We start from the raw sequence: 144,179 nt of genomic DNA, 5'->3' as shown, positions 1-144,179 counted from the left end.
AGACTACATGAGGTGTGATACTAACCTTATAGGACTATGGGCTAGACTACATGAGGTGTGATACTAACCTTATAGGACTATGGGCTAGACTACATGAGGTGTGATACTAACCTTATAGGACTATGGGCTAGACTACATGAGGTGTGATACTAACCTTATAGGACTATGGGCTAGACTACATGAGGTGTGATACTAACCTTATAGGACTATGGACTAGACTACATGAGGTGTGATACTAACCTTATAGGACTATGGGCTAGGCTACATGAGGTGTGATACTAACCTTATAGGACTATGGGCTAGGCTACATGAGGTGTGATACTAACCTTATAGGACTATGGGCTAGGCTACATGAAGTGTGATACTAACCTTATTAAAACATATAGGACTATGGGCTAGGCTACATGAGGTGTGATACTAACCTTATAGGACTATGGGCTAGACTACATGAGGTGTGATACTAACCTTATAGGACTATGGGCTAGACTACATGAGGTGTGATACTAACCTTATAGGACTATGGACTAGACTACATGAGGTGTGATACCTTATAGGACTATGGGCTAGGCTACATGAGGTGTGATACTAACCTTATAGGACTATGGGCTAGGATACATGAGGTGTGATACTAACCTTATAGGACCATGGGCTAGGCTACATGAGGTGTGATACTAACCTTATAGGACTATGGGCTGGACTACATGAGGTCAGATACTAACCGTATTAAAACATATAGGACTATGGGCTAGACTACATGAGGTGTGATACTAACCTTATAGGACTATGGGCTAGGATACATGAGGTGTGATACTAACCTTATAGGACTATGGGCTAGACTACATGAGGTGTGATACTAACCTTATAGGACTATGGGCTAGACTACATGAGGTGTGATACTAACCTTATAGGACTATGGGCTAGACTACATGAGGTGTGATACTAACCTTAACAAAACATATAGGCCTATGGACTAGACTACATGAGGTGTGATACTAACCTTATAGGACTACATTTACATTTACATTTAAGTCATTTAGCAGACGCTCTTATCCAGAGCGACTTACAAATTGGTGCATTCACCTTATGACATCCAGTGGAACAGTCACTTTACAATAGTGCATCTAAATCTTAAAGGGGGTGAGAGGGATTACTTATCCTATCCTAGGTATTCCTTAAAGAGGTGGGGTTTCAGGTGTCTCCGGAAGGTGGTGATTGACTCCGCTGTCCTGGCGTTGTGAGGGAGTTTGTTCCACCATTGGGGACTAGGATACATGAGGTGTGATACTAACCTTATTAAAACATATAGGACTATGGGCTAGACTACATGAGGTGTGATACTATATGTGTTATTTCATAGTTTTGATGTCTTCACTATTATTCTTCAATGTAAAAAATTGTAAAAAATAAATAAAAACCCTGGAATAAGTAGGTGTGTCCAAACTTTTGACTGGTACTGTGTATGTATGTATGTATCCCTATATATATATATAATTTGTGTTATGCAGGTGAATGAGGACCCAAAAGCGACTTGGCGAAAACAGAGTCTTTAATCCAGTAAAGTAAATCTACAATCATAAGGCATAATTCCACTCGTAATGACGAGAACAGACTGGAGACTCGATCAAGAACTGCAGGTTGCCTCGGGAAGGCACTTGAACGTAATAGACTCAGACACCTGCTCACCACGCAGCATCTGAGGGAAACACGAAAAAGGGCGATACACAGACACAGCACGGTGAACAATAGACAAGGATCCGACAGGGCAGAAACGGAAAACAAGGGGAGAAATAGGGACTCTAATCAGGGAAAAGGATAGGGAACAGGTGTGGGAAGACTAAATGATTGATTAGGGGAATAGGAACAGCTGGGAGCAGGAACGGAACGATAGAGAGAAGAGAGAGAGGAAGGGAGAGAGAAAAGGGGAACGAACCTAAAAAGACCAGCAGGGGAAAATGAACAGAGGGAAAAGCAAAATGACAAGACAATCTAAGACAAAACATGACAGTACCCCCCACTCACCGAGCGCCTCCTGGCGCACTCGAGAGGAATCCTGGCGGCAACGGAGGAAATCATCAATAAGTGAACGGTCCAGCACGTCCCGAGACGGAACCCAACTCCTCTCCTCAGGACCGTAACCCTCCCAATCCACTAAGTATTGGTGACCCCGTCCCCGAAAGGCTTACGCATGTCCATGATCCTAGTTTGTAAATAGGTGCGCTCTCGACAAGGACGGGAGGGGGGAGGGAAGACGAACGCGAAGAAAGGGCTTGACACAGGAGACATGGAAGACAGGATGGACCTGAAGATGTCAAGCTGAGCGACAGGATTGACGACCTGGGAGACACGGAACGGACCAATGAACCGCGGAGTCAACTTACTGTCGTAAGAGGAAGGTTGCGAGTGGAAAGCCACACTCTCTTACCTTGGACTCTTAATCCTAGTTTGTCTCACAGTCTGTGCCCTGTAACGGCAAAGTGCAGACCTCACCCTCCTCCAGGTGCGCTCACAACGTTGGACAAACGCTTGAGCGGAGGGAACGCTGGACTCGGCAAGCTGGGATGAGAACAGAGGAGGCTGGTAACAGACTAGTGAAACGGAGATAACCCGGTAGCAGACGAAGGATTGTATATTCTGCCCAGGGGAGCTGTTCTGCCCAAGACGTCTTTCTGAAAGAAAGGCTGCGTAGACAAATCGTCTGATTGGCCCTTCTTTGACCGTTAGACTGGGGATGAAACAAGAAAAATAAATCAAACGACAGAACTCCCTCCAAAACTGTGACGTGAATTGCGGGCCTCTGTCTGAAACGGCGTCTAACGGGAGGCCTGAATTCTGAACACATTCTCGATGATGTTTTGTGCCGTCTCCTTAGCGGAAGGAAGTTTAGCGAGGGAATGAAATGTGCCTTTATCGACAATTCCGTTCACAGTCTTCCCCGCAGACAAAGGCAGACCGGTAATGAAGTCTAGGGCGATGTGAGACCATGGTCGAGAAGGAATGGGGAGCGGTCTGAGACGACCGGCAGGAGGAAGTTACCCGAATTCCGAACAAGCAGCCACGTATTCACGCTCCTGAGTCGGCCAGCGCTGGCGAATAGACGCAAGAGTGCCTCGAACACCGGGATGACCAGCTAACTTGGCAGAGTGAGCCCACTGAAGAACAGCCAGACGAGTGGAAACAGGAACGAAAAGGAGGTTACTAGGACAAGCGCGCGCGACGCAGTGTGCGTGAGTGACCACCTGTCTTTCAATTCCCCAGACTGTCAACCCGACAACACGCCCATAAGGAAGAATCCCTCGGGATCAGTAGAAGCCACAGAAGAACTAAACAGACAATAAGGCATCAGGCTTGGTGTTTTGCTACCCGGACGGTAAGAAATCACAAACTCGAAACGAGCGAAAAACAACGCCCAACGAGCTTGACGGGCATTAAGTCGTTTGGCAGAACGGATGTACTAAGGTTCTTATGGTCTGTCCAAACCAAAAGGAACGGTCGCCCCACCACCACTGTCGCCATTCGCCTAAAGCGGATGGCCATTTTACCCACATCATAGTTGCGTAGATGGCACAGGCGATCAGAAAAATAAAAGGATGAACCATGTAACTGGAAGCGCTGGGATAGAATGGCTCCTACACCAAGCCACAAATAAATGACCAGGAGTAACGAGGATAGGAGCGGACGTAAAACGTTCTTTTAGAAGATCAAAAGCTCCCTGGGCGGAACACCATAAATCCATGTAAGAGCTGTGAGAGGGGCAGCAACTCCGAAATTACAATGAAACCATAGAAATTAGCGAAACCTAAAAAGCGCTGCAACTCGACACGTGACCTTGGAACGGGCCAATCACTGACAGCTTGGACCTTAGCGGAATCCATCTGAATGCCTTCAGCGGAAATAACGGAACCGAGAAAAGTAACGGAGGAGACATAAAAGAGCACTTCTCAGCCTTCACGTAGAGACAATTCTCTAAAGGCGCTGTAGAACACGTCGATGCTGAACATGAATCTCATGTGAAAAAATCAGGATATCGTCAAGATAGACAAAAACAAAGATGTTCAGCATGTCTCTCAAACATCATTAACTAATGCCTAAAATAGCTCTACAAACGGCATCCCGGTACAAAATGCCATAACGGAGTGTTAATTTAGTCTCCCCTCTCTGATCACAGATAAATCCAACTTAGTAAAGTGGCTATAGAATCTCGACTGATGACATAACAATAACGATTCTTAACCGTTATGTCATTCAGCCCTCGATAATCCACGCAGGGGAGCAGAGTACCGTCCTTTTTCTTAACAAAAAGAACCCCGCCCGGCCGGAGAGGAAGAAGGCACTATGGTAATCCAAGAGACACAGATAAATAATCCTCGAGAGCCTTACGTTCGGGAGCCGACAGAGAGTATAGTCTACCCCGAGGAGGAGTGGTCCCCGGAAGGAGATCAATAATCATACGACCGGTGAGGAGGAAGGGAGTTGGCTCGGGACCGACTGAAGACCGTAGATCATGATATTCCTCCGGCACTCCTGTCAAATCGCCAGGTTCCTCCTGAGAAGTGGGGACAGAAGAAATGGGAGGGATGGCAGACATTAAACACTTCACATGACAAGAAACGTTCCAGGATAGGATAGAATTACTAGACCAATTAATAGAAGGATTATGACATACTAGCCAGGGATGACCCAAAACAACAGGTGTAAAAGGTGAACGAAAAATCAAAAAAGAAATAGTCTCACTGTGGTTACCAGATACTGTGAGAGTTAAAGGTAGTGTCTCAAATCTGATACTGGGAAGATGACTACCATCTAAGGCAAACATGGGCGTAGGCTTGTCTAACTGTCTGAAAGGAATGTCATGTTTCCGAGCCCATGCTTAGCCATGAAACAACCCTCAGCCCCAGAGTCAATCAAGGCACTGCATGTAGCACCCGAACCGGTCCAGCGTAGATGGACCGATTATTCTAGATGAAGAGACCTGAGTAGTAGCGCTCACCAGTAGCCCTCCGCTTACTGATGAGCTCTGGCCTTTACTGGACATGAATTGACAAAATGTCCATCAAATCCGCAATAGAGGCACAGGCGGTTGGTGATCCTCCGTTCCCTCTCCTTAGTCGAGATGCAATACCTCCCAGCTGCATGGGCTCAGTCTCTGAGCCAGAGGAGGAGATGGTTGCGATGCGGAGCAGGGAAACACCGTTGACGCGAGCTCTCTTCCACGAGCTTGGTGACGAAGATCTACCCGTCGTTCTATGCGGATGGCGAGAGCAATCAAAGAGTCCACACTGGAAGGAACCTCCCGAGAGAGAATCTCATCTTTGACCACTGCGTGGAGTCCCTCCAGAAAACGAGCGAGCAGCGCCGGCTCGTTCCAGTCACTAGAGGCAGCAAGAGTGCGAAACTCTATAGAGTAATCCGTTATGGATCGATCACCTTGGCATAGGGAAGCCAGGGCCCTAGAAGCCTCCCTACCAAAAACTGAACGGTCAAAAACCCGAATCATCTCCTCTTTAAAGTTCTGGTAATTGTTTGAACAATCAGCCCTTGCCTCCCAGATAGCTGTGCCCCACTCTCGAGCCCGGCCAGTAAGGAGTGAAATGACGTAAGCAACCCGAGCTCTCTCGCTAGAGTATGTGTTGGGTTGGAGAGAGAACACAATATCACACTGGGTAAGAAAGGAGCGGCACTCCGTGGGCTGCCCGGAGTAGCAAGGTGGGTTATTAACCCTAGGTTCCGGAGGCTCGGCAGGCCAGGAAGTAACAGGTGGCACGAGACGAAGACTCTGGAACTGTCCAGAGAGGTCGGAAACCTGAGCGGCCAGGTTCTCCACGGCATGGCGAGCAGCAGACAATTCCTGCTCGTGTCTGCCGAGCATGGCTCCTTGGATCTCGACGGCAGTGTTACGAGCGTCTGTAGTCGCTGGGTCCATTCTTTGGTCGGATCCTTCTGTTATGCAGGTGAATGAGGACCCAAAAGCGACTTGGCGAAAACAGAGTCTTTAATCCAGTAAAGTAAATCTACAATCATAAGGCATAATTCCACTCGTAATGACGAGAACAGACTGGAGACTCGATCAAGAACTGCAGGTTGCCTCGGGAAGGCACTTGAACGTAGCAGACTCAGACACCTGCTCACCACGCAGCATCTGAGGGAAACACGACACGACAGGGCGATACACAGACACAGCACGGTGAACAATAGACAAGGATCCGACAGGGCAGAAACGGAAAACAAGGGGAGAAATAGGGACTCTAATCAGGGAAAAGGATAGGGAACAGGTGTGGGAAGACTAAATGATTGATTAGGGGAATAGGAACAGCTGGGAGCAGGAACGGAACGATAGAGAGAAGAGAGAGAGGAAGGGAGAGAGAAAAAAGGGGAACGAACCTAAAAAGACCAGCAGGGGGAAAATGAACAGAGGGAAAAGCAAAATGACAAGACAATCTAAGACAAAACATGACAATTTGTTCATGCCCAGCTCATGAGGCCCCTTGGTGATGTGAGGCCTGAGGAAATGGCCTCTTCTGCCTAATGGTAAGTCCGCCATTGGCCTTAAGTGCAGCCCTGTTAGAGACACCCGTTCCCATTTGGGAACACGCCCCCACCCCCCCAGCTGGAATGTGGCGCAGGGAACGCAAGAAATATTCCTAAAAATATTTAACCTCCACACATTAACAAGTAAAATAGCTCAAATGAAAGATAAACAAGTTGTTTATCTAGCCAGCAAGTCAGATTTCTAAAATGTTTTACGGCGAAAACATAGCACATATTTATGTCAAACCACCACCGCAGACATAGCTCATTAGCATAGCCAAGTAGGAAAAAATATGCAATCAACAAACGCAGGATTAAAAGAAAAATCATTTCACTAACCTTTTGAAATCTTCATCAGATGACAGTAATATAACATGTTACACAGTACATTCATTTTTTTTCAATAATATGCTATATATATCCATAAATCTCTGTTTACAATGATGCATCGTTCAAAAAATGCTACCCAAATGTCCTGAGAAATGACGATAGCCCCGGCAGATAACGTCAGCTAACAAGGAATACACATCATAAACTTTGACTAAATATGCATGTTTTACATATGTATAGCAAGATACACTTCTCTAAATGCAATTGCATTGTTACATTTAATTTTAACGTTACATTTTGCGTTCACTAGACTATAATATGGAGTCGGCGCTCCCACAGTAGCATAATGACTCCTCTATCTTGGAGTCGACAGAAACCCAAAATTAATACATTAAATATTCCCTTACCTTTGTTGTTCTTCCATCAAACGACCTGTAAGGGATTATACTCACCAAATTAGCGTTCAGTTTTCAAGTCTGCGTCTTTCGGTTCTCAAAATACCCACATTTCGGTCTAAATTTACGCAAAATTGAAGTGGTTGCGCACCAAAACGTTGAAATTATATATTATATGTCTAGTTAACTTGTCAAACTAACTTCATAATCAAGCTTTAACATGTTATAAAGGTGTACAGCAATTTTGAGAACAAACAGAAACACAGGCACCGTTCAATCGAAAGCTGAGATCTCGCTGAACACGTGGAGACTGTTCCTGGAGCTGTAACTGTTTGTGGAGGGTGTTTGCGATGACGTCAAAGGTGGCCCAACTTTTCAGATGAGAAGAGATAGTTTGGGAGAATGCATATTTTGAGAGTTCTGCTTTACATAGAGACACAATTTAAACGGTTTTAAAAGCTTTAGAGTGTTTTCTATTCAATAATATTTTTTATTTGCATATATTAGCAACTTTTGACAAAAAAAAAATTATGTTTACTATGGGCACGCAATTACTCCAGCGGGGCAGTAGACAGCCCTATCCCTAAAAGGTTGTGCAGCTGGGCTGAATTAGCCTCAATCAAAAAGTAATGTTTCTTTGCTTTCATATTCAGAGCTAGTGTGTGTGTGTGTGTGTGTGTTGAAAGACTGGTCTTGAGAAGAAAATACACATCTTATATAAGAATGGACCATACAGACGCAATGCTTAAATAACAGAAAGATGGAAGGTTTATTATATGCATCAGTGTGACAAAATTGTTAGATTGTATTTTATTTATTTATTTCATATATTTTTTACATATCCTGGGTTCTGCTATACAGAGCATTCAGAACGTATCCAGACCCCTTTTTCCACATTTTGTTACAGCCTTATTCTAAAATTGATTATGAAATCATTTTTCACCTCATCAATCTACACACAATACCCCATAATGACATCACAATACCCCATCATGACATCACAATACCCCATAATGACATCACAATACCCCATAATGACATCACAATACCATCATCACAATACCCCATAATGACAACAATACAAAACAATACCCCATAATGACATGACATTTCATGTTTAATTTTGTTGTTGTTGCTAAAACAACAAAATGTAGGTGAATATTTTCTGAAGGCATTGTATGCATGTCTTTGTTTTGCAAGTCTTCCCCAAAAAATAAAATAATCAATAATAATAAATAATCAATAAAAATAACAGTAAGATAATGAACCATTTTCCAAAAATATGTTTTTTGTAGATATACATTGTGTGTAAAAGATATGAAGAGAGAAGATATACATTGTGTGTAAAAGGCATGAGGAGGTAGGCGAATAATTACAATTTTGCAGATTAACACTGGAGTGATAAATGATCAGATGGTAATGTACAGGTAGAGATATTGGTGTGCAAAAGAGCAGAAAAGTAAATAAATAAAAACAGTATGGGGATGAGGTAGGTAAAAATGGGTGGGCTATTTACCAATAGACTATGTACAGCTGCAGTGATCGGTTAGCTGCTCAGATAGCAGATGTTTGAAGTTGGTGAGGGAGATAAAAGTCTCCAACTTTAGCGATTTTTGCAATTCATTCCAGTCACAGGCAGCAGAGAACTGGAACGAAAGGCGGCCAAATGAGTTGTAGGCTTTAGGGATGATCAGTGAGATACACCTGCTGGAGCGCGTGCTACGGGTGGGTGTTGCCATCTTGACCAGTGAACTGAGATAAGGCGGAGCTTTACCTAACATGGATTGTAGATGACCTAGGTTAATCTGCTTTGCGCTTCCTACTATGCAAAGCTCATGAAGTGTCTGTCCTCTGCTCGGTGATGGCCAGAGGATGGCGATGTTGAGTTACATAAAGACATCTCATGCATTAGCAAGCAAGGGCCTGGGAATGCTGAATTCAGACAGAAAGGAATTCCTATTGATTTCCACATGCCAACATACGGGGCATGGTGTTAGTATCAATCCACTGATATCAGTTGTGTTGTGACAAAGTAGGGTTGGTATACAGAAGATAGTCCTATTTAAGTCCAAGTCCATATTATGACAAGAACAGCTCAAATAAGCAAAGAGAAACGACAGTCCATCATTACTTTAAGACATGAAGGTCAGTCAATACAGAACATTTCAAGTACTTGCACATTTCTTCAAGTGCAGTCGCAAAAAGCATCAAGCGCTGTGATGAAACTGGCTCTCATGAGGACCACCACAGGAAAGGAAGACCCAGAGTTACCTCTGCTGCAGAGGATAAGTTCATTAGAGTTACCAGCCTCAGATTGCAGGCCAAATAAATTCTTCACAGAGTTCAAGTAACAGACACATCTCAAAATCAACTGTTCAGAGGAGACTGTGTGAATCCGGCCTTCATGGTCAAATTGCTGCAAAGAAACCACTACTGAAGGAAATCAATAAGAAGAAGAGAGTTGCTTGGGCCAAGAAACACAAGCAAAATGTAGGTGTGAATATTTTCTGAAGGCATTGTATGCATGTCTTTGTTTTGCAAGTCTTCCCCAAAAAATAAAATAATCAATAATAATAAATAATCAATAAAAATAACATTAAGATAATGAACCATTTTCCAAAAAGATGTTTTTTGTAGATATACATTGTGTGTAAAAGATATGAGGAGGTAGGCGAATAATTACAATTTTGCAGATTAACACTGGAGTGATAAATGATCAGATGGTAATGTACAGGTAGAGATATTGGTGTGCAAAAGAGCAGAAAAGTAAATAAATAAAAACAGTATGGGGATGAGGTAGGTAAAAATGGGTGGGCTATTTACCAATAGACTATGTACAGCTGCAGCGATCGGTTAGCTGCTCAGATAGCAGATGTTTGAAGTTGGTGAGGGAGATAAAAGTCTCCAACTTCAGCGATTTTCGCAATTCGTTCCAGTCACAGGCAGCAGAGAACTGGAACGAAAGGCGGCCAAATGAGGTGTTGGCTTTAGGGATGATCAGTGAGATACACCTGCTGGAGCGCGTGCTATGGGTGGGTGTTGCCATTATGACCAGTGAACTGAGATAAGGTGGAGCTTTACCTAACATGGACTTGTAGATGACCTAGGAGCTTATCAAGGCATCAAGCTCATTGATGACACTCAACGGAACGACTTGATTAGTGTAGTGTCAACAACGCACCCACTGCCAGCTAGCCTACTTCAGCAGTACTGTATCATTTTAATCATTTTAGTCAATAAGATTCTTGCTACGTAAGCTTAACTTTCTGAACATTCGAGACGTGTAGTCCACTTGTCATTCCAATCTCCTTTGCATTAGCGTAGCCTCTTCTGTAGCCTGTCAACTATGTGTCTGTCTATCCCTGTTCTCTCCTCTCTGCACAGACCATACAAACGCTCCACACCGCGTGGCCGCGGCCACCCTAATCTGGTGGTCCCAGCGCGCACAACCCACATAGAGTTCCAGGTCTCCGGTAGCCTCTGGAACTGCCGATCTGCGGCCAACAAGGCAGAGTTCATCTCAGCCTATGCCTCCCTCCAGTCCCTCGACTTCTTGGCACGGACGGAAACATGGATCACCACAGACAACACTGCTACTCCTACTGCTCTCTCTTCGTCCGCCCACGTGTTCTCGCACACCCCGAGAGCTTCTGGTCAGCGGGGTGGTGGCACCCGGATCCTCATCTCTCCCAAGTGGTCATTCTCTCTTTCTCCCCTTACCCATCTGTCTATCCCTCCTTTGAATTCCATGCTGTCACAGTTACCAGCCCTTTCAAGCTTAACATCCTTATCATTTATCGCCCTCCAGGTTCCCTCGGAGAGTTCATCAATGAGCTTGATGCCTTGATAAGCTCCTTTCCTGAGGACGGCTCACCTCTCACAGTTCTGGGCGACTTTAACCTCCCCACGTCTACCTTTGACTCATTCCTCTCTGCCTCCTTCTTTCCACTCCTCTCCTCTTTTGACCTCACCCTCTCACCTTCCCCCCCTACTCACAAGGCAGGCAATACGCTCGACCTCATCTTTACTAGATGCTGTTCTTCCACTAACCTCATTGCAACTCCCCTCCAAGTCTCCGACCACTACCTTGTATCCTTTTCCCTCTCGCTCTCATCCATCGCCTCCCACACTGCCCCTACTCGGATAGTATCGCGCCGTCCCAACCTTCGCTCTCTCTCCCCCGCTACTCTCTCCTCTTCCATCCTATCATCTCTTCCCTCTGCTCAAACCTTCTCCAACCTATCTCCTGATTCTGCCTCCTCAACCCTCCTCTCCTCCCTCTCTGCATCCTTTGACTCTCTATGTCCCCTATCCTCCAGGCCGGCTCGGTCCTCCCCTCCCGCTCCGTGGCTCGATGACTCATTGCGAGCTCACAGAACAGGGCTCCGGGCAGCCGAGCGGAAATGGAGGAAAACTCGCCTCCCTGCGGACCTGGCATCCTTTCACTCCCTCCTCTCTACATTTTCCTCCTCTGTCTCTGCTGCTAAAGCCACTTTCTACCACTCTAAATTCCAAGCATCTGCCTCTAACCCTAGGAAGCTCTTTGCCACCTTCTCCTCCCTCCTGAATCCTCCTCCCCCTCCTCCCTCTCTGCAGATGACTTCGTCAACCATTTTGAAAAGAAGGTCGACGACATCCGATCCTCGTTTGCTAAGTCAAACGACACCGCTGGTTCTGCTCACACTGCCCTACCCTGTGCTCTGACCTCTTTCTCCCCTCTCTCTCCAGATGAAATCTTGCGTCTTGTGACGGCCGGCCGCCCAACAACCTGCCCGCTTGACCCTATCCCCTCCTCTCTTCTCCAGACCATTTCCGGAGACCTTCTCCCTTACCTCACCTCGCTCATCAACTCATCCCTGACCGCTGGCTACGTCCCTTCCGTCTTCAAGAGAGCGAGAGTTGCACCCCTTCTGAAAAAACCTACACTCGATCCCTCCGATGTCAACAATTACAGACCAGTATCCCTTCTTTCTTTTCTCTCCAAAACTCTTGAACGTGCCGTCCTTGGCCAGCTCTCCCGCTATCTCTCTCTGAATGACCTTCTTGATCCAAATCAGTCAGGTTTCAAGACTAGTCATTCAACTGAGACTGCTCTCCTCTGTATCACGGAGGCGCTCCGCACTGCTAAAGCTAACTCTCTCTCCTCTGCTCTCATCCTTCTAGACCTATCGGCTGCCTTCGATACTGTGAACCATCAGATCCTCCTCTCCACCCTCTCCGAGTTGGGCATCTCCGGCGCGGCCCACGCTTGGATTGCGTCCTACCTGACAGGTCGCTCCTACCAGGTGGCGTGGCGAGAATCTGTCTCCTCACCACGCGCTCTCACCACTGGTGTCCCCCAGGGCTCTGTTCTAGGCCCTCTCCTATTCTCGCTATACACCAAGTCACTTGGCTCTGTCATAACCTCACATGGTCTCTCCTATCATTGCTATGCAGACGACACACAATTAATCTTCTCCTTTCCCCCTTCTGATGACCAGGTGGCGAATCGCATCTCTGCATGTCTGGCAGACATATCAGTGTGCATGACGGATCACCACCTCAAGCTGAACCTCGGCAAGACGGAGCTGCTCTTCCTCCCGGGGAAGGACTGCCCGTTCCATGATCTCGCCATCACGGTTGACAACTCCATTGTGTCCTCCTCCCAGAGCGCTAAGAACCTTGGCGTGATCCTGGACAACACCCTGTTGTTCTCAACCAACATCAAGGCGGTGACCCGTTCCTGTAGGTTCATGCTCTACAACATCCGCAGAGTACAACCCTGCCTCACACAGGAAGCGGCACAGGTCCTAATCCAGGCACTTGTCATCTCCCGTCTGGATTACTGCAACTCGCTGTTGGCTGGGCTCCCTGCCTGTGCCATTAAACCCCTTCAACTCATACAGAACGCCGCAGCCCGTCTGGTGTTCAACCTTCCCAAGTTCTCTCACGTCACCCCGCTCCTCCGTTCTCTCCACTGGCTTCCAGTTGAAGCTCGCATCCGCTACAAGACCATGGTGCTTGCCTACGGAGCTGTGAGGGGAACGGCACCTCAGTACCTCCAGGCTCTGATCAGGCCCTACACCCAAACAAGGGCACTGCGTTCATCCACCTCTGGCCTGCTCGCCTCCCTACCACTGAGGAAGTACAGCTCCCGCTCAGCCCAGTCAAAACTGGTCGCTGCTCTGGCCCCCCCAATGGTGGAACAAACTCCCTCACGACGCCAGGACAGCGGAGTCAATCACCACCTTCCGGAGACACCTGAAACCCCACCTCTTTAAGGAATACCTAGGATAGGATAAGTAATCCCTCTCACCCCCCCGCCCTTTAAGATTTAGATGCACTATTGTAAAGTGACTGTTCCACTGGATGTCATAAGGTGAATGCACCAATTTGTAAGTCGCTCTGGATAAGAGCGTCTGCTAAATGACTTAAATGTAAATGTAATTGTTCTTTGGTCTGATGAGTTCAAATTTGAGATTTTTGCTTCCAACCACCGTGTCTTTGTGAGACACAGAGTAGGTAAATGGATGATCTCTGTATGTGTGGTTCCCATCGTGAAGCATGGAGGAGGAGGAGGTGGGATGGTGCTTCGCTGGTGACACTGTCAGTGATTTATTTAAAATATATGCCGCCATTGGACTCTGGAGCAGTGGAAATGCGTTCTCTGGAGTGATGAATCACGCTTCACCATCTATCAATCCGACGGACGTATCTGGGTTTGGCGGATGCCAGGAGAACACGACCTGCCCCAATGCATAGTGCCAACTGTAAACTTTGGTGGAGGAGGAATAATGGTCTGGGGCTATTTTTCATGGTTCGGGCCCCTTAGTTCCAATGAAGGGAAATCTTAATGCTACAGCATACAATGACATTCTAGACGATTCTGTGCTTACAACTTTGTGGCATCAGTTTGGGGAAAGCCCTTTCCTGTTTCAGCATGACAATTCCCCCCCCCCCCGTGTACAAAGTGAGGTTCATACAGAAATTATTTGTCAAGATCAGCGTGGAAGAACTTGACTGGTCTGTACAAAACCCCGACCTCAACCTCATGAAACACCTTTGGGATGAATTGAAACGCCGACTGCGAGCCAGGCTTAATCGCCCAACAACATCCACAAACTGTTGGTCATGTCGTGTATATGTCCAAATACAATAAAATAAAACATTTTATTTCTGTGTTTACTTCCAGACTGTTTCTTGACTTTTCTCACTATCATCCATTGAGAAGTTCCCATAAATAACAGGACATAAGTGTCGTGTTATTTGAGGCAGTGCACTCTGCCTGCATGCTTAGCTCAGTGCTCTGAAACAGCAGAAGGGGCACTGACCCTGCAGCTATGCAGTCTGGGATTGATGATGTTACAGACAGCGAGAGAGTGGTCTCCCAGGCTAGCGCCAAGTCCTTCTCACAATCACAGATCTCTATTTTTGATCACATTGAGCACCTTAAAACGGTTTCTTGTTGCTAAAATGGGCTATTATAGCATCACTTGTAGGACATTGATATGGAATGGAATGTGGAACCGATGGAATTGTTTTAGTGATTCTATTTCTGTGTTCTGGATTCTTTCCTTACTAGGACTTTTTATAGACTGTCCCTACTGAAGGTCAGTGGAAGCTACAGTGAAATCACAGACAGTATGAGGAGTGGTATGTTTTATTAATAGTATATGAGAGAGAGAGAAACAGAGAGAGAGAGAGAAAGGAGATAGAGAGACAGAGGCAGAGAGAGAGAGAAAGCGAGAGAGACAGAGACAGAGAGAGACAGAGAGAGCGAGAGAGAGAAAGCGAGAGAGAGACAGAGGCAGAGAGAGAGAGAGAGAGAAAGCGAGAGAGACAGAGACAGAGAGAGAGAGAGAGAGAGAAAGTGAGAGAGAGAGGCAGCAAACAGGCTTCAAAGTACACAGAGAATTGTTTATTCTAACAATGACACTCAGTTACCTCATAGCAGAGTGATACGTACATAGATATATACTGCACCTAAATGTTCTAACTTCTGATTCTGTGGGTTCTGTCCATTTTCTAGGGCTTTGCTTCCACTCTGGATAGCCTACAAGGGTTCAGATATCCTTCCTACTGTGTGCCAAAGCACGTAATTCCGTGTACTAGAGAACATAATTCCTCCTTATTAGTTTACACACGTTTGCTGAATATTTGGCCAATTTTCCCAAAACAAACACAAAACTCTACAAATCTCTAGCAAGAGTAAACACTTCATTCAAAACTGTTTTACACACACACACACACACACACACACACACACACACACACACACACACACACACACACACACACACACACACACACACACACACACACACACACACACACACAGTGGTCAAAAAAGTATTTAGTCAGCCACCAATTGTGCAAGTTCTCCCACTTAAAAAGATGAGAGAGGCCTGTAATATTCATCATAGGTACACTTCAACTATGACAGACAAAAGGAGAAAAAAAAATCCAGAAAATCATATTGTAGGATTTTTAATTAATTTATTTGAAAATTATGGTAGAAAATAAGTATTTGGTCACCTACAAAACAAGCAAGATGTCTGGCTCTCACAGACCTGTAACTTCTTCTTTAAGAGGCTCCTCTGTCCTCCACTCGTTACCTGTATTAATGGCACCTGGCACTTGCACAATTGGTGGCTGACTAAATACTTTTTTGCCCCACTGTATCTATATGAATAGATCTGTCTACCAACAACACCTTTTGCATTTTCAGTGTTACACTTTAGCCGGTTGTAAAATATTACAGTAATGTATACCTACTCAAATACACACAAATAAACACACACAAATGCAATACAGTAACAAAAACTGTAATTTATTCCAAAATGTTGTATTTTTTAACACTTGTGTTTTCAATGTAACACATTCCAACCCTAACAGGAGAAAACCAGGATAAAACATTCAGTAAGATAAAAGGTTTCCTGTACAAAAATTACATTTGGCTGCATCCGGCCTCCTATTTTGGTTTGGCCACAGCACCTCATCTACATGACAAGCGAGGTTCTCCCTGGCTTAAACAGCACCTCATCTACATGACAAGCGAGGTTCTCCCTGGCTTAAACAGCACCTCATCTACATGACAAGCGATGTTCTCCTACATGGCACCTCATCTAAACAGCGGGGCAATCTACATGACATCTTCTGCACCTCATCTACATGACAAGTCCCTCAGCACCTCATCTACATGACAAGCTGACAAGCTCCCTGGTTAAACAGCACCTCATCTACATGACAACGGCACCACATCCATCATCCATTGGCTGGAGAAGAGGCATGCGTGTGAGGGGATGGTGGACAAGCGATGTTCTCCCTGGTTAAACAGCACCTTCCATCATCCATTGGCTGGAGAATCTTCTGAGGCATGCCACATCAACGTCCATCATCCATTGGCTGAGGGGCATGGTGGTGGCCGTACACCTTCCATCATCCATTGGCTGGAGAAGAGGCATGCGTGTGAGGGGATGGTGGCCGTACACCTTCCATCATCCATGTAAAAAAAAAAACTCTTCAACCGGGTTTAGGAATGGGGAATATAGTGGGAGGTATAGAACAATACATTGTGGGAGGTCGATGAACCAGTTGCGGACCAGAGCAGCCCGGTGGAAACTCACGCTGTCCCTGACGACAACATCACTGGGATGCTCTGGTCCGCCCCTCTGCTGTAGTGTAGTGCAGGAATGTGACGAGAAGGGCGGTGTTGTAGGGACCAAGGTTGGCATGGTGATTTTATTTTATTTATTTATTTATTTTTACCTTTATTTAATCAGGCAAGTCAGTTAAGAACAAATTCTTATTTTCAATGACGGCCTGGGTAGGTTAACTGCCTGTTCAGGGGCAGAACGACAGATTTGTACCTTGTCGGCTCGGGGATTTGAACTTGCAACCTTCCGGTTACTAGTCCAGCGCTCTAACCACTAGGCTACCCTGCCGCCCCAGGTGATGAAGAACGCCTTGCTGGCTAACGGCTGCGCCACACAGTGATATTCCCTCTCCGCTGTCCAGGGACATTCACAATGGTGGCCAGTAATGTCCCGTCCCCGTCTCGTGGCTCGGTTGATGCCAGCCTCGTTAAAGTAAATATAAACGTGCTGAATTGCAGAGGCATCCGGCGCCAAGACTCTCTGAAACAGACAACATGTGACCCAGAGCAGTCAATATGGTGAGGCACAATACACTGGATTACAGTACTTGAATGTGTCTATACAGTGCCAATATCACATGGTGAGAGGGGTCAGCATGGTGAGGGGGGTCAGCATGGTGAGGGGGGTCAGCATGGTGAGAGGGGTCACACGGTGAGAGGGGTCACCACGGTGAGAGGGGTCACACGGTGAGGGGGTCAGCATGGTGAGGGGGTCAGCATGGTGAGGGGGTCACATGATGAGAGGGGTCACATGGTGAGAGGGGTCACACGGTGAGAGGGGTCACATGGTGAGAGGGGTCACACGGTGAGAGGGGTCACACGGTGAGAGGGGTCACATGGTGAGAGGGGTCACATGGTGAGAGGGGTCACACGGTGAGAGGGGTCACACGGTGAGAGGGGTCACATGGTGAGAGGGGTCACACGGTGAGAGGGGTCAGCATGGTGAGAGGGGTCACATGGTGAGAGGGGTCACATGGTGGGAGGGTCAGCATGGTGGGAGGGGTCACATGGTGAGAGGGGTCACATGGTGGGAGGGGTCACATGGTCACATGCCTAATGTTAAAGTTCAAAACATCATCCTATGAGGAAATAGCATTTTTTTAAACAGTCTGTTTGAGATACAAGTTTGTGGTGTTTTTTTCCCCTCATTCCAATTTATGCTTTAGCCACAAATACGAGTATAGGACGAGTCAACAACATTATTTGAGTGTGAGTTAACAGAATATGACCTTTTAAAAGTGCACAGTTACTTTAAAACTGCAAACATTTTATCTCAGCTTCATGACAAAATGTGTTGAGTAGCAGGAGATTAGCTTTAAAATGGGAAAGAAAAACCTCATGACGAAATGTGTAGAATAGCATTATAAAACTACACATGGTCACTCTGTCCCGTGACGAAATGTGTAGAATAGCATTATAAAACTACACATGGTCACTCTGTCCCGTGACGAAATGTGTAGAATAGCATTATAAAACTACACATGGTCACTCTGTCCCATGACGAAATGTGTAGAATAGCATTATAAAACTACACATGGTCACTCTGTCCCATGACAAAATGTGTTGAAATGCAGGAAGCTAGCTGTTTCGCCCCTCCCAAAAAGGTTATACTTATATTGTGTTTTCAGAATAGCCCTGAAGAAATCCAGGAAGCTAGCTGTTTCGCCCCTCCCAAAAAGGTTATACTTATATTGTGTTTTCAGAATAGCCCTGAAGAGAGGAATAAATCAAACTGTAGAGAATAGCAGGAAATGCGTTTTTAAAATGTTTTAAAACATCTGTTAGCCCCGCCCCCCCTAATATCCACATCACAATTCCGCCCTTGAGATGATCAATGTTCTGTCCTGTCAATCAGGCCATGTAGGAAACAGAGACCTTCTGCCATTGGCCTGTCAATCAGGCCATGTAGGAAACAGAGACCATCTGCCATTGGCCTGTCAATCAGGTCATGTAGGAAACAGAGACCTTCTGCCATTGGCCTGTCAATCAGGCCATGTAGGAAACAGAGACCTTCTGCCATTGGCCTGTCAATCAGGCCATGTAGGAAACAGAGACCTTCTGCCATTGTCCTGTCTATCAGGCCATGTAGGAAACAGAGACCCTCTGCTTTGTGACCTGTGAGTCAATGTGTAGGGAAAGAATATCAGATATCAAAGTCAGGGTCATGTTCATAAGGTACTAAAAAACTGACAGAAAACAGGAGGGACTTGTCCAATAGGAAGAGCTCAGTTTTGTTTTCCCATTTAAAACAAAAATAGCAACAGTGCCCTGAACATGAGCTGGGTTTCACTTTATCCTCATGTGACAGTCACATGCGCTAGTCCAGCCCATATCTCCAGTCAGTTACTCAGCGTTAACACCCCAACTTTACAAGACCCCAGTGTTACCACCCAAGTGTTATCAGACCCCAGTGTTATGAGACCCCAGCGTTATGAGACCCCAGTGTTATGAGACCCCAGCGTTATGAGACCCCAGTGTTATAAGACCCCAGTGTTATAAGACCCCAGTGTTATGAGACCCCAGTGTTAAGAGACCCCAGTGTTAACACCCCAGTGTTATAACACCCCAGCGTTAGCAGTGAGTGAGCACTGATCCTAGAGCAACTAGACGTACCTCTCCATGAAGTCCCGTGTCTAAATAAAGGATTACCATGACGCTTGAGGAGGAAATTAGAGCATAAACACTTCTCATTTTCACATTAACACCAAAGATGAGAATTTGTCCTGCATGAAGTACTTTGACGGTACTTCACGGTGTCTTTTAATTCAAAATACATAAAATGTTACTCCAGGCCACATATACATATAATCAAATGCAGAGGATGCATACCCAACGAAGTCGAGAGACTCGTTTTCACTGTGGCCCTCCGTTGCTAAGGGCTGCAAATGTTCATGGACTCATGGTTAATCTACGATAGATGGTTACTCTTCGCTTATACAGCGAACACATACATAAACTCAGCGAAAAATAAATAAACGTCCTCTCACTGTCAACTGTGTTAATTTTCAGTAAACTTAACATTGCAGTGCATCTCCTCCTCGTGGACTGCACCAGATTTGCCAGTACTTGCTTTGAGATGTTACTCCACTCTTCCACCAAGGCACCTGCAAGTTCCCGGACATTTCTTGGGGGAATGGCCCTAGGCCTCACCCTCCGAGTTTGGTGTTTCTAAAGTAGGGCATCACCTTCTTCTCACCGATAAGACGGCCACATCTGGGTCTCCAAACTTACCAAATAGGCACCAGGTCCCCTTTTCATCCACGAGGCCCTGGCCTGTTCCACGAGGCCCAGGCCTGTTCCACGAGGCCCAGGCCTGTTCCACGAGGCCCAGGCCTGTTCCACGAGGCCCAGGCCTGTTCCACGAGGCCCAGGCCTGTTCCACGAGGCCCTGGCCTGTTCCACGAGGCCCAGGCCAGTTCCACGAGGCCCAGGCCTGTTCCACGAGGCCCAGGCCTGTTCCACGAGGCCCTGGCCTATTCCACGAGGCCCTGGCCTGTTCCACGAGGCCCTGGCCTTTCCACGAGGCCCAGGCATGTTCCACGAGGCCCAGGCCTGTTCCACGAGGCCCTGGGGAACAGATCCATTGTTACTAACGGCCTTCAGGCTCTGATGTACAAACCCCTCTCAAAATGTAATTTAGTCATTTTAGCCTGCAGATTACGTACCATACAATTTGACAAATAAAAAAAATATAGCAGTAGGATGTCTACACTGGTCAAACATGATATTCTACCCATATCATCTCAGTCCCTCTGCTTTAGCTGATAATGAGCCGACCTTCCAACACGCCCATTCACTGCAGTTGATTTACAGAACTGGTGTAGAAGACTCAGGTCTGACTCAGGTCTGACTCAGTTCTCTCTCTCTCTCTCTCTCTCTCTCTCTCTCTCTCTCTCTCTCTCTCTCTCTCTCTCTCTCTCTCTCTCTCTCTCTCTCTCTCTCTCTCTCTCTCTCTCTCTCTCTCTCTCTCTCTCTCTCTCTCTCTCTCTCTCTGAGGCACATCCAGTGTTGACAATAAAATAATTGAGTTAATAATAGGCTGACTAAGAAGCTGAAAATGAAAATGCCACAACAGAGGTAATGTTTATGTTAGATCTGAACAGACTCATCTTCACCACTTTCTTTGCATAACCGTAAACATACATTTTGCATAAACCATCTGTTACAGACAAGAGGACAAGCACATTGTTCAGAGTTAAATCAAGCTATTTTCTATCTGAGACTGGAGGGAGTAAAGTAACAATTTTATTCTGTTCGTTCTGACAGGAATATGTTAATGGAGCTTCTAAAGCCCAATACATAATACATCCTACATGACATCTCTCAGTCTGTTATAAACAGCATCAAGTGCCCTCCCAGAAACTAGGCTTAAAATGAGAAAACTGAACAATTCAGCCGTAGGTATATTTAAAACTGGAACTAACAGCACAGCAGTAGCTATAGGCCTAACAGGACAGCAGTAGCTATAGGCCTAACAGGACAGCAGTAGCTATAGGTCTAACAGCACAGCAGTAGCTATAGGTCTAACAGCACAGCAGTAGCTATAGGTCTAACAGCACAGCAGTAGCTATAGGTCTAACAGCACAGCAGTAGCTATAGGCCTAACAGCACAGCAGTAGCTATAGGTCCTAGCTATAGGTCTAACAGCACAGCAGTAGCTATAGGTCTAACAGCACAGCAGTAGCTATAGGTCTAACAGCACAGCAGTAGCTATAGGTCTAACAGCACAGCAGTAGCTATAGGTCTAACAGCACAGCAGTAGCTATAGGTCTAACAGCACAGCAGTAGCTATAGGTCTAACAGCACAGCAGTAGCTATAGGTCTAACAGCACAGCAGTAGCTATAGGTCTAACAGCACAGCAGTAGCTATAGGTCTAACAGCACAGCAGTAGCTATAGGTCTAACAGCACAGCAGTAGCTATAGGTCTAACAGCACAGCAGTAGCTATAGGTCTAACAGCACAGCAGTAGCTATAGGTCTAACAGCACAGCAGTAGCTATAGGTCTAACAGCACAGCAGTAGCTATAGGTCTAACAGCACAGCAGTAGCTATAGGTCTAACAGCACAGCAGCTATAGGTCTAACAGCACAGCAGTAGCTATAGGTCTAACAGCACAGCAGTAGCTATAGCAGTAGCTATAGGTCTAACAGCACAGCAGTAGCTATAGGTCTAACAGCACAGCAGTAGCTATAGGTCTAACAGCACAGCAGTAGCTATAGGTCTAACAGCACAGCAGTAGCTATAGGTCTAACAGCACAGCAGTAGCTAGCTATAGGTCTATAGGTCTAACAGCAGTAGCTATAGGTCTAACAGTAGCTATAGGTCTAACAGCACAGCAGTAGCTATAGGTCTAACAGCACAGCAGTAGCTATAGGTCTAACAGCACAGCAGTAGCTATAGGTCTAACAGCACAGCTAGCTATAGGTCTAACAGCACAGCAGTAGCTATAGGTCTAACAGCACAGCAGTAGCTATAGGTCTAACAGCACAGCAGTAGCTATAGGTCTAACAGCACAGCAGTAGCTATAGGTCTAACAGCACAGCAGTAGCTATAGGTCTAACAGGACAGCAGTAGCTATAGGTCTAACAGCACAGCAGTAGCTATAGGTCTAACAGGACAGCAGTAGCTATAGGTCTAACAGCACAGCAGTAGCTATAGGTCTAACAGCACAGCACAGCAACTAGCACAGCACAGCAGTAGCTATAGGTCTAACAGCACAGCAGTAGCTATAGGTCTAACAGCACAGCAGTAGCTATAGGTCTAACAGCACAGCAGTAGCTATAGGTCTAACAGCACAGCAGTAGCTATAGGTCTAACAGCACAGCAGTAGCTATAGGTCTAACAGCACAGCAGTAGCTATAGGTCTAACAGCACAGCAGTAGCTATAGGTCTAACAGCACAGCAGTAGCTATAGGTCTAACAGCACAGCAGTAGCTATAGGTCTAACAGCACAGCAGTTCAAAAGTTTGGGGTCACTTAGAAATGTCCTTGTTTAAAAAAAAAAAATAGGAAAAATTCCATTAAGTTCCATTAAAATAACATCAAATTGATCAGAAATCATTTGTACGTATGAGTCCAATAGACAACCGCATTTCAAGAAAATGTTTATTGGGTAATAGATAACAACTCTACTCCATCTAAACAACATTTAAGTGTCATATTTAACAAAAATAGAGTTTTGTTTTTTTTACAAAAAAGGTTCAAACTCAGTGAGAACCAAAACAACACGATTAATTGTGATCAAATAAAACGTAAGCAAATCGAGAAAAACAAACAAACAACCAACCAAAGTCAAACCGACAAAACAAAATACTAACAACATTTATGATGAACAAACCCTGTTGATAAACATAGTATCAAAAAGGATTCAAGGGGACTTATTAGTGTAGATGATACTGGTTAGTTATTTTTTACCATAACAACATTCATTCAACAGATGTCCTGCTTATACAGATATGAAATTGAAATATATATATATATTAAAATTTCAGCATCACATAAACTGGTCAATACATAACAGAACATCCTTCTACCTGTGATTACTAGTGCTGCAACGCCACAGCACAGACACCGCTATAATTGGGGCGGCAGGGTAGCCTAGTGGTTAGAGCGTTGGACTAGTTCAAACCCCCGAGCTGACAAGGTACAAATCTGTCGTTCTGCCCCTGAATAGGCAGTTAACCCACTGTTCCTCGGCCGTCATTGAAAATAAGAATTTGTTCTTAACTGACTTGCCTGGTAAAATTAAATTTAAAAAATAATCCAAACTACACTAAGGTGCTTCACTGAACAAAAGTGGATTTTTCATTTCCAAGATTATTATTATCATTTGATGACAATATCATACTTGCATAATAGTTATATTAGTTAATAGTTATATTGCTAGAATACAGTATATAAACGGTATGTAGACGGTAGATAGATGGTATATATACAGGAATATAGACAGTACATGGACAGTATATAGACAGTACATGGACAGTATATAGACAGTATATGGACAGTACATAGACAGTACATGGACAGTATATAGACAGTATATGGACAGTACATAGACAGTATATAGACAGTATATAGACAGTACATAGACAGTATATAAACAGTACATAGACAGTACATAGACAGTATATATACAATACATAGACAGTATATATACAGTACATGGACAGTATATAGACAGTATATAAAGTACATGGACAGTATATAGACAGTATATAAACAGTACATAGACAGTATATATACAATACATAGACAGTATATATACAGTACATGGACAGTATATAGACAGTATATATATACAGTACATGGACAGTATATATACAGTACATAAACAGTACATAAACAGTATATATACAGTACATAGACAGTATATATACAGTACATAAACAGTACATAAACAGTATATAGACAGTACATGGACAGTATATAGACAGTACATGGACAGTATATAGACAGTATATAGACAGTATATAGACATTATATAGACAGTATATATACAGTACATGGACAGTACATAGACAGTATATATACAGTATATATACAGTACATGGACAGTATATATACAGTACATGGACAGTATATAGACAGCACATAGACATAAAGACAGTATATAGACAGTACATAAACAGTATATATACAGTACATAAACAGTATATAGACAGTACATAAACAGTATATAGACAGTACATAGACAGTACATAGACAGTACATATACAGTACATGGACAGTATATAGACAGTACATGGACAGTATATAGACGGTATATAGACAGTACATGGACAGTATATAGACAGTACATGGACAGAATATAGACAGTACGTGGACAGAATATAGACAGTACGTGGACAGTATATAGACAGTATGTAGACAGTATGTGTACGGTACATGGACAGTATATAGACAGTACGTAGACAGTATATAGACAGTATATAGACAGTACGTGGACAGTATGTGGACAGTATGTAGACAGTATGTGTACGGTACATGGACAGTATATAGACAGTACATGGACAGAATATAGACAGTACGTGGACAGTATATAGACAGTATATAGACAGCACATAGACAGTATATAGACAGTACACAAACAGTACATGGACAGTATATAGACAGTATATGGACAGTACATAGACAGTAGATGGACAGTACATAGACAGTAGATGGACAGTACATAGACAGTAGATGGACAGTACATAGACAGTAGATGGACAGTATATAGACAGTATATAAACAGTACATAGATAGTATATATACAATACATAGACAGTATATATACAGTACATGGACAGTATATAGACAGTATATATACAGTACATGGACAGTATATAGACAGTATATAAACAGTACATAGACAGTATATATACAATACATAGACAGTATATATACAGTACATGGACAGTATATAGACAGTATATATACAGTACATGGACAGTACATAGACAGTATATATACAGTACATAAACAGTATATATACAGTACATGGACAGTATATATACAGTACATGGACAGTATATAGACAGTATATATACAGTACATGGACAGTATATAGACAGTATATAGACAGTATATAGACAGTACATAGACAGTATATATACAGTACATAAACAGTATATATACAGTACATGGACAGTATATATACAGTACATGGACAGTATATATACAGTACATGGACAGTATATAGACAGCACATAGACAGTAGACAGTATATAGACAGTACATAAACAGTATATATACAGTACATAAACAGTATATAGACAGTATATAGACAGTACATGGACAGTATATAGACAGTACATAGACAGTACATGGACAGTATATAGACAGTATATATACAGTACATGGACAGAATATAGACAGTACGTGGACAGTATATAGACAGTATGTAGACAGTATGTAGACAGTATGTGTACGGTACATGGACAGTATATAGACAGTACGTAGACAGTATATAGACAGTATATAGACAGTACGTGGACAGTATATAGACAGTATATAGACAGTACGTGGACAGTATGTAGACAGTATGTGTACGGTACATGGACAGTATATAGACAGTACATGGACAGAATATGGACAGTATGTGGACAGTATGTGGACAGTATATAGACAGTATATAGACAGTACATGGACAGTATATAGACGGTATATAGACAGTACATGGACAGTATATAGACAGTATATAGACAGTACATAGACAGTACATAGACAGTACATAGACAGTACATAGACAGTATATAGACAGTATATAGATGGTATATAGACAGTACATGGACAGTATATAGACAGTACGTGGACAGTATATAGACAGTACGTGGACAGTATGTGGACAGTATATAGACAGTAAATAGACCGTATATGGACGGTACATGGACAATATATAGACAGTACATAGACAGTATGTAGACAGTATGTAGACAGTATGTGTACGGTACATGGACAGTATATAGACAGTACATGGACAGTATATAGACAGTATACAGACAGTACATGGACAGTATGTGGACAGTATATAGACAGTATATAGACAGTACATGGACAGTACATGGACAGTATGTGGACAGTATATAGACAGTATATAGACAGTACGTGGACAGTATATAGACAGTACGTGGACAGTACGTGGACAGTATATAGACAGTACGTGGACAGTATGTGGACAGTATATAGACAGTAAATAGACCGTATATGGACGGTACATGGACAATATATAGACAGTACATAGACAGTATGTAGACAGTATGTAGACAGTATGTGTACGGTACATGGACAGTATATAGACAGTACATGGACAGTATATAGACAGTATACAGACAGTACATGGACAGTATGTGGACAGTATATAGACAGTATATAGACAGTACATGGACAGTACATGGACAGTACGTGGACAGTACATGGACAGTATGTGGCCAGTACATAGACAGTATATAGACAGTATGTTGATGGTACGTAGACATTATATTATACATTGTCGTGTCCCTATGCTCTGTCCAAGTGTACACTTGTGCTTTTACAGTCCCCTCTCTCTCTCTCTCTCTCTCTCTCTCTCTCTCTCTCTCTCTCTCTCTCTCTCTCTCTCTCTCTCTCTCTCTCTCTCTCTCTCTCTCTCTCTCTCTCTCTCTCTCTCTCTCTCTCTCTCTCTCTCTCTCTCTCTCTCTCTCTCTATATATATATTTATGCAGGATCCCTAGTCAGACCCCTCTCACTCTCTCTCTCTCTATATATATATATATATTTATGCAGGATCCATAGTCAGACCCCTCTCACTCTCTCTCTCTCTCTCTCTCTCTCTCTCTCTCTCTCTCTCTCTCTCTATATATATATATATCTATGTAGGTCTCCTAGTCAGTCCCCTCTCTATATACAGTATGTCTCTATGTAGTACTCCTAGTCAGTCTCCTCTCTCTATATACAGTGTGTCTCTATGTAGGACCCCTAGTCAGTCCCTTCTCTCTCTCATACACACACACATACATACACACACACACATTTACAGTGGGGAGAACAAGTATTTGATACACTGCCGATTTGGCAGTGTTTTCTACTTACAAAGCATGTAGAGGTCTGTAATCTTTATCATAGGTACACTTCAACTGTGAGAGACGGAATCTAAAACAAAAATCCAGAAAATCACATTGTATTATTTTTAAGTAATTAATTTGCATTTTATTGCATGACATAAGTATTTGATCACCTATCAACCAGTAAGAAATCTGGCTCTCATAGACCTGTTAGTTTTTCTTTAAGAAGCCCTCCTGTTCTCCACTCATTAGCTGTATTAACTGCACCTGTTTGAACTCGTTACCTGAATAAAAGACACCTGTCCACACACTCAATCAAACAGACTCCAACCTCTCCACAATGGCCAAGACCAGAGAGCTGTGTAAGGACATCAGGGATAAAATTGTAGACCTGCACAAGGCTGGGATGGGCTACAGGACAATAGGCAAGCAGCTTGGTGAGAAGGCAACAACTGTTGGCGCAATTATTAGAAAATGGAAGAAGTTCAAGATGACGGTCAATCACCCTCGGTCTGGGGGTCCATGCAAGATCTCACCTCGTGGGGCATCAATGATCATGAGGAAGGTGAGGGATCAGCCCAAAACTACACGTCAGGACCTGGTCAATGACCTGAAGAGAGCTGGGACCACAGTCTCAAAGAAAACCATTAGTAACACACTACGCCGTCATGGATTAAAATCCTGCAGCGCACGCAAGGCGCATGTCCAGGCCCGTCTGAAGTTTGCCAATGACCATCTGGATGATCCAGAGGAGGAATGGGAGAAGGTCATGTGGTCTAATGAGACAAAAATAGAGATTTTTGGTCTAAACTCCACTCGCCATGTTTGGAGGAAGAAGAAGGATAAGTACAACCCCAAGAACACCATCCCAACCGTGAAGCATGGAGGTGGAAACATCATTCTTTGGGGATGCTTTTCTGCAAAGGGGACAAGACGACTGCACCGTATTGAGGGGAGGATGGATGGGGCCATGTATCGTGAGATCTTGGTCAACAACCTCCTTCCCTCAGTAAGAGCATTGAAGATGGGTCGTAGCTGGGTCTTCCAGCATGACAACGACCCAAAACACACAGCCAGGGCAACTAAGGAGTGGCTCCGTAAGAAGCATCTCAAGGTCCTGGAGTGGCCTAGCCAATAGAACCCAATAGAAAATCTTTGGAGGGAGCTGAAAGTCCGTATTCCACAGCGACAGCCCCAAAACCTGAAGGTCTGTATGGAGGAGTGGGCCAAAATCCCTGCTGCAGTGTGTGCAAACCTGGTCAAGAACTACAGGAAATATATGATCTCTGTAATTGCAAACAAAGGTTTCTGTACCAAATATTAAGTTCTGCTTTTCTGATGTATCAAATACTTATGTCATGCAATAAAATGCAAATTAATAACTTAAAGATCATACAATGTGATTTTCAGGATTTTTGTTTTAGATTCAGTCTCTCACAGTTGAAGTGTACCTATGATGAAAATTACAGTCCTCTACATGCTTTGTAAGTTGGAAAACCTGCTAAATCGGCAGTGTATCAAATACTTGTTCTCCCCACTGTATATATACACACACACACACACACACACACACACACACACACACACACACACACACACACACACACACACACACACACACACACACACACACACACACACACACACACACACACACACACACACACACACACACACACACACACACACACACACACACACACACACATATGACCCCTAGTGCCAGTAAAATGTTAAAATGTAAAATGGCTATGCATTCTAAGTAGTATGCTAGTATGGAAATGGGAATTGTAGTGCCATTCCCTCCCTATCACTGGGGCATAGAGAGGCTGCCCCACTGGGCACAGGTGTCATTTCAACGTCTAGTTTTCAAATCCCCAAACATGCAAACTGTGTTTGTTATAGGATTTCGGTTAACAATTGGGTAAGAAAATATAAAAAATTTCAAAATTACTTTATGTTTTCTGCAAATCAAATTATTTTTCCACATCGATTCAACGTCATCACATTGATATATATTTTTTGTGAAGAACGGTGTTGTTCCAACCAGTTGGTGCCCAGTAGGAACCTGTCACTCAGAGGCTGCCCCACCACTTGTTGAGATACACCTCTCCACCACCCCAACCTGTCTCCAGGTGTCTATTACCACCCTCCTCCCAGCGTAGGATCTCTCCATCTTCCACCAGCACCAACTTCCATTCCACCTGCTTCTCCGCAGGGAGGACGACCCAGCTGGCCCAGAACCCGTCCTGGGCTCTCTCCAGTGGAACGAAGCCCGTCCAGCTCCCCAGCTCCTGCTGGTTCCCTGTCACAGCCAGCTCCTGCCAGGGAGACTGGGTACGGTAGTGGACACGGAACCTCACCCGTACAGTCTTGGGTTTGATAGGAAGCACAGGCGCCATCTTCTTATTCCTACGCAGGTCTCCATCTGGTGATACAGGTTTGGTTGCTGTTTCTTTGACCTCCTTGAATGCGGTTGCGTCAGCCACCGTTGGATCATCTGAATTGTGATGTGTTTCTGTGGGATGATGCTCCGCCTCAGCAGAAGAGCATTCGATGGACGAGTGGCTTATCCTCACCCATGGGGAGTCACTGTTGTCCTCTGTGGCACTGGCTGTCATCCATTCATTATAGTCCATCGTGGCTTCCATTATGTTAATTTCTACTTTCTCATAACTCTCCTCTATCCGTGTATCATCACTCTGTCTTTTCTTCTCCTCCTCTACACGCGTGTCCTTGCTGTTATCATCAACGATGTCTCCTTTCCTCTCAGCCACACGTGTGTCTCTAACATCGGTTGGCTGCCTCAACTCGTCAATGACATAGTCATGAAGTAGACAGTCCTTCCTCCAAAGATCCTCTACCATAGCTTCCATGTCAAGATCCTCTACCATAGCTTCTTTCATATCGTCTTCCACTGTCCTGTCAGAGACTGACGGCACATGGCTGGTCATGTCAGCACCTGGGTATTCCACTTCCTGTATCTCTGAATCACACACATGGTCAAGTTCTTTAGTCTTAGCGTCAGTCAATATCATGTCAGGTAGATATTCATTGGGATGTTCTGGTTCCTGAGTGTCGCTGACAAAGGCAACCTGGCTGTCCATATTATCACTTGTACATTCTACTTCCTGTGTTTCTTCTTCACATAAATTGCCAGGTTCTTGGAGGTCAGTGTCACTCAATATCTCTGGGATGTTTTTACTGGGATGTTCTGGACCTTCAGTCATTACCTCATCTGGATATTCTACTTCCTCTCTCTCCACCTCATACACATGTTCCGGTTCTATCCGGTCAGTTTCAGTCAATTTCATCTCAGGTAGATTTTCACTTTCCTGGACTTTGGCAAAAGCAACATGGCTGTGTCTATCATCATCCGGATATTCTACTTCCTCTCGTTCTTTATCCGACACATGTTCAGTGTCAGTCAATGTCATCTCCGGCCTCTCTTCGTTGGATAAGACAACATGGCTGGTCATGTCATCATCTGTGTATTGTACTTCCTGTATCTCTGTATAACACGCACGGTCAGGTTCTTGAAGGTCAGAGGCAGTCAATATCATGTCAGGGAGATTTTCATTGAGCTCTTCCAGATCTCTCTGAGGCTTGATGGCAAAGGCATGTGGATGGTTTACCTCGGACTCCTCCTCTGTGCTCTCACATTGACAATCATCACTCAGTTCAACTTCCTTCAAATCCTCCTCGTCCTGGTTATACACATCTGTATCCTTCTCCTGTCCAGATTGATAGTTTATGTCACTGAGGGAATAGTGACTGGTAGAAGCCTGCTCCTCTTGACCCACGGTAGGGTCAGTCTGGGACTCGGCGTCGTCCTGACACAAGCCTTCGTAGAACTGACATAAGCATTCACTGCAATGACACAAGCCTCCACAGACCTGACATAAACCGTCATAGTGCTGACATGTGCCTTCACAGTGCTCTTGAGGTTGAGAGCCGAGGTGAAACTCCTCAACGATCTGCCACTCAGCATACGACTCCCACGTGTAAGGACCATCGCTCTCATTGGTTGTTGTTCGGATGCGTCTAATGGGTTGTAGATCCTCATTGGTTGCTGTTCGGTTCCGTCTAATTGGTTCTAGATCCTCATTGGTTAGTGTTCGGATGCGTCTAATGGGTTGTAGATCCTCATTGGTTGCTGTTCGGTTCCGTCTAATTGGTTCTAGATCCTCATTGGTTAGTGTTCGGATGCGTCTAATGGGTTGTAGATCCTCATTGGTCCGTGCTCGGATCTGTTTAATGGGTTCCAAATCTTCATTGGTTGTTGTTCGAATCCTTGTAATGGGTTCTATCTCATCAATGGTTATTGTCGGGATCCCCTTAATGTGTTCTACACCCTCATTGGTTGTTGGGATCCCCTCAATGTGTTCTACACCCTCATTGGTTGTTGGGATCGACTCAATGTGTTCTACACCCTCATTGGTTGTTGGGATCCCCTCAATGGGTTCTATACCCTCATTGGTTGTTGGGATCCCCTCAATGGATTCTACACCCTCATTGGTTGTTGGGATCCCCTCAATGGGTTCTACACCTTCATTGGTTGTTGGTATCCCCTCAATGGGTTCTATATCCTCATTGGTTGTTGCTGAGATCCCCTCAATGGGTTCTACATCCTCAATGGTGGCTGGGATCCCCTCAAAGGGTTCTACATCCTCATTGGGTATTGTTGGGGTCTCCTCAAAGGGTTCTACATTCTCACTGGTTGTTGGAATCCATTCCATTGGCTCTCTCCTCCATTCCTCTCCATCCCAGCTCTCCAGTGTCTCTTCTTCACCCTCCTCTGGAAAATAAGCACATTGGAGATCCTATTAAATGACTGGACGGGCCATGTCATAAACCCTCAAAGTTCCAAACCAGTCTAATTGGAATGAATAGGTTGTTATCAATAAAACCTCACAATACGGTGCAGAGCTTTCAATTTGGCTGCTGGGGGGCAAGGAGACCTCCAGCTCCGCTAAAACCATTGACAACTATGTGCCGTTTTCAAGAGATGGTTAAATAAATGTTCAAACTAATTAGTTTTAATATCGTCACCTCTTTAAGAGCCTTGTGAGAACTACACATTTCAGATTATTCCACATTTAGCTCTTATCATCAGAGTTATACAGTAACTGCATGCTTTTCGTGATCAGTAAACACCAATTGACCACACAACTTCCGGGTTGGAGCGAGCGGTCGCATCGGCACTTCGCTCCGCAGGTAGTATAACTTTTTCATTACATTTCATTACATTTCATTATAGCACAACGGTTTGATTTGTCTAATCTTAGCAATTTCTTCTTAGCTAGCTACATAGCCGTCTTTGTATCAAAGATAATTGCGTAATTATCGTATTTCGCCGTCCTAACGTAGTCTTCACTGCTCTGCCCAGCAGCTAGCCAGCTAGCTAACGTCCACCGATTAGCTGCACTGTAGAAACTATTACACTCAACTGAACGACTTGATTAGTGTAGTGTTAGCTAGCTACATAGCTGTCTTTGCTGTCTTCGTATCCAAGATAATTGTGTAGTTTAGAGTGTGTAGTCTTAGAGTGATTATCTTAATTTACCGAGGTTAGCTAGCCAGCTATTTGTCGTCCTTAACGTAGGAGACTCTGCTAGCTAGCCAACAGCTAGCCAACGTCTTCTGAATAGAACTCAACAACCCGGTCGCATTCACAGGTAGTATCACATTTTCATTTCATTTCATTACAGTACAACGGTTTGATTTGTTTATTTATTTATTATATTATTATTATATTTGTTTGATCGTAGCTAGCTACATAGCCGTCTTTGTATCAAAGATAATTGTGTAGTCTAGAGCGATTTTCTAGGTTAGCTAGCCAGCTATTGTCATTCTTTTAATGCAACGTAATGTAATCAACACTGCTAGCTAGCCAGCTAGCCCCCGAATAGCAGCACTGAAGAAACTATTACACTCAACGGAACGACTTGATTAGCATAGTGTCAACAACGCAGCCACTGCCAGCTAGCCTCCTTCAGCAGTACTGTATCATTTTAATCATTTTAGTCAATAAGATTCTTGCTACGTAAGCTTAACTTTCTGAACATTCGAGACGTGTAGTCCACTTGTCATTCCAATCTCCTTTGCATTAGCGTAGCCTCTTCTGTAGCCTGTCAACTATGTGTCTGTCTATCCCTGTTCTCTCCTCTCTGCACAGACCATACAAACGCTCCACACCGCGTGGCCGCGGCCACCCTAATCTGGTGGCCCCAGCGCGCACGACCCACGTGGAGTTCCAGGTCTCCCGTAGCCTCTGGAACTGCCGATCTGCGGCCAACAAGGCAGAGTTCATCTCAGCCTATGCCTCCCTCCAGTCCCTCGACTTTTTGGCACTGACGGAAACATGGATCACCACAGACAACACTGCTACTCCTACTGCTCTCTCTTTGTCCGCCCACGTGTTCTCGCACACCCCGAGAGCTTCTGGTCAGCGGGGTGGTGGCACCGGGATCCTCATCTCTCCCAAGTGGTCATTCTCTCTTTCTCCCCTTACCCATCTGTCTATCGCCTCCTTTGAATTCCATGCTGTCACAGTTACCAGCACTTTCAAGCTTAACATCCTTATCATTTATCACCCTCCAGGTTCCCTCGGAGAGTTCATCAATGAGCTTGATGCCTTGATAAGCTCCTTTCCTGAGGACGGCTCACCTCTCACAGTTCTGGGCGACTTTAACCTCCCCACGTCTACCTTTGACTCATTCCTCTCTGCCTCCTTCTTTCCACTCCTCTCCTCTTTTGACCTCACCCTCTCACCTTCCCCCCTACTCACAAGGCAGGCAATACGCTCGACCTCATCTTTACTAGATGCTGTTCTTCCACTAACCTCATTGCAACTCCCCTCCAAGTCTCCGACCACTACCTTGTATCCTTTTCCCTCTCGCTCTCATCCAACACCTCCCACACTGCCCCTACTCGGATGGTATCGTGCCGTCCCAACCTTCGCTCTCTCTCCCCCGCTACTCTCTCCTCTTCCATCCTATCATCTCTTCCCTCTGCTCAAACCTTCTCCAACCTATCTCCTGATTCTGCCTCCTTAACCCTCCTCTCCTCCCTCTCTGCATTCTTTGACTCTCTATGTCCCCTATCCTCCAGGCCGGCTCGGTCCTCCCCTCCCGCTCCGTGGCTCGATGACTCATTGCGAGCTCACAGAACAGGGCTCCGGGCAGCCGAGCGGAAATGGTGGAAAACTCGCCTCCCCGTGGACCTGGCATCCTTTCACTCCCTCCTCTCTACATTTTCCTCCTCTGTCTCTGCTGCTAAAGCCACTTTCTACCACTCTAAATTCCAAGCATCTGCCTCTAACCCTAGGAAGCTCTTTGCCACCTTCTCCTCCCTCCTGAATCCCCTCCTCCCTCTCTGCAGATGACTTCGTCAACCATTTTGAAAAGAAGGTCGACGACATCCGATCCTCGTTTGCTAAGTCAAACGACACCACTGGTTCTGCTCACACTGCCCTACCCTGTGCTCTGACCTCTTTCTCCCCTCTCTCTCCAGATGAAATCTCGCGTCTTGTGACGGCCGGCCGCCCAACAACCTGCCCGCTTGACCCTATCCCCTCCTCTCTTCTCCAGACCATTTCCGGAGACCTTCTCCCTTACCTCACCTCGCTCATCAACTCATCCCTGACCGCTGGCTACGTCCCTTCCGTCTTCAAGAGAGCGAGAGTTGCACCCCTTCTGAAAAAACCTACACTCGAATCCCTCCGATGTCAACAACTACAGACCAGTATCCCTTCTTTCTTTTCTCTCCAAAACTCTTGAACGTGCCGTCCTTGGCCAGCTCTCCCGCTATCTCTCTGAATGACCTTCTTGATCCAAATCAGTCAGGTTTCAAGACTAGTCATTCAACTGAGACTGCTCTCCTCTGTATCACGGAGGCGCTCCGCACTGCTAAAGCTAACTCTCTCTCTCTCTGCTCTCATCCTTCTAGATCTATCGGCTGCCTTCGATACTGTGAACCATCAGATCCTCCTCTCCACCCTCTCCGAGTTGAGCATCTCCGGCGCGGCCCACGCTTGGATTGCGTCCTACCTGACAGGTCGCTCCTACCAGGTGGCGTGGCGAGAATCTGTCTCCTCACCACGCGCTCTCACCACTGGTGTCCCCAGGGCTCTGTTCTAGGCCCTCTCCTATTCTCGCTATACACCAAGTCACTTGGCTCTGTCATAACCTCACATGGTCTCTCCTATCATTGCTATGCAGACGACACACAATTAATCTTCTCCTTTCCCCCTTCTGATGACCAGGTGGCGAATCGCATCTCTGCATGTCTGGCAGACATATCAGTGTGGATGACGGATCACCACCTCAAGCTGAACCTCGGCAAGACGGAGCTGCTCTTCCTCCCGGGGAAGGACTGCCCGTTCCATGATCTCGCCATCACGGTTGACAACTCCATTGTGTCCTCCTCCCAGAGCGCTAAGAACCTTGGCGTGATCCTGGACAACACCCTGTCATTCTCAACTAACATCAAGGCGGTGGCCCGTTCCTGTAGGTTCATGCTCTACAACATCCGCAGAGTACGACCCTGCCTCACACAGGAAGCGGCGCAGGTCCTAATCCAGGCACTTGTCATCTCCCGTCTGGATTACTGCAACTCGCTGTTGGCTGGGCTCCCTGCCTGTGCCATTAAACCCCTACAACTCATCCAGAACGCCGCAGCCCGTCTGGTGTTCAACCTTCCCAAGTTCTCTCACGTCACCCCGCTCCTCCGCTCTCTCCACTGGCTTCCAGTTGAAGCTCGCATCCACTACAAGACCATGGTCCTTGCCTACGGAGCTGTGAGGGGAACGGCACCTCAGTACCTCCAGGCTCTGATCAGGCCCTACACCCAAACAAGGGCACTGCGTTCATCCACCTCTGGCCTGCTCGCCTCCCTACCACTGAGGAAGTACAGCTCCCGCTCAGCCCAGTCAAAACTGTTCGCTGCTCTGGCCCCCCAATGGTGGAACAAACTCCCTCACGACGCCAGGACAGCGGAGTCAATCACCACCTTCCGGAGACACCTGAAACCCCACCTCTTTAAGGAATACCTAGGATAGGATAAGTAATCCCTCTCACCCCCCCTTTAAGATTTAGATGCACTATTGTAAAGTGACTGTTCCACTGGATGTCATAAGGTGAATGCACCAATTTGTAAGTCGCTCTGGATAAGAGTGTCTGCTAAATTACTTAAATGTAATGTAAATGTAATTTCAGATATGTGAAGGTAGCATATCCATTTTGATGTAGCTAGCTAGCTAAGCAAACAACATGTGTCTTATTTTTATTAACAACAAATCAATACATAAAGCACATGAGGGAACACAAGCATACATAGATTACAAACAATGGACAATCGAGCTAGGGGCGGGGCTGGGGGAGGGGCTAGGGGGTACAATATCACATTACAATTACACAAGGACCTTAAGGGATATACATATACTTACAATTCTAACAGCGTTTTTTGTTGGTAGAGCATTTAACCGTCTTAAAATAAAGTTACATTTATTTTTGTAGGGTACGAAAATGATTTTCTGTTTGTAAATTTACATTTGTGTATATGAAATTTGGCCAAAAGAATAATGAAATGAATTACATACAATAGAAATAAGATGAAACATTTGTATGTAAAGAATCCAAACAGTACATCTCTCCACAATAGTGTAAAATCTTCATAAATGCGTTCAATTATAAACCTACTGATGTCTTGCCACAGTTTTCTTTCGCTCTGTTGTTGAATGGACCAAAAGAGAAACAAATCTTTACTACTGATGTGTCAACAGGGTCAATAGAAGGTAGGCTCTGAGGGTCAGGTCTTTCCTACTGATGAGTCAACAGGGTCAATAGAAGGTAGGCTCTGAGGGTCAGGTCTTTCCTACTGATGAGTCAACAGGGTCAACAGAAGGTAGGCTCTGAGGGTCAGGTCTTTCCTACTGATGAGTCAACAGGGTCAACAGAAGGTAGGCTCTGAGGGTCAGGTCTTTCCTACTGATGAGTCAACAGGGTCAACAGAATGTAGGCTCTGAGGGTCAGGTCTTTCCTACTGATGAGTCAACAGGGTCAATAGAAGGTAGGCTCTGAGGGTCAGGTCTTTCCTACTGATGAGTCAACAGGGTCAATAGAAGGTAGGCTCTGAGGGTCAGGTCTTTCCTACTGATGAGTCAACAGGGTCAATAGAAGGTAGGCTCTGAGGGTCAGGTCTTTCCTACTGATGAGTCAACAGGGTCAATAGAAGGTAGGCTCTGAGTTAACTAGCTAGCCAATTTGATGTGATCTGTTGTTAACTAGCCAATTTGATGTGATCTGTTGTTAACTAGCCAATTTGATGTGATCTGTTGTTAACTAGCTAGCCAATTTGATGTGATCTGTTGTTAGCTAGCCAATTTGATGTGATCTGTTGTTAACTAGCCAATTTGATGTGATCTGTTGTTAACTAGCCTATTTGATGTGATCTGTTGTTAACTAGCCTATTTGATGTGATCTGTTGTTAACTAGCCTATTTGATGTGATCTGTTGTTAGCTAGCCAATTTGATGTGTTCTGTTGTTAACTAGCTAGCCAATTTGATGTGTTCTGTTGTTAACTAGCTAGCCAATTTGATGTGATCTGTTGTTAACTAGCTAGCCAATTTGATGTGATCTGTTGTTAACTAGCCTATTTGATGTGATCTGTTGTTAACTAGCCTATTTGATGTGATCTGTTGTTAACTAGCCAATTTGATGTGATCTGTTGTTAACTAGCCAATTTGATGTGTTCTGTTGTTAACTAGCCAATTTGATGTGATCTGTTGTTAACTAGCCAATTTGATGTGATCTGTTGTTAACTAGCCAATTTGATGTGATCTGTTGTTAACTAGCCAATTTGATGTGATCTGTTGTTAACTAGCCAATTTGATGTGATCTGTTGTTAACTAGCCAATTTGATGTGATCTGTTGTTAACTAGCTAGCCAATTTGATGTGATCTGTTGTTAAGCCAATTTGATGTGATCTAGCCAATTTGATGTGATCTGTTGTTTTGAATCTGTCGTTAGCTAGCCAATTTGATGTGATCTGTTGTTAACTAGCCAATTTGATGTGATCTGTTGTTAACTAGCCAATTTGATGTGTTCTGTTGTTAACTAGCCAATTTGATGTGATTCTGTTGTTAACTAGCTAGCCAATTTGATGTGATCTGTTGTTAACTAGCTAGCCAATTTGATGTGATCTGTTGTTAACTAGCCCAATTTGATGTGATCTGTTGTTAACTAGCCAATTTGATGTGATCTGTTGTTAACTAGCCTATTTGATGTGATCTGTTGTTAACTAGCCAATTTGATGTGATCTGTTGTTAACTAGCCTATTTGATGTGATCTGTCGTTAACTAGCCAATTTGATGTGATCTGTTGTTAACTAGCCAATTTGATGTGATCTGTTGTTAACTAGCCAATTTGATGTGATCTGTTGTTAACTAGCTAAATTTGATGTGATCTGTTGTTAACTAGCTAGCCAATTTGATGTGATCTGTTGTTAACTAGCTAGCCAATTTGATGTGATCTGTTGTTAACTAGCCAATTTGATGTGATCTGTTGTTAACTAGCCCAATTTGATGTGATCTGTTGTTAACTAGCCAATTTGATGTGATCTGTTGTTAACTAGCCCAATTTGATGTGATCTGTTGTTAACTAGCTAGCCAATTTGATGTGATCTGTTGTTAACTAGCCAATTTGATGTGATCTGTTGTTAACTAGCCAATTTGATGTGATCTGTTGTTAACTAGCTAGCCAATTTGATGTGATCTGTTGTTAACTAGCTAGCAATTTGATGTGATCTGTTGTTAACTAGCTTTGAGCCAATTTGATGTGATCTGTTGTTAACTAGCTAGCCAATTTGATGTGATCTGTTGTTAACTAGCTTTGATGTGATCTGTTGTTAACAGCTAGCCAATTTGATGTGATCTGTTGTTAACTAGCTAGCCAATTTGATGTGATCTGTTGTTAACTAGCCAATTTGATGTGATCTGTTGTTAACTAGCCAATTTGATGTGATCTGTTGTTAACTAGCCAATTTGATGTGATCTGTTGTTAACTAGCCAATTTGATGTGATCTGTTGTTAACTAGCCAATTTGATGTGATCTGTTGTTAAGCTTTGAGCCAATTTGATGTGATCTGTTGTTAACTAGCCAATTTGATGTGATCTGTTGTTAACTAGCCAATTTGATGTGATCATTTGATGTGATCTGTTGTTAACTAGCCAATTTGATGTGATCTGTTGTTAACTAGCCAATTTGATGTGATCTGTTGTTAACTAGCCAATTTGATGTGATCTGTTGTTAACTAGCTAGCCAATTTGATGTGATCTGTTGTTAACTAGCTAGCCAATTTGATGTGATCTGTTGTTAACTAGCTAGCCAATTTGATGTGATCTGTTGTTAACTAGCTAGCCAATTTGATGTGATCTGTTGTTAACTAGCTAGCCAATTTGATGTGATCTGTTGTTAACTAGCTAGCCAATTTGATGTGATCTGTTGTTAACTAGCTAGCCAATTTGATGTGATCTGTTGTTAACTAGCTAGCCAATTTGATGTGATCTGTTGTTAACTAGCTGTTGTTAACTAGCCAATTTGATGTGATCTGTTGTTAACTAGCTAGCCAATTTGATGTGATCTGTTGTTAACTAGCCAATTTGATGTGATCTGTTGTTAACTAGCTAGCCAATTTGATGTGATCTGTTGTTAACTAGCCAATTTGATGTGATCTGTTGTTAACTAGCCAATTTGATGTGATCTGTTGTTAACTAGCCAATTTGATGTGATCTGTTGTTAACTAGCCAGCCAATTTGATGTGATCTGTTGTTAACTAGCCAATTTGATGTGATCTGTTGTTAACTAGCTAGCCAATTTGATGTGATCTGTTGTTAACTAGCCAATTTGATGTGATCTGTTGTGAACTAGCCAATTTGATGTGATCTGTTGTGAACTAGCCAATTTGATGTGATCTGTTGTTAACTAGCCAATTTGATGTGATCTGTTGTTAACTAGCCAATTTGATGTGATCTGTTGTTAACTAGCCAATTTGATGTGATCTGTTGTTAACTAGCCAATTTGATGTGATCTGTTGTTAACTAGCCAATTTGATGTGATCTGTTGTTAACTAGCCAATTTGATGTGTTCTGTTGTTAACTAGCCAATTTGATGTGTTCTGTTGTTAACTAGCCAATTTGATGTGTTCTGTTGTTAACTAGCCAATTTGATGTGATCTGTTGTTAACTAGCCAATTTGATGTGATCTGTTGTTAACTAGCCAATTTGATGTGATCTGTTGTTAACTAGCCAGCCAATTTGATGTGATCTGTTGTTAACTAGCCAATTTGATGTGATCTGTTGTTAACTAGCTAGCCAATTTGATGTGATCTGTTGTTAACTAGCTAGCCAATTTGATGTGATCTGTTGTTAACTAGCTAGCCAATTTGATGTGATCTGTTGTTAACTAGCCAATTTGATGTGATCTGTTGTTAACTAGCCAATTTGATGTGATCTGTTGTTAACTAGCTAGCCAATTTGATGTGATCTGTTGTTAACTAGCCAATTTGATGTGATCTGTTGTTAACTAGCTAGCCAATTTGATGTGATCTGTTGTTAACTAGCCAATTTGATGTGATCTGTTGTTAACTAGCCAGCCAATTTGATGTGATCTGTTGTTAACTAGCCAATTTGATGTGATCTGTTGTTAACTAGCTAGCCAATTTGATGTGATCTGTTGTTAACTAGCCAATTTGATGTGATCTGTTATTAACTAGCCAATTTGATGTGATCTGTTGTTAACTAGCTAGCCAATTTGATGTGATCTGTTGTTAACTAGCTAGCCAATTTGATGTGATCTGTTAATTAGCTAGCCAATTTGATGTGATCTGTTAATTAGCTAGCCAATTTGATGTGATCTGTTGTTAACTAGCCAATTTGATGTGATCTGTTGTTAACTAGCTAGCCAATTTGATGTGATCTGTTGTTAACTAGCTAGCCAATTTGATGTGATCTGTTGTTAACTAGCTAGCCAATTTGATGTGATCTGTTGTTAACTAGCTAGCCAATTTGATGTGATCTGTTGTTAACTAGCTAGCCAATTTGATGTGATCTGTTGTTAACTAGCTAGCCAATTTGATGTGATCTATCAATCAATGTAGCCTATCATGTATGTCAGCAGCAATCGTAAACACTCTTAAAAAGAAATGTTGAAAAGGGGGATGGTAGATAAATTCGCTAGGTCTACACCTTCATTGGTTGTTGGGATCCCCTCAATGGGTTCTACATAAAAAGTACATTAGGTCTACCTACCACTATACGTTGAGCCAACTGTACAAAGTTTATATCATCAGTAAACATTACCAGCTAACTGCAAAGTTTACATCAGTAGCTAGCAAAGTTACCAGCTAACTGAACAAAGTTTATATCAGTAGCTAGCAAAGTTAACATTACCAGCTAACTGTAAAGTTTATCAGTAGCTAGCAAAGTTAACATTACCAGCTAACTGTACAAAGTTTATCAGTAGCTAGCAAAGTAAACATTACCAGCTAACTGTACAAAGTTTATCAGTAGCTAGCAAAGTAAACATTACCAGCTAACTGTACAAAGTTTATCAGTAGCTAGCAAAGTAAACATTACCAGCTAACAGTACAAAGTTTATATCAGTAGCTAGCAAAGTTAACATTACCAGCTAACAGTACAAAGTTTATCAGTAGCTAGCAAAGTTAACATTACCAGCTAACTGTAAAGTTTATCAGTAGCTAGCAAAGTTAACATTACCAGCTAACTGTACAAAGTTTATATCAGTAGCTAGCAAAGTAAACATTACCAGCTAACTGTACAAAGTTTATATCAGTAGCTAGCAAAGTAAACATTACCAGCTAACTGTACAAAGTTTATCAGTAGCTAGCAAAGTAAACATTACCAGCTAACTGTAAAGTTTATCAGTAGCTAGCAAAGTTAACATTACCAGCTAACTGTACAAAGTTTATCAGTAGCTAGCAAAGTAAACATTACCAGCTAACTGTACAAAGTTTAGCAGTAGCTAGCAAAGTTAACATTACCAGCTCGCTGTACAAAGTGTCTACCAGTAGCTAGCAAAGTAAACATTACCAGCTAACAGTACAAAGTGTCTACCAGTAGCTAGCAAAGTAAACATTACCAGCTAACTGTACAAAGTTTAGCAGTAGCTAGCAAAGTTAACATTACCAGCTAATTGTACAAAGTTTATATCAGTAGCTAGCAAAGTTAACATTACCAGCTAACTGTACAAAGTTTATCAGTAGCTAGCAAAGTTAACATTACCAGCTAACTGAACATCGGAAAATGTACCCTTCTGCTGCTTGACAGGCAGAGCCCACAAAGGATGGGAAATGAACTTAAACCACACATACTTGTCAGGTATAGATCACTTTTATTTTATAAATAACTCAAATATACAATTAATGGTGGCCGATATTGTGAGGCTACCGTCACATTATCTGAAATGACAAGATCAACTGAGGTTTCCTGATCATGAACAGCATGCGGGTCCTTGCTGTAGTGTAGCCTATAACTCTGCTGATCATGGAACTGTCACTCCAAAACTAGCGGACCAATGGAGACTCATCGTCTACGCTTCCCTCTAAACCCCGCCCTTCACGGAAATATAATGCCAAACCTCGCAAGACACGAGTAGCGTAACCAAAAGGTAGTAATAATAATATAATATATGCCATTTAGCAGACGCTTTTATCCAAAGCGACTTACAGTCATGTGTGCAAATTCTACGGTATCGAACCCACTACCCTGGCGTTACAAGCGCCATGCTCTACCAACTGGCTAGTACATGCAGGCAAGAGTGTAGGCAAAATGTATTCAATAGGATTTATTGCTAGGAAAGTTTAACGGGAAACGATGTTTGCATTCGTTTTCAAATATTTTAATCATTTGTCATAGAGTTTTGCTCTCGCTTTAAAAATGATTTGATTACAAGTTTTGGGGGTTTTGCTTTTGATGTCTTATTTTTGTTTATAATTCTATACATTTAGCTTTCAATTTCAACATCCATTATTTCACCCGTCCTCGAAACTATGTTTACATTCTCAACTTTATTTTTCATGTTCACGATTTATTTGATTTTGAATTCAATTACATATGGCGTGAAATTGACCCCATACAGAGACCACTATGATTATTTTTGGCTGCCTCCTTCAGGGGAAAGTAATGCAAAAGTAACTGAAAGTAATGAAATTACGTTAGAGTATGTATAAACCAAACGTTACTTTACTGATTACAATTTCTGACAGGTAACTAGAAAGTAACCTACCCAACCCAGCAAACAAATCTAATAGCAACTGTAATATATAAAGCATTATACAAACAATTAAACTAGGGAATTTTGTTACAGACAACTGATATTTGTTTTTCACTTAAGCAAAGGGCTTCATTGATATAACAATTTATATTTTCAACCTCCTGCGCGCTCACAGCTGACAGCTTCAAGGAGACCTGCGCACACGTGTTTGTAGACATGACTGTATTCGGCTTCCGATTCATTATCATGGCGGATCTCTCATATAGCACAAAACATAACAAGCGTAGACAGCAACTATGCTGCATATGGGTTACATTCGACTTCATTACAATCCTAGGACCGATCAGTGAAGAATGAACACTAATAAAATGTTGATTTACCTGTTGACTCGACACAGGACAGTATTTTTTCTTCGTTTGTCGTCTCATTTTCATCCTTTTCAGTTTCCAAAATAGTGTCGTCAACCTTTCTTCTTATTTTACCTCTCTCTGTCTGTATATATCTGTATATGATGAGTGCGGCCCATACAGACATCATGGCAATAATAGCCATCACCACTGCAATCACCCAATCATTCATACAATACAACGCAGTTAAATCCCCTGCACGTCTTTCAAAAACGACGGTTTTACTTTTCTTGATCGACATTTTTGCAGCCTCTGTCACGAATAGGAAAGAGCGAATATAGGCTATGGGCGCGGAATCCAACAAGCGTGCGCTGTGCGTGTTTCGCCACCATCCGCGTTCCAAATGACCTCTTGTTGCGGCACGCACACATATCTCAGATCTGCAATCAAGTGAGCCCACTGCCAATACGCTGACTGGATCGCAGGGTGACGGTACAAGGTGTGGAAAGAATCAAGCAGACTCAGATAAAAGCAGCTCCTCAATTAGCCTGCGTGTTAAACCAAATGATAAAACATGACTCAAACAACAATACAATACATTGCATAATGATCGTGTGCTGCATTGATTATGATCTATGGAAATTAATGCTTTGTGATACACATTTTGCTGACTTAAAAAAAAAAAAATCTTAGACTGGCTCACACGTAGGCCTAGTAGTGGTGGTATCTGGTGATGGAGTTAGTGATTTATATATCTTTATTTAACTAGGCAAGTCAGTTAAGAACAAATTCTTATTTACAATGATGGCCTACCAAAAGGCAAAAGACCTGTGGGGACAGGGGCTGTGATTAAAAAATTAAAAAATATATTGCAAAACACTCATCACCACAAGAGAGACAGCAACACTACATAATTAGAGACCTAAGACAACAACAAAGCAAGGCAGCATGGTAGCAACATGACAACAACATGGTAGCAGCACAAAACATGGTACAAACATTATTGGGCACAGACAACAGCACAAAGGACAAGGTAGAGACAACAATACATCACACAAAGCAGCCACAACTGTCAGTGAGTGTCCATGATTGAGTCTTTGAATGAAGAGGTTGAGATAAAATTGTCCAGTTTGAGTGTTTGTTGCAGCTCGTTCCAGTCGCTAGCTGCAGTGAACTGAAGAGACGAGCGACACAGGGACGTGTGTGCTTTGGGGACCTTTAACAGAATGTGACTGGCAGAACGGGTATTGTATGTGGAGGATGAGGGCTGAAGTATATATCTCAAAAAGGGGAGAGAGGCCTAAGAAGGTTTTTATAAATAAGCATCAACCAGTGGGTATACAGAGATGACCAGTTTACAGAGGAGTATAGAGTGCAGTGATGTGTCCTATAAGGAGCATTGGTGGCAAATCTGATGGTCGAAGGACATCTAGCCGCTCGAGAGCACCCTTACCTGCCGATCTATAATGTACATCTCCATACTCTAGCATGGGTAGGATGGTCATCTGAATCAGGGTTAGTTTAGCAGCTGGAGTGAAAGAGGAGCGATTTACGATAGAGGAAACCAAGTCTAGATTTAACTTGAGCCTGCAGCTTTGATATGTGCTGAGAAAAGAACAGTCTAGCATGAGGTGTTATGAGGTGTAGTGGTGGTGTCTGGTCTTGTAAAAATGCTTTGTTTGTGTGTGGGTAGTATGGGAATTGGTTTTGAATAATCCAGTGTGATTGGGAGCATATTATTTGACATGGCCATGTATTTCAATATAAGTAATTTCTTTCCGGCCTCAGAATTACTGATACTGTCAATAAAAAGTACATATTTGCTGCCATCTAGTGGTATAAAGGTGTAGATCCCACAATTCATGTACTATTTGGCTACTGAGATATAAATGGTTTGATCAAGAGTAAATCCTTGATCAGAGTAGGCCATTCACGCTTCGATCACATCGAGAGTTTTGTGCATTTTGGTACACCAGAATTACATTCATGTCCAATGAAACGCTGCGTTTGCCTTGCTTTTGCAGAGACAGTTGCAGTGCCTTCTGTGTGGTGCATACGTTCGATTTATCGAACGTATGCGTCAAACCGTATGCGTAGACGGCTTGACAGAAATGGTAGCAGAACGTGAATGTTGAACTTTTGTTGCAAATATATCCAGATGCTGCTGCTTACCATTTTGCGCAAAAGCCCTGTTGGCGTGTTCGACGCGTCATAAATGCAACAGTCTATTCATTTGTTCAACTGCATTCTTTTACACTCTAAAAACAACTTGTTGCGTCAGTATCATTTGATAAAAAGACAATAGTTTCTGTTTACTGGTAGCTTTGTGCTTGATATATCATTCTCTGGCACATCCGTATTACTCTTGATGGGTCATTGTTGATGTTTAGGGCAGGGACATGGCCCTCTGTTAAAAAGCAGACTTGTTGCCGTAATCGACATCCTCAATTCACTGTAAAGTCTACCTACACCTGTTGTAATTCGGCGCATGTGACAAATAACATTTGATTATATTATTTGAGAATGGTTTTACATTTGTGCAGTTCCAAAATATGTGCATTAAGTTACCTACTTCAGAACATGAACAAACGTTTTCTAAATCAGTGTCACTCAGATTAAATCTGCGTTTTAGGATTATGATATATTTAAAATTAATCATAGGATTTATGTTCATGATTATGACAAATATTATGAAAATGATAATGGATGAGCTGGTTCTTTGAATAATTCATAATATCCCACTCCAGTACAGTGTTTAAGAATATATTCTCCCCAACTCTTGGACAGGCATGTGATATGATGAGGAGGAATACCTGTTGTACATTGCAGAAACAAGACCAAGGGCCTGTTTGTCATCCAAGGTACATCTTGAACCATAAAATACTGTGGAGTTGAAGATGGAGAACCACGAAAAACCAGTGAGGGGAATATGATTATTTTAATATCTTGAAATGAACTATGACCTTTGTGAATTACAGATAACTGACAGCACATGTATACCAGATCATTGGGGAAAGGTGAAGGGCATGGAACGAGACAGTAGGAAATTATTCCAAAATCTGCGAGATTTCATGAAGATTGAGGAGTAGAAGTTATTGATTTGCTGCCAAAACAATCAAGGAGCTTGATATAGACCCAATGTGACCCAAAATGGAAGATCTTGCATTCTGATTGGGGAGCACAAAGCCTTTTATTTTGTTTACATTTAACATTTACATTTAAGTCATTTAGCAGACGCTCTTATCCAGAGCGACTTACAAATTGGTGCATTCACCTTATGACATCCAGTGGAACAGCCACTTTACAATAGTGCATCTACATATTTTAAGGGGGGTGAGAAGGATTATTTTATCCTATCCTAGGTATTCCTTAAAGAGGTGGGGTTTCAGGTGTCTCCGGAAGGTGGTGATTGACTCCGCTGTCCTGGCGTCGTGAGGGAGTTTGTTCCACCATTGGGGAGCCAGAGCAGCGAACAGTTTTGACTGGGCTGAGCGGGAACTGTACTTCCTCAGTGGTAGGGAGGCGAGCAGGCCAGAGGTGGATGAACGCAGTGCCCTTATTTGGGTGTAGGGCCTGATCAGAGCCTGGAGGTACTGAGGTGCCGTTCCCCTCACAGCTCCGTAGGCAAGCACCATGGTCTTGTAGCGGATGCGAGCTTCAACTGGAAGCCAGTGGAGAGAGCGGAGGAGCGGGGTGACGTGAGAGAACTTGGGAAGGTTGAACACCAGACGGGCTGCGGCGTTCTGGATGAGTTGTAGGGGTTTAATGGCACAGGCAGGGAGCCCAGCCAACAGCGAGTTGCAGTAATCCAGACGGGAGATGACAAGTGCCTGGATTAGGACCTGTGCCGCTTCCTGTGTGAGGCAGGGTCGTACTCTGCGGATGTTGTAGAGCATGAACCTACAGGAACGGGCCACCGCCTTGATGTTAGTTGAGAACGACAGGGTGTTGTCCAGGATCACGCCAAGGTTCTTAGCGCTCTGGGAGGAGGACACAATGGAGTTGTCAACCGTGATGGCGAGATCATGGAACGGGCAGTCCTTCCCCGGGAGGAAGAGCAGCTCCGTCTTGCCGAAGTTCAGCTTGAGGTGGTGATCCGTCATCCACACTGATATGCCTGCCAGACATGCAGAGATGCGATTCGCCACCTGGTCATCAGAAGGGGGAAAGGAGAAGATTAATTGTGTGTCGTCTGCATAGCAATGATAGGAGAGACCATGTGAGGTTATGACAGAGCCAAGTGACTTGGTGTATAGCGAGAATAGGAGAGGGCCTAGAACAGAGCCCTGGGGGACACCAGTGGTGAGAGCGCATGGTGAGGAGACAGATTCTCGCCACGCCACCTGGTAGGAGCGACCTGTCAGGTAGGACGCAATCCAAGCGTGGGCCACGCCGGAGATGCCCAACTCGGAGAGGGTGGAGAGGAGTATCTGATGGTTCACAGTATCGAAGGCAGCCGATAGGTCTAGAAGGATGAGAGCAGAGGAGAGAGAGTTAGCTTTAGCGGTGCGGAGCGCCTCCGTGATACAGAGAAGAGCAGTCTCAGTTGAATGACTAGTCTTGAAACCTGACTGATTTGGATCAAGAAGGTCATTCTGAGAGAGATAGCGGGAGAGCTGACCAAGGACGGCACGTTCAAGAGTTTTGGAGAGAAAAGAAAGAAGGGATACTGGTCTGTAGTTGTTGACATCGGAGGGATCGAGTGTAGGTTTTTTCAGAAGGGGTGCAACTCTCGCTCTCTTGAAGACGGAAGGGACGTAGCCAGCGGTCAGGGATAAGTTGATGAGCGAGGTGAGGTAAGGGAGAAGGTTTCCGGAAATGGTCTGGAGAAGAGAGGAGGGGATAGGGTCAAGCGGGCAGGTTGTTGGGCGGCCGGCCGTCACAAGACGCAAGATTTCATCTGGAGAGAGAGGGGAGAAAGAGGTCAGAGCACAGGGTAGGGCACTGTGAGCAGAACCAGCGGTGTCGTTTGACTTAGCAAACGAGGATCGGATGTCGTCGACCTTCTTTTCAAAATGGTTGACGAAGTCATCTGCAGAGAGGGAGGAGGGGGGGGAGGGGGAGGAGGATTCAGGAGGGAGGAGAAGGTGGCAAAGAGCTTCCTAGGGTTAGAGGCAGATGCTTGGAATTTAGAGTGGTAGAAAGTGGCTTTAGCAGCAGAGACAGAGGAGGAAAATGTAGAGAGGAGGGAGTGAAAGGATGCCAGGTCCGCAGGGAGGCGAGTTTTCCTCCATTTCCGCTCGGCTGCCCGGAGCCCTGTTCTGTGAGCTCGCAATGAGTCGTCAAGCCACGGAGCGGGAGGGGAGGACCGAGCCGGCCTGGAAGATAGGGGACATAGAGAGTCAAAGGATGCAGAAAGGGAAGAGAGGAGGGTTGAGGAGGCAGAATCAGGAGATAGGTTGGAGAAGGTTTGAGCAGAGGGAAGAGATGATAGGATGGAAGAGGAGAGAGTAGCGGGGGAGAGAGAGCGAAGGTTGGGACGGCGCGATACCATCCGAGTAGGGGCAGTGTGGGAAGTGTTGGATGAGAGCGAGAGGGAAAAGGATACAAGGTAGTGGTCGGAGACTTGGAGGGGAGTTGCAATGAGGTTAGTGGAAAAACAGCATCTAGTAAAGATGAGGTCGAGCGTATTGCCTGCCTTGTGAGTAGTTTACTAATCGCCAAGGCACATCAAAGGTAGGGTTTAGCCAGATCTCAAATGTTCTCATCTGAAAAGCCCCCCCAAAATTATCTTAAAGTTGGGGAAAGAAAGATGACCCGATTTCCTAAGACAGTGTAGGGTAGTGAGGCTTATTCTAGGATTCCTCATGTTCCAAATAAGAATAACTTTTTTTGTGTTCTAAATAAAAAGAGTGAGGGGGGGGGGGGTTGCACTAGACATGCTCGAGGGACATATGGATAAGAAGACAGGAAACAGGTAGGTGATGGCGTACAGCTCTCTCCAGATCCTGGTCCCTTGTAGGTCAAAGAAAATAAGAACGTCACCCGTGCATCTAGTCCAGTGGGTTTTCAAACCTCTCCTTGAGAGGAAAACCTCTCCAAAACGTCACCCACAGCTGTTTCCATGTATTTGAACCATTACACAGGTTCGCTCACCTGATTGAACTTGTCAAATAATCATCAAGCCCTTGAATAGGTGAATCAGGTGAGACGTTGTGAAACGCCTGTTGGTCCCAGCCCTGATAAAAACCACTGGTCTCGTCCCACTATGACATCATCAACAGTATCAGGTTCAGCTCTCTTCTGACTGGCAGAATTTCACAAGCTACTGAGGTTCGTACCATAGAAATGGAATTACTAGAATTAATTAACTAGCATTACTATTTCTCTGGTTCATACTTACAGGTGTTTGGTCCGATAGTAAGGGTCTTGATCGGGACAGAGCGGGACACGGAGTGGATCTTCCTCCTTGAACAAGTCTGAAGGGGAAAGAGCAGGGGAAGTAAGAATCCTTGTTAACACCTTGTGCTAACATGATTTCGTGAACTGATCAATATGATCCAATCACTATCTGTGTAGGAGACATTTTGGCCTGTTTATGAGTTGTGTATGCGGTCTGTCAAGGTTATTTTGACTTGTTTTGTACGCTAGAGGACATATGTTGGGGTCATGGGTCATTGGTCACATGTGTGTGTATATAGGTAGCACAGGTGACCAGGAAGGGTTAGCACAATGTTACCATAGACCCTACATGACTGAATATAATATGCATTTTCTCAGCTTCAGGGTTTCCGCGGCTGCCCACCTTGCATTCCCCCTGGTGCCACACTGTGTCCTTACATGCTCCTGGTGAGAGGAGCAGAGCTGGTTGGCCAGGTGAGCAGTGGAAGCATCCAGACCAATGGACTCCAGACCAGCCCTGATGAGACCCACCTCGAGGAGGTTCCAACCCACTCACCAGCTCTGGAGCCGCCTTAGGTGGACTCGGTGTTGCCTTGGCGGTAGTGACAGGAGCCAGGGTTGGTTTCTTTGTGGTGGTGTCAGGTGTTGTTGTAGTTGGAGGTTCGGTGTCTGCATCAGGAGCCTTTGTAGGTTTATGTGTAGTTTATTGGTGGTGTCTGGTACCGGAGTTGTGGTGGTTTGTAGTAGTGGGTTCAGGGGTCGTCGTAGTTAAAGGGACATCGGACAAGGCTGAAAAGTGAGAGCTTTGCTTGTTAAGAGCCAGTGTTACCTGTGTGTGTGTGTGTGTGTGTAACAGGACTCTTCTTACTGTACGTAGTGTTGAGAACAATCATCATGGACTCCAGCACGTAGCACCAGTCACAGATCTACTATCTGATAGGGAAACAGATATAGCATGTCGTTTCAAAGCAGCCACCACAGATCATTCTACTCTCTGCAAACGCATGCTGGTTTGGCCCTTGTTGACTGGGGGTAACCACAGTTACCAAAGATAATCCAAGTTTATCACAACAGGGCCAGGAGTTTTTCCCCAGGATCATGTGATCTGACCAGGGAAAAATTCCTGGCCCTAAATAAGGCTCTAGTTAAACATCGTAATTCAAAGAAACCTACCCAACTGTCATAATGAATCATACAACGCAAGAGCCATTACCCAAGCCATCTCCTGACTGACTCCTGTCCACTGAAGGACTGTATCAGCAAGAGCCATTACCCGAGCCATCTCCTGACTCCTGTCCACTGAAGGACTGTATCAGCAAGAGCCATTACCCGAGCCATCTGCTGACTCCTGTATCAGCAAGAGCCATTACCCGAGCCATCTCCTGACTCCTGTCCACTGAAGGACTGTATCAGCAAGAGCCATTACCCGAGCCATCTGCTGACTCCTGTATCAGCAAGAGCCATTACCCGAGCCATCTCCTGACTCCTGTCCACTGAAGGACTGTAATCAGCATCAGGAGTACAGAGCCCCTGAAGTCATCATCCTTCAGATCATAACTAAACCTGAAAAAAACACGTTTTAAATGGCTCCCATCATTTCATGCACAATCAATTCTACTCAAATGAACTACAAGAATACTACACACTTAAAACAACATTACAGTAATAAGTCTTGTAGTTTCATGGGACGTTCTAGTAAAAACACACAAACCACTCAGTCTTTCGGCCGGGACGTTAAACGGGTGTCCTGACTCTCTGTGGTCACTAAACATCCCATGGCACTTGTCTTATCGTAAGAGTTGAGGTGTTAACCCCGGTGGCCTGGCTAAACTCCCAATCTGGCCCTCGTATCGTCATGGCCACCTAATCATCCCCAGCTTCTAATTGGCTCATTCATCCCCCCTCCTCCTCTCCCCTGCAACTATTCCCCAGGTCATTGCTGCAAATTCGAAACTGTTTTCAGTCAACTTACCAGGTAAAATAAGGGTTACAATTTATTTTTTATTAAAGTGAGCTTGATTCCAAAATGCAGAATGTATACACAGGTAAAAGGGGAGAGAGTATATTACATAGAGTGTATAAACAGGTAAAAGAGGAGAGTATATTATATAGAATGTATACACAGGTAAAAGAGGAGAGTATATTATATAGAGTGTATAAACAGGTAAAAGAGGAGAGTATATTATATAGAATGTATACACAGGTAAAAGAGGAGAGTATATTATATAGAATGTATACACAGGTAAAAGAGGAGAGTATATTATATAGAGAATGTATACACAGGTAAAAGAGGAGAGTATATTATATAGCAGAATGTATACACAGGTAAAAGAGGAGAGTATATTATATAGAATGTATACACAGGTAAAAGAGGAGAGTATATTATATAGCAGAATGTATACACAGGTAAAAGAGGAGAGTATATTATATAGCAGAATGTATACACAGGTAAAAGAGGAGATTATATTATATAGAATGTATACACAGGTAAAAGAGAGTATATTATATAGAATGTATACACAGGTAAAAGAGGAGAGTATATTATATAGAATGTATACACAGGTAAAAGAGGAGACTATATTATATAGAGTGTATAAACAGGTAAAAGAGGAGAGTATATTATATAGCAGAATGTATACACAGGTAAAAGAGGAGAGTATATTATATAGAATGTATAAACAGGTAAAAGAGGAGATTATATTACATAGAGTGTATACACAGGTAAAAGAGGAGATTATATTATATAGCAGAATGTATAAACAGGTAAAAGAGGAGATTATATTATATAGAATGTATACACAGGTAAAAGAGGAGATTATATTATATAGAATGTATAAACAGGTAAAAGAGGAGATTATATTATATAGAATGTATACACAGGTAAAAGAGGAGAGTATATTACATAGCAGAATGGTCGGGAACATTGACAATTGTGGCCTTTCATTCTTAACTATTCGTCCATCAATCAAATTTCAAAAAAGTCCTACAAGAAAGAACCCAGTTACAAATCTCACGTGAACTTTGAATAAAAAAAATAAATAAAGTTTGGCAAAATATGCGGTTTAACAAAAAGGCCAATTGCACATTATATACCACTTTGAAAGTGAACCCTCAATTAAACAATAATGCATGAGGGGCTGTGGTATATCGTCAATATACTACGGGCTAAGGGCTGTTCTTATGCACGCCGCAACGCGGAGAGCCTAGACTCAGCCCTTAGCTGTGGTATATTGGCCATATACCACAAACGCCCGAGGTACGTTATTTCTATTATAAATTGGTTACCAACATAATTAGAGCAGTAAAAATTAAATGTTTTGTCATACCCGTGGTATATGGTCTGATATACCACGGCTGTCAACCAATCAGCATTCAGGGCTTGAACCACCCAGTTTATAGTATGTATTAGGACAGTGAAGCTAATCTTTTGTATTGTTGCTATCAACTATGGAGTGATGATGGCCGATGGTCTTAATGGGTCGCTGGGCCTAATGCTGTGTTCATGTGCTAGTCAGACCTAGGAGACTGACATTCCCGTCACGGAAACTTGTGGTAGAAACATGAGCTCCGATTTCCCCAACTTGAAAGTACCAGAATCACCCAATAGGAAGCACAACGCAAGTAAATGATGTTCATTTTAACTCGGAGGTTTTTTTCTGATAGCACGTGAATGAAGTATACATTTGTGATGGAGTGATATATTCCCCCCCCAAAAAAAACACACACTCGATAGCACAATGATTTTGTTTCAATCATTGTTTTAATAAGTACAATTACATTTTTCACAAACCAATTTCATCCTTGAGATTCATGATCAATGCCGAACTGCAATATAAAATAACTTCAATTGATCAAATTGACAATACTTCAAGTCTAGACTAAGGCCTAGATTGAATCAGATCCCCATTAAACTGCATAGCATATCATCTAGATTTAATCAGATCTACATTAAACTGCATAGCATATCATCTAAGTTTAATCAGATCTCCATTAAACTGCATAGCATATCATGCAGATTTTATCAGATCTACATTAAACTGCATAGCATATCATCTAGATTTAATCAGATCTACATTAAACTGCATAGCATATCATCTAAATTTAATCAGATCTACATTCAACTGCATAGCATATCATCTAAATTTAATCAGATCTACATTCAACTGCATATCATCTAAATTTAATCAGATCTACATTCAACTGCATAGCATATCATCTAAATTTAATCAGATCTCCATTAAACTGCATAGCATATCATCTAAATTTAATCAGATCTCCATTAAACTGCATAGCATATCATTGCGATGTCGGAGGTGTAACTGGTATATGTTTTGTTGCTGACATTTTACCATAGTAAGTAAGTAAGACTCTAAATGAATATAACCCTTTTTTAGCATTGATATTTAAGGCTTCCACAATTTTAAAATAGTAAACTGGAATGACACACATCATTTAATTTAAGACTTCAGCACTGGTGGGGCCAGTACATCACCAATATTTGTGTGTGTGTTATAATATATATATTTATAAACACAAAAGAAGAAGAAAATTGACTACTTCAAAATTGGAGATCGCCTCAATGGCACTGTCCATTCTGTTACAGACACTACAATGGCACTGTCCATTCTGTTACAGACACTACAATGGCACTGTCCTTTCTGTTACAGACACTACAATGGCACTGTCCATTCTGTTACAGACACTACAATGGCACTGTCCATTCTGTTACAGACACTACAATGGCACTGTCCATTCTGTTACAGACACTACAATGGCACTGTCCATTCTGTTACAGACACTACAATGGCACTGTCCATTCTGTTACAGACACTACAATGGCACTGTCCATTCTGTTACAGACACTACAATGGCACTGTCCATTCTGTTACAGACACTACAATGGCACTGTCCATTCTGTTACAGACACTACAATGGCACTGTCCATTCTGTTACAGACACTACAATGGCACTGTCCATTCTGTTACAGACACTACAATGGCACTGTCCATTCTGTTACAGACACTACAATGGCACTGTCCATTCTGTTACAGACACTACAATGGCACTGTCCATTCTGTTACAGACACTACAATGGCACTGTCCATTCTGTTACAGACACTACAATGGCACTGTCCATTCTGTTACAGACACTACAATGGCACTGTCCATTCTGTTACAGACACTACAATGGCACTGTCCATTCTGTTACAGACACTACAATGGCACTGTCCATTCTGTTACAGACACTACAATGGCACAAATACAAAGATGAGTCCTCTATCTAACTCTATGCATTTTCCTTACTACATATTTTCACAAATCTTCACAAATCTTCACTGACAATGTTCCCGATTCTTGTGTTTAATTGACTTATTACACATTTAAAAGCTAGTGATTCGTCAGAAACTATGATGACAGTAGGCCTAACCAACCTACATTTAATTGAAGTTAAAGTAAATCTAATAAAAGTAATTATTCCCCCAATTCTTTTAAATATAAAATAAAAACATGTAAAGGCCTGGAATGCCATCATCTGGTCCTCCATTGACAGAACCTTGACATAACTAGAGTCTCAGCATTTTGGAGGCATGAAGAAAAGTGAGTACGAGTGGTAGATGGCTGTAAATAAATGCACATAACTCTGGCTAACTAACCTACTTATGGCGAAACAAAATTCACTTATTCAACTTCACTTTGCTATTATCTGTTGCTGGTAACTTTTTTCTTTTTCTTTTAGCATTTAAAAAAAGCTTTATTGGATAGAGGAGAGACAGTGGGAAAGATACTGTGTACAGAGAGTTTTTGCTGAAATAGCATTGGGCCGGATGGGAACCCACACTGCGTTCTGTGGTTATGCGTTCTGGAGGTAGCCGTTTAGCTCGCTAGGAGACAGTAACAGTAACCTTCCTTCACTAATGACAAGGGGGCTCCAGTTATGTTTACATTTGTGGTTTGCAACATATCGTTTTTTCATTGCATAATTAAATCAATGAGCAAGTGTGTGAGGTTGGAGCTACCTCTGACTTCTCTCCCGTTTCAATGCCACAGCGAACTTCCAGGCTTCGATGTACTGAGACAGGTCGATCTCTTCAGGGAAAAACTCCTCAACGTTGACTTCTCTCCCGTTTCAATGCCACAGCGAACTTCCAGGCTTCGATGTACTGAGACAGGTCGATCTCTTCAGGGAAAAACTCCTCAACGTTGACTTCTCTCCCGTTTCAATGCCACAGCGAACTTCCAGGCTTCGATGTACTGAGACAGGTCGATCTCTTCAGGGAAGAACTCCTCAACGTCAGGTGGGATGTCCAGGTTCTTACGCTCCAGGTAGGCCACAAGTGTGTCTTTCAGACTAGAAGAGAAAGGCAATACAATGGCACATGTGAGGTTCCCAGAACTAGTTGAATGATTTTTATTGGTTAAGATGGACATTTGGGGGGGTATAAAAAAAAAAAAGCTATAAAAAAATTAAAAAACTTTCAGTCTGAAGAAAGTTTGCTTTGAAGGGAGAGAAGTACACCACTAAGGTACTGCAAAGTTCTGGGAAACATCATCGATGATCTGTGTAGAAAACAAGTTCACCATTGCACTTAATCAATCCCCCCCCCCCCCCCCCCCAAGTAATACTGCACAAATGTTTCCGCGTGGACGTCGTTTCCAGACGGTTAAGTGCTACACATGAAAAATTTGAATGTTCAGCATTCTATACAATGGCAAGTACAACCACTCCACATTGCTTGTTGGGCCTTTGCTAGCGTGTGTGTGTGTGTGTGTGTGGTGTGTCCTGCAGGCTGTATGTAGCCTTACCTCCAGTCAGGCCTGTAGGTGTCAGATGCGCGGGGACCCTTCAGGACCAGTATCAGGAACTCGTGCATCTCCAGCAGGATGGAATCAGCGCTGCTTTTATTAAAGAACCCAGTGAGCAGCCTGTGCTCTTCCTCTCCCAGGGCCTTCCTGTACTCTTCTGAGATCCCTTCAAATGGGTCCTTAGGACAGAGAGAGGAAGTCAACCCCTAGTAGTTACATTTATGCTATGTCCACATTACGTCTTCCAATTTGTGTGCTGAAAAGCCAAGCGCAACAACAACAACAACAACAGCAACAGCAACAACAACAACAAGATATATTCTTTCGCTGCGTTAGTAAGTCAGCGTTTCCCTGCTGCCCTCTTACTCTCGGCTCAAAACCACTATAGACACAAGCACACATTGGATCAATGCACTCTTGGGCTTATAATGTGGTAGCACCTTTAGGCACTTAACATTGCCCTCTCATAGTTTAAGTGCCAAGTGGGTTAGGGGTTCATCTCGTTCACAGCGCCTCAGAAAGGGACTTGAATGAAACCTATGACAAGAGCGGGAAAAAACTCCCACTGGAATTTCATTGGCTGATCTCTCTCAGGCCATCACCATCTAGCATGACCCTTACGACCTACAAAGCACGAGCAGTGCAAGTGATTTAGGCGAAACAAAGAAGTGAGTTCGGAAAAGTATGCGAAGTTCATTTGTGAAACTAGTTTTTACATAGAAACTTTTATATGCCATGCTTCAACACCACCTTCCGGAGACACCTGAAACCCCACCTCTTTAAGGAATACCTAGGATAGGATAAGTAATCCCTCTCCCCCCCCCCTTAAGATTTGATGCACTATTGTAAAGTGACTGTTCCACTGGATGTCATAAGGTGAATGCACCAATTTGTAAGTCGCTCTGGATAAGAGCGTCTGCTAAATGACTTAAATGTAAATGTAAATGTGATATGCCCAAATTTGGGCTTCCCAAAAATATGGTCGCTATGATGACAACATGTATTGTTGTTGCTGATTTTCACATCTCATCTAATACAGCTGTAGCAGGCTTGCTCTCTCCCCCACCCTCGATTTTAACCCATGCCCAGCGCCCAGACTACCGCATTTGAGGCCCTGTGGCACATTTTACCATATTAAAACATCCAAGAGGCTCCCTAGCCAGCAATAGGTGAGTAGGTGTCTTACCCTCTTGAGCCACAGCATGTTTTCTGATTTGAGTGATGTCAGGAGCTGCCACAGTGCCAAACAATGCTTCAGATAGTATCTGCCCAGGGCCTGAGGACAATAGAACAAGACCTGAGGTTAGCCATGCTCAGATAGTATCTGCCCAGGGCCTGAGGACAACACCTGAGGTTGGCCATGCTTCAGATAGTATCTGCCCAGGGCCTGAGGACAACACCTGAGGTTGGCCATGCTTCAGATAGTATCTGCCCAGGGCCTGAGGACAACACCTGAGGTTAGCCATGCTTCAGATAGTATCTGCCCAGGGCCTGAGGACAACACCTGAGGTTAGCCATGCTTCAGATAGTATCTGCCCAGGGCCTGAGGACAACACCTGAGGTTAGCCATGCTTCAGATAGTAGCTGCCCAGGGCCTGAGGACAATAGAAGAAGACCTGAGGTTAGCCATGCTTCAGATAGTAGCTGCCCAGGGCCTGAGGACAACACCTGAGGTTGGCCATGCTTCAGATAGTATCTGCCCAGGGCCTGAGGACAACACCTGAGGTTAGCCATGCTTCAGATAGTATCTGCCCAGGGCCTGAGGACAACACCTGAGGTTAGCCATGCTTCAGATAGTATCTGCCCAGGGCCTGAGGACAACACCTGAGGTTAGCCATGCTTCAGATAGTATCTGCCCAGGGCCTGAGGACAACACCTGAGGTTAGCCATGCTTCAGATAGTATCTGCCCAGGGCCTGACGACAACAACGACACCTTTATGTCGTGTTGTGGTGTCTCTCGTTGTGATGTGTGTTTTGTCCTATATTATTTTACATTTTTAAATGTTTTAATCCCAGGCCCCCGTCCCCGCAGGAGGCCTTTTTGCCTTTTGGTAGGCCATGATTGTAAATAAGAATATGTTCTTAACTGACTTCCCTAGTTAAATAAAAATCTTACCTCATTGATTTAATTCACTGGCTACTTTTATAATAAAGGGACAGACTTGTGTTTGGACTGTGAAATGAGCAGAGCGGCAATCTATGCGTGCACACGAAATCACGTTTATTACAGACTAAATGTAAAGCGTGCCCTAGCTATTATGAAAGATCTGCACCTATTGGAGATGAGTTAACAATGGAAGCCAGTGTTAAAAGTCCAGAATCACAAGACTGACCGTTAGGATGTGTGGAGCCGTTTGATCTCCCATCTGCAGCACCTCCTCCAGGTAGCTGCCCAGCTGCATGTGGGGTTCTCCCCCGGTCATAGCCAGGAACCCCAGGGCCACCTCTACGGTGGAGAGGGCCTCACACACCTCATTGTACGACTTCAGCTCTCCAACTAGTGTCGACAGGGCCCGCGAGGGCAGAGGCACCTAGAGACACAAAGTAGAGAGATCAAAACCCCTATCTCCAAAGTAGAGAGGACAACCCCCCCTATCTCCAAAGTAGAGAGGACAACCCCCCTATCTCCAAAGTAGAGAGGACAACCCCCCTATCTCCAAAGTAGAGAGGACAACCCCCCCTATCTCCAAAGTAGAGAGGTCAAAACCCCTATCTCCAATGTAGAGAGGTCAAAACCCCTATCTCCAAAGTAGAGAGGTCAAAACCCCTATCTCCAAAGTAGAGAGGTCAACCCCCCATCTCCAAAGTAGAGAGGTCAACCCCCATCTCCAAAGTAGAGAGGTCAACCCCCATCTCCAAAGTAGAGAGGTCAACCCCCATCTCCAAAGTAGAGAGGTCAACCCCCATCTCCAAAGTAGAGAGGTCAACCCCCATCTCCAAAGTAGAGAGGTCAACCCCCATCTCCAAAGTAGAGAGGTCAACCCCCATCTCCAAAGTAGAGAGGTCAACCCCCATCTCCAAAGTAGAGAGGTCAACCCCCATCTCCAAAGTAGAGAGGTCAACCCCCCATCTCCAAAGTAGAGAGGTCAACCCCCATCTCCAAAGTAGAGAGATCAACCCCCATCTCCAAAGTAGAGAGGTCAACCCCCATCTCCAAAGTAGAGAGGTCAACCCCCATCTCCAAAGTAGAGAGGTCAACCCCCCATCTCCAAAGTAGAGAGGTCAACCCCCATCTCCAAAGTAGAGAGGTCAACCCCCTATCTCCAAAGTAGTGAGGTCAACCCCCTATCTCCAAAGTAGTGAGTTCAACCCCCTATCTCCAAAGTAGAGAGGTCAAAACCCCAATCTCCAAAGTAGAGAGGTCAAAACCCCAATCTCCAAAGTAGAGAGGTCAACCCCCTATCTCCAAAGTAGAGAGGTCAACCCCCTATCTCCAAAGTAGAGAGGTCAACCCCCTATCTCCAAAGTAGTGAGTTCAACCCCCTATCTCCAAAGTAGAGAGGTCAAAACCCCAATCTCCAAAGTAGAGAGGTCAAAACCCCAATCTCCAAAGTAGAGAGGTCAACCCCCTATCTCCAAAGTAGAGAGGTCAACCCCCTATCTCCAAAGTAGAGAGGTCAACCCCCTATCTCCAAATTAGAGAGGTCAACCCCCCATCTCCAAAGTAGAGAGGTCAACCCCCCATCTCCAAAGTAGAGAGGTCAACCCCCCATCTCCAAAGTAGAGAGGTCAACCCCCTATCTCCAAAGTAGAGAGGTCAACCCCCTATCTCCAAAGTAGAGAGGTCAACCCCCTATCTCCAAAGTAGAGGACAAAGTCCAAGCTCTTTTCCAGTGTTTTTAGATCTGAAATAACTAGACAGAATATGACAGTGGCTCCAAATCCAGTATTTGTGGCAACGTGGAGCCATCATTATATATCATTATATTACTGAAGTCTATCTGGTTCCTTCAGATCTGCAGAAAATGTCATTAAAAAGGTAAAGAAACCTTTATCTGGTTCATGCCGAGTTAAATAAAGTTTAAATAAATAAAATCCTCTGAAAATGGTGACTCATCATTTGTGAATGTTTTGGGGAGAAGACACGGCTAACTTATCGTTTTTATAGATTTTAACGTGACTTACTTGTTCAATCTTTCCTCTCATGTCCTTCAGAATAATTTCATGAATTCGATCATGTCTGTTCACCAGTGTTGGGATTCCCTGTAGAAACCAATAGCGGACATCATGAATAGCTGATAGAAGTAACTATTTATAGCATCAAGGTTGGGCTGAATTCCGTTTGAAATGTCAAATAATGCTGTGTCTATTTAAAAAAATAATAATAATTAAATTGACACCAATGCTGGTGGTCATATGGTCATTTAACATTCCTTCTATCCAAACTGACCGACAGTTAACATACAGTATATTCTGTCAGTATACCTCGGCCATTCAGGAATCAAACCCACGACACTACGTGTTGAATGCGCCATGCTCCTACCAACTGAGCGATTGGCACTCACATTGAGGGTGATGATGGGCCTGCCCTGCAAGAAGCGGGAGAGGATCTGCTGCTGGATGTTGGACAGGTCGTACTCGTGCAGCGTCTCCTTGCCTTGCTTCATGCTGTACTGACAGTTGGACAGGATCAGCGGCAGCAGGTCCCTCTCCAGATCATACTGAATCACATGCAGGTCCGTTAGGTCCGCCGGGCTCACTTTAAAGCTGGGGGAAAGAAAAATGGAGTCAACAAAAGGGCCTGAAACGATGGGGCTGCGGTATCAACAGTTTCTGCTTCCATTTCAATGTGCTGTTCTCTATGTATTTCCCCTCACTCAAATGCAACACTAGGATATTGTAACAAAGCACTAGGATATTGTAACAGAGCACTAGGACATTGTAACAGAGCACTAGGATATTGTAACAGAGCACTAGGATATTGTAACAGAGCACTAGGATATTGTAACAGAGCACTAGGATATTGTAACAGAGCACTAGGATATTGTAACAAAGCACTAGGATATTGTAACAGAGCACTAGGATATTGTAACAGAGCACTAGGATATTGTAACAGAGCACTAGGATATTGTAACAGAGCACTAGGATATTGTAACAGAGCACTAGGATATTGTAACAGAGCACTAGGATATTGTAACAGAGCACTAGGATATTGTAACAGAGCACTAGGATATTGTAACAGAGCACTAGGATATTGTAACAGAGCACTAGGATATTGCAACAAAGCACTAGGATATTGCAACAGAGCACTAGGATATTGTAACAGAGCACTAGGATATTGTAACAGAGCACTAGGATATTGTAACAGAGCACTAGGATATTGTAACAGAGCACTAGGATATTGTAACAGAGCACTAGGATATTGTAACAGAGCACTAGGATATTGTAACAGAGCACTAGGATATTGTAACAAAGCACTAGGATATTGTAACAGAGCACTAGGATATTGTAACAGAGCACTAGGATATTGTAACAAAGCACTAGGATATTGTAACAGAGCACTAGGATATTGTAACAGAGCACTAGGATATTGTAACAAAGCACTAGGATATTGTAACAAAGCACTAGGATATTGTAACAAAGCACTAGGATATTGTAACAAAGCACTAGGATATTGTAACAGAGCACCAGGATATTGTAACAAAGCACTAGGATATTGTAACAGAGCACTAGGATATTGTAACAAAGCACTAGGATATTGTAACAAAGCACTAGGATATTGTAACAGAGCACTAGGATATTGTAACAGAGCACTAGGATATTGTAACAGAGCACTAGGATATTGTAACAAAGCACTAGGATATTGTAACAGAGCACTAGGATATTGTAACAGAGCACTAGGATATTGTAACAGAGCACTAGGATATTGTAACAAAGCACTAGGATATTGTAACAGAGCACTAGGATATTGTAACAGAGCACTAGGATATTGTAACAGAGCACTAGGATATTGCAACAAAGCACTAGGATATTGTAACAAAGCACTAGGATATTGTAACAGAGCACCAGGATATTGTAACAGAGCACTAGGATATTGTAACAGAGCACTAGGATATTGTAACAAAGCACTAGGATATTGTAACAAAGCACTAGGATATTGTAACAGAGCACTAGGATATTGTAACAGAGCACTAGGATATTGTAACAGAGCACTAGGATATTGTAACAGAGCACTAGGATATTGTAACAGAGCACTAGGATATTGTAACAGAGCACTAGGATATTGTAACAGAGCACTAGGATATTGCAACAAAGCACTAGGATATTGTAACAAAGCACTAGGATATTGTAACAAAGCACTAGGATATTGCAACAAAGCACTAGGATATTGCAACAAAGCACTAGGATATTGCAACAAAGCACTAGGATATTGTAGCAAAGCACTAGGATAGTGTAACAAAGCACTAGAATATTGCAACAAAGCACTAGGATATTGCAACAAAGCACTAGGATATTGCAACAAAGCACTAGGATATTGGAACAAAGCACTAGGATATTGTAACAGAGCACTAGGATATTGTAACAAAGCACTAGGATATTGTAACAAAGCACTAGGATATTGTAACAGAGCACTAAGATATGTACTAGGATATTTCAAAACAGATATGCCTTGACATAATGCCAGGATGTGCACTCGGACCACATCAGGGTAGTAAGGCAAGCAGCGGGATGATTTATGTCGGAGCGGATGGTTGGGGGAATGGAACATAATTATAATAATTGGTGCACTCGGCAGGTAGCCTAGTGGTTAGAGTGTAGAGGTGGCAGGTAGCCTAGTGGTTAGAGTGTAGAGGTGACAGGGTAGCCTAGTGGTTAGAGCGTTGGACTAGTAACCGAAAGGTTGCAAGTTCGAATCCCCGAGCTGACAAGGTACAAATCTGTCGTTCTGCCCCTGAACAGGCAGTTAACCCACTGTTCCTAGGCCGTCATTGAAAATAAGAATTTGTTCTTAACTGACTTGCCTAGTAAAATAAAGGTAAAATTAAAAATTGACCACCTCTAAGTCCAATAATAGATTGCATTTGAATAAAATAATTTCAGACCTTGATTACATTGAGACATGTCTCTTTTTTTTGTGGGAGTTACATAAATTAAACACATTTTTAATTGAATTTCTGGTGATTTTAGTCTTTTTTTAACCTAAAAACAAAACTTTTTTTGTTGCTGACCCCTATTGCTGACCCCTATTTCACACCAAATTAGTACAACATGCATCCACCTAGTCTCCTCTCCAAGGTGCTTGTCCACACAGTAGACCAGCTCGTTCTGCAGGGCGATGAGGTAGCTGACCAGGGCTGTGGAGCAGAGACCAGGACCTTGACGCCGTGGCAACAGGACCCGGAAGTCGCTGGTCATATCCAGATCCTTCCGGCAGAACTCAACAGGGATCTTAATCTCTCCTACAGAACCAAACAAACACATTGTTTCTGATGTTATGGGAACACGATTCAGCTTTAACTCATTATAGCAGAGCCAGGGGGGGTTATCATTGAATTATTGAGATATTTAGGAGAGTGGGAAGTGGGAATATTTCACATGCTTTGGGTTCACTAGGAAGTTGTGCCCTAGGATCTCGAGTGCCCAACACACGCTTTCTTTTAAGGTTGCCGTTGTTTGACAAAAACGGTAACAAATATGTACTGAAAATGCGTGTGTGCGAGTAATTATATATCAAATCAAAAGTTATTTGTCACATGCGCCGAATACAACAGGTGAAATGCTTCCTTTTACAAGCCCTTAACCAACAATGCAGTTTTAAGAAAGTATTTACTAAAATAAACTGAAGTTAAAAATAACTAATAATTAAAGAGCAACAATAAAATAACAGTAGCGAGGCTTTATACAGGGGTTACCAGATCACTATTAGACCCCAAATGGTATATGATACATTATCTGTGCTATTACCATTGGTTGCCAGCGAGCCCCTAAGCTGATTCCATGTTGTCAGGAAGATGTTGATCCGTTTCTCATGCCAGGCTCTCAGCGGAACTGTGGAAAGATGGACAAAGACCAAACCAATGACACACTTTGGCCTCTATTTAATCCGTGGTGCTGAAGATCTGCTCTAGTGGCGTGATTAAACAACTGAATGCAATGTTCCCGTGGTCACGGAGACTGCATTCACTGTAAACTGGCATGTGACCTTCAAATTGTAACGCAGATCTTCCGCGATACGGATTGCATGTAGCCTTTAAAATCTCCTCCAATTCCTTTGGGACACGTTATACGGAATGCTTACAGAATAGTTGGTAAGCCTGGCTTACTTAAACCTTCACCTAGATTTTGAAATAATGCACATAGGATATTTGCACAGGAAGATGAGTAATTCGCAAACATCTAAAGTTAAGATTGGTCTCAATGCCACTAATTCAGTGGATCCCAGTCCTGGTCCTTTGGACCCGAGTGGTTTTGGTTTAGTCCTAGCACTAAACACAACTCATCAACTCACATCAAGCCTTTGACAAGTTGAATCAGGTTGTGTGAGGGCAAAACAAAAAAAGGTACATCCCTTTGGGTCCCAAGGACTAGGACTGGGAAACACTGCATCAATCAGAAGATACAGCACATTCATTCCAGTCCTGGAGGGCAGTCTGTTAGTTTATGTTATTTCCTTTCAATTAGTGTCCAATTAAGACCTAGACAACCAGGTGAGGTTGTCCAATTAAGAGCCAGACAACCAGGTGAGGTTGTCCAATTAAGAGCCAGACAACCAGGTGAGGTTGTCCAATTAAGACCTAGACAAGCAGGTGAGGTTGTCAAATTAAGTGCCAGACAACCAGGTGACATTGTCCAATTAAGACCTGGACAACCAGGTGAGGTTGTCCAATTAAGACCTGGACAACCAGGTGAGGTTGTCCAATTAAGACCTAAACAACCAGGTGAGGTTGTCCAATTAAGAGCCAGACAACCAGGTGAGGTTGTCCAATTAAGACCTAGACAACCAGGTGAGGTTGTCCAATTAAGACCTAGACAACCAGGTGAGGTTGTCCAATTAAGAGCCAGACTACCAGGTGAGGTTGTCCAATTAAGACCTAAACAACCAGGTGAGGTTGTCCAATTAAGACCTAGACAACCAGGTGAGGTTGTCCAATTAAGACCTAGACAACCAGGTGAGGTTGTCCAATTAAGACCTAGACAACCAGGTGAGGTTGTCCAATTAAGACCTAGACAACCAGGTGAGGTTGTCCAATTAAGACCTAGACAACCAGGTGAGGTTGTCCAATTAAGACCTAGACAACCAGGTGAGGTTGTCCAATTAAGACCTAGACAACCAGGTGAGGTTGTCCAATTAAGACCTAGACAACCAGGTGAGGTTGTCCAATTAAGACCTAGACAACCAGGTGAGGTTGTCCAATTAAGACCTAGACAAGCAGGTGAGGTTGTCCAATTAAGACCTAGACAAGCAGGTGAGGTTGTCCAATTAAGACCTAAACAACCAGGTGAGGTTGTCCAATTAAGAGCCAGACAACCAGGTGAGGTTGTCCAATTAAGAGCCAGACAACCAGGTGAGGTTGTCCAATTAAGACCTAGACAACCAGATGAGGTTGTCCAATTAAGAGCCAGACAACCAGGTGAGGTTGTCCAATTAAGAGCCAGACAACCAGGTGAGGTTGTCCAATTAAGACCTAGACAACCAGGTGAGGTTGTCCAATTAAAAGCCAGACAACCAGGTGAGGTTGTCCAATTAAGACCTAGACAACCAGGTGAGGTTGTCCAATTAAGAGCCAGACAACCTGGTGAGCTTGTCCAATTAAGAGCCAGACAACCAGGTGAGGTTGTCCAATTAAGACCTAGACAAGCAGGTGAGGTTGTCCAATTAAGACCTAAACAACCAGGTGAGGTTGTCCAATTAAGAGCCAGACAACCAGGTGAGGTTGTCCAATTAAGACCTAGACAACCAGGTGAGGTTGTCCAATTAAGAGCCAGACAACCAGGTGAGGTTGTCCAATTAAGAGCCAGACAACCAGGTGAGGTTGTCCAATTAAGACCTAGACAACCAGGTGAGGTTGTCCAATTAAAAGCCAGACAACCAGGTGAGGTTGTCCAATTAAGACCTAGACAACCAGGTGAGGTTGTCCAATTAAGACCTAGACAACCAGGTGAGGTTGTCCAATTAAGAGCCAGACAACCTGGTGAGCTTGTCCAATTAAGAGCCAGACAACCAGGTGAGGTTGTCCAATTAAGACCTAGACAACCAGGTGAGGTTGTCCAATTAAGAGCCAGACAACCAGGTGAGGTTGTCCAATTAAGACCTAGACAACCAGGTGAGGTTGTCCAATTCAGAGCCAGACAACCAGGTGAGGTTGTCCAATTAAGACCTAGACAAGCAGGTGAGGTTGTCCAATTAAGTGCCAGACAACCAGGTGAGGCTGTCCAATTAAGACCTAGACAACGAGATGAGGGGAGTTCCTAACTCATCAGTGACCTTCATTGATCAATCAAGTACAAGCGAGAAGTGAAAGCCCGCAGACACTCGGTCGTTCCTCCATGGAATGAGTTTGACACCTGTGTTATCGTACCTGATTCCTGTCTCTGGAGGAATTTGGCAATAGTGCCGTGGGACAGGTCAGTCACATTCCGACACGTCTTCACCAGATTTCCCTGCAGTTCCAGGATGTCAGTGATGAACTTCAGCAACCGCAGCTCTGCCTCCTGCAACCAATCACAGGGTTCAGTAAAATATCTGCTGACAGACTGCAACCAATCACAGGGTTCAGTAAAATATCTGCTGACAGACTGCAATCAATCATAAGGCATAGACCTACTGACTGGTAAAGCGTATAAGGCCTAGACCAGCTGAGCAGCTAAGGTTATGATTGAAAAGAAAGTCAGAGCCCAACAATACACATGAGGCCTGTTCACATTTAACACGGCAGGCTTTTCATCTGTCATCACTGGAGCAAGCTTTTCCTTATTTCATTGTTCATTTGCTCTCAATGACATAACATAGCCGGGCCTCCTGAGTGATGCAGCAGTCCAAGGTGCTAGAGGCGTCACTACAGACCCGGGTTCTGTCCGGGCAGTATCACAACCCGGACGTGATCGGGAGTCCCATAGGGCGGCGCACAATTGGCTCAGTGTCGTCCGAGTTAGAGGAGGATTTGGCCGGGGTAGGCCGTCATTGTAAATAATAATTTGTTTTTAACTGACTTGCCTAGTTACATAAAGGTGAAATAAACCTCTTACCTTGTGCAGGAACCTCCAGAGCACTGGCAGGGTGTTTCCTCCGTCGTTCTGCTCCACGGCGCGGGTGAGGCTGAGCAGGGACACCCTCTCCCTGCAGTTCCACACCGCTGAGCTGTGGATCTGGGAGTTGTGGGGCAGCGAGGTCAGGAACAGGCGTGGCTCCGGAGACAACACCCTCATGATAGGATTGGAGGACAACCTTGAGTCATCCCTGATGAAGGCATTCACCTCTTGCAGCCGCCAATCCAGGTCCTGGAGACGTGATAGGAGGAGACAGCCAGCAGGGTAATTGAACCACAATTCCAAATTGACACCTGTCTCCTATGTACATCTAGCAGGGTTGGGCTAAATTCAGAATTGAGAATTCAGAATGCCTCATTAATTAAAATGTAATTATTGTATTGAAGTAGTCAACAGGATACAGAATTGCAATTCACATTTTAATTAAAAGGAAATATAATTGAATTCAGTGAAATTCAAATGCCTGTTCTATTCTATATTAGGTGTTGTCTATACAAATATACATTGTACATAAAAACACCAAACACGTCGTTCATACATGCATATGAAATATTGTTGAAACAATTGATTTTCAAGACCAACTTAAAATAAATTATCAAGGAAAACAAAACCTGTATGCAAATATTCTAAATTATTATATTCCATTAACCACTTAAATTTTTGTTCAATATGGGGAAAATACAACATTTCCCAGAGTGCATTAGTTTAACCCACAACTTGACCCTTAGGCCTTCAAAAAGAAGCCAAACAGATGAGATCTGATTACACCAAACATTAAGAACACCTGATTTTTCCATGACAGACTGACCAGGTGAATCCAGGTGAAAGCGATGATCCCTTATTGATGTCACTTGTTAAATCCACTTCAATCAGTGTAGATGAAGGGGAGCAGACAGGTTAAAGAAGGATTTAAAGCCTTGAGACAATTGAAACATGGATGGTGTGTGAGTGCCATTCAGAGGGTGAATAGGCAAGACAAAATATTTAAGTGCCTTTTGAACGGGGTATGGTAGTAGGTGCCAGGAGCACCGGTTTGAGTGTGTCAAGAACTGCAATGCTGCTGGGTATTTCACACTCAACAGTTACCCGTTTATATAAAACAATGGTCCACCACCCAAAGGACATCCAGCCAACTTGACACAATTGTGGGAAGCATTGGAGTCAACATCCTTGTGGAATGCTTTCAATGCCTTGTAGAGTCGATGCCCCAACAAATTGAGGGGCAAAAGGGAGGGGGTGGTGCAACTCAATATTAGGAATTGGTGCCGTGGGACAGATCAGTCACATTCCGATACGTCTTCGACCTGATTTCTCTGTAGTTCCAGGATGTCAGTGATGAACTTCACCAACCGCAGAAAATCTTTTCTCAAATTCTAACACTGCATCAGGTGGGGTGTGGTCGATTTTCAATTTGAATTCCAACTCACGAGTTGAATGGAAGTCAATTACAAAACTCTGAATTCCGGGCCCTACCCTGACTTCTAGGTAATTCTGTCAAACCTTAAAATCAATATGGAAAACAAGGCAGAGCTACAATCATTATCGCTTATACCAACCCAATCCTGCAATTAGAACTGGGAATGATATGAATTTAAAAAACACATCTGTTCTCATAAAAAGGCAATAAAAACTGTGATTTTTCTGGTATCATGTTTTTATTTACCTTCAGCTGAGGGGAGATTATTTCATTACCGACTGTCATCTCCCAGTCGTTTCTGGCCTCTTTGGTAGAGAGATGATTATCAGCACACCCTGAGGAGAGAAGTTTAAACTGTACATAATCTGATTCCAGTGACAAACACTGACAACAAGAACCAGAACCAACGGACGCATCTTGACCTAATATCATCTCCCTTAATATCGACAAGAAAAGATTGTAGAAAATAAATACTACAAATACTGAGATAAATAAAAAATACAAAATAAATTGCGCGGGGAAAATTATATTTGATACTAATACAATTGCTCAAAGAAACAGATAAAAAAAAAGTAATAAAAAAAAGATAAGGGTAAAAATGATTGGTACCCCTGTTTTCAATACTCCAGCACCCACCCCTGATACTGAGCCTTTTTTCTAAAACGTTATGAAATTGTAGAACACATTGGAAGGGATTTTAGACCATTCCTCCATACAGAATCTCTCCAGATACGTGACATTCTTCATCTGCTCTTATAGGACTACCCTCTTTAATTCAAACCACAGGTTTTCAACAGGGTTCAAGTCCCGGAGACTGAGATGGCCATTGTAAAATATTAATTTGTTGATTTGGCTAAAATGTCATGGCAGGGCAGCAGGTAGCCTAGCGGGTCGAGCGTTGAGCCAGTAACCGAAAGGTGAAAAATGGGGCACTGTACTACTGTGTCTGACCCTGTAAAACAACACATTTCAACTGCACCCATCTGGTGTAAATGACAATAAAAACAAACATTTTTACGTGGTAAAGTTCATGATGCCATTGACCTTAACAAGGGCCCCAGGACCAGTGGAAGCAAAATAGCCCCATAACATATATCTACCACCCTATTTTACAGTAGGTATGAGATACTTTTCTGCAAATGCTTCTGTTTTTCGACACTGGTGTGAGTGGCCAAAGAGCTCACTTTCCATGTCACCTGACCACGGCACTAGTTCCAATGCCATTTATCAATCTCCAGGCGGGAACTATGGTCAGATGACATGAAAATAGAGCTCTCTGAAACAGGGTATACTTTGTGACTTGTCAGATAAATATCAGCAAGCTAGACTAGCTATGTGCAGCATAATAGCTAGCTAGCCCTCTGCTTGGCTAGCTCGCTGCTTGGCTGAACACAGAACCTTAGTGCACTGTTCTCTGATGGCCTAAATTGATTTGTCTCGTCGCGAGACTTTAGCTAAAGATTTGACATGTTGAATCTCGGAAACTTGAGCCTACGACATGAGATGTTCTAAAACTAGACCGTTCAGATAAAACAAACTTTGTTCTAAAAGTCCTTAAAATCGTTACGTCTCTTATGTATTTGTTGTGATGTGTGTCATATATATATATATTTTAAATCCCAGTCCCTGTCCCCGCAGGAGGTCTTTTACCTTTTGGTAGGTCGTCATTGTAAATAAGAATATGTTCTTAACCTGTTGCGTGTAGGGGGCAGTAATTTGATGTTTGGATGAAAAACGTACCCAAATGAAACGGCCTATTTCTCAAGCCCAGAATCTAGAATATGCATATAATTGTCAGATTAGGATAGAAAACTCTAAAGTTTCCAAAACTGTCAAAATATTGTCTGTGAGTTTAACAGAACTGATATTGCAGGCAAAAACGTGAGGAAAATCCAACCAGGAAGTGCCTAAGAGAAACTAATCTCCCTGTTCCATTGTATGCCTTCACTCCATTTAAAGGGATATCAACCAGATTCCTTTCCCTATGGCTTCCACATGGTGTGAACAGTCTTTAGACATAGTTTTTAGGCTTTTATTCTGAAAAATGAGCGAGAACAATCACATCGCGTCAGTGGATGGCTGGGTGCCAGCAGAGTTTTGCATGTGCAACAGCTTCTCTCTCTCCTATTGAAAAAGCTACAGACCGGTTGAAATATTATCGATTATTTATTGTAAAAACAACCTGAGGATTGATTATAAAAAATGTTTGACATGTTTCTACGAACTATACGGATACTATTTGGAATTTTCGTCTGCCTGTCATGACCTACACGAGCCTGTGGATTTCTTAACAAAACGCGCCAACCAAATTGAGGTATTTTGGATATAAAAATAATCTTTATCGAACAAAAGGAACATTGTGTAACTGGGAGTCTCGTGAGTGCAAACATCCGAAGATCATCAAAGGTAAGTGATTCATTTTATTGTTTTTCTGACTTTCGTGACCAATCTACTTTGCTGCTAGCTGTTTGTAATGTTTTGTCTGCTGAGAGAGATGTCCTAACATAAACGCTTGGATAGCTTTTGCTGTAAAACTTTTTTGAAATCTGACACGCCAGGTGGATTAACAACAAGCTAAGCTGTGTTTTGCTATATTGCACTTGTGATTTCATGAAAATTTAATATTTTTAGTAATTTAATTTGAATTTGGCGCTCTGCAATTTAGCAGATGTTGATGAGTGCGCCAAGAAGTTTTAACTGACTTGCCTAGTTAAATAAAAGGTTAAATAAATAAATAAAAGAATGAAAAATTGAACTGCGCCTTACCACGACGGTGAGGCTTCAGTAGGCTACTGATCAGCAGGTGGATGGCATTGACTGTGTCATCTCTCCCCTTCCCCATAAACCTAATCACGTGTTCCATGTCTTTCAGCAGGTGACCCATGAGGAACAAACTGGGGTCAGCGACTTGGGGCTTGATGATAGCAGCAATGGCCTATCAAAGACAAAGAAAGACCGGGATAAGACACTAGGAACCAACTCCTTCTCCTAGCTCCTTATCCCTGAATAGGGTAGGGACTAGCTCCTTATCCCCTGAATAGGGTAGGGACTAGCTCCTTATCCACTGAATAGGGTAGGGACTAGCTCCTTATCCCCTGAATAGGGTAGGGACTAGCTCCTTATCCACTGAATAGGGTAGGGACTAGCTCCTTATCCCCTGAATAGGGTAGGGACTAGCTCCTTATCCACTGAATAGGGTAGGGACTAGCTCCTTATCCACTGAATAGGGTAGGGACTAGCTCCTTATCCCCCGAATAGGGTAGGGACTAGCTCCTTATCCCCCGAATAGGGTAGGGACTAGCTCCTTATCCCCCGAATAGGGTAGGGACTAGCTCCTTATCCCCTGAATAGGGTAGGGACTAGCTCCTTATCCACGGAATAGGGTAGGGACTAGCTCCTTATCCACTGAATAGGGTAGGGACTAGCTCCTTATCCACTGAATAGGGTAGGGACTAGCTCCTTATCCCCTGAATAGGGTAGGGACTAGCTCCTTATCCACTGAATAGGGTAGGGACTAGCTCCTTATCCACTGAATAGGATAGAGACTAGCTCCTTATCCCCTGAATAGGGTAGGGACTAGCTCCTTATCCCCTGAATAGGGTAGGGACTAGCTCCTTATCCACTGAATAGGGTAGAGACTAGCTCCTTATCCACTGAATAGGGTAGGGACTAGCTCCTTATCCACTGAATAGGGTAGGGACTAGCTCCTTATCCCCTGAATAGGGTAGGGACTAGCTCCGTATCCACTGAATATGATAGGGACTAGCTCCTTATCCCCTGAATAGGGTAGGGACTAGCTCCTTATCCACTGAATAGGGTAGGGACTAGCTCCTTATCCACTGAATAGGGTAGGGACTAGCTCCTTATCCACTGAATAGGATAGGGACTAGCTCCTTATCCCCTGAATAGGGTAGGGACTAGCTCCTTATCCCCTGAATAGTGTAGGGACTAGCTCCTTATCCCCTGAATAGGGTAGGGACTAGCTCCTTATCCCCTGAATAGGGTAGGGACTAGCTCCTTATCCCCTGAATAGGGTAGGGACTAGCTCCTTATCCACTGAATAGGGTAGGGACTAGCTCCTTATCCACTGAATAGGGTAGGGACTAGCTCCTTATCCACTGAATAGGATAGGGACTAGCTCCTTATCCCCTGAATAGGGTAGGGACTAGCTCCTTATCCCCTGAATAGGGTAGGGACTAGCTCCTTATCCCCTGAATAGGGTAGGGACTAGCTCCTTATCCCCTGAATAGGGTAGGGACTAGCTCCTTATCCACTGAATAGGGTAGGGACTAGCTCCTTATCCACTGAATAGGATAGGGACTAGGGGAAAGAGCTAGGGGTTTCTGAACGGGCCACTGCCACTAAGGCAGGTGTACTGTAAGAAGCAAAATGTCACGTCACAGCTAAACAAATCTGCTGGCTATCAACTTAAAGCCAGGGATAATTCCTTAATTGAAGTCTATGGACAAGAACTGATAGAGAAAAAAAAGTATCTGCTGTCTCTCCTTGTCCATAGACTGCTTTCAAGGTAAGGAAACATATTTGAGTGAACTGTCCCTTTAAATCACACAAATCAAATCAAAATCAAATCAAATGTATTTATATAGCCCTTCGTACATCAGCTGATATCTCAAAGTGCTGTACAGAAACCCAGCCTAAAACCCCAAACAGCAAGCAATGCAGGTGTAGAAGCACGGGGGCTAGGAAAAACTCCCTAGAAAGGCCAAAACCTAGGAAGAAACCTAGAGAGGAACCAGGCTATGTGGGGTCCATAAATCCATAAGTCCGTCTAGTATGATTTGCCGCGTTGTACCTGTGGGTTACTTCTGGCTCCTAGTAGCATGGCTATGTGGGTGAGAAGCCGGACCAGGTTGAAAGGAACAGAGGACATGCTCTTTGTGTCCTGCATGTCTGGGTGGTCCCTCCGCCGAGGGTCTCCCAGGACGTGGCCAGTCTCAGTACTGTCACCTCTTATGAAAAGACAAGAAAAAATGTTTTCATTCTTCAGTACTGTGACTCATTAAAAAGCCTCACTTGGGAAATTACATATATATTTATGATGTTTTGGGTTTCTACTAACCATGTGTACGTGACCAATAAAATTTGATTTGATAAAACGTACATATTCGATAACTGTAATATCATTAGTTATGTTCCAACATTCCCTCCATCTTGTAATGAGCATGTCCTGCATTGTTTGCTGTTTGGGGTTTTATTTTCCAGCACTCCATCTTCTAAATAAATTTGTTTGACCACTATCAGTTGTCTCTAAGTTTTGGTTCCAGTAGTTTATATTTTTTCTAAAGAGATGATCAGTTGTCTCTAAGTTTTGGTTCCAGTAGTTTATATTTTTTCTAAAGAGATGATCAGTTGTCTCTAAGTTTTGGTTCCAGTAGTTTATATTTTTTCTAAAGAGATGATCAGTTGTCTCTAAGTTTTGGTTCCAGTAGTTTATATTTTTTCTAAAGAGATGATTTGTCTCTAAGTTTTGGTTCCAGTAGTTTATATTTTTTCTAAAGAGATGATCAGTTGTCTCTAAGTTTTGGTTCCAGTAGTTTATATTTTTTCTAAAGAGATGATCAGTTGTCTTTAAGTTTTGGTTCCAGTAGTTTATATTTTTTCTAAAGAGATAATCAGTTGGATCTGAAAGATTTTCTACATTTTACTGATCATATGAAAATATATATTTTTTGACTCAAATAGGGTTCCCTCAAGATTTCAAATCGAAATGTCTTGATATGAAACTTTTAAGTTGCATGTATTTGAAAATATCTACATTGGTCAGTCTAATATTGCTTTTGAATTAATTTTTTGGAAAGACATTTATTTCCTATTACCAAGTCATTTACAGTTGCTATACCTTACGTTTTCAATGTAGACTTTAAGCAAGTGTGAAGCAAGTGGGTTTTAGGCCACTCCAAGGCACTGCATGTCAGTGCTTGAGGAGTCACTACAGACACCCTGGTTCAAATCCAGGCTGTATCACATCCGGTCGTGATTGGGAATCCCATAGGGTGGCGCACAATTGGCCCAGCATCTTCCGGGTTTGTCCAGGGTAGGGTTTGGCTAGGTTAGGCCATCATTGTAAATTTGTTCTTAACGGACTTGCCTAGTTAAATAAAAGGTTGAATTTAAATTTTAAAAATAATGAAAAGCTATCCAAGGATTGTTCCATACTGTTGTGTTTTTTAGCGAGTGATATAAGTTTTCATTTTCTTCCATATTGTATACTACGAAGTTAATGTTCTTAGCTTTATCCTTTGATAATACACCTCAAAATATTCTAGGAGTGAGCAGGCACATCTTCAATATGTACCCAAATTGTTCCGCTTTAGTGCCTTTAAGTCTGGAAGGTTAAAAATCCCATTTACATTTACATTTAAGTCATTTAGCAGACGCTCTTATCCAGAGCGACTTACAAATTGGTGCATTCACCTTATGACATCCAGTGGAACAACCACTTTACAATAGTGCATCTAAATATTTTAAGGGGGGTTTACTTTATCCTATCCTAGGTATTCCTTAAAGAGGTGGGGTTTCAGGTGTCTCCGGAAGGTGGTGATTGACTCCGCTGTCCTGGCGAATCCCCCTCTGACTTAGGTGTAAAAGATGTCCCATTCATTTGATTTGCCCTTGTAAAAGGTTGTCCTGACTGAGTATACTTTAAAGAATATCTTCGGTGGGGTAATTGGTATTATTGCTACAAACATAAATGCATTGTGAAGAGGTTTATTCTAACTAAGATCTATGGGAAGATTGATCCATTTCATTGGCTTTCATGTTGTTGAGTAATGGGATAAAGTTATCTTAAAATATTTGTTGTTTGTTGTCACTTATTAATGAAGTATTTCATGTGTTGTGGTCCACTTAAAGGACAGCTGTAGATTGTGAGTTATTATATATATATATATATTTTTTTTAATGTTTAAATTCACATTATTTTATATCCTGATCAGTCTATAACCGCGATGATCAGTCTATATTCTAGATCAGTCTATATTCTAGATCAGTCTATATTCTAGATCAGTCTATAACCGTGATGATCAGTCTATATTCTAGATCAGTCTATATTCTAGATCAGTCTATATTCTAGATCAGTCTATATTCTAGATCAGTCTATATTCTAGATCAGTCTATATTCTAGATCAGTCTATAACCGCGATGATCAGTCTATATTCTAGATCAGTCTATATTCTAGATCAGTCTATATTCTAGATCAGTCTATATTCTAGATCAGTCTATATTCTAGATCAGTCTATAACCGCGATGATCAGTCTATATTCTAGATCAGTCTATATTCTAGATCAGTCTATATTCTAGATCAGTCTATATTCTAGATCAGTCTATATTCTAGATCAGTCTATATTCTAGATCAGTCTATATTCTAGGTCAGTCTATATTCTAGATCAGTCTATATTCTAGATCAGTCTATATTCTAGGTCAGTCTATATTCTAGATCAGTCTATATTCTAGATCAGTCTATATTCTAGATCAGTCTATATTCTAGATCAGTCTATAACCGCGATGATCAGTCTATATTCTAGATCAGTCTATATTCTAGATCAGTCTATATTCTAGATCAGTCTATATTCTAGATCAGTCTATATTCTAGATCAGTCTATATTCTAGATCAGTCTATAACCGCGATGATCAGTCTATATTCTAGATCAGTCTATATTCTAGATCAGTCTATATTCTAGATCAGTCTATATTCTAGATCAGTCTATATTCTAGATCAGTCTATATTCTAGGTCAGTCTATATTCTAGATCAGTCTATATTCTAGATCAGTCTATATTCTAGATCAGTCTATATTCTAGATCAGTCTATATTCTAGATCAGTCTATATTCTAGATCAGTCTATATTCTAGATCAGTCTATAAACTTTATAATAATGAACCATAGCCTGTAGGCCAAGTACTCCCTGGCAGATACATTCAGCAGTCCTTCTGTAGCTCAGTTGGTAGAGCATGGCGCTTGTAACGCCAGGGTAGTGGGTTCGATCCCCGGGACCACCCATACGTAGAATGTATGCACACATGACTGTAAGTCGCTTTGGATAAAAGCGTCTGCTAAATGGCATATATTATTATTATTATTATTATAAAATATATCATTCATTCATTTTCAACAATAATTTTTTGATACGGATTTCAAAATCATCCTTCCTCCAAAGGACATTTCGGTGGATTTCATTTCAGATAGATCCCCCCCCAAAAAAATCATAAATATCCATGGGTCAATCTCGTATAGAATTGCCCACTTACCGGATCCGAGCAGTAGTGAAGCCCGCGACAGGATTGTGGCCGCGCCCTCCGATCTCAGCTCCACAGTCCACACAACGGCTCGTCTCCATGGGCTTGCCACACTGAGGTGGAGAGAGGAGGAGGAGGGACATGATTGAAGGAAATGTAACTACAGTCATGATAGGCCACACTTCTTAATCCAGAATCAACTCAATTCTACATACCTCACCAATGGCGCAAGGGTGACCATTCGGACAATCTGTGGGGTGTAGAAGTGACCACAATGACGGATCATTTTTGGCAAGGAAAAATAAGGGGGGGGGGGGTTCTTCATGGGTTCATGGAACAAAAAAAACTAGAATGCATAAAAGGTACAATGAATAACAAAATTCAATTAAATTCAAGGGGCTTTATTAGCATGGGAAACATGTGTTAACCTTGCCAAAGCAAGTGAGGTAGATAATATACAAAAGTGAAAAAAACAATAAAAATGAACAGTAAACATTACACATACAGAAGTTTCAAAACAATAAAGACATTATAAACCAAAATCTATGATGCAAGCCGAAATGCCATAGTCATTTTGTTACTCTGTTTCTCTGGGACTTTTGAGTTTTGTAACATGCATTTACCCATTATAACTTTCTGCATTCTAGTTTTAGCTGTTACTTGTTTTTTATTTATTTTAATTGACTGAAACAATACTTACTGTACCACGACATCCCTCTAATGGCCTGGCGTACAACTGCAAGCATGTCCTCCGGCATGGTGGGTATGAAGGCTCTCTGTTATTAAAAGTAATACATATATTTAATTGAGTGATTCATGCTGAAGAACAATAGGTTCACTGCAGACTGTAGGGAGCAGACAAGGGGAGCACACCTGCATGTTAGTAGGGGAAAAAGCCAGCTGCTGGAGGGGTATCAGTAGGCCCTGGTTCCCACAGAGCAGCACTGCAGACAAGTGGATGGCCAGCTCCACCACCACCCACTGGGCACCAGAGGCCCCAGTCTGGACAGTCAGGGGACCCAGCCGGTTGGTTACCAGGTCCAGGGCGAATTCCTTCACATTTCGGCTTGCAAGAAACGTTGAGGCCTCGATGAAATCCACCAGTGTTTGACAAAACTAGGAAAAGAAAAGGGAACGTTAAACAACGATGCTGTATGTAGAGTCCAGCCGTATATGAGATGAACGTAGCTACTGTATTATCTCCATGGGCTCTTCTTACCTCAGAGTTTGGATGGAGGTTGGGATTGCCTGCTCTATAGAGACAGGTGACCTCTCTGAACAGAGCCAAAAGCAGGTATATTGTCCTCTTATTTTTTGGACACGAAGAACCCTACACACATTACCGGAACAAATAAATAATGCTTATGCTTGTCAACAGGATAGAACAATTATTCAGACATGTAAAATCACTGACTTCAATTTGCCATCTCTATGAGCCTTTCAATACCTTACAAGCACGATCTATATCCTTAATTTTGCCCTCCAGTATTGCTTTGGCAACCACATCTCGGATGGTCTTATAATCCTCTCCACAAACAAGATACTGGTCAATCTGGCTGCCATCTGGATTCTGAAAGACAGGGAAATTAATGTGGGTGATGAGTGTGGATGAGATGAGTCCCCCCCCCCCATTTTTAAATGGAATTTATATTTTTTATTTAACCTTTATTTGAAAAGCTTTCTAGAAATTCAATCAGTTAATTACACATGAACAAATGTGTTATATAATTAATTGAATAGAGCGCTACATACAAGGTTAATCAAATCAACATTTCAAATCAAATGTATTTATAAAGCCCTTCTTACATCAGCTGATGTCACAAAGTGCTGTACAGAAACCCAGCCTGAAACCCCCTAAACAGCAAGCATTGCAGGTGTAGAAGCACGTAGAAGGTTAATCTTCTTATAGGTAGATAGTTTATATTGTCACACACACCGGAGAGGGGCAGTGACGTGCGTTTTTTTACAGGGTCAGCCATAGTAGTACGGCGCCCCCTTGAATACAAACCAAGTACCTTCTGCAGGACCTCGCGAGGGAACAGCCACTGCATATCTGCCACTGTCAGGAAGTGTTGGACATACTCCACTCCGTGCTGGTTGCAGATCTTACGGATCAGGTAGACCCGATACCAGTCATTCCCACTGCGCTTACACAGTTCTCCCACGCTGGTCAGGAATTCTCTCTCTGATGGACCATAAATGAGGTTAAAAAAAAAAAAGAAGTGCAACTTACTTGAAAATATATGCACATTTTACCCAATGCCTGAATGAAAATACTATATAAACCAGATCAATGATACCCAATGCCTGAATGAAAATACTATATAAACCAGATCAATGATACCCAATGCCTGAATGAAAATACTATATAAACCAGATCAATGATAACCAATGCCTGAATGAAAACACTATATAAACCAGATCAATGATACCCAATGCCTGAATGAAAATACTATATAAACCAGATCAATGATACCCAATGCCTGAATGAAAACACTATATAAACCAGATCAATGATGTGAATCCTCACTGTTTGCATAGATAACCAAGTACCAGCCAACCTCTCATGATTACATTGTCAATACCTTCTGTCATGTGAAATTTCCCACACAGAGTATGTGTATAGACATTGGGTAGAGTATGTGTATAGACAGTATAGAATTTTGGGGTAGAGTACATGATTGCATCAGAGTATAGACCATTTTCAAAAACTTAATCTAGATAGGGTCGCATAACCCTATATTCCCAAGGATTTTAGAAATAAGAAGGTCGTTTTTGGAAATCTATGGAAACCTTAGGAATTTCTACGTAAGTTATTTTAGACTTGATCTGCGTGCCCCCTTTATCTATGAGCGAAACGTAGACAAGGGCTCATCAAGGGACTGATCAAAAAACAAGTTCACGTTCGTGCAGGCTTAGACAAAAAAAAGGTACCCCAGGCAGCAGAAATGACTGAAAGAATGCTGGCCATGTCGTTGATTGGGGCGGCAGGGTAGCCTAGTGGTTAGAGCGTTGGGCCAGTAACCGAAAGGTTGCTGGATTGAATCCCCGAGCTAACAAGGTAAAAATATGTCGTTCTGCCCCCTGAACAAGGCAGTTAACCCACTGTTCCTAGGCCGTCATTGTAAATGTGGATTTGTTCTTAACTGACTTGAACTTTAACCTTTATTTAACTAGGCAAGTCAGTTCAGAACAAATTCTTATTTTCAATGACGGCCTAGGAACAGTGGGTTAACTGCCTGTTCAGTGGGTTAACTGCAACCTTCCGTTTACTAGTCCAACACTCTAACCACTAGGCTACCCTGCCACCCCAAAATGAAGGTAAAATATATATATATATTTTATAAATTGACACTGTAGACAGTAATATATGTAGCTAGAATACATTAAACCAGTATACCATGCCTGGAGACAATAAATACCTTTTGGGTTAACTGGTTACAAAAAACTACTATATATACAGTATTTGTTTTCGCTATGGTTATGTATCATTTTGGGAAAAAATGGAATTAAGTACCTGTGGCACTCAACCGTTGTTTGTCTCCCAATAGATTCCCAGCCATATCCAGACACATGCGTAACCTGGCCACCTGCTGGAGGCACTCTATAGTGGCCATCTGTCGAGACGCAGCGCCTGAGCGCAGGAAGTCACTCAGGAAGACGCTCTCATTCTGTAGACACTCCTGCTGCGACACCGTTGTACGACACTGCATCTTCTCATGCAAGGAGTCCTGGAGGAACAACGGGGATATCAGATGATATCAAGTAAAATAAGTCAGATTATGCCACGATGGGTGACGTTATTCCTTGCGCTAAAAAGACGCTCGATGAACTAAAAATAAAACACCTGAGCAATGACGGGCATGGTATTTTCAGTTAATACACGCAATTTAACAGACACTTTTATCCAAAGGGACTTCCAGTCATTTGTGTATTAATTTCTATTCATTTTCTATTAATATGCCCCAACAGGAATCAAAACCACGACCCTGGTGCTGTAAGGGCTCTACCAACTGGGACACACAGGACGGTTTACCTAATAGCCCATTAAATATTACGGTTTGAACTGGGCTAATGTTGCCTACTTGCCTTAAATACAAAAAGGTGTTCTTGTCTGTGTATTGTATCGGAAGTAAAAATTCTCGATGCAAGTATTTAACACGGCACGTGAACTTCATTATCAGTTAGAAATGAACAGGTTTTTTAAAGTTGAATTCACCATGCAAACATTGAGTAATTTTATAGCACTGCAATTCCTAGCATATATTTGTTGTTTGGTGAGATGCAAAGACCTGGAACATATTTTAAGAATATTGCTATTCCGGTTCCGGTTGGAGCGAGTGGTCGCATCTGCACGTCGCTCCAACGGGTAGTATAACTTTTTCATTATATTTCATTATATCACAACGGTTTGATTTGTCTTATCTTAGCAATTTCTTCTCAGCTAGCTACATAGCCGTCTTTGTATCAAAGATAATTGCGTAATTATCGTATTTCGCCGTCCTAACGTAGTCTTCACTAGCCAGCTAGCTAACGTCCACTGATTAGCTGCACTGGAGAAACTATTACACTCAACTGAACGACTTGATTAGTTTAGTGTTAGCTAGCTACATAGCTGTCTTTGCTGTCTTCGTATCATCGTATCCAAGATAATTGTGTTGTTTAGGTTTAGAGTGTGTAGTCTTAGAGTGATTATCTTAATTTACCGAGGTTAGCTAGCCAGCTATTTGTCGTCCTTAACGTAGGTGACTCTGCTAGCTAGCCAACAGCTAGCCAACGCTAGCCAACGTCTTCTGTATAGAACTCAACTACCCGGTCGCACTCACAGGTAGTATCACATTTTCACTTCATTTCATTACAGTACAACGGTTTGATTTGTTTGATCGTAGCTAGCTACTTAGCTAGCTACATAGCCGTCTTTGTATCAAAGATAATTGTGTAGTCTAGAGCGATTTTCTAGGTTCGCTAGCCATCTATTGTCGTTCTTTTAACGCAACGTAACGTAAACAGCACTGCTAGCTAGCCTGCTAGCCCCGAATAGCAACACTGCAGAAACTATTACACTCAACGGAACGACTTGATTAGTGTAGTGTCAACAACGCACCCACTGCCAGCTGGCCTACTTCAGCAGTACTGTATCATTTTAATCATTTTAGTCAATAAGATTCTTGCTACGTAGCTTAACTTTCTGAACATTCGAGACGTGTAGTCCACTTGTCATTCCAATCTCCTTTGCATTAGCGTAGCCTCTTCTGTAGCCTGTCAACTATGTGTCTGTTTATCCCTGTTCTCTCCTCTCTGCACAGACCATACAAACGCTCCTCACCGCGTGGGCCGCGGCCACCCTACTCTGGTGGTCCCAGCGCGCACGACCCACGTGGAGTTCCAGGTCTCCGGTAACCTCTGGAACTGCCAATCTGCGGTCAACAAGGCAGAGTTCATCTCAGCCTATGCCTCCCTCCAGTCCCTCGACTTCTTGGCACTGACGGAAACATGGATCACCACAGACAACACTGCTACTCCTACTGCTCTCTCTTCGTCCGCCCACGTGTTCTCGCACACCCCGAGAGCGTCTGGTCAGCGGGGTGGTGGCACCGGGATCCTCATCTCTCCCAAGTGGTCATTCTCTCTTTCTCCCCTTACCCATCTGTCTATCGCCTCCTTTGAATTCCATGCTGTCACAGTTACTAGCCCTTTCAAGCTTAACATCCTTATCATTTATCGCCCTCCAGGTTCCCTCGGAGAGTTCATCAATGAGCTTGATGCCTTGATAAGCTCCTTTCCTGAGGACGGCTCACCTCTCACAGTTCTGGGCGACTTTAACCTCCCCACGTCTACCTTTGACTCTTTCCTCTCTGCCTCCTTCTTTCCACTCCTCTCCTCTTTTGACCTCACCCTCTCACCTTCCCCCCTACTCACAAGGCAGGCAATACGCTCGACCTCATCTTTACTAGATGCTGTTCTTCCACTAACCTCATTGCAACTCCCTCCAAGTCTCCGACCACTGCCTTGTATCCTTTTCCCTCTCGCTCTCATCCAACACCTCCCACACTGCCCCTACTCGGATGGTATCGCGCCGTCCCAACCTTCGCTCTCTCTCCCCCGCTACTCTCTCCTCTTCCATCCTATCATCTCTTCCCTCCGCTCAAACCTTCTCCCACCTATCTCCTGATTCTGCCTCCTCAACCCTCCTCTCCTCCCTCTCTGCATCCCTTGACTCTCTATGTCCCCTATCCTCCAGGCCGGCTCGGTCCTCCCCTCCCGCTCCGTGGCTCGATGACTCATTGCGAGCTCACAGAACAGGGCTCCGGGCAGCCGAGCGGAAATGGAGGAAAACTCGCCTCCCTGCGGACCTGGCATCCTTTCACTCCCTCCTCTCTACATTCTCCTCCTCTGTCTCTGCTGCTAAAGCCACTTTCTACCACGCTAAATTCCAAGCATCTGCCTCTAACCCTAGGAAGCTCTTTGCCACCTTCTCCTCCCTCCTGAATCCTCCGCCCCTCCCCCCTCCTCCCTCTCTGCAGATGACTTCGTCAACCATTTTGAAAAGAAGGTCGACGACATCCGATCCTCGTTTGCTAAGTCAAACGACACCGCTGGTTCTGCTCACACTGCCCTACCCTGTGCTCTGACCTCTTTCTCCCCTCTCTCTCCAGATGAAATCTCGCGTCTTGTGACGGCCGGCCGCCCAACAACCTGCCCGCTTGACCCTATCCCCTCCTCTCTTCTCCAGACCATTTCCGGAGACCTTCTCCCTTACCTCACCTCGCTCATCAACTCATCCCTGACCGTTGGCTACGTCCCTTCCGTCTTCAAGAGAGCGAGAGTTGCACCCCTTCTGAAAAAACCTACACTCGATCCCTCCGATGTCAACAATTACAGACCAGTATCCCTTCTTTCTTTTCTCTCCAAAACTCTTGAACGTGCCGTCCTTGGCCAGCTCTCCCGCTATCTCTCTCTGAATGACCTTCTTGATCCAAATCAGTCAGGTTTCAAGACTAGTCATTCAACTGAGACTGCTCTCCTCTGTATCACGGAGGCGCTCCGCACTGCTAAAGCTAACTCTCTCTCCTCTGCTCTCATCCTTCTAGATCTATCGGCTGCCTTCGATACTGTGAACCATCAGATCCTCCTCTCCACCCTCTCCGAGTTGGGCATCTCCGGCGCGGCCCACGCTTGGATTGCGTCCTACCTGACAGGTCGCTCCTACCAGGTGGCGTGGCGAGAATCTGTCTCCTCACCACGCGCTCTCACCACTGGTGTCCCCCAGGGCTCTGTTCTTGGCCCTCTCCTATTCTCGCTATACACCAAGTCACTTGGCTCTGTCATAACCTCACATGGTCTCTCTTATCATTGCTATGCAGACGACACACAATTAATCTTCTCCTTTCCCCCTTCTGATGACCAGGTGGCGAATCGCATCTCTGCATGTCTGGCAGACATATCAGTGTGGATGACGGATCACCACCTCAAGCTGAACCTCGGCAAGACGGAGCTGCTCTTCCTCCCGGGAAGGACTGCCCGTTCCATGATCTCGCCATCACGGTTGACAACTCCATTGTGTCCTCCTCCCAGAGCGCCAAGAACCTTGGCGTGATCCTGGACAACACCCTGTCGTTCTCAACTAACATCAAGGCGGTGGCCCGTTCCTGTAGGTTCATGCTCTACAACATCCGCAGAGTACGACCCTGCCTCACACAGGAAGAGGCGCAGGTCCTAATCCAGGCACTTGTCATCTCCCGTCTGGATTACTGCAACTCGCTGTTGGCTGGGCTCCCTGCCTGTGCCATTAAACCCCTTCAACTCATCCAGAACGCCGCAGCCCGTCTGGTGTTCAACCTTCCCAAGTTCTCTCACGTCACCCCGCTCCTCCGTTCTCTCCACTGGCTTCCAGTTGAAGCTCGCATCCGCTACAAGACCATGGTGCTTGCCTACGGAGCTGTGAGGGGAACGGCACCTCAGTACCTCCAGGCTCTGATCAGGCCCTACACCCAAACAAGGGCACTGCGTTCATCCACCTCTGGCCTGCTCGCCTCCCTACCACTGAGGAAGTACAGCTCCCGCTCAGCCCAGTCAAAACTGTTCGCTGCCCTGGCCCCCCAATGGTGGAACAAACTCCCTCACGACGCCAGGACAGCGGAGTCAATCACCACCTTCCGGAGACACCTGAAACCCCACCTCTTTAAGGAATACCTAGGATAGGTTAAGTAATCCCTCTCACCCCACCCCCCTAAGTTTTAGATGCACTATTGTTAAGTGACTGTCCCACTGGATGTCATAAGGTGAATGCACCAATTTGTAAGTCGCTCTGGATAAGAGCGTCTGCTAAATGACTTAAATGTAAATGTAAATGTAATGATGAGCTTCAACTTTAAGCACGAGAATAAAAAAAAATTCATGTGTGAAAGGCTCTGTCCATTTCTTCTCCATTGAGCTCACACTGCCACACCTGGGGGGAGAAGAGAGAGAGAGCGCGTGTGAGAGAGCGCGTGAGAGTGTGCGTGAGAGTGAGAGACAGAGAGCGTGAGAGAGAGAGCGAGAGAGAGACAGAGAGATGCTTAGTAAGTGTCAAAGGCTTTTATTGACAATTACATGAAGTTGATGCAAAGAGTCAATATTTGCAGTGTTGACCCTTCTGGTTCAAGACCTCTGCAATGCTCTCGGAGGATGTGTTGGTACCATTCTTTATTCATGGCTGTGTTCTTTGTGAGTGAAAATTGTGAGTGAGGCCACACCCTTGGCTGAGAAGCAACCCCACACATGTATGGTCTCAGGATGCTTTACTGTTGGCATGACACAGGACTGATGGTAGCGCTCACCTTGTCTTCTCCGGACAAGCTTTTTTCCAGATGCCCCAAACAATCGGAAAGGGGATTCATCAGAGAAAATGACTTTACCCCAGTCCTCAGTCCAGTCCAGTCCAATCCCTGTACCTTTTGTAGAATATCAGTCTGTTCCTGATGTTTTTCCTGGAGAGAAGTGGCTACTTTGCTGCCCTTCTTGACACCAGGCCATCCTCCAAAAGTCTTCGCCTCACTGCGTGCAGATGCACTCACACCTGCCTGCTGCAATTCCTGAGCAAGTTCTGTACTGGTGGTGCCCCGATCCCGCAGCGGAATCAACTTTAGGAGACGGTCCTAGCGCTTGCTGGACTTTCTTGGGCGCCCTGAAGCCTTCTTTACAACAATTGAACCGCTCTCCTTGAAGTTCTTGATGATCCGATAAATGGTTGATTTAGGTGCAATCTTACTGGCAGCAATATCCTTGCCTGTGAAGCCGTTTTTGTGCAAAGCAATGATGACGGCACGTGTTTCCTTGCAGGCAACCATGGTTGACATAGGAAGAACAATGATTCCATGCACCACCCTCCCTTTGAAGCTTCCAGTCTGTTATTTAAACTCAATCAGCATGACAGAGTGATCTCCAGCCTTGTCAACACTCACACCTGTGTTAACGAGAGAATCAACCCTGTCTCAGCCTCCAGTAATTATGCTGTCGGGGGGCTAGGGTCAGTCTGTTATATCTGGAGTATTTCTCCTGTCTTATCAGGTGTACTGTGTGAATTTAAGTATACTCCCTCTAATTCTCTCTCTCGGAGGAGGAGGACCTGAGCCCTAAGACCATGCCTCAGGACTACCTGACATGATGACTCCTTGCTGTCCACCTGGTCGCGCTGCTGCTCCTGTTGCACCCTCTACAACCCCTGTTGCACCCTCTACAACCCCTCTACAACCCCTGTTGCACCCTCTACAACCCCTCTACAACCCCTGTTGCACCCTCTACAACCCCTCTACAACCCCTGTTGCACCCTCTACAACCCCTGTTGCACCCTCTTACAACCCCTCTACAACCCCTGTTGCACTCTACAACCCCTGTTGCACCCTCTACAACCCCTGTTGCACCTCTACAACCCCTGTTGCACCCTCAACCCCTCTACAACCCCTGTTGCACCCTCTACAACCCCTCTACAACCCCTGTTGCACCCTCTACAACCCCTGTTGCACCCTCTACAACCCCTGTTGCCCCTCTACAACCCCTGTTGCACCCTCTACAACCCCTGTTGCAACCCCTCTACAACCCCTCTACAACCCCTGTTGCACCCTCTACAACCCCTCTACAACCCCTGTTGCACCCTCTACAACCCCTCTACAACCCCTGTTGCACCCTCTACAACCCCTGTTGCACCCTCTTACAACCCCTCTACAACCCCTGTTGCACTCTCTACAACCCCTGTTGCACTCTCTACAACCCCTGTTGCACTCTCTACAACCCCTGTTGCACTCTCTACAACCCCTCTACAACCCCTGTTGCACCCTCTACAACCCCTGTTGCACCCTCTACAACCCCTCTACAACCCCTGTTGCACCCTCTACAACCCCTGTTGCACCCTCTACAACCCCTGTTGCACCCTCTACAACCCCTCTACAACCCCTGTTGCACCCTCTACAACCCCTGTTGCACCCTCTACAACCCCTCTACAACCCCTGTTGCACCCTCTACAACCCCTGTTGCACCCTCTACAACCCCTCTACAACCCCTGTTGCACCCCCTACAACCCCTCTACAACCCCTGTTGCACCCTCTACAACCCCTCTACAACCCCCGTTGCACCCTCTACAACCCCTGTTGCACCCTCTACAACCCCTGTTGCACCCTCTACAACCCCTGTTGCACCCTCTACAACCCCTGTTGCACCCCTGTTGCTCTACAACCCCTCTACAACCCCTGTTGCACCCTCTAACAACCCCTCTACAACCCCTGTTGCACCCTCTACAACCCCTCTACAACCCCTGCTGCACCCTCTACAACCCCTGTTGCACCCTCTACAACCCCTGTTGCACCCTCTACAACCCCTGTTGCACCCTCTACAACCCCTCTACAACCCCTGTTGCACCCTCTACAACCCCTCTACAACCCCTGTTGCACTCTCTACAACCCCTGTTGCACCCTCTACAACCCCTCTACAACCCCTGTTGCACCCTCTACAACCCCTCTACAACCCCTGTTGCACCCTCTACAACCCCTGTTTCACCCTCTTACAACCCCTCTACAACCCCTGTTGCACCCTCTACAACCCCTCTACAACCCCTGTTGCACTCTCTACAACCCCTGTTGCACCCTCTACAACCCCTCTACAACCCCCGTTGCACCCTCTACAACCCCTCTACAACCCCTGTTGCACCCTCTACAACCCCTCTACAACCCCTGTTGCACCCTCTACAACCCCTCTACAACCCCTGCTGCACCCTCTACAACCCCTGTTGCACCCTCTACAACCCCTGTTGCACCCTCTACAACCCCTCTACAACCCCTGTTGCACCCTCTACAACCCCTGTTGCACCCTCTACAACCCCTGTTGCACCCTCTACAACCCCTCTACAACCCCTGTTGCACCCTCTACAACCCCTGTTGCACCCTCTACAACCCCTGTTGCACCCTCTACAACCCCTGTTGCACCCTCTACAACCCCTGTTGCACCCTCTACAACCCCTGTTGCACCCTCTACAACCCCTGTTGCACCCTCTACAACCCCTCTACAACCCCTGTTGCACCCTCTACAACCCCTGTTGCACCCTCTACAACCCCTGTTGCACCCTCTACAACCCCTGTTGCACCCCTGTTGCCCTGTTGAACTTCATCAATATGACTACATTAAAATAGCCATATTGTTTATATGCATTATCTGAATTTGTTACCATTGACCAAGAACTGCCACATATCTAAATGAGTTTTGTTTCTAAAGTGACTTTGAGATTCTGAAAGTAATGAAAAGCCCTTTATAAAATAAATATGGTATTATTTATTTATTACCCTATTTAAACAACGTAGATGACCTGAAAATGACACCTTTAACATTGAATCACTCCTCCAGATGATTTATGTAGTTTGTTTTATTAACTTTCCTAATTGCAGAACGCAATTCATAATTAGCTGATTAGTACTAAGCATCCTGGGAAAAATGCTTGATTGAGAAATTATGATTTGCCACAAAATTATATTGTGGTTATTATTTTTTTGCTCATTTTATATTGATAACAATTATTGTAAGTAACTTCATTGTTACCCTGAATGATTTTTTTTTAACAGTTGTTCCCACAATCCACTGTTTGGGAACATTTGTACTAATTCAATGGCTCTAACATTTTATCAACGGTGCATAATGATCTTCACAATCAGATAAATGCTGACTTCTAATTGCAAATTTAAAAACGTGAAATTGTGTTCATACCTCCATGCAGTTTATGTATAAGGAATAAAGTTCCGTTTTTCTTGATTCCTCCAAGATGTCACTCTTCTCAACTTCGGTCAGATGCTGCTGCAGGTGACCTTTGACATCATCAAAGCTTCAAGACAAAACATACAAAAACCCCATTCAATTAACATTATCTTGATAAACTTAACCCCATGAAATAAAAAGCGGACAACCAGCTCTTGTAACTCACCTGTACTTGAGCAGGAGTTTCAGCACGACTGACCAAACCACTGGACTCTTGTCCACATCAACACCGAAGGGAGAGATTGTCTTGGTTGGTCTGCGAAAAGGTCCTGGTAAAGAAAACGGATGTAAAAAATACACAAAAAACCCTCACATTTCTCCATAATGCTGATACAAGCTGTCAGACAGCAGGAGGATACCTGTGATATTGAAGGCAGACTGAGCCTCTACCATGAGTAAGTTCAGCAGGTGGAAGAGCAGGTGAAGCAGTTTGATGAATAAAAACCAAACCGATCCAACGAACCACTGGATGTTGTCCACAGACTGATCAAAGCGAGAGCGCCTCTGAATCTGTCGACGTCCTGGCCGAGAGGGAAACAAAATAACACACAAACATTAGATTTGCGAACACCGAAGGGACACAATGGCCTGTCCCAAAACAAAAAAAACAAAGCCCCATTTGACCTTCTGGGTTTAAAGATCTGATGGAATTTGTGGAACTTTTGTCATATTGTATTACACTTATCGCGTTCTTTCAGATCCGAAAACGCATCGAATTTAAGGGGTTGTTTTTGCCTGGGACAATCCGTCAGACGGAAGGAGGGTACCTGTGATGACAGGACTAGATCGAGCCTCCACTGTGAGGAAGGACAACAGGTGGAGGATGATGGCTGTACAGGGCGGACAGTTGTCCTTGAAGCAAACCGTAGAGACCAGGTCAATGAAGAAAGCACTGCACTTCTTCTTGAACTGCTTGGCATTCCTGCACAATAAAACAATGAAAAGAGGTGGGGTTTGTGTCCAAAACGTCCATTTCAGTTCAGGATAAACCGAAGGTACACGTCGTCGTGAAGAGTGACATTTAAAATGTTTGAATTGGCGCTTCAACTCTGAATAAAACCTTTACTGATGTCAGCAATAGCCACTCACCCATTATCAAGATATATCTGTGTTGCCCAATGCGATTCTAGCGACAGAGAATCTTTGAAAATCAATTGAATTGATTCAACACGCGATTAACTAAGATGTAGTTGGGAACATTCCACTCTCCCATAGACTCCTGTCTAAATCTACCTTGTACAGAACACACAGGATTTACAGGCAGTAATCCGATTGGTCTATTAATCTTTCAAGCTTCTCGGACGCTAGCACACAGTGGTTTGCATTGGCTATTAAGAGTGATAATTGGCGTTATGGTAATTACATCTAGAATCGTCAGTGGTAAATCAAGCAGTATTTGACTAGCTGAAACGTAACCTTAATGATTTAATTGTCAACATGAGTTTTCTCACCATTTGTATTCAACTGCTTCTTCTCTGCAGGCCTTAAGTACATTGAGTACTTCCTCAAACGCCTGTTTCATTTTAACGTCGGCATCCCTCTCCAGTACCTTGATTAATTAAGAAGAGTTAAAAAAAAAAAAAAAAAAAAATGATGTTATGCAATTTCTCTACATTAGATTAAATATAAACAGAGAAGAGGATAAGATGAATCTCACGTGGCACAACCGTCGTACGGATGCCAAAACGAAAGGCTTCAGCCTCTTGTCCACTTTCTCGACGCCCAGCAACAAGTGCTCCACAAATAGAGACAGGACGAAGAGACGATTCCATCTGCTCCTACAGGGACCAGAAAACCACCACTCATGTTGTAGCAGCAACTAAGGAATCTTATGTACATGTACTGGAATGTGACTTTTTCCATGTACAGAACAGCAGTTAATTACCTATATATTAATGTATACAACAGTAGTTAATTACCTATATATTAATGTACAGAACAGTAGTTAATTACCTATATATTAATGTACAGAACAGTAGTTAATTACCTATATATTAATGTATACAACAGTAGTTAATTACCTATATATTCATGTACAGAACAGTAGTTAATTACCTATATATTAATGTATACAACAGTAGTTGACAGTTACCTATATATTAATGTAGAGAACAGTAGTTAATTACCTATATATTAATGTACAGAACAGTAGTTAATTACCTATATATTCATGTACAGAACAGTAGTTGACAGTTACTTAGCTCGATCGTGTATATGCAATAGAATGTCCTATGGGATTAAATATAAATATATGAAATAATATAAATATTGTATTTTGTAAATGTATAGTAGGTCTGGCGTGACATCTTCGCCCTCCATCCTGTTTGTAACGCGTAATAACGGGTATGATGTGTTGTTTGTGTCATGTATGTAAGGCGATGCCTAAGGACGGCTGAATTTACATCTTCGGACGGACAATTATTCATTATACTCCAATCCCGTTGAACTCACTGGACTCTGCAGACCATGGCCTTGCTTCTCTCCCCATAGTGTCTACGACTCTCCTCAGAGCAGACCAGCTCTATGGGCACCTGGAGTCTCTTGACCTGCCTGAGCCAGTGTAGCCGCTGGGCATCTGTGTCCAGAGCCTGAGGCTCCAGGTGTTCCACACAGGCCAAGGCCGCATACACGTCCAGGACCTGGCGAGCAGTGAGGGATAGAGGATAATGCTGAAAACACATTTTAAATATAGTGAGGGATAGAGGATAATGCTGAAAACACCCTTTAAATATAGTGAGGGATAGAGGATAATGCTGAAACACCCTTTAAATAGTGAGGGATAGAGGATAATGCTGGAAACGGCCTTTAAATATAGCGAGGGATAGAGGATAATGCTGGAAGCGGCCTTTAAATATATCGAGGGATAGAGGATAATGCTGTAAACGGCCTTTAAATATAGCGAGGGATAGAGGATAATGCTGTAAACGGCCTTTAAATATAGCGAGGGATAGAGGATAATGCTGGAAGCGGCCTTTAAATATAGCGAGGGATAGAGGATAATGCTTGAAAAACGTCCTTTAAATATAGTGAGGGATAGAGGATAATGCTGAAACACCCTTTAAATATAGTGAGGGATAGAGGATAATGCTGAAACACCCTTTAAATATAGTGAGGGATAGAGGATAATGCTGAAACACCCTTTAAATATAGTGAGGGATAGAGGACAATGCTGAAAATACCCCTTTAGATATAATGAAGGATAGAGGATAATTCTGAAACTCCCGTTAGATAGTGAGGGATAGATGATAATGCTGAAAACATTATTTAGATGTAGTGAGGGATAGAGGATAATGCTACAAAAAAACACCCTGTAGATAGTGAGGGATAGAGAATAATGCTGCAAAAACCCTTTAGATAGTGAGGGAAAGAGGATAATGCTGAAAACAGCCTTTAGATATACTTGTATAAACTCACAGCATCATGTACATTATTTGAGCAACTATTGACGTCCTTTATGCAAACAGTGACCGTTAACAATAAGAGTTGGCTAGGCAACGAAACAGGCTTTTTCCCCCCTTCTTACTTTTACAGTACTTGTATTGATATCAATTGGGCCTTTTTTTTCTTTTTACATGAGAATGTAGTACCCTAGTATATACTCACCAGCTCCATCCCTTCTCTGATGTGCGTGTTCGCCAGGAGGCCCTGACCCACTCGGGGGATGCTGATCATTCTGGACAAGTTCTGTAGGCGGTTCTTAAACTGGTTGTAGGCATCATGGACCCAGGGCAGAGAGGCCACCTCCGTACACATAGCATCATGACCTAGTCGCAGCTCGTTCACACAACAGGTCAAGGCGCCACAAAGGAGCTAGATTGTTGCGCGCACACACACACACACACACACACACACACACACACACACACACACACACACACACACACACACACACACACACACACACACACACACACACACACACACACACACACACACACACACACACACACACACACACACACACACCTCAATATATTACACATCCCGCTTGACAACCTGGAATGAACTTTGGAAAAATAATCAGTATTTTCCCGATATTAATTTAGCTGCTAAATCATGGCCTCCACTCTTTTTTTTGTACTATTTTCTACATTGTAGAATAATAGTGAAGACATCAAAACTATGAAATAACACATATGGAGTTATGTAGTAACCAAAAAAAGTGGTAAACAAATCAAAATATATTTTATATTTGAGATTATTCAAATTAGCCACCCTTTGCCTTGATGACAGATTTGCACACTCTTGGCGTTCTCTCAACCGGCTTCATGACGTAGTCACCTGGAATGCAATTTAATTAACAGGTGGGTCTTGTAAGTCGCTCTGGATAAGAGCGTCTGCTAAATGACTTAAATGTAAATGTTAAAAGTTAATTTGTGGAATTTCTAAATGCGTTTGAGCCAATCAGTTGTTTTGACAAACTAGGGGTGGTATACAGAAGAAGTCCATATTATGGCAAGAACAGCTCAAATGAGCAAAGAGAAATGACAGTCCATCGTTACTTTAAGACATGAAGGTAAAGAACTTCAAGTGCAGTCGCAAAAACCATCAAGCACTATAATGAAACTGGCTCTCATGAGGACCGACACAGGAAAGGAAGACCCAGAGTTACCTCTGCTGCAGAGGAGAAGTTCATTAGAGTTACCAGCCTCAGATTGCAGCCCAAATAAATGCTTCACAGAGTTCAAGTAACAGACACATCTCAACAGCAACTGTCCAGAAGAGACTGCGTGAATCAGGCCTTCATGGTTGAATTTCTGCAAAGAAACTACTACTAAAGGACACCAATAAGAAGAAGAGACTTGCTCGGGCCAAGAAACACGAGCAATGGACATTAGACGAGACCAAATTTGAGGTTTTTGGTTCCAACCGCTGTGTCTTTGTGAGACGCATAGTAGGTGAATGGATGATCTCTGCATGTGTGGTTCACACTGTGAAGCATGGAGGAGGAGGTGTGATGGTGCTTTTCTGGTGACACTGTCTATGATTTAGAATTCAAGGCACACTTAACCAGCATGGCTACCACAGCATTCTGCAGAGATACAGCCTCCCATCTGGTTTGGGCTTAGTGGGACTATCATTTGTTTTTCAATAGGATAATGACCCAACACACCTCCAGGGCTATTTGACCAAGAAGGAGAGTGATTGAGTGCGGCATCAGATGACCTGGCCTCCACAATCCCCCAACCTCAACCCAATTGAGATGGTTTGGGATGAGATGGACTGCAGAGTGAAGGAAAAGCAGCCAACAAGTGCTCAGCATATGTGGGAACTCCTTCAAGAATGTTGGAAAAGCATTCCAGGTGAAGCTGGTTGAGACAGCAAGCGTGTGCAAAGCTGTCATCAAGGCAAAGGATGGCTACGTTGAAGAATCTCAAATATATTTAGATTTATTGTAACACTTTTCTTTTGGTTACTACCTGATTCCATATGTGTTATTTCATAGTTTTCATGTCTTCACTATTATTCTACAATGTAGAAAATAGAAAAAATAAAGAAAATCCATTGAATGAGTAGATGCATGGGGCCCCCGTTAATTTTGCTATAATTTTTTGAGTCACTTAAATAGTATAAGAACACGGCATAAGCCATGACAAAATTGGTAGAATTGCAGAAACTGTCAAATGTCCCAACCCCTCTCTCTATGCTAACCTTGCCACCGCTGCTGAAAAATCTCATAGGGGAAACACTGAATCATGGCCGAAAGTGCAAAGAGAAATCCAACCTGTAGGTCCTCTGCACAAGTCACATTCATGGTCATGGTAATGAAATCCTGCAGGTATCTGTGGAAAAGCTCTGTCTGCATCTCATTGTCCGCCATCGCAATGTAGCGGCCCAGAGGAGTCTTCCCAAAAAACTCCTCCAACTGCCTCTGACTTTGGCCTGTCAAACAATAGGGAAACAAAAATACATTGTAACAGTGCAATGCATAGGTTACACTATGATGACACCCTGCCGCAGATATGTTCTGAGAAGCTACTACCTTCATGTTGCAGAGCATAAATCCACAGCTCATTCAGGTAGTCCTTGATCCTCCAGCTGAAGGGCATGATGCAGCTGATATTCTTGTCTATTGGGATGTTATTCTGGACCAGGAAGGTCTTGGACATAGCACTGGGACAAGGATAGGTTGATTTACAATGGAATTACATTTAAAAAATATATATAAGGCAGGGGAGTCATTCCCCCCTCCCCCAAAAAATGGTCGATTCCCAATTCCTAACAGTAGTGGGAATCAGAATCGATTCCTTCACGAGGAATCAATTATTTTTCAAGAATCGATTCCTGCCACTTTAAAAATGGTACTTTCCATCAAATTTCAGGTTTTGTGAGTGTTATTATTTTTTGTTGGTTGTGTGCAATTTTGATAATGGCACATGGGTTCAGGTAGAAAATGTATATTTTCCATTCCTATAAATAGCAAATACATATTATTATACTTGTGTGAACATTGTTTTGTACTGCTTTTGCTATGGAATCAACTCTTGGAATCGATTTCCAAATCCAGGAATCAACTCTTGGAATCGATTTCCAAATCCAGGAATCAACTCTTGGAATCGATTTCCAAATCCAGGAATCAACTCTTGGAATCGATTTCCAAATCCAGGAATCAACTCTTGGAATCGATTTCCAAATCCAGGAATCAACTCTTGGAATCGATTTCCAAATCCAGGAATCAACTCTTGGAATCGCTTAAATATTTCTGGATAGCCTTGTCGCCAGACTGATTCTGTTTTGGACATAGCAGGAATAGAACCCAGGCTAATGCATTCCAGAGAGTTGGGATTCCCATTCCATTTAAATTTAAACCAAATTCCAATTCCACATTTTCCATATTAACATCACCACAATGGGAACGAGAAGGCATGTATGTGTATGGCTCAAACACGGAAAACAAAAATGGAATATAACGTTGGCGGATAAAGTTCGGAATGACACAATTTAATGTGTACAACGTTTAAAAGACCTGCGTCACTATACTGAGAGCTTTGATGTTTCTAGAAAAGTGTTTTTGGAGCCTTTGTTTATGTTTTATCCATGGCCCCCGAAACCGCAAAATAAACCCGAGGAAGTCTATTGCTGGTGGGGTACCTTTCTCAAAACTAAGTGACACCTGGTAAAAGAAAAAAGAAAAAGAAAGTTAACTTGTCCTTTAATTTAGGTTATAGACCAGCCATGGTAGAGTAAATTAATATCAAAAGCCAATATACTGCAAAGAAGATCTAGGATAAGCGAAATAAAGAGCAGAGGCAGGTACTCTCACAAGATTTGGTTCTGGGTGCCGAGACGAAGAACATACACCTGTTCCTTGATTAAAACGTCGTCCAATTAAAATGTTACATTTTCACAATGAATAAGACCATAGAGAAAACAAGGCTCCTTGTCACTGAGGCCACTTACTTGTTGTCCACACTAGAATAGGGAAAGGGGACATCAAGAAGTTTATCGTCCCCAAAGATGTCTAACCACAATCTTTTTATTGGCTCTTCAGAGTTGGTGTCCAGCAGGAGGTCTAGATTACCGTCACGGTCAATGACAGAGACCAGTTGTGCCAGAAGTGGAATGACCACCGCCTGTAGTCGTTTCCATAGGGTTTGTCTGTTAAAGCACAAAACTAGCCGAGTAAGGCACCGAGTAAACAGCTACATTGTGTTATTCAAGTCTAGAAAATGATTTTTCCCCCCCAGTAAATATTTTGACATCTTTCACAAGCATATGGATGGGGTTTGTGTCTCTCAATTCATTGGTGATTAGTGCTCACTCACCTAAATGTCCCTCCCTCATGCAAGGCATCAATGTTGGAAGCCTCACTAATGACCCAGTTTTTTGTTAAGTTAGTGTTCTTTTCCCGGGTTTCCAGTAAAGAGTGGAGCCGTCTCTTAACAATACTCAGAAATCCAGCTGTTCCTTAAACGTGAATTAGAAACAGTCGGATTAATGTGAACGGATAGCATTACTACAACAAAAAACAACAACACCGGAATAACTTGTTGCTCTACTACCTTGTTTTTCTTCGTTGTCAGTCAGGAGAGTCAGTAGGATCTCCACTCTCCTGGTGTTGCGGAACCCACCCTCCATCTGATCTCTGAGCATGCCCACTGCGCTCTGCACACAGCTACGCAGCAACAGTGTGGTGTCCAGGACATCCTTCCAGGCCTGCGGAAGGTAGAGAGAACCCAAGGAAAATGAAAGTGCTCCAAAAATATATATATATATATTTGTGAGTGATCAGTCTATCAAATTGCAGATGAGTTTGGATATTACTCACCGTTTGGCCTTCAAATTCCATGTCATGCTTATCTGTCCCAGTGTACATGTCATCCAAACCTGCCCAAAATGTAAGAACGTTTTTGTAATTGTAAGTAAACAAACGTTCTTTCAGGGGGAAGTGTTATACAGATCTCAGTTAGTACTTCCTGCCATGGGATGAGATCATGAAATTATACTTATTATTTTTAATTATTATTAAAATATACTTTGTCTACTTTGCTCTGCATTTACATCAATCACATCTATTTTATGAAGCCAGTTTTCACATCAACAGTTGTAAAGCACAAAGTGCTGTACAGAAACCCAGCCCAAAACCCTAAACAGCAAGCAATGCAGATGCAGAAGCACAGTGGCTAGGAAAAACTCTCTAGAAGCAGGAACCTAAGAAAGAAACCTAGAGAGGAACCAGGCTCCTCCGGGGGGGGGGTGGAGATTTAAGAGTACATGTGGCCTTGGGCCTCCCGAGTGGAGTAGTGGTCTATAGCTAGAGATCCTGGTTCAGGTCCAGGCTCTGTCGCAGCCGGGAGACCCTTGGGGCGGCACACAATTGGCCCAGCGACGTCCGGGTTAGGGGAGGGTTTGGCCCAGCGACGTCCGGGTTAGGGGAGGGTTTGGCCAGCAGGGATGTTCTTATCCCAACGTGCACTAGCGACTCCTGTGGCGGGCCGGGCGCAGTGCACGCTGACACGGTCGACCAGCTGTACGGTGTTTCCTCCGACACATTGGTGCGGCTGGCTTCCGAAAAAAAAACATGGTCGCTGAGGTAGAACGTTTATTTTGATTGGAGATTTTCTGCATTTATCAGAGTGTCATCGCGGTAGCCTGATTTCAGATGTGTACATGTCAACAGGATTATTAAAAGAAATCGTTCTTCTTGAAAAGCATGTAAATGTTTTTAGACAAACTAATTATATTGAATCTCATTATTGTGTGCATGTAACCGCACTCAAGTGTCATAAGGATTTTCATAGCCGGTCATTTACATAATCACAACACAGCTTTTTAAATGGGTTTTATATACCTTGAGGCTGATCCCGCCTTTCCTCAAACAGTTGACAGATGGCAAGGTTCCGCAAGACTCTGATATCTGAAACAATATCTTTGGATCTTCTGAGGTCATCAATGTGAACAGATCTCCAGGGCCCTATTGGTAGAAAACGACCAATAGCCTTTTATTGACATTTCCTGATTCCATGTTCCATTTTTTTTTATCACAACAGGCATTAAAAATGTATTGATAAGATCATCTCACCTCCATGAAATCCAACAAAGGAAGTGCCACTGTCCAATCTGAACAGTTTGGTAATGAAGTAGACAAACACCTTGCCTTCAAACTCCTCATGTTTTGATTTGTTGATTTCATTTATGGCAGAGTACCTGAAAACAATGAGACATTTTCTCAGATAGTATCTTCATTTTGTTTACAGATTTAATTTATTTTCAGATATATATATATATATATATGAAACTATATTGACTTTACTTTGCTGATGCAATGACACTTGCATTGTGTGATGCTTCATACAAATCTGACTGAATAATGAGTAGTTTGTTGCTAGATGCATCTCCAGGTGTCAGAAATTCCCTAGGAGGAAAACAACTACGTTATCTGGAGAAAAAAACCAACACTACTAAATATATGATTTACAGATCTAAAACATTTCAAATAGGTCAACCTGATCTTCTTGCGGAAAGAGAGCTCTGTGTCAAACTGCTGTAGTGACAGGAGCTCTACATTGTGCACCACCTCCTTCAGCGGTCCAATATCCGATTCTGTCAACAGTCTGGAAAATGTTGTCACCTGAGGAAGTAAAGATTTAAAAAATTAAGGGGTGGTGGAGAAATAAAGACGTAAAAATGTACCGTTCAAATTCAACTACGACTAAATTACCTCTATGAAGCAGGAAGGGCTCTGCTCAACCTGTTGTGTGTGACAGACAAAGTCAGCCAAAGAGCTGTGCTTCCTCTCTTCATAGTAGAACCTGGTCAGATGGTCGATCTCCACTTTAGAGAGCCCTGTGCAGTCCAGCCGAGCCACAGAGTCCGGAGTGGCACAGTTCACCAGGATGAGTTTGGCCTCATCTAGTACTCTTCTTTGTCGGTCTGGGATGTCCATGTCTCCCCTCTGTTTCTCGGTCACTTGACGAACCACCGAGGCACACGTGTCCGCATGGAAGCCAATGAAAACATCAGGAGGTTGGTAGTTGAAGGCCTGCGGTGCAGGTGAGCTTTGTCGAAGATCTACAAACTGTCCAACCCATCTCTCCAAGTCCCCAACTATTTCCCTTTGTTCTTTACTAAGGACAGTATGGATATCCAGGTAATGTTTCTCAAGCCTGTTGATAAGAGGGATTGGAAACTGGTTATAGACCACCTCTTTATCCTCAATGACAATGAGCCTGAAGTCTTTGTGCACTCTGCATTTGACACGATGGGTCCCCAGTCCCAGATCAACGTACTTTTGGCCTCCTAAGCAAACGTAGTATTGGTTGAGAGCATCGTAGAGACTTTCGTATAGGTTCTGCAAGTTCAAGAGCACGACGGTTCGACCGGTTTCCATGCAGATCTTGATTCGGTTGATGTTGCGGCAGATCTGGGTGTACTCTTGGTCCTTGGGGAAGCTGGACCCAAAGATAATCTCAGGCTGGCAGCTCTCGGAGAAGAAAGTCTGCTGCAGGATCTGTAAAGCTGCGTAGTTTTTGGTCAGTAGCAGCAAATAGCGGCACTCTTCCTCCTGAGCTGAGATGTTTTGTCTCACAAGCTCAATGGCACTGATCCTCTCCAGATTTGGATTGATCTTAAGTGTTTCGGTGAAGACTGTGACCGCGTCCACATCATCTCTTCCACTGAAGTTCCTCAGTACCGCCTCCACAATCTTCTCTGCACTAGGGATCTGCTCTGAGGCCTTGGTAATTGCGAAAAGCATCTTGATTAAGCTGTAGTAGTCACGCAAACCAAAGAAACCTTTGCCTTTTTCTGGACTGATGTTCAGGAAGGCCCTGGCAAAGGGTTGAAAGAAATCTCTGACTTTCTCCAAAATCATTGTGTCAGACGAGCATATGCCTTTTGCACTCTCAATCAGCTCCTTCTCGTCAGGGTCACCGCGTGAAACAAAGATCCCTCTGTTCATCTTCGCGGGGTCCAAAGCCCAGTTGGAAATGGCAATGAATCCAACCTTCTTGTGTGGCAATGGCTCATCATCAATGCATCCTTCTTCCAGCAGAGGATGGAGGGTTTTCAGGGGCATTTTGGGAGAGTCCTCAGCCAATCCAATTTCATCCAGCACCACCACAGATATGTACTCCTTCAGGTTCTTTCCCTCCTGGAAACGAGCACATTGCTTGAACGTATTGATGATGCCCGCCGGTGTGGAGTGAGGGCTGCACTGGAAGGACACCAGGTGAATCTGTTTCAGCCTTTTGTAGAGGTCAGAGTGTGCGGCTTGACCCTGCATGGCGTCTGCCACCAAGGTTTTAGACAGCGATTTAGAACTCCCGGGTTTCCCTACCAAGAAGAGAGGGATTCTTAGCTCAATGCAGATAACAATCATGAAGACGTTCTCTTTCAGAGCATTGTTTCGTGCAATTGTTTCCCCCAGTGGCACTCCACTCAGGAAAAGATCCTGCATGAGTGAAATTTCCTGCATCACCTTCAATGGGGTGTATATTCCAGTGAGATACTTGCAGATATTTTGTCTGTACCCTTCTTTGTTTTCCAAGCAGGCGTGGTAACACACGCCCACTGCCATCACCAGAGACCACAAGACTGGATCTCTTCGGATTTCTTCACGCCTCTCTGCATTTCGATTTCTCTCAAACTCCCAGAGATCAGCAAGTAGCATCTTATGGTTTTTGTAAAACCAGACAAAAGCTTGCATGCAACGCTCGACATCCCTGAGACTCACAAAGCCACATTCATCTTTCCTTCTCCGCATGTACCTCTGTGAAGCCGACAGGACATTTGTGATCCAACTTGCATATGTCACATTGATCATGTTGGTCTGAACCACCCTCTTGACAATTTTCTTGATGTACATATTTTCAGTGTGATCATTGAGCTGTCCAAAGTCCCACACCAGAGGGATCATGCTTGGGGGCAAAGCCTGGACTCGATACACCAACTGGCGGAGAGGGATGGACCCCAACTTTTCATCTGTCTCTTCAGCTCGGACTCTGTATCCTAGGCCAGCTGACTCCAATCTGTGAATCATCTCATCTGTGTGTTTTCTGTAAGGGTTGCATGCTGCAATGATTTGCAAGCCACATTGGGATTGCAAAGGTTCTCCTTCTACAGTATGATCACATATGACCTCCTTAATACTGCTGAGGGCGTCTGTTGTGTTTGCTTCATCAAAGAAGAGAACAGAATCAAAGCCATATCTTTGTTTGTTTTCATAAGCAATGGCTTCTGCCTCTCTGACATTGGTGTAGATCATGTCTGAGCTAGTTCCTCCGTGCACTTTGACTAGCTTCATATTCTGCGTGGTCACTGCTCTCTTCTGTAGTTCACAGAGGAAGTTGATGAGCCTCGTTTTCCCACACCCCGTCTCCCCCATGATTACAACAGGGATGCTACACCTGAACCGCATGAGAATCGCCAGCATCTTCAATATATTGTCAGTTGTAAGCTCATATGTTTCATCGGGATCAAGATGCTGCTGGATTCCCATAACATTGCAAATGCATTCAATTTTATCCTGTCTCGACAGTTCATCGAAATCAATGTTGAAAGGGACTCTCTGCAGCGTCAGGCCGTCAAACAGTTTTTTGGTCATGATGTTTCTTTTGATCACACTCCCCGTGGATGGATCAACGGCATCTACCCAGTTTTCTTTATTGGTCTGAAGGTGAAAGCCAATGAAGGTCATTGACATGTGGTCATCATTGAAGAAGATGTAGGGATGTGGTTCTGACTCCCATCTCTTTCTGATCCGGAACGGTGCCAAGTCTTCTTCTTCTTGTATTCCGGTTGGCTGCTGTTTCCCAGGGCTCTGGTCAGAGATGCTGAGTGAAGGAGTAGCGAAATCTTTGGCCATCAGAATCATGAAGTCCACCACAAAGTTCTTGAATCCCTGAAGAGTGTCCCCGGTGATAGAGGCGTCACAGAAGACGGACGTCTCACAGTCTCCCAGCTGAAGGTTAAGGAACCATGTAAAATTCCTCAACTCCCCCCACGAGGGGTCCTTAATTCCACAGTACAGAAGGAGCAACTGGAGACATTTGACATGACTCCCTTCAACTCCACTGTACATAAATCTGTCCAAGTTGACGTGATTATGGGATCGCGTCAGATATTGGTATGGTCGTTGGTAAGCGTCACTCTTGAACTCTTGGTCATCCATAAGTGGGCCTTCAGGCTTCGCAATGGAGGGATCCTGTTGCATCCTCATTTCCAGCTCTAGAATCTCATTGGGTGGGCGGCAGAAGATGTTTGGGAACACGGCCAGGAAGGTAAAGTTGACAGGTGCTTTCTGTAAAGAGGAGAGAAAGTGTGATTAAGAAAATCAAGAAATACATGTACATTGATTACAGGTTCTGATAACAAATGAACATTGGATAGTTTAAAAAAAGAAACACAAAAAAAAGCATACCATTGTTGGTTCATTTCTGTGCTGGTTTACGGTAGACTGTAGAGTCTCAATCACATACAACTGCTTGTTGCTGCATTTCCACATCCTTCCCTCAGAATCCATCAAATAGCCCAGGACCAGCAGTTTAAACAGACATTCATCAAGACCCTTCTGTACCTGTTGAACATTACATTAAAAACAATGAGGGGAAAGGAATTTACAAAAAAAATACTAGATGTAATTAAGTTCAAAGTAGATTCAAGCATATTGACAATTATGTGGTTTTATGCCGGGTATACAATACGATTTTCACTCAGATTATTTTTATAGGCAAACTTTCATGATTGTTGTGAAGTCCTATGATCATAGTGTCGGGTTGGGATGTTATTGCAATCAGATGAAGGACATTGACGTCCGAAACTATTTTAACTCAAATCGGATATATGACGCATCAAGATTTTAAGTGTGAGCGAGAGTCCCGCCTATTCCTACCAAATCCTCCAATCATAATCCACAGTTTCGGTAGTTGACCCATGACCTCACACAGAGCGTATTCAGCGCCAGCCATGGCCATCAGGACCGGTAACTGTGAGAATGACACAAGTCATCATTTGTGTGTTTTGCCCTGCTGCTCAGCACACGGCAGGGTAGCCTGGTGGTTAGAGCATTGGACTAGTAACTGAAAGGTTGCAAGTTCAAATCACCGAGCTGACAAGGTACAAATCTGTTGTTCTGCCCCTGAACAGGCAGTTAACCTACTGTTCCTAGGCTGTCATTGAAAATAAGAATTTGTTCTTAACTGACTTGCCTGGTTAAATAAAGATACATGGTACAGCAGTTCAGAGGGTCATCAGAACTCCTTACCTATCAGTGGCTCAGCTTTTGTCTGTCCAGGAAGCTAGATTTATTGTAGTTAAACATCTTTTACAAGGCACTGTTTGTATTAAATAAGTGTTTGATGTGAAAACATCACAGCTCAAAACTTAAAAGGCTCGCATGCAATTTGCACAAATGATTGTTGTGGGAAATCGTCAGGAAAATAGTTTCCTAAAGCCTACAAGGCAAATTCTCAGGTGCCTGTTGAACCACTACCAGGGATTCATTTGCTGTGGATTTAGGTTACAGAATTTAGTAGGGGTATTCTGTTCATCCTTTAAACAGGAATATTGGCGGTTGTTCATTTGAATGGTGCACGTAAACTGCTTTTTCAAAAGAAGACCATAACTAGAATAAGGGTTATTGTCTGCAATAAACATGATCAAATAATGTTAATCAATAATGTTATAATAATCAATTTCAGAGGCACAATTTTTTTTCCCCACATGAGAAAACCTAACTAGCTTTAATAAATACCCCCCAATATAATTACAGTAGATGTGACATCAAAATGGAAGATGGTCAGCTCTTTCTTCCCAGGGTTGTTGAGAAGAGACTGAAGAATGACATTTTCGTCAACCGTCGGCTTGATCAAGCGAATGCATTTCAACACTGTAGGCTTCATGAAGACGTCCTTCAGTTTTTCAAATAGCCTCTTGATATAAAGGGATTTACCTGAAAGGGTCAACAACATGTTATTATTGAGAGGAACCAAACAACTTGAAGAGTGAGGCGTTTTAAATAAAGACAAATTAGTCAATCAAACATCTTCAGGAGCTACATGAGGCCTTTTAGTGACAGTTTCAATTTCTTTGTTGTTTTTAAAGAAAAAACAGCTTAGAACTATCTGACCTAGCATAGCACCACTTCCTTACTTTATCATAACCCTAAAACAAACATCTGTAAAGGGATGTGTGTGAAATAATTGTTTAACTTATTAGTGTGAAATTATGTTCAGAAAATTAAATTGTAACAAATGCTGGGCGTAGCCCCAACCAGGACTTAAACCCTGGTCTAACAACTGCCAAGCCAACACCTTAACCATCCAAACCTCTTGATGAGGTCGCTAGATGTTGGGTTAAAGTCACTTCAATGACATGACTTATATAAATATACGAAATATACTGACCAACTCCTGCTCTTTCGGACGACACAACTCCCACAAACTGTCGGTCTTTGAACACAGCAGCAGCACTGGTCTGGTCTGCTGGGACTGTATAGTGTCTGTTCAGGTAACGCTGAATCATGATCAGGGGTTCCTGGGGTACCATGTGTAGCCTGTACTGGCTGAATGCTGACGGAAGGTAGGTGTGCTCTCGATCCAAACTGCAGATGATCACAAGCCTGTAGTCTTTCCGGCACTGCATTGTGATACTCTTGAAAAATCTCTCGGTTTTGGAGCTCACTTCATAACTCAGCTGATCCCCGTAGAGCATGGTGTAGATCTTCTGTCCTCTGTAGCCTGGGGTGAGGCAGCGCCTGAGGAACAGCTCCACTTGCTCAAAAGGTGTGGTAGAGTTACACAGTAGCACCTCATCATAAGTAGGCAATGGCTGACGTTCACTACTCATGTAAATGGAGATGCAAGATGCCAGGATCTCGTCGTGAGGGCAAACAATAAGGTTTGGGCTCCCAATAGCTAGGCCCTTGGGCAGATCCCTTTGAATAAGTGTTTCGTTCCATTTCGTTGGCAAATATTTATATTCCTTTTTGTTGGCCAATATTTCTAAAAATCTTCCAAAGCTTCTGACATCAAGAGTGTCTGGAAGAAAGTTCTTCATGTCTCTCATGTAGGCATTCCAAATCAGATTCACTTTTCCTGAGCCAATCTCTTGTTTGATGAGACTGCTTGACACTTCAACAAAGGTGTGAAATTCAACTTCCTCATTTTGCTCTGATTGTATGGTGAGGATCTCACTTCGCAGTGCATGGAGGGACTGCCTCAGATCAGAGGCCGTGCAGTTGGGTTTGACGAACGACAGCATCATGAGAACTTGGTCTTCAAAATCGGCCACATTTTGCTGAGTCAGCGTACTGCACAGGTAGACTATCTGCTCTGCATTGTAGTAGTTCAGGTAGTAATGGTGGGATCTCTGTTTGTCCATAAAGTCATTCCAGTACTTCAGACACTTCTCCAGCTTCCTGCACAGCTCCGGGAGCTGATCCACGATGTTGCCCTCCACCGTAATCACACTGACAACACTGCCCAGGTTAAAGTCCATGACGATGTCAGCCTCCTCACTGAGTGAACTACATTTGATGTTGGCTTTCCAGTTTCGGAACAGGGGGTTCCCAGCTGTAAACAGGGCAATGAATGCCACAGCCAATCTCTGGACACTGGCGAAAACCTAAGAAAATGAACACAAAAGTGCTTAATTATAACTGAAAATAAACTAAGGCACAACAACATTTACAAGTAGTATCTGAAAACATTTTTTTGAAATACTGAGAGATATACCTCGGAAAAGTGGTTCACCTCAGACTGGTCCCCTTTACCAGACATGAGCATGAGTTTGTTCTGCAGCTCCCTCAGGTCCTCTAGTGAGTAGGAACGAATCTCCTGTTCCTCACCATGTTCCTCAGAGATGTTTAACTTCAGGGCAGTCTCAAGACTCAACTTGATTGAGAAGAAAAAGCACCACGCAGAGATACATTTTACTGTTCTTATTGATTTTCGCACAACTGTACAACTTGGGTATGTTGACTAAATACTGAAATGTTTTATGTTCTCACAACATTCCCAAAACATGTAAGTAGATTGTGGACACATGAATTAGGCTGTGGGTCATTACATAAGACCGGTTCCTTAAAACACAAAATCTGTCCAGTTGTTATGTTTATTTGATTTTTATTTGACCTTTATTTAACTCAGCAAGTCAGTTAAGAACTATTTCTTATTTATACGGCCTAGGAACAGTGGGTTAACTGCGTGTTCAGGGGACAGAACGACAGATTTGTACCTTGTCAGCTCGGGGGTTTGAACTTGCAACCTTCTGGTTACTAGTCCAACGCTCTAACCACTAGGCTACGCTGCCTTAACAATGTTAATTTTTAAAAATGCACATAATATTCCCTTAATGTTTGAGAATGAACACAGACTAATGTATATGTGTTACTTTGACACAACATTCTTAAAATGGACATTTCTTTACGCTTCAGGAAAGTCAGATGCTCATTGGTCCGTTGGGCATTTTATTTGTGCATATCATTTATCTGTGAAATTTAGTTACACAAAAAAACTGTACTACAACATTTTGCCTAGTGGTTAGAGTGTTGGACTAGTAACCGGAAGGTTGCGAGTTCAAATCCCTGAGCTGACAAGGTACAAATCTGTCGTTCTGCCCCTGAACAGGCAGTTAAACCACTGTTCCTAGGCCGTCATTGAAAATAAGAATTTGTTCTTAACTCACTTGCCTAGTTAAATAAAGGTAAAAAATATATATAAAAAAATAAATAGCAGGTGGTTCCTAATAGTTCACATGGTAATGGCATCATGTAAGGGCCTCCATCTCACACACATTGTTTAAGATAGAACCTAAATCACATTGCAAATCTGTATTGTATTTTTCCTTGATGAAAATGTTATCCATACAGTATATTACATGGTAATATTGTCTACCTTCTCTTGGTTCTGTGCACTGATGGTGTAGATGCCCTTTTTGTTGATGGTGGTTGCTAAGGAGATGGAGGACAGCTCCACAGACCCGTGGAAATCCTTCACAGTTTTCAACCACTCCAAGTGTCGTGCTGTGTCATGCTTCAAACAGAGAATTAAGTGTCGGACATTGACTGCTTAATTTAAAATGGATTATTAAAACGGTCTTTAAAAAAAAAAAAAAGAAGTTAAATATTCATCTCACCAGCTTTTTTGGAAGGTTGCAATCATTATCCAATGTTCTCCAGAGCTTCTTCATCACCTCTTTAACAGTCTGAAAACCGGAATCTTGCTTCAGTTCGAAGAGCAATGAGGAGTATCCATGAACAGCATCGTGGAAGCAAGCCACACGGTCCACATCAAGATCATTCTCCCCAGCAGAGATGGATGCCAGGTCAACAAACACTTTCAGCTCATTGATATCTGTCAAATAAATATAATCAATGCAGATATATTTTACAGATAATAAAAAAATATATATATTAAAGCATCGTTTCCTAAACTCAGTCCTCGGGACCTCAAGCAGTGCATGTTTTTTTGTTGTTGCACTAAACAGCTGATTTAAATGATCAAAACTCGATGATTAGTTGATTAGTTGAATCAGCTGTGTAGTGCTAGGGCAAAAACATTTTTTATTTTATTTTTTTAAACGGTCACCCTTTGGGACCCCGAGGACAGAGTTTAGGAAACCCTGTATTAGAGTCATGTAAATGTTTAGCCATAAGCCTCTATACCTTTCAGAGCCTCTTTAACCCAGATGACAAAATCTTTTGCGTGGCCAAGTTCCAAGAGGCATCGTCTGCGAGGTTCTGTGACGTCCACCAGATCTGTCTTGGCCTGCATCAGGTCATTGTCAATCCGATCAATGTGCTCTTCATTCAAATCTGCACTCATCTGAGAACAGAAGGAGAAAAGCCCTGAGAAATGTACCTGGATCCATTGTTGTTCAGTTACCACTGGTTTATGTTGTGGTGTACAACGACTAAAAGCAATTAAAAGTAAAAGTGAATGCCTCAAACTGTTAAGATTAAAATAATAAATAGATAAAAAATAAATCACTTTATACACACTTAATCATAGCTTGACTTGAGTAATGTAAAAATGTAATTTCCCACACCTTGGTGGGAATAGTTTATTATGATTGGCTGGTGTCGATTATTTTCAAATTAACACCCAGATTTAAAAAAAATATTCCACAGCTAAGAAATTCCAACCACAAAAAGTGCCCAAATACAGTACGTACAATATCCATTCACAAAACCCACCTTACTAGTGAAATTGTTAGGTTAGATATTACTGCAAGGTCGGAACTAGAAGCGCAAGCAATTTCGCTACACTCGCATTAACATCTGCTAACCACGTGTACATGACAAATAAAATTTGATTTTACTTTATATTCATTGGCATCGATGTTAGCTACAAACGACTTTGCTATCTACACAAATCAAATATTTTAAATGCAAGACCAATGTGGACAGAGGATGCAGATGAATTTAGCTAGCTAGCTAGCTAGCAGTCAATTACTTTGGACAAGCTCTGTCATGTTTTTATGGTCACATTTGGTTTGTGGACCCGGAGCCATTATGAATCACTTCTAGACAGCTACAACGTCGCCAAGAGGTGAAACTGAACGTCAAGCATGACATGTTCCCTCTGATCTGCTGTTTCCAAAGTAAAAAAAGAAAGAAAACATAATTGGCATTGTTAAAATTGTTTTTTTTGGTAACCTAGATAACTAGCTAGCTCACTAGCTTCAGTGGATGTTCACAGAATCTTTTATTTAGATTGTTTATTTAACCTTTATTTAAACGAGGCAAGTCAGTTAAGAACAAATTGTAATTTACAATGACGGCCTACCACCCTATGGAACTCTCAATCACGACCAAATGTGATGCAGCCTGGATTCGAACCAGGGACTGCAGTGACGCTTTCACTGAGATGCAGTGTCTTAGGCCGCTGCGCCACTCGGGAGTAAGGACACAATTAATTATTTCAATGGCAAATGTGTGCGTTACTATTGTTTTCTGTGGCAACAGCCATGGTGTACGCGTTAGATAACTCAGGAGATGTTGAGTCCTGCGGAACTAACCGGCTACATGCTAGGTCAGCCCCTCCGCTGCGTGTCGGGAGCACTTCTCAACAAGGGTTATTTACTCCCCCTGCCCTCATTTCACTATGGGTTTGGAGACAAACCATGCAAAAACAAAAATGGGAGTTTTTCACAAAAATTTAGACAATTTGAATTCAGAAATCAGCTCCTTACAATGTCTAGCAGTGTCTGTAGGGCCTTGAAGTCGCCTTGAAGATTTAGGGTCTCCTTGACCTTCATAATAACTTGAGCAGACTTCACAGCCAAGTGAAGGCCATGGTACTGCTCAATCTGCTGGACCCTTTCCTTGATCCAGTGTTTGTTATCTGACTTGTTAAGTCTGCACATAATGTCCAAATCCATTGCCAGCTTTTCATATTTGCCCTTGTAGTCATTGAAGAGGACATCAACCCTTTTAAGCTTGAGACTGCCATTCTTCAGGCCTTCGTAGAACTTCTTGTATTTAGCGTAGCAAGGTCTAAAAATACCATTGGTTACCTCCTTTGGTGTTACTAAGGAATCAAATTCAGAAGCAAAGTCTTTGGTCTGTTTCTCCCACAACATCTTGAATATGTGGCTGTCTCCAAACATGTGCCAAACATCTGCCATCTGTCGTATACTCTGATCAAGATCAAAGTAGGTAACCACACCATGCATTCCAGAGGAGGGCTGGTCAAACGGGTGAACCTTCATGAACTGGTCCAAGGTCATGTCCTCGATGTTGGTCAGTTGTCTCTTTTCCATGTCCCCAAAATGAACTGCAATGGCACATAAAAAACGGTAAAGATTTTTGGCTATTTACAATCAGATTCTCCCAGTCACGCACGCACGCACGCACGCACGCACGCACGCACGCACGCACGCACGCACACACACACACACACACACACACACACACACACACCTGTGATGTGTTCATTTAGTTTGCGGCTCATGGTGAGCAAGATTTCCACCAGCTCCTTCTCATGGTTGACAGCTCTAGCCTCCTCAGACCTCAGATGGAGGAGCGTTTCCACGGAGGCCCGGTTCGTGCCTTGGTTCTTCTCATTCAAAGATAGACAATCTGCATTGGGATCCAAACAAGCATATCACAGTCATTAATGTCATTATGACTTACCCATTTCCTCATGAGCAGAAAAACAGAGATGATCACAAGCCTTCAAAATATGTATATATACACTGCTCAAAAAAATAAAGGGAACACTTAAACAACACAATGTAACTCCAAGTCAATCACACTTCTGTGAAATCAAACTGTCCACTTAGGAAGCAACACTGATTGACAATACAGTTCACATGCTGTTGTGCAAATGGAATAGACAACAGGTGGAAATTATAGGCAATTATCAAGACGCCCACAATAAAGGAGTGGTTCTGCAGGTGGGGACCACAGACCACTTCTCAGTTCCTATGCTTCCTGGCTGATGTTTTGGTCACTTTTGAATGCTGGCGGTGCTTTCACTCTAGTGGTAGCATGAGACGGAGTCTACAACCCACACAAGTGGCTCAGGTAGTGCAGCTCATTCAGGATGGCACATCAATGCGAGCTGTGGCAAGAAGGTTTGCTGTGTCTGTCAGCGTAGTGTCCAGAGCATGGAGGCGCTACCAGGAGACAGGCCAGTACATCAGGAGACGTGGAGGAGGCCGTAGTAGGGCAACAACCCAGCAGCAGGACCGCTACCTCCGCCTTTGTGCAAGGAGGAGCAGGAGGAGCACTGCCAGAACCCTGCAAAATGACCTCCAGCAGGCCACAAATGTGCATGTGTCTGCTCAAACGGTCAGAAACAGACTCCATAAGGGTAGTATGAGGGCCCGACGTCCACAGGTGGGGGTTGTGCTTCCAGCCCAACACCGTGCAGGACGTTTTTCATTTGCCAGAGAACACCAAGATTGGCAAATTCGCCACTGGCACCCTGTGCTCTTCACAGATGAAAGCAGGTTCACACTGAGCACATGTGACAGACGTGACAGTCTGGAGACGCCGTGGAGAACGTTCTGCTGCCTGCAACATCCTCCAACATGACCGGTTTGGCGGTGGGTCAGTCATGGTGTGGGGTGGCATTTCTTTGGGGGGCCGCACAGGCCTCCATGTACTCGCCAGAGGAAGCCTGACTGCCATTAGGTACCGAGATAAGATCCTCAGACCCCTTGTGAGACCATATGCTGGTGCGGTTGGCCCTGGGTTCCTCCTAATGCAAGACAATGCTAGACCTCATGTGGCTGGAGTGTGTCAGCAGTTCCTGCAAGAGGAAGGCATTGATGCTATGGACTGGTTCCCCAGACCTGAATCCAATTGAGCACATCTGGGACATCATGTCTCGCTCCATCCACCAACGCCACATTGCACCACAGACCGTCCAGGAGTTGGCGGATGCTTTAGTCCAGGTCTGGGAGGAGATCCCTCAGGAGACCATCCGCCACCTCATCAGGAGCATGCCCAGGCATTGTAGGGAGGCCATACAGGCATGTGGAGGCCACACACACTACTGAGCCTCATTTTGGCTTGTTTTAAGGACATTACATCAAAGTTGGATCAGCCTGTAGTGTGGTTTTCCACTTTAATTTTGAGTGGGACTCCAAATCCAGACCTCCATGGGTTGATAAATTTGATTTACATTGATAATTTTGGTGTGATTTTGTTGTCGGCACATTCAACTACGTAAAGAAAAAAGTATTTAATAAGAATATTTAAATAATTCAGATCTAGGATGTGTTATTTTAGTGTTCCCTTTATTTTTTTGAGCAGTGTATTTTTTATTTAACCTTTATTTAACTAGGCAAGTCAGTTAAGAATAAATTCTTATTTACAATGACGGCCTACCGGGAAACCGTCTGTTAAACAGCCTTGTTCAGGGGCAGAACGACACATTTTTACCTCGTCAGCTCTGGGATTCAATCCAGCAAGCTTTCAGTTACTGGCCAGACGCTCTAAACACTAAGCTACCTGCTGCCCCAGGTAGAACACACAACCTTCCATTACCTATCTCCATCAGCTATCTCCATCAGCTATCTCCATGACCTATCTCCACCAGCTATCTCCATGACCTATTTCCATCAGCTATCTCCATTACCTATCTCCATTACCTATCTCCATTACCTATCTCCATCTCTCCATCAGCTATCTCCATCAGCTATCTCCATTACCTATCTCCATCAGCTATCTCCATTACCTATTTCCATCACATGTCTCCATTACCTATCTCGATCAGCTATCTCCATTACCTATCTCGATCAGCTATCTCCATTACATATCTCCATCACCTATTTCCATCAGCTATCTCCATCAGCTATCTCCATCAGCTATCTCCATCAGCTATCTCCATCACCTATCTCCATCACCATCACCTATCTCCATCAGCTATCTCCATCAGCTATCTCCATCAGCTATCTCCATTACCTATTTCCATCAGCTATCTCCATCAGCTATCTCCATTACCTATCTCCATCAGCTATCTCCATTACCTATCTCCATCAGCTCTGTGAAAGTATCTTTCTTTTCTAAGATGTCGTTGAGCAGTTTGATCTTGATGCTTCCGTTGATCAGCTGGTTACAAACAACTTTGAAGGATGAGATTGCTTCAGTGATTTTGACCGTGGCCTCTTTAGAGAGCTGCTCAATCAGCTTTTCATCAGCACCTAAAACGACACACCAAGAACGACACACATTACATTTTAAGTGTTTAGAATGGGATGAATTGTTTGAGTTTACACAATGCTTAAAATAGGAAGGTGTAAGTACCATGTAGTTCAAATATATTTTTGGCTGCAGTCCAAGTCATGAGGTGTTGAAAGACCACCTCATCCTTGTTTCCATGGTTATCTCTTGGCCAGGTTTTCTGGATAATGGCTGAGATGAGTTTCCCAAACTTCCTGTTAATCTGAAACCTCTCAAAAAGTTTCCCCTCTGATTTACTCTGTGTGAGAAAAATAAAATCATTCAAATTACATTAGTTCAAGGTTATTTTCCATTTGTAATGCAGCATGTGCATATGCCTACGTTGAATCATTCATGTAACTGCCAAAATAAAGGACCCCCCCCCACCACCCCTCAACATAGTGTTTAATTGGGTGTTGGGCCACCATGAGCTGCCAGAACAGCTTCAAAGCACTTTGGCATAGATTCTTAAAGTATCTCTATTGGAGGGATGTGACACCATTCCATGGTGGAAAACGCTGTCTCAGGCCCCACTCCAAAATCTCTCATAAGTGTTCAAATTGGGGTTGCGATCTGAAGACTGAGACGGCCATGGCATATGATTTACATCGTTTTCATGCTCATCAAACCATTCAATGACCCCTCGTGCCCTGTGGATTGGGGGGGGGGGCATTGGTCATCCTGGAAGAGAACACTCCCATCAGGATAGAAATGTGTATTTATTGGCATTTACCGAGCTAAACCATGCCAGGAAAATGTACTTCACACCACAACAGAGCCGCCAGAAAACCTAATTTACTCAAGTGTTTCTATTATTTTGGCAGTTACTTGTATTTATTACCAACAAAAGTATTCCTGTAAGCATTAGGCCCCAAAAAGTGGGGCGGAAATATGAGTATTTAAAGGTTTCCATGTGGACTACTTGAGGAGTACTCATACCTGGCACAATGAGGGGACAGCTTCAAGAGCACATTTCTCAATACTACAAGTCATGTTAGGATGACAGTTATCCAGCTCCTCCATCTTAGAGCAGTAGATCTCTATTTGATCCAGAGAGGAGATCTGAAAACGGGTTTTTAACAAATCAAAAACATCTCCACCGGACACAAATAATAATAATAAGAGTTAAAATCAATGCTCTTTTGTAGCAGTTCCACACCTGTTTAAGTTTGCCCTCTAAATCCGTACAGAAGGTTTGTCTCCATTTCTTGGTGAAATCCACATTGACGAAACTGAGAGAGATGATGGTATTCCACATCTGTGAATTATAACCAATAAGGAGAGCATATGTGGTTAACAAATTATCGTACAATAATACGATTTAAATGTTATTTTTAAAAAAACTGCCATGCGACAACATATGGCATTAACGAATCTGACATGAACTTATTAATACAGTAACTATTTATTTAATGATATAATTTATTTAGCATGTGTGATTACATTATGAAACGTGTGATGTATGACTCCTTTCTGATGTCTTATAAGATAAATCCTGACTAAATAGCAGCTGTTTTGAGTCAGTTGAAATGTTACCACAAAAGAGAGACGTAAAATCATTATTATAAGACAATATTAAAAAGGCTCATACATGCATACAATTGTTTTGTCATAACCGTGGTAATATGGTCTGATATAGAAGAAAAAGAAACGCACACCTATTTAGACGAGGTGCTGGCTAGCGGAGGAGAAACTAGAAAATAAAAGAGAGCCGAACACTCTAGGAGCTCAGATGCTAAATTTGTAATACCAACGTTTCGACAGCCAAGCTGTCTTCATCAGGGTATAAAGGGTATTTTATTTTCAAATATGGTCTGATATTCCACGGCTGACAGCCAATCAGAACTCAGGGCTCGAACCACCCAGTTTATAATATATATATATTTTTAATGATATTATTACATGCGATGTGACACAGCTGCACGCAAGTGAAAGGTTACCGCATTAACAATGTAGCTTCTTATTTAAAAAATGCTTGGTCCATAATCTGTGCAATTAAAAAGTTGAGTAATTCTCTCACCTTGATCTCTGAGGTATCGCGCAACTTGTCTTTGAAGGTCGTACTGATCCAGGATCTGACGATGTCGATCGACTCAGACAGCAGCCTCAGATTCTTTGAACGGACAGTGTCTTCTCCCTCATCACATGTCTTTAAAAAAATTAAAAAATAAGTCATTTTCATTTTTAAAAATGGAACCGTTTTAATCTTAAATCACACATCTCTCTGAAAATGATTGCATGACTCATGTAATAATTTGAGGTATCACAGATCTCAGGTTAGGATTTTACTCTTAGGAAATACAGAACCCATAAGGATTAGTTCAAAACAAGTAAATCATATCCATTTTTTTTTTTTTTTTAAATGATAAGAAAAAGTGATTAAGATTGAGATTTGATTGTATGGTATCCTTGTATACAAGCCACCAATAAATTTGACAACCAGGTTTCATGAACACCCCCCACCACCCCCTTGTGGTTCTAGAACATGTCAAACAAAATCTATTACTCTATAGTCTACATAAGGTCTCGTAATTACTGTTTGGCAGTAGGAAATCTTAATGGCTGTGTCCCGAAATCTGTCTTGCCTACTACAGTACATACTTTACTGTTCAGTAAAAAACGAATCCAGTAAGCAACACATATCAACAACACTGGCATCCTGAGAATTCCTCATCTAAGGCAGAACTGTGTTGATTCCCACCATTCACACACGTTTCACACACGTTTCACACACGTTTCACACACGTTTGGGAACAGCGCATCTCCTTATCTCATTATTGGATTATCAGCGGTTGTTAAACATGTGAATCTGGAAAGATCATCGTCTTTTTAAAAGGGTGCAGCGAATTCTACTGGATGAAAAGCCGAAATGAATATGACCTCCTGGCATTTAAAGCATACACAACTTTCTGTTTTCGCATACCTAAAATGCATACCTAAAATGCATACCGTCCTGTCTTTGACATTAGTATGAGTATTCGCACACGGCCATAGTCTACATCCCATTAAGTCTAATACTAGGAACACACGATGGGATTTTTAAGAGACTGGTGCCAATGGTTTAGGTTTAAAGACACTGGTTCCATTACCTCAGAGAGTCAAGACTGCTGAGGATATATCCTATGATTTATTTATGCAATAAGCTCCCGAGGGGGTGTGGTACATGGCCAATATACCATGTGTAAGGGCTGTTGTTATGCACGATGCAGCACGGACTGCCTGGACACAGCCCTTAGCCATGGTATATTAGCCATGTATCACAAACCCCCGAGGTGCCTTATTGCTATTATAAACTGGTTACCAATGTAAATTAGAGCACTATGAATGTTTTGTCATACCCGTGGGTATATGGTCTGATATACCACGACTGTAAGCCAATCAGCATTCAGGACTGGAACCACCCAGTTTATACTATATTTTTAATGATATTATTACATGCGGAGTAATGCAGCCATGTAAGATAACATGGGACACTGCCTGACATTAGGTTAGTCGATCTAGCTGGTCTGTCATATTATAATAGAGACAGTGGATCTAGCTGGTCTGTCATATTATAATAGAGACAGTAGATCTAGCTGGTCTGTGATAATATAATAGAGACAGTAGATCTAGCTGGTCTGTGATAATATAATAGAGACAGTAGATCTAGCTGGTCTGTCATAATATAATAGAGACAGTGGATCTAGCTGGTCTGTCATAATATAATAGAGACAGTGGATCTAGCTGGTCTGTCATAATATAATAGAGACAGTAGATCTAGCTGGTCTGTCATAATATAATAGAGACAGTAGATCTAGCTGGTCTGTCATATTATAATAGAGACAGTGGATCTAGCTGGTCTGTCATATTATAATAGAGACAGTAGATCTAGCTGGTCTGTCATAATATAATAGAGACAGTAGATCTAGCTGGTCTGTCATAATATAATAGAGACAGTAGATCTAGCTGGTCTGTCATATTATAATAGAGACAGTAGATCTAGCTGGTCTGTCATATTATAATAGAGACAGTAGATCTAGCTGGTCTGTCATAATATAATAGAGACAGTAGATCGAGCTGGTCTGTCATATTATAATAGAGACAGTGCCTGACATTAGGTTAGTCGATCTAGCTGGTCTGTCATATTATAATAGAGACAGTCGATCTAGCTGGTCTGTCATATTATAATAGAGACAGCAGATCTAGCTGGTCTGTCATAATATAATAGAGACAGTCGATCGAGCTGATCTGTCATATTATAATAGAGACAGTCGATCTAGCTGGTCTGTCATATTATAATAGAGACAGCAGATCTAGCTGGTCTGTCATAATATAACAGAGACAGCAGATCTAGCTGGTCTGTCATATTATAATAGAGACAGTCGATCTAGCTGGTCTGTCATATTATAATAGAGACAGTGGATCTAGCTTGTCTGTCATATTATAATAGAGACGATGGATCCAGCTGGTCTGTCATAATATAATAGAGACATAGAGACAGTAGATCTAGCTGGTCTGACATAATATAATAGAGACAGCAGATCTAGCTGGTCTGTCATATTATAATAGAGACAGTAGATCTAGCTGGTCTGACATATTATAATAGAGACGATGGATCTAGCTGGTCTGACATAATATAATAGAGACAGTCGATCTAGCTGGTCTGTCATATTATAATAGAGACAGTAGATCTAGCTGGTCTGTCATAATATAATAGAGACAATAGATCTAGCTGGTCTGTCATAATATAATAGAGACAGTCGATCGAGCTGGTCTGTCATATTATAATAGAGACAGTCGATCTAGCTGGTCTGTCATATTATAATAGAGACAGTGGATCTAGCTTGTCTGTCATATTATAATAGAGACGATGGATCCAGCTGGTCTGTCATAATATAATAGAGACATAGAGACAGTAGATCTAGCTGGTCTGACATATTATAATAGAGACAGCAGATCTAGCTGGTCTGTCATATTATAATAGAGACAGTAGATCTAGCTGGTCTGACATAATATAATAGAGACAGCAGATCTAGCTGGTCTGTCATATTATAATAGAGACAGCAGATCTAGCTGGTCTGTCATAATATAATAGAGACATAGAGACAGTAGATCTAGCTGGTCTTACATAATATAATAGAGACAGTAGATCGAGCTGGCCTGACATAATATAATAGAGACAGCAGATCTAGCTGGCCTGACATAATATAATAGAGACAGCAGATCTAGCTGGCCTGACATAATATAATAGAGACAGTAGATCTAGCTGCTCTGTCATAATATAATAGAGACAATAGATCTAGCTGGTCTGTCATAATATAATAGAGACAGTCGATCGAGCTGGTCTGTCATATTATAATAGAGACAGTTGATCTAGCTGGTCTGTCATATTATAATAGAGACAGCAGATCTAGTTGGCCTGACATAATATAATAGAGACAGCAGATCTAGCTGGTCTGTCATAATATAATAGAGACAGTAGATCTAGCTGGTCTGTCATAATATAATAGAGACAGTAGATCTAGCTGGTCTGTCATAATATAATAGAGACAGTAGATCTAGCTGGTCTGTCATAATATAATAGAGACATAGAGACAGTAGATCTAGCTGGTCTTACATAATATAATAGAGACAGTAGATCGAGCTGGTCTGTCATAATATAATAGAGACAGTAGATCTAGCTGGTCTGTCATAATATAATAGAGACAGTAGATCTAGCTGGTCTGTCATAATATAATAGAGACATAAAGACAGTAGATCTAGCTGGTCTGTCATAATATAATAGATCTATCTGGTCTGTCATAATATAATAGAGACAGTAGATCTAGCTGGTCTGTCATAATATAATAGAGACAGTAGATCTAGCTGGTCTGTCATATTATAATAGAGACAGTAGATCGAGCTGGTCTGTCATAATATAATAGAGACAGAGACAGTAGATCTAGCTGGTCTGTCATATTATAATAGAGACAGTAGATCTAGCTGGTCTGTCATAATATAATAGAGACATAGAGACAGTAGATCTAGCTGGTCTGTCATAATATAATAGAGACAGTAGATCTAGCTGGTCTGTCATAATATAATAGAGACAGTAGATCTAGCTGGTCTGTCATATTATAATAGAGACAGTAGATCTAGCTGGTCTGACATAATCTAATAGAGACAGTAGATCTAGCTGGTCTGTCATAATATAATAGAGACAGTAGATCTTGCTGGTCTGTCATATTATACTAGAGACAGTAGATCTAGCTGGTCTGACATAATATAATAGAGACAGTAGATCTAGCTGGTCTGTCATAATATAATAGGAGACAGTAGAGCTAGCTGGTCTGTCATATTATAATAGAGACAGTAGATCTAGCTGGTCTGTCATAATATAATAGAGACAGTAGATCCAGCTGGTCAGTCATAATATAGAGACAGTAGATCTAGCTGGTCTGTCATAATATAATAGAGACATAGAGACAGTAGATCTAGCTGGTCTGACATAATATAATAGAGACAGTAGATCGAGCTGGTCTGTCATAATATAATAGAGACAGTAGATCTAGCTGGTCTGTCATAATATAATAGAGACATAGAGACAGTAGATCGAGCTGGTCTGTCATAATATAATAGAGACAGTAGATCTAGCTGGTCTGTCATAATATAAGAGACAGTAGATCTAGCTGGTCTGTCATAATATAATAGAGACAGTAGATCTAGCTGGTCTGTCATATTATAATAGACAGCAGATCTAGCTGGTCTGTCATAATATAATAGAGACAATAGATCTAGCTGGTCTGTCATAATATAATAGAGACAGTAGATCTAGCTGGTCTGACATAATATAATAGAGACAGTAGATCCAGCTGGTCTGTCATAATATAATAGAGACATAGAGACAGTAGATCTAGCTGGTCTGTCATAATATAATAGAGACAATTCAACAAGTGAATTGTTCAAAATAATTCTAATATCGGACAGTATATTGCCAGCATTGTTTTATATATTGTTGTTGTGAAAGAGAACGGTCAGGTCGTCAATGTTGTTTTTGTCACAGAGAATGTGTTCTCCATAACCTTCCCCGATTAAATAATGGTAACAGTAAATATCATTTCTACATACCTTGGACTGGGAAAAGTTTGATACTGAGACTAACAAGCTCACGCAGTCTACAGGGATGGCTGTGAATTTTGAGGATCGGCCTCCATTGCATATCTTCTTCAGCAGTTCCACTGTTGTTGCCAAGCACTCACTCCCATAACCATCATTGAAACAACTGCAAAAAAAAAAAAAGATGTGTAGTTTTCAAATGTCAACTGTCAACTGTCAACTGTCAATATTGAAACAAACTCATTAGACAAGTATGTCAAATCACCTGTATTTTTGCTCTTTAAGATGGTTTTGAATATGTGAAAGAGTGGCAGTGAAATTCTGTAAGGTATAAAAATAACATTTAAGTTAGTACCATTCTTGGGGCGTTACCTTAGTACGACACAATGTCTTCAACTACAGTAGTGATTTAAACTCACCCCGTAGTTGCTGGTGGACACACTCACAGGAGCCTTCACAGTAAAAACAAGAAGCATGTCCAGGAGCTCAACTTTGACGATGGAGCTGTATTCTACCAGATCCTCTACGGTCAGTAGACACATCCAGGAACGGCTTGCTAGTCTGTCCATCTCCACTAAATGTCCATTGGCTTTAATGAGATTCAACATGGTTCTACAAATGGAGGAGTTAAGGGTTATTAGCAACGTCCGTCCGCCCCCCCCCCCCAAACACAAAAAAAAATGTAAGAGGACTAAACTAAGCTAAGTAAAGGATTCACTTTTTTCTGGTGATTTAGTCACCAGAGTTGGGGCTAATTCCATTTCAATTCAGTGAATTCACTAGGCCTAAACAGGTTCTAATTCACATTTTCCTCAATGGTTTTCTATGGAGACAAAACATTTAATGAGAATTTCAGTTTACAGACTGAATTCGCCAAATTGAAATGGAACAGACCCCAAACCCAGATAGTCACAAAAATGTGCCTACGTGAAATGGGAGACAAATATGGTACCTGCTGTCGTTGCTGTTCTGTGAAGTGTTGGTCACTTTTTGCAGACCTGCCCAAGTATTTTGCAGACCTGACCAAGTCTTGCAACTTGGTGTGATTGTGACAGGGATTGGTTCAAAGGGTTTGGAGGAACCATTGAGGAGGTGGAGCATGGGAATCACTAGAATCCCCTCCTCCTTCGCAATGTCTATCAGTTTCTCCAACAGCTCTGGCAATCTGTTTAGGAGAGAAGTCATGTCACCAACAGCTCTGGCAATCTGTTTAGGAGAGAAGTCATGTCACCAACAGCTCTGGCAATCTGTTTAGGAGAGAGGTCATGTCACCAACAGCTCTGGCAATCTGTTTAGGAGAGAAGTCATGTCACCAACAGCTCTGGCAATCTGTTTAGGAGAGAGGTCATGTCACCAACAGCTCTGGCAATCTGTTTAGGAGAGAAGTCATGTCACCAACAGCTCTGGCAATCTGTTTAGGAGAGAGTCATGTCACCAACAGCTCTGGCAATCTGTTTAGGAGAGAGGTCATGTCACCAACAGCTCTGGCAATCTGTTTAGGAGAGAGTCATGTCACCAACAGCTCTGGCAATCTGTTTAGGAGAGAGGTCATGTCACCAACAGCTCTGGCAATCTGTTTAGGAGAGAGTCATGTCACCAACAGCTCTGGCAATCTGTTTAGGAGAGAAGTCATGTCACCAACAGCTCTGGCAATCTGTTTAGGAGAGAGGTCATGTCACCAACAGCTCTGGCAATCTGTTTAGGAGAGAAGTCATGTCACCAACAGCTCTGGCAATCTGTTTAGGAGAGAAGTCATGTCACCAACAGCTCTGGCAATCTGTTTAGGAGAGAAGTCATGTCACCAACAGCTCTGGCAATCTGTTTAGGAGAGAAGTCATGTCACCAACAGCTCTGGCAATCTGTTTAGGAGAGAGTCATGTCACCAACAGCTCTGGCAATCTGTTTAGGAGAGAGGGCATGTCACCAACAGCTCTGGCAATCTGTTTAGGAGAGAAGTCATGTCACCAACAGCTCTGGCAATCTGTTTAGGAGAGAAGTCATGTCACCAACAGCTCTGGCAATCTGTTTAGGAGAGAAGTCATGTCACCAACAGCTCTGGCAATCTGTTTAGGAGAGAAGTCATGTCACCAACAGCTCTGGCAATCTGTTTAGGAGAGAAGTCATGTCACCAACAGCTCTGGCAATCTGTTTAGGAGAGAGTCATGTCACCAACAGCTCTGGCAATCTGTTTAGGAGAGAAGTCATGTCACCAACAGCTCTGGCAATCTGTTTAGGAGAGAAGTCATGTCACCAACAGCTCTGGCAATCTGTTTAGGAGAGAGGTCATGTCACCAACAGCTCTGGCAATCTGTTTAGGAGAGAAGTCATGTCACCAACAGCTCTGGCAATCTGTTTAGGAGAGAAGTCATGTCACCAACAGCTCTGGCAATCTGTTTAGGAGAGAAGTCATGTCACCAACAGCTCTGGCAATCTGTTTAGGAGAGAAGTCATGTCACCAACAGCTCTGGCAATCTGTTTAGGAGAGAGGTCATGTCACCAACAGCTCTGGCAATCTGTTTAGGAGAGAGGTCATGTCACCAACAGCTCTGGCAATCTGTTTAGGAGAGAGGTCATGTCACCAACAGCTCTGGCAATCTGTTTAGGAGAGAAGTCATGTCACCAACAGCTCTGGCAATCTGTTTAGGAGAGAGGTCATGTCACCAACAGCTCTGGCAATCTGTTTAGGAGAGAAGTCATGTCACCAACAGCTCTGGCAATCTGTTTAGGAGAGAGGTCATGTCACCAACAGCTCTGGCAATCTGTTTAGGAGAGAAGTCATGTCACCAACAGCTCTGGCAATCTGTTTAGGAGAGAAGTCATGTCACCAACAGCTCTGGCAATCTGTTTAGGAGAGAAGTCATGTCACCAACAGCTCTGGCAATCTGTTTAGGAGAGAAGTCATGTCACCAACAGCTCTGGCAATCTGTTTAGGAGAGAGGTCATGTCACCAACAGCTCTGGCAATCTGTTTAGGAGAGAAGTCATGTCACCAACAGCTCTGGCAATCTGTTTAGGAGAGAGGTCATGTCACCAACAGCTCTGGCAATCTGTTTAGGAGAGAAGTCATGTCACCAACAGCTCTGGCAATCTGTTTAGGGAGAAGTCATGTCACCAACAGCTCTGGCAATCTGTTTAGGAGAGAAGTCATGTCACCAACAGCTCTGGCAATCTGTTTAGGAGAGAGGTCATGTCACCAACAGCTCTGGCAATCTGTTTAGGAGAGAAGTCATGTCACCAACAGCTCTGGCAATCTGTTTAGGAGAGAAGTCATGTCACCAACAGCTCTGGCAATCTGTTTAGGAGAGAAGTCATGTCACCAACAGCTCTGGCAATCTGTTTAGGAGAGAAGTCATGTCACCAACAGCTCTGGCAATCTGTTTAGGAGAGAGGTCATGTCACCAACAGCTCTGGCAATCTGTTTAGGAGAGAAGTCATGTCACCAACAGCTCTGGCAATCTGTTTAGGAGAGAAGTCATGTCACCAACAGCTCTGGCAATCTGTTTAGGAGAGAAGTCATGTCACCAACAGCTCTGGCAATCTGTTTAGGAGAGAGGTCATGTCACCAACAGCTCTGGCAATCTGTTTAGGAGAGAGGTCATGTCACCAACAGCTCTGGCAATCTGTTTAGGAGAGAAGTCATGTCACCAACAGCTCTGGCAATCTGTTTAGGAGAGAAGTCATGTCACCAACAGCTCTGGCAATCTGTTTAGGAGAGAGGTCATGTCACCAACAGCTCTGGCAATCTGTTTAGGAGAGAGGTCATGTCACCAACAGCTCTGGCAATCTGTTTAGGAGAGAGGTCATGTCACCAACAGCTCTGGCAATCTGTTTAGGAGAGAAGTCATGTCACCAACAGCTCTGGCAATCTGTTTAGGAGAGAAGTCATGTCACCAACAGCTCTGGCAATCTGTTTAGGAGAGAAGTCATGTCACCAACAGCTCTGGCAATCTGTTTAGGAGAGAAGTCATGTCACCAACAGCTCTGGCAATCTGTTTAGGAGAGAAGTCATGTCACCAACAGCTCTGGCAATCTGTTTAGGAGAGAAGTCATGTCACCAACAGCTCTGGCAATCTGTTTAGGAGAGAAGTCATGTCACCAACAGCTCTGGCAATCTGTTTAGGAGAGAAGTCATGTCACCAACAGCTCTGGCAATCTGTTTAGGAGAGAGGTCATGTCACCAACAGCTCTGGCAATCTGTTTAGGAGAGAAGTCATGTCACCAACAGCTCTGGCAATCTGTTTAGGAGAGAGGTCATGTCACCAACAGCTCTGGCAATCTGTTTAGGAGAGAGGTCATGTCACCAACAGCTCTGGCAATCTGTTTAGGAGAGAGTCATGTCACCAACAGCTCTGGCAATCTGTTTAGGAGAGAGGTCATGTCACCAACAGCTCTGGCAATCTGTTTAGGAGAGAAGTCATGTCACCAACAGCTCTGGCAATCTGTTTAGGAGAGAAGTCATGTCACCAACAGCTCTGGCAATCTGTTTAGGGAGAAGTCATGTCACCAACAGCTCTGGCAATCTGTTTAGGAGAGAAGTCATGTCACCAACAGCTCTGGCAATCTGTTTAGGGAGAAGTCATGTCACCAACAGCTCTGGCAATCTGTTTAGGAGAGAAGTCATGTCACCAACAGCTCTGGCAATCTGTTTAGGAGAGAAGTCATGTCACCAACAGCTCTGGCAATCTGTTTAGGAGAGAAGTCATGTCACCAACAGCTCTGGCAATCTGTTTAGGAGAGAGGTCATGTCACCAACAGCTCTGGCAATCTGTTTAGGAGAGAAGTCATGTCACCAACAGCTCGGGCAATCTGTTTAGGAGAGAAGTCATGTCACCAACAGCTCTGGCAATCTGTTTAGGAGAGAAGTCATGTCACCAACAGCTCTGGCAATCTGTTTAGGAGAGAGGTCATGTCACCAACAGCTCTGGCAATCTGTTTAGGAGAGAAGTCATGTCACCAACAGCTCTGGCAATCTGTTTAGGAGAGAAGTCATGTCACCAACAGCTCTGGCAATCTGTTTAGGAGAGAGGTCATGTCTATGTGATGCGTAAAGACATTTATGCCTAGACTACATGTTGAAGCAAATTAAAACAATGTGGACTAGAAACAAGCCAAACCTATTTAGCATAATGCTATTTACAAATTAGCCTGTCAATCCACACTGGGCTAGGATGAGAATAATCCTGACCCTTCGGCCAAATGGAGTGGACGACAAAACAAAGACCGTCAATAAAATCTACACAATTTGAGACAACGGCCAGCAATATTAAGCAATAGGGAACAATGTGGATCGTTGATTGGTCAGTGAGTGGTCAAGCCCTTCATCACACCTACAACTTATTTATTCATCAAAAACCTTTTCATGCCATCGGCAGCTATTCCGCCCATGATTCTCACTGTGAAAATAACTGAAATATTTCTGACACTCCTGGGCCTGAATCGCTAACCCCATTATCAAAGGGAAATTTAAAAAATAAAACACTACCGGCCAAAAGTTTGGAGTCACTTAGAGATGACCTTGTTGTTGAAAGAAAAGTTGTAAAACATCTTGTCCATTAAAACAACATTAAATTGATCAGAAATACAGTGTAGACATTGCTAACCTTGTAAATGACTATTGTAGCTGGAGTATCTACGTAGGTGTACAGAGGCCCATTATTAGCAACCATCACTCCTGTGTTCCAATGGCACGTTGTGTTAGCTAATCCAAGTTGATCATTTAAAAAAGGTTAATTGGTCATTAGAAAACCCTCTTGCAATGATGTTAGCACAGCTGAAAACTGTTGTTCTGATTAAAGAAGCAATAAAACTGTCCTTATTTAGACTAGTTGAGTATCTGGAGCAAAAGCATTTGTGGGTTCGATTACAGGCTCAAAATGGCCAAGAACAAAGACCTTTTTGCTGAAACTCTGCAGTCTATTCTTGTTCTGAGAAATGAAGGCTATTCCATGCGAGAAATTGCCAAGAAACTGAAGATCTCGTACAACGCTGTGTACTACTCCCTTCACAGAACAGCGCAAACTGGCTCTAACCAGAATAGAAAGAGGAGTGGGAGGCCCCGGTGCACAACTGAGCAAGAGGACAAGTAGAGTACAGTAGAGTGTCTAGTTTGAGAAACAGACGCCTCACAAGTCCTCAACTGGCAGCTTCATTAAATAGTACCCGCAAAACACCAGTCTCAATGTCAAAAGTGAAGAGGCGACTCCGGGATGCAGGCCATCATTTGCGCACACATTAATAGATCATGCTGCTATTTAGCAGTAGACTGAACTAAGCTGTGAGAGACGAGCAAGACAAATGGTTTTGGTTTCTTTTAGAAACAGTGTTGAGACCTTGAGCATTCTCAATACTCACCTTACCACGGCCCAACCGCAGTTTCTCACTTCCATAGTCATTTGACTGTACATTAGGGTCACCAAACTGTGCTTCCTCACGGCTACAACTCAAAGGTGGGGGGGGGTTGCATTCTTCGAATTAAAGCTATGCATCTGCTGTGTGATTCTAAACCGTTCCAGAAATCCAATTCTTATAATGAAATAAGTTGTGCGAAGAATCTACAGTCTCTCTTCCTTCCTTCCTTTCCTCTACATTACTTAAACAGCAATGTGTCAGGTGACTTTTTAAAATCCTGGCCATGCATTAGCCCATACATGAAAGGTTTTTTAAATCCTGGCCATGCATTAGCCCATACATGAAAAGGTTTTTAAAATCCTGGCCATGCATTAGCCCATACATGAAAAGGTTTTTAAAATCCTGGCCATGCATTAGCCCATACATGAAAAGGTTTTTAAAATCCTGGCCATGCATTAGCCCATACATGAAAAGGTTTTTAAATCCTGGCCATGCATTAGCCCATACATGAAAAGGTTTTTAAAATCCTGGCCATGCATTAGCCCATACATGAAAAGGTTTTTAAATCCTGGCCATGCATTAGCCCATACATGAAAAGGTTTTTAAAATCCTGGCCATGCATTAGCCCATACATGAAAAGGTTTTTAAATCCTGGCCATGCATTAGCCCATACATGAAAAGGTTTTTAAAATCCTGGCCATGCATTAGCCCATACATGAAAAGGTTTTTAAATCCTGGCCATGCATTAGCCCATACATGAAAAGGTTTTTAAAATCCTGGCCATGCATTAGCCCATACATGAAAAGGTTTTTAAATCCTGGCCATGCATTAGCCCATACATGAAAAGGTTTTTAAAATCCTGGCCATGCATTAGCCCATACATGAAAGGTTTTTTAAATCCTGGCCATGCATTAGCCCATACATGAAAAGGTTTTTAAAATCCTGGCCATGCATTAGCCCATACATGAAAAGGTTTTTTAAATCCTGGCCATGCATTAGCCCATACATGAAAAGGTTTTTAAAATCCTGGCCATGCATTAGCCCATACATGAAAGGTTTTTTAAATCCTGGGCATGCATTAGCCCATACATGAAAAGGTTTTTAAAATCCTGGCCATGCATTAGCCCATACATGAAAAGGTTTTTAAATCCTGGCCATGCATTAGCCCATACATGAAAAGGTTTTTAAATCCTGGCCATGCATTAGCCCATACATGAAAAGGTTTTTAAAATCCTGGCCATGCATTAGCCCATACATGAAAAGGTTTTTAAAATCCTGGCCATGCATTAGCCCATACATGAAAAGGTTTTTAAAATCCTGGCCATGCATTAGCCCATACATGAAAGGTTTTTTAAAATTGGTCTACTCAAGATAAATATTTTGGAGGCTTTTGCCATTATGCTTTTGCATTATACACAATTTACACAAGTCTAACAACTCACTTAATTTCCCTTGTTCAAATATCCATCGCCATTTCCAAAGAGTGCCTCCTCCAAAATGATACAGTCCCAGAAATTCCAAATCAAACCGTGGATAGGCCTCTATATAAACCTGTAGGGAAATGTAACTGCCACTCAGTTATTGAATTGTATGTGAAGGCATCCAACTGGTATTTACAACTGGTAATTAGCACCTTTCCATTTGGTTATGAATGCAGCATTAAACCAACAGCCTTCTGGTCCGTCCGCCTCTATATAAACCTGTAGGGAAACGTAACTGCCACTGAGTTATTGAATTGTATTTGAAGCATCCCGTCTTTTGGTTTAGGCCAATAGCTGAGGAACTGTAACGTTAAAACAACGTACTCACTTCTTGAGAAGTACGACGGGTTGTGTGAAATCTGTCCAATACTGCAGGAACTCGTCTTTAGGCATGTTGGGCAGACAGAGAGCAAAGCATAGACCAGCGACTTCTGCTCTCTCTAGTGGGATCTCATAATGTTTACACACATACAGTACGATCACAGCGGCCTTCATTTGGTCCTGAATAGTGGGACTCCTTCCCTCTCCCTTCTTCAGCAGCTGAGGAAGCACACTCTCCAGAATGAACTGTTTCAGCAGCTTTTGAACCTTGGGGTAAAAACATAATGTTAAAAGAATGTTTAAGACATTTGTAAACGGCAATGCGTTTCTTTCTCAACTATTAAATCACGGTAAAACAGCATGTATTCTTCTATAAATAATTTGGCATAACGTCTATGCATTATCTGAATGCCATTATGTTTATTTAACAATGCTTTAAAAATAACTCACATCTTTATTTAATTGTTTTTTCATATTCTTGTTGATGCCTGCATACAGTGACGGTTTCCTGTAACTCTGTTCAAATTGAATCAGTCGTTTCATGAAACAGTTGAGTTGAATGTCATTCCAGCTGTGAAGGAGTTCAAAAATAGTCTGAAGCATCATCTTCCCTGCGATTTCTCTGCCTTGGATTATTCTTTTGGACACATCCTTGGATGGCGAGGCACAGATAATGTCATCATACTGATGCCAAGCCGCTGTGGTGGGGTGGGGTGGAGGGGGGATGGGTGGGGGAGGTGTGGGGTGGGGGGAGGGGTGGGGTGGAGGGGTGAGGAGGGGTGGAGGGGAGGAGGGTGGATGGGTGGGGGAGGTGTGGGGTGGGGGGAGGAGGGGTGGAGGAGGGGTGGGGTGGAGGGGTGAGGGGAGGAGGGGTGAGGGGTGAGGGGAGGAGGGGTGGGGTGGAGGGGAGGAGGGTTGGGGGAGGTGTGGGATGGGGGGAGGGGTGGGGGAGGTGTGGGGTGGAGGAGGGGTGGGGTGGAGGGGTAGAGGAGGGGTGGGGTGGAGGGGATGAGGGGTGGGGGGATGAGGGGTGGGGGAGGGGATGGGTGGGGAGGTGTGGGGTGGGGTGGAGGGGAGGAGGGGTGGGGGAGGGGTGGGGTGGGGTGAAGGGGTGAAGGAGGGGTGGGGTGCAGGGGAGGAGGGGTGGAGGGGTGGAGGGGAGGAGGGTTGGGGGAGGTATGGGATGGGTGGGAGGGGTGGGGGAGGTGTGGGGTGGAGGAGGGGTGGGGTGGAGGGGTAGAGGAGGGGTGGGGTGGAGGGGATGAGGGGTGGGGGATGAGGGGTGGGGGAGGGGATGGGTGGGGAGGTGTGGGGTGGGGTGGAGGGGAGGAGGGTTGGGGGAGGTGTGGGGTGGGGTGGAGGGGTGAAGGAGGGGTGGGGTGCAGGGGAGGAGGGGTGGGGTGGAGGAGGGGTGGGGGAGGTGTGGGGTGAGGTGGAGGGGAGGGGGAAGGGTGGAGGAGGGGTGGAGTGGACACACAAAAAAAGATGCCACTTTAGCCAACCCATGTTTTATGTGATGTTCTTGGCAAAGCAGGAAAGAGACATTTTGACAGCACAAATAAGTTGATATGTTTAAAAAAATGGAATACTATGCACTTGACTCAAAACTAATTTCAACTTAGTTTACAGTCGAGTTTGACCTAAAATAGGTTTTTTTAAAGTCTGAAGCATATGTGTATGAGTGGGATTTTGTTCTTTACGCACAATCTCTGCTCTACTTGTTCAGCTTCCCAAAGAACAGGCTACTCTGGCGATTTACTGTGATGAATGGAGAATGGTGCTTAATAAAGCCAGATCAAAGCTGAATCTACAGAGCATTCGGAAAGTATTCAGACCCCTTGACTTTTTCCACATTTTGTTTTCCTCATCAATCGTCACACAATACCCCATAATGACATCACAATACCCCATAATGACATCACAATACCCCATAATGACATCACAATACCCCATAATGACATCACAATACCCCATAATGACATCACAATACCCCATAATGACATCACAATACCCCATAATGACAAAGCTAAAAAATGTTTTCTAAAATGGGATGAGCATCACCCAAAAGCTGTCATCTCATGTAATTCCAATGAAATGCAGCCATTACAATTGAAAACAGTTGTAGAAATTCTACAAAAACTCCTACCTTCCTCATCGAGTAGTTTGGTATTTACAGAAAGACTTCTTCTTCCGGCGCGATGTGTAGAATCAATGTACTCGTACTCATACGTTGCCTTTTTGGAACTGTAGACAATATATTGGTATGGTATGGACGCAGCTTGGTCAGTGACCAGAATTCCTTCGACTAAGAATCCATGCACTCCCAGTTCCCTGGAGAGATTGTAAGTAGACATGTAAAAACATTTAAAAAACTGACACACATAGTGTTTTAAGCCTATTTCATTAACCTGATGTATTTTCCAAAATGTGCCACCCTGATTACCCTTGAAAGGGCCGTCCACAGGTCAGGAGTAACGACATTGAACGCCCAGGTTCATTGCAGACCCGAGGCAGTGAGTGTTGGAAAAATATGGGTTCAACAGTTCAACAGGTTTCCACCAACTTGTCCAGGTTTGGACGACATTTAAAACGGTTTTCATAGGAAATAGATTCGCTGCCCACTGGGCAAAAAAAACCTGGTTGAATCAACATTGTTTACACAACATAATTGTTTTTTTTAAAAAGTGGTGACAATTGAATCAACGTAGAAAACTGATTGGATTTGCAAAAAGTCATCAATGTAAGGGAATTTGATCTACTTCCACTCAGCCTAAATCCAACGAATTCACGTTTCGTTGACAACGCAACCAGATGTAAATCACAGCTAGACGTTGACCTGACGTCTGTGTCCGCTCCCCACGCTGCGTATTTCCAACTGTCACGTTGATAAAAACAGCTGGACGTAAATGAGTCACACCTAAAAAACATTAATAAATCATGTTTTCACCAAAACCTAGAATGTCGAACAAAGATGCAGTCGAAGTGTTTCCATTATCCAGTGAAGCAAATTGAGCATTAATAAAGGCTGTCACCAAAATGTGTCATGTCTCAGGTAGCCCGCAAAAGCCAGCATGGATAGAATTTAATCATATTTGCCATATTCTATCAATTCTCATAACGCCAACTTTTAGCCACGTTCGTGCCATGGTGAAAACTTCACGCTCCTATAGATCTGAAACAATTGGGATGGTGAAAACTTCACACTCCTATAGATCTGAAACCATTGGGAAACTTGCAACCAGCCAGTTTCACCAAGTAAGGTCAGCAATTCAGGCATTCTTGAAAGTCAAGACAATCGTTGTCCTGCAAAGAGACAAACTTTTATAGTTAGAAAAATATACAGATTTAAAATTTTTAAAAAATGATTTTGCCAGCAGTAGGCCTTTAGAATGTAACGTGGAGCGGATGGTTTTATAGTTACATGATGACATCACGTGCCCCACTGTACCTTCAAAATGATTCGTCAATCAGCATTTATTTGGAGAAAAAAACCACCAGAATTTGTCGCTGACAAGAAAGTTAGATAAAAGAAAAACCCACCCGTCGAACAGATCAAATTTGTGTTGATCTTTAGAAGATTTCTCCTACATCTTCCGTTTACATTTTAATTACATTTTTTTATTTTACCTTTATTTAACCAGGCAAGTCAGTTAAGAACAAATTCCTATTTTCAATGACGGCCTAGGAACAGTGGGTTAACTGCCTGTTCAGGGGCAGAACGACAGATTTGTACCTTGTCAGCTCGGGGAACTTGCACCCTTCCGATTACTAGTCCAACGCTTTAACCACTAGGCTACCCTACACACGTCAAAACTATTTTTTGGAGGGCCGACATTGCTTGTGTGGAATAAACCTGGGTCATTGGAAACCTGACTACTTCTATTTAGTTTCTTGCCACTCAACATCACATCCTGTCCCAGGATTGGCTTTAAACATAACAAGGGTTATGACGTTAGGATGTGTTACATCACTCTTTATGTAGAATGACATTACTTATAGGATTACATTTTAGGGCAACACAAATGGGACAAACCACTAAATTCCGGTTGAACATACAGTAGACACACACGTGAAGCGAACCCACTTTGTCACGGTTAGCTCAACTGCATTGGATTCCCAGCTCCCCGTTTCCTCCCCTGCCCATACGAAAAGGCGATCCTCATTCTGGTCAAGATTGAAGTCCATTGAGAGGATGGCGTGGAAATAGATTTGAAGTCTCTCTCTTGCCGACACCTGCATTTTCCCTGCGTCTGTCCTGAAATGAAAACAAACAAAAATAATCAGATGAGTATGATCTAAACCAGGGCTCACTACAACCCTGTTCCTGGAGAGCTACACTCCTGTAGGTTTTCACTCAAACCCTGTTCCTGGAGAGCTACCCTCCTGTAGGTTTTAACTCCAACCCTGTTCCTGGAGAGCTACCCTCCTGTAGGTTTTAACTCCAACCCTGTTCCTGGAGAGATACCCTCCTGTAGGTTTTAACTCCAACCCTATTCCTGGAGAGAAACCCTCCTGTAGGTTTTAACTCCAACCCTGTTCCTGGAGAGCTACCCTCCTGTAGGTTTTAACTCCAACCCTGTTCCTGGAGAGAAACCCTCCTGTAGGTTTTAACTCCAACCCTGTTCCTGGAGAGCTACCCACCTGTAGGTTTTCACTCCAACCCTGTTCCTGGAGAGCTACCCTCCTGTAGGTTTTAACTACAACCCTGCTCCTGGTGAGCTACCCTCCTGTAGGTTTTAACTACAACCCTGCTCCTGGAGAGCTACCCTCCTGTAGGTTTTAACTACAACCCTGTTCCTGGAGAGCTACCCTCCTGTAGGTTTTAACTACAACCCTGTTCCTGGAGAGCTACCCTCCTGTAGGTTTTAACTACAACCCTGCTCCTGGAGAGCTACACTCCTGTAGGTTTTAACTACAACCCTGCTCCTGGAGAGCTACCCCCCTGTAAGGTTTTCAGTCCAACTCCAGTTGTAACTGGGGTACAGGTGCATCAAAGCTGGGACTGAGAGATCGAAAAACAGCTTAGATCTCAAGGCCATCAGACTTTTAAATAGTCATTACTAACGTAAGAGAGACTGCTTCCAACACTGAGACCCAATCACTGGACACTTTAATGAATAGATTACGAGTCACTTTAAAACAATGCCACTTTAGTAATGTTTACATATCTTACTTGACTCATCTCATATGTATATACTGTATTTTAAACCATCTGCTGCACCTTGCCTGTGCCGCTCGGCCGTAACTCATCCATATATTTATATGGACATATTCTCATTCACTTCTTTAGATTTGTGTGTATTAGGTAGTCGTTGGGGGAATTGTTAGATACTACTTGTTAGATATTACTGCATGGTCGGAACTAGAAGCACAAGAATTTCGCTACACTCTCATTAACATCTGCTAACCACGTGTATGTGACCAATAACATCTGCTAACCACGTGTATGTGACCAATAACATCTGCTAACCACGTGTATGTGACCAATAACATCTGCTAACCACGTGTATGTGACCAATAACATCTGCTAACCACGTGTATGTGACCATTAACATCTGCTAACCATGTGACCAATAACATCTGAATCAGGTGTGTTAAAACCTCCAGGACGGTAGGAGATGTTTGGGGAGCCTTGGTTTAAACATATGCAGGTCTGCAGGATAAGTATTGGGGAAGGGGATTTAAATAACCATGAGCATTGAATGACATTCGTTTTGAAATGGATACCTTTTTGGAGGTGGACAAGGATACTTTTTCTCCATAGTTCCAGAGTCATCACTTTTCGTGTCTCCTTTACTATGGTCAGACTGCTCGACCTCCATGGTATCATCCTGTAGGCCAACACTGGAGGGGATGCTGTCTGTCTGTTAAACAAGTAACACAAGACACCTGTCAAACGCTTAACTGTCCCTCAAGTGAAAATGACCAAATAGACCTCTCATTATAACTTTTCCACTATTCTTCACATTTTGTCATGAGGATGAGAAAAAAATATTGCAGTTTTAAAGTAACTGTCCACTGAAAGTTGCACTTTTAAAAAGTTAATATTCTGTTAATTAACTCATAGTCAAATAATGTTTTTGACTCATCCAATTCTCATATGTGGCCAAATCATAAATTGGATGAAAATGTTTTTTATTTTTTAACTTCACCTCAAACTTGGATCTCAAATAGACCAGTTCAAATTGTCACATGCTTTGTAAACAACAGAAGCAGACTAACAGTGTAATGCTGACTGATGGGTCCTTGGTAAACAACAGGTGTGACTAACAGTGAACTACTTGGTAAACAACAGGTGTGACTAACAGTGAACTACTTGGTAAACAACAGGTGTAGACTAACAGTGAAATGCTGACTGATGGGTCCTTGGTAAACAACAGGTGTAGACTAACAGTGTAATGCTGACTGATGGGTCCTGGGTAAACAACAGGTGTAGACTAACAGTGTAATGCTGACTGATGGGTCCTGGGTAAACAACAGGTATAGACTAACAGTGAAATGCTTACTATTATATTTATAATGACCAGTATGCGCCCACACCCTTGTGTTGTCGGGGTACGCCCACACCCTTGTGTTGTCGGGGTACGCCCACACCCTTGTGTTGTCGGGGTACGCCCACACCCTTGTGTTGTCGGGGTACGCCCACACCCTTGTGTTGTCGGGGTACGCCCACACCCGTGTTGTCGGGGTACGCCCACACCCGTGTTGTCGGGGTACGCCCACACCCGTGTTGTCGGGGTACGCCCACACCCTTGTTGTCGGGGTACGCCCACACCCTTGTTGTCGGGGTACGCCCACACCCTTGTTGTCGGGGTACGCCCACACCCTTGTTGTCGGGGTACACCCACACCCTTGTTGTCGGGGTACGCCCACACCATTCCAACACAGAAAATATGCTTTTCAACAGACTAAATTATTATCTATTATTATCTATTTTTTTTTTATTATCTATTTTGTAAGGAAAACTACTTCACTCAAAAGTACCAGTCAAAAGTTTGGACATACTTATTCAAGGGTTTTTCTTTAATTTTACTATTTTCTATATTGTAGAAAAGTAGTGAATACATCAAAACTATGAAATAACACATATGGAGTCATGTAGTAACCAAAAAAAGTGTTCAACAAATCAAAATGTATTTTCAAAGTATTCTTCAATGTAGCCACCCTTTGCCTTGATGACAGCTTTGCACACTCTTGGCATTCTCTCAACCAGCTTCATGAGGTAGTCACCTGGAATGCATTTCAAGTAAGGTGTTAGGGGGCAGTATTTTCATTTTTGGGAAAAAAACGTTCCCGTTTTAAATGGGATATTTTGTCAGGAAAAGATGCTAGAAAATGCATATAATTGACAGCTTTGGATAGAAAACACTAACGTTTCCAAAACTGTAAAGATATTGTCTGTGAGTATAACAGAACTGATGTTGCAGGCGAAAGCCTGAGAAAAATCCAATCCGGAAGTGCCCCAGGTTTTGAAAGCGCTGCGTTCCAATGACTCCCTATTCAGCTGTGAATGTACCATCAACGAGCTTACGCTTTCTACGTATTCCCCAAGGTGTCTACAGCATTGTGACGTAGTTTTACGCATTTCTGTTGAAGAATAGCTGTAGGCAGCCACATTGCGTAAGTGGTCACATGGTGGCTCCGAGAGAGATTCTCGCGTAAAATACAGAGGTAGCCATTACTCCAATCATTCAGAGTGAAAAACGAATTGTCCCGACTGATATATTATCAAATAGATATTAGAAAAACACCATGAGGATTCTAAACAACGTTTGCCATGTTTCTGTCGATATTATGGAGCTAATTTGGAATATTTTTCGGTGTTGTGGTGACCGCAATTTCCGGGCGATTTCTCAACCAAACGTGAAGAACAAACAGAGATTTTTCGCCTCCAAAAATAATAAGGTAAACGATTTAATTTGATTGCTTTTCTGATTTCCGTGACAAGTTTGCCTGCTGCTAGCAAGGCATAATGCTATGCTAGGCTATGATAAACTTACACAAATGCTTGTCTAGCGTTGGCTGTAAAGCATATTTTGAAAATCTGAGATGACAGGGTGATTAACAAAAGGCTAAGCTGTGTTCCAATATATTTCACTTGTGATTTTCATGAATAGGAATATTTTCCAGGAAGATTTATGTCCGTTGCGTTATGCTAATTGGTGTCAGATGATGATAACGGTCCCGTTCACGGGCTGGGCGTCACTACAGGTTAACAGGTGTGTCTTGTTAAAAGTTAATTTGTGGAATTTCTTTCCATCGTAATGCATTTGAGCGAATAAGTTGTGTTGTGACAAGGTAGGGGTGGTATACAGAAGATATCCCTACTTGGTAAAAGAACAAGTCCATATTATGGCAAAAACAGCTCAAATAAGCGAAGAGAAACGACAGTCCATTATTACTTTAAAACATGAAGTCAATCCAGAACATTTCAAGAACTTTGAAAGTTTATTCAAGTGGACCTCAGATCTGGGAAATATCCGAAGTCCGATTTCAGGGCGTTCAAGACAACTTGGAACTCTGGGGAAATAAATTGCTCCGACTGGGAAAATTTGTTTAGAACGTTCATCCAACTCAGAAATCCTAATCGGGAACGGGGGCCTGTTTCTAGAGCTCTGACTTTCCGATCGGAAGATCACTGACGTTGTGATTTGACCTCATTTTTGTTTTTTGTTCCCAGTTGTATTGAAAGCACCATTAGCTAACGAACTAGCTACGACGGTCGGGGCACGCATGACCAGAATGAAACAGATGAACCACCAAAAGCACACGCCATTTCTCTGTATATGTTCAGAAAGACGAGGAGTTGGACCGTTTTTCGTGCCCAAAGTCGACCATTAAATAGTCGCTTCTAGATATTCCAGTCCGGTGACTATCTGCCGGCAGAAACGTATATTGCAGTAACTCCGAAGGGCTCTGGTTAGTAAGTTACTAAGCCAGATAGAAGGATGAAGTAAGAAGTTAACTTTAAACGGAGCCTACCTAAGCAGGAGCAACAAACAAAACAAGCTAATAAATTCTCATAACTCCACTGGAGCGGAGCGAGGAGTGACTGTGGCCAATTTGACTGGAGGAAGATTCTCAAAGGCCTTGGGTCTTTTCACCCGCTCTAATTTCGCTCACTTTTCACGAGCTCATGGCATGCTCGCCCCACCACGAATTTGTAGTCTATTGGTGTGCTGCTGTAACCCCTTGCTTTAGCTACTGTCATGGAGTTCACTAAACATTTTCGTAAAGAAACTGATGAAACACACAGGTGCTGGATCAAGGTGACTTACAAAGATGAGGACCAAGAGAGGGAGGGAGTGTGGTGATGTAATGTCCACTACTAAAGAGAGGGAGGGAGTGTGGTGATGTAATGTCCACTACTAAAGAGAGGGAGGGAGTGCGGTGATGTAATGTCCACTACTAAAGAGAGGGAGGGAGTGCGGTGATGTAATGTCCACTACTAAAGAGAGGGAGGGAGTGCGGTGATGTAATGTCCACTACTAAAGAGAGGGAGGGAGTGCGGTGATGTAATGTCCACTACTAAAGAGAGGGAGGGAGTGTGGTGATGTAATGTCCACTACTAAAGAGAGGGAGTTTGGTGATGTAATGTCCACCACTAAAGAGAGGGAGTGTGGTGATGTAATGTCCACTATTAAAGAATCATTGTGGAATCTGAAAAGACGCGCATCTCAAAAGCATGATGGTGTACTTACTACGTGCACATGCTAAAATAAAGGAACGAGGTGGGTAGATAAGTTTATCATTGTATTTATAAACCGAAAAAAATCAGATCTCTTAAAACGTTTCGTTCATTTTCATTCTATGATATATACACAATAGGCCACAATAGGTCTGGCATATTCCCACATTCAAGGAGCTTTTCATTTTGATTGGGTTATTTTTCCTTAAAACCTTTAGGTCTAACTATTTATATATATTTTTTTTTATTTTAATTTTATTTTATTTATTTTATAAATACTGCATCTCTGCCCAGCCTGACAGGAGTGGCCAAAAGGGTGTCTAGCGTCCCCGATGGCTCTACACGTGTGGAGAGGGTATGGTCAGCTCGTCAGCTCTCCCGGCACCATCACATGAGCCTGAAACCACAGATGAACAAACTCGTGTTTTTTTTTTATACTAAAAAAACTTCATTCTAAGTCACAGCCTAAACGCAAAAATGTATAAACTATAATGATTCAATACAATGAAATGCTGTTTAAATGCTGAGCGCTTTATGTCCCTACCAACCTATTGTGTCACACTAGCAAATTTGTCACAACGCATTTCATTGTAGGCTATAGCCTTGAAGTAATTTAAATAATATAGCCTAAATAATTCATTATCGGTTCCATCTTAGGCTCCCTGTCTGGGTCCTGACCTATTTAGAGTGCATTTGGGAAGTATTCAGACCCCTCCCCTTTTCCCACGTGACGTTGCAGCCTCATTCTCTAAAATGGATTAAATTCACATTTTTCCTCAATCTACACACAATACCCCATAATGACAAGGTGAAAACAGCTTATTTATTTGAGCAAATGTATAAAAAATATAAAACAGATATATACTTATTTACATAAGTATCCTTTACTATGAGACTCAAAATTGAGCTCAGGTGCATCCCGTTTCCATTGATCATCCTTGAGATGTTTCTACGACTTGTTTGGAGTCCACCTGTGGTAAATTCAGTCTAAATAAATAAGGTCCTAGGGTTGACAGTGCATGTCAGAGCAAAAACCAAGCCATGAGGTTGAAGTTATTGTCCGTAGACTTCCAAGACAGGATTGTGTTAAGGCAGAGAGCTGGGGAAGGGTAACAAAACATTTCTGCAGCATTGAAGGTCCCCAAGGACACAGTGGTCTCCATCATTCTGAAATGGAAGACTCTTCCTAGAGCTGGCTGCCAAACTGGGCAATCTGGGGAGAGGGGCCTTTATGTTGACCAAGTACCCGATGGACTCTCTGACGGAGCTCCAGAGTTCCTCTGTGGGAATGGGAGAACCTTCCAGAAGGACAACCATCTCTGCAGCACTCCACCAATCAGGTGGAGAGTGGCCAGACGGAAAACACTCAGTAAAAAGCACGGCAGCCCGCTTGGAGTTTGCCAAAAGGCAATAAAGTACTCTGACCGTGAGAAATAAGATTGTCTGGTCTGATGAAACAAAGATTGAACTCTTTGGCCTGAATGCTAAGCGTCATATCTGGAGGAAACCTGTCACCATCCCTACGGTGAAAGATGGTGGTGGCAGCAGCTTCATGCTGTGGGGGTGTTTTGGGAGGATGACTGGGAGGATGGATGCACAAGTTTCTGAATGTCCTTGAGTGGCCCAGCCAGAGTCCGGACTTGAACCCGCTCTAACATCTCTGCAGCAACGCTCCCCATCCAACCTGACAGAACTTAAGAGGTGTGCCAATGTAACAGTATAGCTTCTGTCCCTCTCCTCGCCCCTACCTGGGCTTGAACCAGGGACCCTCTCTGTACACATCGACAACAGACACCCTCGAAGCATCGTTACCCATCGCGCCACAAAAGCCGCGGCGGGGAACAACTACTTCAGATCTCAGAGCAAGTGACGTCACCGATTGAAACGCTATTAGCGCGCACCACCGATAACTAGCTAGCCATTTCACATCGGTTACACCAAGCTTTCAGCATCACACCCAAGAAGGCTGTAATCGCTGCCAAAGGTGTTTCAACAAAGTACAGAGTAAAGGGTCTGAATACTTATGTATTGTAAAAAAAATAATCTAAAAACCTGTTTTTGCTTTGTGACTATGAGGTATGGTGTGTAGATTGATGAGGATTTATTTTGATTTTATTTGATTAATTTTAGAATAAGGCTGTAACGTAACAAAATGTGGAAAAATTCAAAGTGTCCGAAAACTTTCTGAATGCCATTGTATATGCTGTTTCATATGACATGTAGCCTACTTGAAATGATGTTCGCTTCTTACATTCACCTTTCCATTATTATTCAAATACTTTTGAATCAAATCCATATGGTTTGGCTTCAATAAATATAAACCAATTGGTAGATCCAGGTAGTAACAAAACAAAAAAGCTGGGTGTTGGTTAAATTGCAATGAAAATGAATGGAACGAATTTGGAGCTGCAGTTTTTCCCCCTGTGATCCTGTAGGCACTGAGCGGTTTGTGGCAGAGCAGCAGGAAAGGACATGGAGTGTCCGGAGCTCCGTGAGCGATGAGAAGGGATTTCCAACCGCTCAACTCCGCTCACATGCTCTGCTACGGAGAGACAGACAGTGGTGATGTGGAGCTCAGTGGTGAGGAGACAGAGGGAGGAAGCAAGCAGAAAGAGGTTTGTACAGTGGTTCCCAAACATGGGGTCAGGGGTACCCTAAATGAACCTGTGCTATACTTTTCAAATAAGTTAGGAACTTAAAAAATCTGTTTTAATATGAACACCTACACAAGACCTATCTTCCCTATAGGCCGACATTAAAACACAACCACTGTATGTTTCTATATGAATACCTCCACAGGACCCATCCTCCCTGTAGGCTGACATTAAAACGCAACCACTGTATGTTTCTATATGAACACCTCCACAGGACCCATCTTCCCTATAGGCCGACATTAAAACGCAACCACTGTATGTTTCTATATGAACATCTCCACAGGACCCATCTTCCCTATAGGCCGACATTAAAATGCAACCACTGTATGTTTCTATATGAACATCTCCACAAGACCCATCTTCCCTATAGGCCGACATTAAAATACAACCAATGTATGTTTCTATATGAACACCTCCACAGGACCCATCTTCCCTATAGGCCGACATTAAAACGCAACCACTGTATGTTTCTATATGAACACCTCCACAGGACCCATCCTCCCTGTAGGCCGACATTAAAACGCAACCACTGTATGTTTCTATATGAACACCTCCACAGGACCCATCTTCCCTATAGGCCGTCATTAAAACGCAACCAATACGGTTCTAAAAGTGTCCTACATTTTTGTTTTGCTATCGATGCTACATGTCAGTGTGAATCATTTCTCACATTTCCCCCATTTCAGGTGTGTAACATTACTATTGTACAGCTAATAGATGGACTGTGTTTTTTGTAGACTGACTGAGGTGAATGAACCTACAGCATCCTTACGGACTGCACTAAAACTCAAACCCTAGTTACGGCCCTGTAGCCACTCTTGATCCAATTTAGGTGCTTATCAGTGCCCAAATCTGCCATTTTCAACCCTTATATGGGTACCAGTGTAAAGGGTTAAAAATCAAGTAGCTACGATACCTCTGATCCAACCATGACTGTGCTGAAATTGGAACAAAGAAAAACAAAATCAGATTAATATTGTTTTAAGATGAAGTGAGCAGGAATTGTCTTGGTTAAGTTCATTTAAAATAAGTATGAGTGTTGAGTGACTTCTGACGAGAAGAAAATGTTGGGATACCTTTCTGGCGGCGGTCCAGCCGGAGTTTCAGAGGCATCACTTGTGTTGTCCCTCTTAAAATCTGGACTAGTTGGTGAAAGGGAGGCATCTCCTTTCCCTTGGGCAGACTGCTCAACCTCCATAGGCTCCACGTGTCGGTCAACACTGGCACCTTTGCTCTCTGTCTGTTCATTAAAGTAAAACATTTTTAACACTTAACTGCCCCTCAAAATGAAACAAAATGGCCAAATTCATCCCTCAATACCTATGAAAAATTGTACTGGGTCCATTAGTTTAAAGATTGTTCAAACAGCAAAATTATCTTTAAAAATAAAATCAAGTAGCTACGATACCTCAGATCCAGTGTTGTCCTTTGGTTCCATCTTCAAATCTGGACTTGTTGGTGAAAAGGAGGCAGACTGCTCAAACTCCATAGGCTCCACTTCCGGTGGGTCAACACTGGAACCTATGGTCTCGGGCTGTTCAGTGAAGTAAATTTAAAAAACAACGTAACACTCAAATACCTCAACAAGAAACCAAAACGGCCACAGATGGCCCTCACTATATAACTGAAAATTACATATTTATACTTGATCAAACAAAATCCTCTTAAAATCAAAACACCTACGATACCTTTTGAGAACCAAAACAGATATCCTCAACGACAGCAGTAGTTTGCGCAGAGTCCTGGTCTTTTAGGTCGAGTTGCCTATTCTGGTTCACAATCTGGTCTTCAGCATTCTTGTCCAAGGTTGCCATATTTCTCTTTCTTTTAGTTTTTTTAGCCTTTTGACCAGCGATCTTTGTTCCTTTCTCTGAAACGGACTGATGAGAGGAGCTGGAGAACTTGTCCCCTGAGTCTGGTATAACGGCAGTAGTGCCATTCGCAGCTGACTTGAATGTCTGTTTCGTAGGTGATTGAAGAAGATTACTCTGCCCAATGTGCTTGTCACCTTGCTCCACTGTCAACTGTGTCTCTGCCTCTGACAAGGTTTGTGGATTTATGTTGTCAGACATGTTTAAAGATGATCTGACTGCACAGGCTAATTCATCAGTTAATCAAGCAGGGTAGAGACACGTGATGAAGTTGCTGAGCGG

The 144,179-nt window shown here is 43.2% G+C and overlaps 3 protein-coding genes and 1 long non-coding RNA gene across 5 annotated transcripts in view; all 4 read right to left on the bottom strand.

Moving 5' to 3' along the window:
- Nucleotides 1-29,009: 29,009 nt before the first annotated feature.
- On the bottom strand, nucleotides 29,010-44,430 carry LOC123989547. The gene is made up of 2 exons (XM_046290636.1): nucleotides 44,078-44,430; nucleotides 29,010-32,202 (listed from the first exon to the last, which is right to left on the bottom strand). The coding sequence occupies exons 1-2, from the start codon at nucleotides 44,343-44,345 to the stop codon at nucleotides 29,480-29,482; spliced, it is 2,991 nt and encodes a 996-aa protein (XP_046146592.1). The 5' UTR covers nucleotides 44,346-44,430; the 3' UTR covers nucleotides 29,010-29,479.
- A 9,694-nt stretch (nucleotides 44,431-54,124) lies between these two features.
- On the bottom strand, nucleotides 54,125-127,920 carry LOC124047735 (E3 ubiquitin-protein ligase rnf213-alpha-like). Its single transcript, XM_046368039.1, has 59 exons — nucleotides 127,886-127,920; nucleotides 122,488-122,700; nucleotides 121,955-122,147; nucleotides 121,801-121,856; nucleotides 121,548-121,701; nucleotides 116,482-116,610; nucleotides 115,621-115,719; nucleotides 115,401-115,523; nucleotides 114,546-114,720; nucleotides 114,269-114,442; nucleotides 111,711-111,869; nucleotides 110,981-111,564; nucleotides 109,452-109,611; nucleotides 108,923-109,140; nucleotides 108,682-108,819; nucleotides 107,521-107,679; nucleotides 106,192-107,410; nucleotides 105,556-105,737; nucleotides 104,208-104,363; nucleotides 100,509-104,087; nucleotides 100,294-100,418; nucleotides 100,101-100,202; nucleotides 99,870-99,994; nucleotides 99,639-99,761; nucleotides 98,616-98,674; nucleotides 98,350-98,503; nucleotides 98,113-98,254; nucleotides 97,748-97,945; nucleotides 96,330-96,460; nucleotides 96,072-96,229; nucleotides 93,950-94,156; nucleotides 92,798-92,985; nucleotides 92,004-92,124; nucleotides 91,798-91,895; nucleotides 91,114-91,268; nucleotides 90,706-90,867; nucleotides 90,513-90,615; nucleotides 90,299-90,413; nucleotides 81,588-81,801; nucleotides 80,086-80,255; nucleotides 79,518-79,640; nucleotides 79,290-79,400; nucleotides 78,944-79,186; nucleotides 78,771-78,846; nucleotides 78,286-78,320; nucleotides 78,083-78,183; nucleotides 74,630-74,786; nucleotides 72,583-72,751; nucleotides 70,063-70,151; nucleotides 68,379-68,630; nucleotides 67,712-67,844; nucleotides 65,097-65,180; nucleotides 64,411-64,591; nucleotides 61,697-61,898; nucleotides 61,317-61,394; nucleotides 59,525-59,722; nucleotides 58,377-58,466; nucleotides 57,191-57,369; nucleotides 54,125-56,735 (listed from the first exon to the last, which is right to left on the bottom strand). The coding sequence occupies exons 1-59, from the start codon at nucleotides 127,918-127,920 to the stop codon at nucleotides 56,582-56,584; spliced, it is 13,410 nt and encodes a 4,469-aa protein (XP_046223995.1). The 3' UTR covers nucleotides 54,125-56,581.
- A 1,767-nt stretch (nucleotides 127,921-129,687) lies between these two features.
- On the bottom strand, nucleotides 129,688-143,287 carry LOC124047734 (E3 ubiquitin-protein ligase rnf213-alpha). The gene is made up of 7 exons (XM_046368038.1): nucleotides 143,103-143,287; nucleotides 142,943-142,964; nucleotides 135,412-135,548; nucleotides 133,769-133,939; nucleotides 131,831-132,015; nucleotides 130,135-130,382; nucleotides 129,688-129,951 (listed from the first exon to the last, which is right to left on the bottom strand). The coding sequence occupies exons 1-7, from the start codon at nucleotides 143,285-143,287 to the stop codon at nucleotides 129,688-129,690; spliced, it is 1,212 nt and encodes a 403-aa protein (XP_046223994.1).
- Nucleotides 143,288-143,444: 157 nt separating this feature from the next.
- Nucleotides 143,445-144,179, bottom strand: part of LOC123989542 — a 10,060-nt gene continuing 9,325 nt past the window's right edge. For both annotated transcript variants that reach the window (XR_006830564.1, XR_006830563.1), the window contains exons 2-3: nucleotides 143,715-144,179; nucleotides 143,445-143,560 (exon numbers count right to left, since the gene is read on the bottom strand). The exon at nucleotides 143,715-144,179 is cut by the window's right edge and continues 98 nt beyond it. This is a non-coding gene — a long non-coding RNA (uncharacterized LOC123989542). The remainder of the gene's footprint in view (nucleotides 143,561-143,714) is intronic.

Source organism: Oncorhynchus gorbuscha, linkage group LG11 (assembly GCF_021184085.1).
Source record: "Oncorhynchus gorbuscha isolate QuinsamMale2020 ecotype Even-year linkage group LG11, OgorEven_v1.0, whole genome shotgun sequence".
NCBI classification, from domain to species: Eukaryota; Metazoa; Chordata; class Actinopteri; order Salmoniformes; family Salmonidae; genus Oncorhynchus; species Oncorhynchus gorbuscha.
The sequence above is the reverse complement of the archived record's forward strand: the minus strand, read 5'-3'. Positions and strand labels throughout refer to the sequence as shown.

Coding starts and splice junctions, on each gene's coding strand:
- LOC123989547 (XM_046290636.1), bottom strand. CDS start 44,345: ATGTCGATCAAGAAAAGTAAAACCGTCGTTTTTGAAAGACGTGCAGGG. Junction 32,203..44,077: donor GTCCTGTGTCGAGTCAACAG/GTAAATCAACAT, acceptor CTTATTTTCCAG/AGGAGGGTGAAGAAGAGACA.
- LOC124047735 (XM_046368039.1), bottom strand. CDS start 127,920: ATGGAAGTGAGAAACTGCGGTTGGGCCGTGGTAAG. Junction 105,738..106,191: donor GTCCGAAAGAGCAGGAGTTG/GTCAGTATATTT, acceptor TGACCCTTTCAG/GTAAATCCCTTTATATCAAG. Junction 92,986..93,949: donor TCAGAGAAGGGATGGAGCTG/GTGAGTATATAC, acceptor ACTGCTCGCCAG/GTCCTGGACGTGTATGCGGC.
- LOC124047734 (XM_046368038.1), bottom strand. CDS start 143,287: ATGTTTTACTTTAATGAACAGACAGAGAGCAAAGGTGCCAGTGTTGAC. Junction 135,549..142,942: donor CAGTCATGGTTGGATCAGAG/GTATCGTAGCTA, acceptor CTTGTTTAACAG/ACAGACAGCATCCCCTCCAG. Junction 133,940..135,411: donor CCTTGTCCACCTCCAAAAAG/GTATCCATTTCA, acceptor TTTTCATTTCAG/GACAGACGCAGGGAAAATGC.